Genomic DNA, 144,179 nt, shown 5'->3' with positions numbered 1-144,179 from the left:
TTCTCAGACACACTCTTCTCTCCTGCTGTGGAATCATTGCCCAGACTCCTCTGTGCTGTTTAACACCTACCTCTGCCTTAGAGCTCATCTGAAGTATCACTTGCTGAAGTAAGACTGCTCCTACCTTTCCCATTTTCTCCTCCAAAACTCCCTGCACATACAGACACACAGATACACACATGTACCAGGAAAACAGAGGGTTCCCCTGTAACACAAGCTTATAGAATTACCTTGAGCTGTGGCCGTCTAGTTTGTACAATTAAATTATCAGTGCTATAAAAGCAAAGACCATGTCAAGATTTGCTCATCATTGTACCCTTGACACCTAGCACAAAGCATGAATCTTGGTTGCTACTGAATAAATATTTGTTAAATGACCATCCAAGGGTGCAATTTATAATCACTCAGTATCTCTATATCCTCCAAGCCTGCACCTTTTCTGCACAGGACAAAATAGCGACACAAAAAGAATCATCAACACAACATCTTTCAGGCTTTTAATGATATTTTTAATTTCCATAATTCATCTAGGAATGCAATCCTGCTTTGAATTTTAGTGCTTTAGTAAGTAAGGGCAATTCCAGAAGCTTGGCTTTTTCTATCACAATAGCCCTACTCCATGGTGCAGAGGCCCAGTTGGGGATTCTGCCAATTGCTTAAGAGACCTATTCCAGTCCTAGACTCCGAAAAATAGCCACGAGACTGGACTACCTAGAGGCCAACTGAGATCAAAACTCAATTTATAGCCTGAAGTACAATTTGTCATTCTGATCAGTAGAGACAGTGGCATTCTCAGTCTCCGGGAATCAGGATAGCTCTGAGTTGGTGTTTAACAGTATCCCGAAGTTCTGGTTATCGCCGTTTTTCAGGGCATGTTTACTGTATGTTTTTACTGTATGGAATTTTACAGCTCCTTTGCATTCTATTCACATTCCACTGCATTTTATTCACATATAAATAATACCTGGCATGAAATGTCTGTGTAGCCAGATTCTAGGAAGTGTTTTATCAGCATGACCTAAAATGCAAGCAGTCTATTTTTGTCACAAAGTTAAAACAGTAACATTGGGTACCTGAAAATGTTTATGTGAATGTTGACATAAAAAGCATATTACCCTTAGAATGTAATATCACTATTCATGATGTTTGCTACATCGTCGGTGTAAAAGAGCAGTGGCTCTTTGGAATTTTTTTCTCCAAAAGGACAGCATTTTCTAGTCATTCTGAATAAACCCCCAAACAAAGAATAGGCAAACCAGATTAAAGGTTATTTATCTGCAATATCTGCAATAGCCAAAGTTCCTTTGCTGAAGGCTGGGAAGATTTATTGCACAAACAAGTGATATTATTGCTGAGTTCATCTTCAAAGAATCCTTGATTATGGAATTAACTCAGGTCTGAGAACTGGGAGAGAATGAGTAACTCCCCTTCATGATGACCCATGTCAGACCTATACTTCCCAGGTGTGGGGTGTTTTCCATAACACAAATCAAGAAGGACTAACGTACTGTATCACCTATTTCAGTCAAGGGACCCATTGATTGGTGAGTCACTACCAAAGATTTCTATAATACATAACATTCTGCTGATCAACTTGCCCTACTGCCTTTTATGATAACCACAATGATTTTGCATCCTTCCTTTGAATGCTGCTACTTGGCCTCTGCTGCCCTAGAATAGTGTCTTTCTCATTTCAATCAGGGAAACCGTGTCAACTGAAGCATTTGGAATCAACATCCTCAGCTTAGGAATAACAGTAGAACAAACTCTTCTCAAAACTGCTGCTACTCTCCTCACCAACACATTTCTCAAGATCTTGGCAAAGAAATTATATTCTAGACATCTTGGGTAACAAATCAGGATGAAGTTGATTTATGTATGATAATTCCACCCCAGAGTACTCGCTACCCTTGCTTGCATTATTTAAGAGATTTCTAGGATCTCAACTTCACTATCCCAAGCCTCCATGAAACCCAGATTATAACCAAGCAAATGAGCCAAGAATCAGACCCACTGCAGCCACTCTGGGTAACTCTTTCAACATAGAAGCTCAGAGTGATACATTCATTCTTTTGAAAAATTACATGTTACCTGCCTGGAGTCAATCTACTAGTACACATAGTCCCAAGCTTTGCTGTCATAAGATTAAAGAATGAAATAGTCTCATCCCAATTTTATAATGCATTTTACTTCTCTGGGACATGTTGGGATTTAACCACTAGTTCAAGTCTGGAGATAAATGGGGATGGGGTTGGTGTTCACGGTTCCAAGTAGTAAACAGATCCTCTCTTGCAAAATCAGCCTCTGTAAAAGAAAGGGAAGACGGTCTCCAAGCAGGAAAAGACAACCCCATTGAAGAAGGGAGGAAGCACTTCAGTGGTGCCAAGAACAGTACTGCACTGGCAAATGTTTAACAATCCATTATCTGGCAAGGGGGGCAGGGACAGCCCTGATTTGTAGCATTTCAAATACTTGTACTGTAACTGACTTCAAATTGTCAATATATCATGGACACAGAGTAGAGATGAGATAAATGCAGTTGACCTTAGGAGCTGTCAAGAGCTGGCTCCAGCACACAACTAGGACGGGGAAGAGGCTGTGAGTTCAAGGCTTTGAAGTCACCCCACATTGTCTAATTGTGATGCTAAGGATCCTCCAGTCCTACAGTTTTGTGAGCGTAGCTCTCTCTCTCACTTTCTCATACAAAGACCCCAAGACTGTAAAAATAAATTGATAGCACAATTTGGTGATCATAATATCAAAGTTGGAGTTTGATTTTCAACTACCTGTAAGTTGAAAGAAGTGGAGATAATTAGCATTTTGAGAGTTCTGTTAGCATTTTGAGAGTTCCAGGAACTCAGTCTCTGCCATAATCGAGAATGTAAGGAGATTAACTATCATTTACATTTTTGTTTTTAAGCTATCAGTGTCCTCCAAACATCCCCTGCATCCCTACAGTCATTTATCTTTTTTAATGACAGTGGCAACTTGGCTTCCCCAAAACCTCGCCTGGAGTAGGCATTGCATTCCAAGAAAGCCTTTCATTCCAGGGACAAGAGGCACTCACTGTTCAGTTAGCTCTTTCACCACGGAATAGGATAGACTACCAGGGTCTTGTCTGTGAGGACAAATGGGATTTCACTCCTTTTGGCCCTAGTCTGAAAAAAAATTTCACTTACTGACTCTTCACTCCACTTTCCCTGAAACTCTTATTACATTAAACCGATTCCCAAGTATGACTTTCTGTACTAATGAAGTTTTTAGTTAGAAGGAAGATAAACCAAATATGTTTCAATTAAGGAAGCAAGTAATTTATAGCAAAGATATTAGCCCACAGAATCATATGAAATTTAGACACAAATGCTCAGAAAGTCAGTGGGAGCCAAGGGAGATTAGTCAACAGGAAACACTGCATAGGAAAAGTCTAGCTTGGGAGGCCACAGCCTCCACTATCACCTCTGTTCCAGCCTCTGCTGCTGCTGCTACTGTGGCTCTGTGGATCGTTTTTCCTCTATCCTCAGATGAAACCATCGGACTGCCAAACGAAGGCTATGTGCCTGTGTCCTCTCTGCCTGGATAGAGAAAGGTAAAGCATATGACCTCTTCATCCTTGGACATGAAGCCCTGCCTTCTGCCAAGACTTGAAAACTCAGTGTAGAGTGTTCATATGCCCAATAGTGAAATGATCATGATTGTATTCAATAGATTAGGAATCCGATGCTTTTGAGGGACTGTGTTAAGGCAAACCGAGTCCACAAGGGGCGTGGTTTCAAAGGCAAGAACTTCCCAGCGCCATGCCTCCATCCATGCCCCCATCTGGGAACGTGAAGTTCTCTGTCTGACTTTCCCCTACCTGCTAGGTAGAAATTCCAGGTGTGCTTCTTTGTTCAAAAGGCCTGCGAAAAGCTCTGGGAGGAGTGGGCTCTAGTTGAGGACCTAGCAGCCAATCCAGCATCAGAGTCGAAGATCAATCACTCCAGAGGAAGTTTGAAAGAACTCCTTTTATTGGACAAGAACGTGAATGAGGAGGGAATAACACAGGGGTTAAAATCCCCCTGCCCTTTACCTATACAAATTTCCCTCTCTGGGAGACCCACCCCAGCGAGATCCCCTCCTACAACAGCATGGGAGCTGTCTCTCCCTCTCCCTGTACGGATATCCCCTACGGATTCCCCTCCCTCGGCAGCACGGGAACTCTCTCTTTTTCTCTCTCTCTCTCTGTCTAATAAATCATTTTCTGCTAAACGCTTTGGGTCCAATATTTATTTGAGCAGTAAGCTCACTGCGCCACCAGGGCCCTTTCCCCCATCCCTGAGGCAAGTGAGCCCCAGAACCTGGGCACTCCCATTTACATCTTTGGCTAGCACAGGGAGGGAGCTGAGCCCCTGCGTCGGACAACCCGGTTATACTTTCATAGAACAATTTCAAGGGACTGGGGAGCAGAAAGTGAGACTGCAATGTGAGGAGTAAATTAGATGAGGAGGAACGATTACAGGAACGAATGATGACAGACTAATCTTTTTTTTTTTTTTTTTTTTGAGACGGAGTTTCGCTCGTTACCCATGCTGGAGTGCAATGGCGCGATCTCGGCTCACTGCAACCTCCGCCTCCTGGGTTCAGGCAATTCTCCTGCCTCAGCCTCCTGAGTAGCTGGGATTACAGGCACGCGCCACCATGCCCAGCTAGTTTTTTGTATTAGTAGAGACGGGGTTTCACCATGTTGACCAGGATGGTCTCGATCTCTTGACCTCGTGATCCACCCGCCTCGGCCTCCCAAAGTGCTGGGATTACAGGCTTGAGCCACCGGACAGACTAATCTTTTAAGAAGTTTCTTAGAAATAGAGGAGATAGTACTTGAAGGGCAATGCAGATTGGAAGTAATGCTTTGTTTCTTTATAAGAGGTAAATGCAAGTCAATCAGAGAATGCACTTAAGAGAAAAAGATTGAATATTTCAGTAATTATGGGGATAATTGAAGAATGACCAGAAATGGGTAAAATTAAGTGCATGTGTGTGTATTAACTTTATAAAAGAAGAGGGTAATATTTTCCCTAAAATAGGAGAGAACAAAAATTAATGACAACGATATCATAAATCAAAGAGGGGCAGGTTACAGTTGTTTATTATAGGAGATCAGGCAGCCTTGATCTTTTCACTTCAACAGGACATAGGACATAAGAGCAGCGTCCAAAGCTGAAGGAATGAGGCAGAGTTAGAAACCCAGGATGAGTGAAAAGCATTTAGAAAAACTACAGTGAACAGTGATAATGAACAGGGCATGAATCTACTAGAGGAATTGAGGATTGCTTTCCATCTGACTGCCTAAAAAGCTGTTTAATAATAGTCACTGAAGTGGGGCTGATAGATTTTTCCATTACGAGTAACATGTACTAAATACAGCTTCCACAGTCCTAATAACAGCCTTCAGTGTGGTTATATAAACGACAGAGGCAGAAGATTTTAGCCTCACACCCCCCAACACACATCAAATGCACAACTGCACACCTTCTTGGAGGTGTAGTAAGTAGAATAAAATATGGCGAGAGGATGAAATGATTGTCACACATGGTAAATGAGTATCAAATATAGCTAGCTGTCTATGGCAGCTTTATCTGTGATTTTGTGATGTCTTTGATGCTTATTTAAAGGAACTAGAATTTAACCACCCATTAACAGTCCAGATCAGGCTTTGGATTCACCTTGGTCTTCTGAGGCTTGTCTCTTTTCCACAGACTCTTCCAGATGCATTTTTATAATGACACTCTATCAAGGCACTGAGATCAACTGCCAGAGCTCAATCTGCTACAGGAATCTTGCTAGAAGAAAAGAATGTTTCATCAGAGACAGTCATTCATCCTGGCCCACACCTTTCCTGCTCTGATCTTCCACTGTTAAAAGCATAACACACTGGAGGAAGATTGTGCTATATTTCATGCGTGCTCTGCGCCACCACCAAGGGACAGTCCCATCTGTTATTTGCTCTCAGCTTTGCTTACTGATAAAACAGGAAGGACAGCTTGCTGATGGGCTCTTTGAAGCAAATGGATCCTCTCTTTCCTGCAATTAATGTTTATAAATTATTTCTACAGTAGACAGCATGTATGGTACCATGATTTCAAAATTAATTAATAAATTAAGGGCCTGCATTCATTACAAGAGGAGCTTGATTACAGTGCAACTCGTGGAGTTTACTGTGGCGCTCTACCTTTTGTGGAAACTGCTGCATGAAATCAAACACTCTTATTAATTCTGTTGATTATCATCCACTCGTAAGATCTTACTCTCATATGTTCAATCATTGAAATTTCATTTTATGTATATGATCGAGTTTTAGTTGTTCACGGAAAACAGGGTTCAGGACACTTTAAAATTTCAGAGACGAGGTTAATAGTCCTCTGGCTTCAGCAAAGGGAAGTGGCTTACGAGAACAAAGCACAAATATAACTGAAGTGATTTGGGTTTTTTTTTTCCCCAGAATATTCTGTTGTTTCAATCTATACCATTTTTAGAGAAACAGTTATATGCGTTATGACTTCTGTACTATTTCCAAAAGGATTTTAGAAGATGAGTCTATTTTTCTAAATTGAAAACAGCCTTTTAACTCAGCTTTTCAAGTTTCCTTTTTATTTCCTTGCCTCAATATCTGTGACCAAATTTGTCTATGTTTTCTTTGTAAACTAATTCTTTTTCCATGTTAGGTAATGGTATGTTTTCTTCTAAAAAAAAACAGTGACCTTGAAATGTATATTAGGCTTGCCACTTTTAAAGCTTTAGACTAGGAATTTTAATTTCCAAGCAACCCTATCAGTTCAAAGTACAGTTGTCCTTCAATATCCAGGGGGCTTTGGAGCACTGATTCCAGGACCTCCTGCAGATCTCCAAATCCACAGATGCTCAAGTCTCTGATATAAAATGGTACGGTATTTGCATACTACTCACACACTACCATACACTTTAAATTATATCTAGATTACTTATAATACCTAATACAATATAAATGCTATGTAAATAGTTGTTATACTGTGTTGTTTAGGGAATGAGAAGAAAAAGTCTGAATATGTTTGGTACAGATGCAAGTTTTTTCCCAAGTACTTTCAATCTGGTTTGTTGACTCTACAGATGTGGAACCCCCAAAGACAAAGGGCTGATTGTGCAAACAAGAAAAAAACTGAGTCACAGTTTTGAAAGACTCTAGATAGGAGTAAAGCCTCTAAGCAATTGAAGTCATTCAAAGACTCTTAAAAGCTCAAGGAGGCCACCACATCTTTATCCTTGTATGAGGTGGCTGAGAAACAGCAGACATGCAAGGAGAGAGGATCAAGGGGAGAACAGGAGATGCCAAGATTTCTAGCTGAAAAAAAAAACACTGTACTTAATTTGAAAGAGTTACTCCTTAGTACACATTAATAATAGCAAAATGAAAGAAAAAATTACTGAACCACAGAGAAAGAAAAACAGGTATAAAGAACCCTCATGCCATTAACAGGATGTATTTAGGAGAAACAATTTTACAAAAATGCAGCCCAACGCAGTGCCTCATGCCTGTAATCCCAACGTTTGGGAGGCTGAGGTGGGTGGATTATCTGAGGTCAGGAGTTGGAGACCAGCCTGGCCAACATGGCGAAATCCCGTCTGTACTAAAAATACAAAATTAGCTGGGCGTGGTGGCAGACGCCTGTAATCCCAGCTACTCCGGAGGCTGAGGCAGGAAGAATCACTTGAACCCAGGAGGCTGAGGTTGCAGTGAGCTGAGATCATGCCATTGCACTGCAGCTTGGGCGGCAGAGTGAGGCTCCATCTCAAAAAAAAAAAAAAAAAGATGCAGCCCAGTGGTATTGCATACTTTCTGGCCATTTCATTTATTTTATAATAACACCATAGAAGACATGATCTGTATTGCTTGTGCCATTATGCTGTGAAAGCAAACTAGAAAGCACGGCAGAGATTTAGACTACAGCTAATTGTGCAATATGCAGCACATTAATTGTTTTAGGACTAACTTTAGCAGAATTTGAATTACAACTTTCCTTATCAACTCCATCTTTCTATGAGAGACAAGACAAGGCCCTTTGAGATCATATCCACGAATAAAGAGTAGAAAGAATAAAATATTCAGGGAGGTTTTAGTTATGATTCAATCTGTTTTGTTTATTTATTGTTTAACCTTTCATATACCCAGGCATTCTTAGCAGATTAAAGTGATATTCAAAACAGCACTGATTAAATGGAAAAGGGATCAGAAACTAATAGAACACAGTTATGAAGAGATAGGTAGAGTACAATTCATTTTTTAAAATGCCTTCGGCCAGGCTCAGTGGCTCACGCCTGTAATCCCAGCACTTTGGGAGGTCGAGGTGGGGTGAATCACGAGGTCAACAGATCGAGACCAACCTGGTCAACATGGTGAAACCCTGTCTCTACTAAAAATACAAAAATTAGCTGGGCATGGTGGCACATGCCTGTAATCCCAGCTACTGGAGTGGCTGAGGCAGGAGAATTGCCTGAACCCAGGAGGCGGAGGTTGCTGTGAGCCGAGATCGCACCATTGCACTCCAGCCTGGGTAACAAGAGCGAAACTCCGTCTCAAAAAAAAAAAAAAAAAAAAAAAATGCCTTCAGTGGAATTAATAGAAGTAATTACCAACAAAGTAATGCTATTATTAAAAAGAGAAAGAATATTACTGGCCTATGTGTGATGAATAAGACCAGTGAAATAATTTTCCTATTGAATTTAGTCATTTCTCTTTGGGGAAATTTGGATAAGTCAGAGGCCATTAGAATGATTAGACATTCAGCAAAACACTGAGTTCCGTTTATATTCCTTAAGTCATTAAGGTGATAGAAATATTCACAGAGGTCAGAGGAGAAAATAGATTAAGACATAAGACATTTTAAAAAGTAAAGAAAAAAATATTATGCATGACATTTCTCAGACAACGTCTACCATGTAACTGACTTCAACCGGAAATGTTGACTCTCTAGTTTCAGAATTCCTAAGAACACACAATATTTCTTTGGGAGGCTGAGTTGAGTGGATCACAAGGTCAGGATTTTGAGACCAGCCTGACCAACATGGTGAAACTCCGTCTCTACTAAAAATACAAAAAAAGTAGCCAGGCATAGTTGTGGATGCTGTGATCCCAGCTACTCGGGAGGGTGAGGCAGGATAATCACGTGAATACAGGAGGCGGAGAGACTGTGCCACTGCACTCCAGTGTGGGTGAAAGAACAAGACTGTGTCTCAAAAAATAAATAAATAAATAAATCAAAAATGTATGAGACGTTGAAGTTAAATCCACGGAAACATACACAGAACCTGAAAGACACTAGCCTTCCTTCTAGTCTTTATTAACACAGGCCCCGTCATCTGTTTCAGATATTTTCACGCCATCCTTCTTACAGGCCTATTTATGATGGACAGTCCGATTATTACCACATGGTACAGTTTAGAAAACATATTTGTGCACTAAGTAAATGGACCAAATTGTAAGTCACTGCCTTTTGCTCCAGAATTGGCTGCTTTGATTACTCCTACACTTAACTAGTCAACTTTAAAGGAAAAAAAAATTTTTTTTTCTGTGAAGGAAATTAAGTGCCTGTTTTCAGGGATCTAAAAGCAATCAAGGCATGTACTGTGTTATTTTCCTATGCATGTCAACTCATGTTTAAGGCTGACTAGAAAGACATAATCATTAGCTGCTAACAACAAGTAGTTTTCTTCTGATAAAAAAAATTTAAAGGAATTTCTAATGCTTTATTTTAGAATTCTCAGTTTTATATTGGAGTGACATAGTGAAAGTGAGTAGCATAGGGCTAGTATTTGAGAAAAGACTAAATTCTTAAATAAAACAGCATGGTGTGTGACTATAAAGGAATAAAATTGTTTATGCATTAAAACTACCTGTCATTCTAATGGATATTTTTTCAAAGGAACCTCCCCAGGAAGCTATTATTTCACTGATAGCTTTGTTCTAAGTATTTTGAAAACATCGATTTTGGAATTGACTTTGTTTGCATTTCCAGCCATACAATAAATCAGGCGGTTTGGCTTTGCTGTACCCCATAATAGCTCAAATTCTGCTACCTCCCCTAATATATCAAAATGTATATATAATATATATGTATACATATATATACACATATATCAAAATTTATATATGTGTGTACATATATACATATATATCAAAATTTATATATATGTATACATACATATTATGCATACATATATATGCATATATCTGCTACCACCCCAATATATCAATATGTGTATATATTGATATAACAATAAGTGTATATATGCGTGTATATACACATATATATGTATATATGTGTGTATATATGTGTATATACACATATATATGTATACATGTATAAATACACATGTATCTATATACACACATATATATGTGTATGTGTATATAGATACATGTGTATATATATGTGTATATATATTTATATATACACATATACATGTGTGTATATAGATACATATATACACACATGTGTATATATACACACGTATATATATGTGTGTGTATATATACATATACATGTATATATATGTGTGTGCATATATATACATACTGATATATTAGGGGAGGTAGAATTTGAGCGATTATATACATATACACATATATACATATATGTACATATATATACCTATGTATATATATACATGTATATACATATATACACATATATATATATATATATAGCCAGAATCTTACTCTGTCGCCCAGTCTCTATTTCCGTGGTACAATTTCAGCTCACTGCAACCCCTGCCTCCCTAGTGCAAGTGATTCTCATGCCTCAGCCTCCTGAGTAGCTGGAATTACAAACATGCGCCACCAAAGCTGGCTAATTTTTGTACCGTTAGTAGAGACAGGATTTCACCATGCTGGCCAGGATGATCTCGAACTCCTGACCTCAGGTGATGCCTTGGCTTCTCAAAGAGTTGGGATTACAGGCATGAGCCACGGTGCCGAGCCTTAAAATTAATATTCTTAACTCAATATTTACTTCCTCCTCATTCCATTGACAAAACCATATAATTAAACTAAAGAATTTAAAAAGAAAAATATTATGGTTATAACTACAAATGTACTTTTGTTGTTGTTGTTATGAGACAGGGTCTCACTCTATCACCCAGCCTTTAGTACAATGACACAGTCTTAGGATCCTAACTCACTGTAGCCTTAAACTCTTGGGCTCAGGTGATCCTTTTGCTTCTACTTCCCAAAGTGTTGGAATTACAGGTGTGAGCTGCTGTCTCTGGCCTAGAACTACCAATTTAAATACAGATGCATGGTTCCTAAAATTTTGTAGCTTGGCCAGGTGCGGTGGCATACACCTGTAATCCCAGCACTCTGGGAGGCCAAAGTGGGAGAATCACTTGAGCCTAGGCGTTCAAGACCAACCTGAGTAACATAGTTACATCCCCTCTCTACAAGAAATTTAAAAATTAGCCAGTTGTGGTGGCACATGCCTGTGGTCCCAGCTACTCAAGAGGCCGAGGTGGGAGGATCACTTGAGCCCAGGAAGTCAAGGTTGCAGTGAGCAATGGTCATGCCACTGCACTCCAGTTTGGGTGAGAGAATAAGACTTTGTCTAAAACACAAATAAACAAACAACAACGACAAATATGTATATATATATATATATAGCATCTCACTGTGCTAAATAAATGATGTGAATAGTTATGAACCAATCCAATAATCCACTCCTATTTTATTATTGATTTGGTTATATGAGGATATATAATATCACCAGATAAACATTTAGGAAGGAAAGTTACCCACAAAGTCCAGCTGAAATGCCACAAGCTAGTTAAAACATTTTGTTCCTCACTGTTACTTTAAGTCAGTTCAATACTATTGCAAATTCCACAGCCAGCTTGGGACTATTCCTTATTCCTTGCATACTTGTTTACAATTCAAAGAATGATAATGTTCCTTCTTTTAGGAAGACAAAACTTTGAAGATCAAAACTTGTTAAATTATAATCTCCAACCTAAAAATGCCATTCGTTTCTTATTATTATACATAAAAGTTCTGCTATTTAAAAATTGTTGACCGGGCACGGTGGCTAACACCTGTAATCTCAGCACTTCGGGAGGACAAGGTGGGCAGATCACAATGTCAGGAGTTTGAGACCAGCCTGGCCAACATGGTGAAACTCTGTCACTACTAAAAATACAAAAATTAGCTGGGTGAGGTGGCAGGTGCCTGTAATCCCAGCTACTCAGGAGGCTGAGGCAGGAGAATTGCTTGAACCCAGGAGGTGGAGGTTGCAGTGAGCCGAGATCGTGCCATTGCACTCCAGCCTGTGTGACAGAGCAAGATTCCGTCTCAAAAAAAAAAAAAAAATTGTTAAAATATTGGTTGATAGTGTGGCATGGCAGTTGTTTAGAGTAAAACATAGCAAGTACCAACAATATGCAGTGAAGTATAAAGACAATTTTTTTCTTTTAAACATTTATAAAATAAAATGACAATATTTAGTATAATGATCTCCCTCCAAAGGTATCATTGCATTACTCCAATTACTATTTTTAATAAGATCTATTACCTTGGAAGGAATAGTGGCAAATATGAATAAAACAAGTTTACAGGCTTATTGCGTATATTACATATCTACTGTGATCTCTGTTTATTACATAAAATTGTCACCATTTATAAAGAATTTACTAAGATCCAGACACTCTGCTCAGAGGTTATATAATCTTCATTTCAGGTCTCTAAAGGGGGCACTGTCAACCTTGTTTTAAAGATAAGTAGACCAACGTTCAGAGAGGTTAATAACTTGCTCCTGGTTTTGTCTCTAAGAAGTGGTAGAGCCGAAATTTAAACCCAAGTCTAACTTCAAAGTTTGCACTCTTATTGACTATTCTGAGAGCTTAGATTTCACTTGTCCTGGCTGTTGAATTTTTAGTAGGAAAATTCTCAGTCTTTAGAAGTTGAAACACATAAACTGTTGTATATGACAATATCTATCAGCAAAAGAAACACGAGTTAAACAATGCTTAAGCTGAGATTAAACTACATGTCCTATTTCTCATTTCAAAAATGATTAAATACTTTTTTTTCTCCCTGCTGGATTATCACCAGAATGGCATATGATACGCCTGGAATCCACCATTCAGTCCCAAATGGCCAGGGGACAAAAGCTGCTTTCATATCATTTCTAAGCAAAAGCCGAAGGGCCAAAAATCACTGGAGAAATTTTCTGGGATGAGATTTTCAGTTCAATTTTATTCTCCCTTGAGGTTCAAACAAACTTTAGATAATCATCTTGAACTTGGTGATGAACCAAACATAGACTGTGGTTTCTCAGAGGGTCAGCCTTTCCATTTAGAAAAAGGCACAGCTTAAAGTGACGAGCCAAATGGGGTCAGATGTTCAATACTTGGCAAAAGCCTCAGCTGTCGTATTGAAACAATGTTGACAACATGGCAGGCTTTAAAATAAATCCCCTTGGAGGCTATTGATATCATTCTCGCTTTCCCTTCTGTCTCCTATCCAGGCTCACTGCTTTCTGAAGGACATGCCAATCATGCACAGCACTTACTAGAAATTGCAAGACTGCACAACATGATGGTATTTATTCCAGGAACAGGAGCCAGTCCTGGGCACACACATAAGGGAACTTTCTTCACTCCCCAGCAGAAGAGAAAGCATGCTGACACACATCTGCCCAAGCAATCAGAAGGTAGCTAAAGTCACCATAGTCCTCACTCACCAACAGTTAGACCTTTCCAATTAATTTTATTGAAGAAAGTGAGTGCTGTGCTCCATGAGTTCTTCTCATAAACAATCCATTTTGGCAAATGCTTTAAGAATGTTGGTAAATTGCAGCTAGGCAGCATCAGTGTATTTTATTTTTTTGGAAAGCAACAAACTGGCTTACCAACATCAAGTTAAACACCATGTAAGGGTTAGAAATATGAATCAACAAACCATTAGGGTGGTACCATCTCTATAATAAACCACTGTGGACTGATCAAGTATAGCCTAAAAGTTTAGCCCAAATCATAACTACATTTAAGGTTTGAATTGCATGACTTGTGATTAATTTTGCATGTCAACTTGACTGAGCTATGGGATGCCCAGATATCTGATTAAATATTATTTCTGAATGTGTCTGTGAGGGTGTTTCTGTAAGAGATTAGCACTTGAAGGTGGGGTGTGGTTACTCATGCCTGTAATCCTAGCACTTTGGGAGGCTGAGGTGGGCAGATTGCCTGAGTTCAAGAGTCTAAGACCAGCCTGGGCAACATGGTGAAACACCGTCTCTACTAAAAAACACAAAAAATTAATTGGGCATTGTGGCATACACCTCTAGTCCCAGCTACCTGGGAGGTTGAGGCATGAGAATTGCCTGAGCCTAGGGGTCGGAGGTAGCAGTGAGCCAAGATGGCACCACTGCACTCCAGCCTGGGCAATAGAGTAAGATCCTGTCTCATTAAAAAAAAAAAAAAAGAGAGAGAGAGATTAGCATTTGAATCTGTGGACTGAGTAAAGCAGATGGCCCTCATCAATGTGGGTGGGAATTATCTGATCCATTGAGGGCTTAAATGAAGCAAAGACTGAGGAAGGTTGAATTCAATCTCTGCCTGACTGCTGGGGCTGAGACATCAATCTTCTGCTCTCAGTGCTCTTCCAGACTCAGACTGGAATGTACACTATCAGTTCTCCAGTTCTCAGGCCTTTGAATTACACCTCTGGGTTTCCAGCTTGCAAATGACAGATTGTGGGACTTCATGGGACTTCTCAGACTTCATATTCAAGTAAGCCAATTTCTTATAATAAATCTCATATATATATATTTATATATATATGAGATATAAATCTCATATATATATATTTATATATATATGAGATATAAATCTCATATATATATATTTATTTTTTTATATATATATAAATCTCGTGTGTGTGTGTGTGTGTGCAAGGTTGGTGCAAATATAATTGAGTTTCTTCCATTGAAAGTAATGTCCAAAACTCTTACTACCATTGAAAGTAATGTCCAAAACAATTACTTTTACACCAACCTAAATAAATATATATATATATATATATGGCCCAGGATTCCAGTAAAAGCTTCATGAATTTATGTTGGGAAAATGAGCAGGACATTCAGGAAATAAGAGGAGCCTGGATAATGTTGACAGAAGGAATAGCATGAGTAGAACTTGTTCTCCCAAAAGGGTGTGGCTTGTTCTAGCCCCAGGGAATGAGGAGAGTCTGCAGTTCTGACCTGACCATAAACTAGGGCTGTGAGAGTGGCCTGATCACTTCACCACTCTCAATTTCAGTTTGATTACCTATAAAATGACAAGATCAGTGGTTTCAAATTTTTCTTTTAGATGTGCCATTTTATTTTTCTTAGGTAAACTGTGCTTAGAAGACCAGTAGATAGAACAGTGGTAGGAGCTGCTCTGGCTGGAGCAGGTGTGGTAACACACTAACACAATGACCTTTCAATGTGCATGTGACATAATGAAATATAGAGAATGATCTATGCTGTGGGGAAATTAGATTTTTGATAAATTGCTACTCTGTTATAAAATAATCTTCATGTACATGTATTATAGGAGAATAATAAAATGCCAATAAGCACTGTTTGATATTAAGTCGAGACTTTTAAAAGGCTTGCATTGTCTTTGCCTTTGAGGTTTATATAATATATAATTGCCAACCTATGTATCTTTCAGTTATAAGATTCTGAGGTTGGTATATAGGTATCTCAGTAAGGTTATTGGGGTTCCTAGACCACCATGATGACCAGGGGAATAGCTTTTTTTTTTTTTTTTTTTTTTTTTTTGAGACGGAGTTTTACTCTTGTTACCCAGGCTGGAGTGCAATGGCGCGATCTCGGCTCACCGCAACCTCCGCCTCCTGGGTTCAGGCAATTCTCCTGCCTCAGCCTCCTGAGTAGCTGGGATTACAGACATGCGCCACCGTGCCCAGCTAATTTTTTGTATTAGTAGAGACGGGGTTTCACCATGTTGACCAGGATGGTCTCGATCTCTTGACCTCGTGATCCACCCGCCTCGGCCTCCCAAAGTGCTGGGATTACAGGCTTGAGCCACCGCGCCCGGCCAGGAATAGCTTTTTTATAATCCAAAGTTGAAGTACTACTGAAATGACCAAAGAAGACACTGAGAAAATGTTTTTTAGAATAATCTCATCCTCTGACTAATCACCTTTTCAGTGCTCTCAGAATAGTGAAGCCATGGACAATTTTTGAAACTAGAACTTGAATGGACCATAAGATGGTTTGGTTCACTGGTTTAATGGATTATGGTGCTTCATTCAGAGTTCATCTCAAAAGGCAGTGAGGAAAGAGGGCAGCTGGTTGCCCACACCTGCTCCAGCCAGAGCAGCTCCTACCACTGTTCTATCTACTGGTCTTTTAAACACAGTTTACCTAAGAAAAATAAAATGGCACATCTGAAAGAAAAATTTGAAACCACTGATCTTGTCATTTTATAGGTAATCAACCTGAAATTGAGAGCAGTGAAGTGATCAGGCCACTATCACAGCTCTAGCTTATGGTCAGGTCAGAACTGCAGACTCTCCTCATTCCCTGGGGCTAGAACAAGCCACACCCTTTCGGGAGACCAGAGTTCTACTCATGCTATTCCTTCTGTCAACGTCATCCAGCCTCCTCTTATTTCCTGAATGTCCTGCTCATTTTCCCAACATAAACTCATTAAGCTTTTATTGGAATCCTAGGCAAGTCTATCCATTTAACCACACACTTATGGAAAGTTCTGAAGAAAAAGCATGAGGAGAGGCAGGGCGCAGTGGCTCACGCCTATAATCCCAGCACTTTGGGAGACCGAGGAGGGTGGATCATGAGGTCAAGAGGTCGAGACCAACCTGGTCAACATGGTGAAACCCCGTCTCTACTAAAAATACAAAAATTAGCTGGGCATGGTGGTGCACGCCTGTAGTCACAGCTACTGGGGAGACTGAGGCAGGAGAATTGCTTGAACCCAGGAGGCAGAGGTTGTGGTGAGCTGAGATCATGCCATTGCACTCCAGCCTGGGTAACACAAGAGCAAAACTCCGTCTCAAAAAAAAAAAAAGAAAAGAAAAGAAAAAGCATGGGGAGGAACTGGCTTAAGTACAAAGGAAAACATAGAGCTAGGGTGAACTATTCCCTTCATTACAAGATTATCATTATGTTTACATCATCATTATTGTCTTCATCAGCATTCCTTCTATTCATACTGCACTCCGTGATGGTTTATTATTACATGGGTTACCTCGTTTGATTACCACTCAGTAAGCCCTGTAATGTATCTTAATAAACTAAGTGCTATGAAAATCATAAATTTATTTGTACTATTTTGCATTTTAGGTATACTGCTCTCTAATTGTCCACAAGCTTTTTAGCTTATGAAATTTTTCCCACAAGATAGATTTTAAAATTTTTGAAGTCATCTGTTATATCTGTTCCTTTTTTTATGATCCAAGTGCCTGACAAAGAAACACATTGATAGCAAAGAATCTGCAAATCACTGGTTAGCAAAACTAGAAATAAAACCAACACCTTTAACCACAGTGTCCAATGGCAAAAGTTAAGAGCAGAAAGTGGAGATCAACTGCAGATAAGCTGCAGAAAAACAGCAGGAGTGCTGCAGCCTTAGGTGACCTCCTGGCCCCTTTTGATGCTAATGATCATGCCCTCCTTCCTGGAGCTTTCTACTTCCTTTGTTTTATATATCACTGCTTCCTTTTTCACTCTGAAGCTTCCTTCCAAGTGTCATTTTATGGTTTTGCTGACCCTCCACGTATTTTCATATTTCTGAGTATTTGCTCATGCCATTCATTTCTCTTTCCTCTTTGCTTGAACTACTTATCTTCCAAAATTCAGCTCAACCACCATTTCCTTTGTAAAGGCTTTCCTGACCACCAAGATAGGAAGTATTTATTCCCTCCTCTTTTTCTTTTTTTTTTTAAATTCATTTTTTCAAATAGTGAAGCCACCTTTGAAAAATTGTGACCGTGAGAGAAATCTGACATAGTTGACTCCATCTTGCTTCTAACCTCCACGCTGTACTTGGTCATTCCTGGGCATAGGCCAACCTAACTTTAGAAAGAATTTATTTTATAGTTTAACCTTAAAGCAAGGATGATAACGGCCCTTCCTCCAAACTAAACTGTCTTCGTAAAACTAATGAAAGGCTGTAAGATTAGGATTATGAAGGGAGCCTAATTCTGTTAAAATATAACCAGCCATTGTTCAGGAGGTCACAAAATTTGTAATTTCCCCAATTACTCATGTAGATTACATCACTGTTGTAGAACCTAAGATTGGTCTTTTGAGATGTTGTTTCAGATTTTTGCATTTCTGATTACTGGCTGACTTCACCCAGATCTGTGATTTGTGACTCAATCAGTCATGTGGCTCCCACCCAGAGGTGGACTCAGTGCAAGAGAATCATTTTCTACACCCCTATGATTTCATCCCCAACCAATCAGCAACACCCATTCCCTAGCCCCATGCCCAACAAACTGTACTTGAAACACTCTAATCCCCAAGCCTTTGGGGAGATTGATTTGAGTAATAACTTCATCTTCATCATAGCAGCTCTTACATTAATTACACTCTTTCTTTAGGGCAATGCTATGGTCTCAGGGAATTGATTTTGTCTGTGTGGTTGGCAGAAAAAAAAAAAAACCTATCAGGCAATTACAAAAGATACTGCATTCACATAGTCCAAAATCTAAACATATGTAGAGGCAGGTAGTGAAAATCTCTTTTGCATTCTTGTTTCATGCTGTTCAGTTTCACTTCTCACTGGTTGACTTTTGTGTTTCCAAAAATATTTGTGCATAAATTAGCAAAGACAAGTTTGAGGTAGGGTACTATGCAGTATATTCTGCACATTGCTTTTTCCTACTAAATGATTGTGTTTTGGAGAGAGGTGTGGAATATGTTTCCATATTAGTGCAGAGAGTATAGCATCATTCCCATGTAACTCTATAGTATTTTGTGTCAGCATTATAGCATAGTATATTTAATCACTCTCCTATTTATGAAATGCAAAATGATTTTTAACTTTTATTATTATAAGCAATGATGGAATTAATAGTCTCATACATATGTCAGAGGCGCTCGAACCCGAGTGACTACATCTTGAGTGAGGGCTAGGAAAATGAGTCTGGGATTTGCTGGGCTGCATTTCCAGAAAATTAGGCATCTTAGCCTCTAGAAGTTTATGGTTAAAGAAACAGATTAATAATGTTTATTAAACAGACTCAGACTTAGGAGTGTCCAGATATCTCAATATCTGAAGAACAAAGTCATTCCTAATTTTACTTTAAAAATAAAAATATCAATTCTTGAAAAACATAGTAATTAATAAAATTAATCCTTTATCACAAACTCTTGCAGCAGAGCACATCTCCCCAAGGTCTATTTTTATTTTATATATATATATATATATATATATATATATATATATATATATAAAATCATTGTACCTAGGATGGACACATTCCTCCTTTTACTTTCAGGAATGTCCTACTCTGTCTATGAAGTAGCTGTCCTTTCACCACTTTAATTTATTTTCATTTATTTATTTATTTATTTTTGTTTTTTTTGAGACAGAGTCTAGCTCTGCTGTCCAGGTTATAGTGCAGTGGCATAATCTCAGCTCACTGCAACCTCTGCCTCCCAGGTTCAGGTGATTCTCCTGCCTCAGCTGGGATTACAGCACATACCACCACACCTGGCTAATTTTTGTATTTTTAGTAGAGATGGGGTTTTCCATGTTGGCCAAGCTAGTTTTGAACTCCTGACTTCAAGTGATCAGTCTTCTTGGCCTCCCAAAGTGCCGGGATTACAGGTGTGAGCCACCGTGCCTGGCCCACTTTACTTTCTTAATAAACTTGCTTTTGCTTTCCACCATGGACTCGACCTGAATTCCTTCCTTGGGTGAAATCCAAGACCCCTCTCTTGGGGTCTGGATTGGGACCTTTTTCCTATAACACATATGTCATTTTGTAAAAACATACTAATATACTCACAGAATAAATTGGAGTTGTTCCATCAGAGAGTATAAAATTATGATAAATATTTTCAGCTATCCTCCATATGTGTTGTATCAATTTACACTTTCTCAAGCAATATGTGAAGTGCACATTTCTCCCACATTCTTCATAACACAGTATTATCAAACTTATATATATTTATCAATCTTTATAGGTAGGTGAGAGAAGTTATTTCAGTGTAATTTTATGTTTTATTTCTTTCCTTATGATTGAAGTTCAGCACCTTTTCATATTTTTAAGAGTTATGTGTATCTCTTTTTAATGAATTATCTGTTTATATAATTTTCACATTTTTCTACTAGGTAATTAGTCTTATTTATTTATGGAAGCCTTTTACATATTAGGAAAATTAGATCTGTTTTGTTGCTATATCAGTTACAATTTTTTCCAGTATATGCTTTATCCTTTCTGACTCTGCTTATAATAACCCTCTTTAGTTTCTAGTTGCTGTAGGGGAGAAAAAATAATTTTCCTTACCGTTCATATTTCTCAAGTGGGACTTCCTCTAACAAAAGATACATTAATAGGAGAAAAACAAACAAATGTATTAACATGTATATTTTTATATGAGACATCTGGGAAATGAGTAATTCTCTAGAGTAGATCTCAGAGAAAAGCATTTAAACTTCAGGCTTACATACCATTGTTCTCTGAAACAAAGACAGAAGGATGTGGGGAAAGGTTTGGTTATGATGAGATGACCAGGAAAAGGACCTTAAACAAAGGTAAGGTTTGTTATGCAGATTTAAGTCAATATCTTCTCCAATTACTCATCCCTCTCTTCAGGGTGCAGAGAGAGAGACACCCTTACAAATAGACATTTTCATTATAGATGTTAATTTTCTTACAATCAACTTTTCAGAGCTGCTTTGATGCCTGCAGTTTCTCAAAATAATCAATATGCCATAGAGGCATATTTTAGAGTTGCATATTCTGGTCTCTTACAATCATATTTTGGGATGATGTGTTGTGAACCCCATCATTGCCTGTGAACTATTTGTTTTGTAACCACCCAACTTGTTCTTCTTGCCTGCTGCCCAGATACAGCTGATTTATCAAGACAGGGGAAACACAAAACAGAGTTTAATACACATAGAGCCAGCTAAACAAGAGACAAGAGTTTTATTATTACTCAAAGCAGCCTCCCCGAAAATTTGGAGGCTAGGGTTTTTTAAAGCTAATTTGTGAGGGTTGAAGCTATTCTTTTGCACCGAGTAGGTTCTTGGGTGGGGGCAACAATACCAGATGAGTCAGTTCAACAAAGCGTGCTTCAAATGAAGGGACCACCTAAACAAGCTTTGTGTGAGCAACAAGGCTGTTTATTTACCTGGCTGTGAGCAGGCTGAGTCCGAAAAGAGAGTCAGCAGAGGGTGGTGGGATTGGAACTGGTTTTATAGGTTGGGGGTAGGTAATGGAAAGTTACAGTTTGGGGAGGATTTTTGCAAGCCAGGGGCAGGGGTGTTACAGGGTCCACTGTCACAAGGTTGACCTATCCGTTGGGGCAGGAATAGTGGTAAAATGTCACAATGTTGGTTAATCAGGCCACAGGGTCAAGTGTCACAAGGTTGACTTATCGGTTGAGGCAAGAACAATGGTGGAATGTTGCAAGGTTGGTTAATCAGGCACTGCAGGAGCTAGCTATTTTTCTCCTTCTGCAGGTTTTCCTGTTACCTTAGACTTCCTGGCTCTGGGAGGCCACCTGGAGGTGCATGTGTGGGTCACAGGGGTCACCATAGCTATGGACTATGGTGTAGTCCATGGTGCAGTCAGTTGAAAGAACCTACCTTGCACAGTCTAGGTGGTGCTGGCTGATCCATCAAAATGCAGGGCCTAAGAAATACCACAAACACCAATCTTAGATTTTACAATAGTAATGTTGTTTATAGGAGCAATTGGGGAGGTTGGTGATCTTGTGGACTCTGGCTGCATGACTCCTGTGCCGTAATTTCTAATCTTGTGGCTAATTTATTAGTTTTACAAAGGCAATCTGCTTCCCAGGTGAGGAGGGGTTTGTGTCAGAAAGAAACTGTTGTGATCTTCGTTTCAAAGTAAAAATATAAATGAAATTCCTCCCAAAGTTTATCTGGCCTACTCCCAGGAATAAGCAAGGGCAGCTGAGAGGCTAAAAACAAGATGAAGTTGTTTAAGTCAGATCTCTTTCACTGTCATAATTTCCTCACTGCTATAATTTTGGCAAAGGCAGGTTTAATTTATTACAGAACTCACCATATTATGTGATAATTCTTTCTGTATTTGCTATTAGACTCTGAGGATCTCAAGAGCAGATATCTTATTCAACTTTTCATGCCTTTGCACATTAGCACGATACCAGGTACTAAACATCAGCAACAAAGTTTTAAAATGAATTACTAATGTTTGCTTATTTTTTCTTTTGGGCTTAAATTCCTGTTAAATTTTTAATGATTAAAGATGTGTTAGCTACATTTAACCACATTTGTAGCACTGTTTCGTTGTGGTGCTACTACTTCATTTTGTATTCTACTGATATTTAGTTGAACAATCATGTAGGAGACCAGAATATACCATCCTGAAATATAACTCCTTAGCATAAGGATTCTTTTGAGCTGGTTATTGGAAGGTACTACAGATCCATGAGAAGTCCTAAACCTATAGAGTAGAGGTTACCCTTTTGTAAAGGGAAATTTACATTTATAAAGAAAATCTCCCTTGGTGAGGGTGTCTTCCTCTCTGTACCAGTGGGGAATACCTTTAAATCACTAGAGATTCTTATCGATAGAGAAGGCACTGACTTAAATCTGCATAACAAACCTTACCCTTGTTTTCCATGCTTTTCCTGGTCACCTCCACATTATTGGTCCTCCAAGTCTCTTTCTTTTTTTTCAGCAGAGGATGGTATTTAAGCCTGAACTGAGCTCCCATCTTTGAGATTAACTAATTTATCTGAATATTAAGAATGTATATCTAAGCAATAAGTGTTAATAAGCTTCTGTTTTTTTTTTGTGCTTAATCTTGTTACAGGAGGGACTAGCTAAGAACTCAGAAAAGGTAGAGAAAAAATTATTTTCTACGTATACAACAAACAGAAATTATTCAGCAGATTGGTTTTTATTTGGAGCACAATTTAAAAATATCAGCAAGAAAAGATATGTGTGTGTGTGTGTGTGTGTGTGTGTGCATGCGTGCACATGCCTATATGTGTGTGTTCATGTGTATGGGGTGGAGGTGGATGAGGTAAGCTCACATAACCAACCATTTAAGGGTCTAAGTTTCTTTTTAATCCATAAGATAAATAAGTGCCAGAATAAAGCATCCTAGAACTAGAACATACTGAAGATTTCATGCCAAGATCCCCAGTCCCAGAAAGCTATTTAGAAATGATACTTTGAAGTAAATCAATGGAAAATTCAAGGAAGTGAAAGACCTGCCCTTCAAAAAAATCCAACATCAATCAGTACTACTGCTGGGTATTCTTTATTTTCCTCCTTACGCATTGTACATACAAGTTTTAGGTTATCTTTTTACAGGAAAAGGGTAAAAATTATTTAATTTCTGTAACTTCAACCACTTCCTCTCACGCTGTTGCTTCTCAAATGTTTCTGTATTTGAATGAAAACATAGTAACTCCTCTGCCTGTCTTTAAAACAAAGGTTGTTATACGCCTGGTCTGCAGGGGCAGAGGGAAGGTGTGGAATTTCATACTAAACATTCATCCATAATTTTCTCTTCGCTTCAGACTTTGATGAGGAGCCAAGATAGCCTCTTGCTTTGTTTGGTTTTGAGGTCTTCATGCTAGCATGCAATTGTGTAAGAGCAATTTACCATGACTCACCTTCCTCTTTTTTGCACAAAAAATCAACAGTTTTTCTGTGGTGCTCAATAGCACTCAAATGTGCCAGGGCAAAGAGCTCTTTAAAAAAAAAAAAAAGAAAACATACGGAAGGAAACTAAGAACTCTTGTCAAAATTATTCCACTGTGAAATTAGTTACATTCCACAAGAAAATATAATCATGCCAAAGGTTTTTGTTTTCAGTGACTCTCACATAAACTACAGCAGAAAAAAAAAAATCCGGTGTTCAGCTTCATAAGCTGTCAGTGCCATTGGCTACCTAAACCCATTCATATTTGATTATTTTCAGTCCACTGCAATTTCTATACAGCCCTGGTGGATATTTCCTTGGTTCATTAAATACAACATTCACATCAGTCTATGATTGTATTGCCGCTGTCCTTGCTATAATTAACACAGCAACAGATTTAAAAAATACTACTTAAAATAACTGGTGTAGAATTCACTTCTAAACAGAATACACATAAAAAAGATTATCCAACAGGGAGCTGCCAAATGTACCGTAAACTGGAAGAGTTTCAGGATCCTTTAAACACTCGGCAAGAAGCTAACTGAACCACATCTTTGCTGTCAGCAGAGCATGAAACTCTGAGATTTGTTTCAGTTTCCATCTAGTCTCTGCCAGTTAAAACTAAAGACTTCCACAGGGTAAATACGTATTTCCATTTTTACTGGCATTGTCTACTTTCTCTTTGATAATTTTTATGTTCCCTCTCAGGAATGCTTGAGCCCTTTATGAACGTGACATTTTACAAAGTACTGTGGTCTAATAAACTTTCCCAAATTTCCTCATCATCCTCATCACCACAAAGCTTTTCTTATATGCACACAGTTGGGAGTTGTATTATGCAAAGAAAATCTAATAGAGCCTATTCTTTTTCCTATAAGAATATATCATGGAGAACACACACACATGCATACACTTACCCAGTACCAAAAGAGAGAGAGAGCTAAATGCAAACAGTAAACTCTGCTCAAAATCCTCCATTGGATTCATGTTTCTTATCAAATCAAATACGATTTTCTCGGCTTGTCACTAAAAGACTTCTACAATATAAGCCTAGATTATCTTTCCAGCCTACAATTTACCAATCTCCTGAGTGTATCTCGTGTTCCTAGTAAACTAGATTACTCACAGTTCCTGTGTTATACGGTGCTTTCCTATTGTCTGATCCTGACCCCAGACAGGCAGAAAATCAAGGCCCTGGAGTCACCTAGTCTGGAGTGTGGGATGTTACATGCCTGGTCAGGGGGAAAGGAGGGAGGGGAATAAGGTCCCTTGTAACCTTATCAATAAGCAGCTGCTGGGGCATTGGGAAGTGATTCAAGTCGGAGCAACTCTCAAGGTTGCTGATGAGAAAAGCCATGCAGGCTATCCAAATAAGTTGTCAATTTACTAAGTGCTACAAAAATGAGAATTCTTTAATGAGGCCAGGCACACCAAGAGAGGACAGGACATGTGCTTCAAAGTGGAGAGCAAGAGATGCAGACCAAAGCTCTGTAAATAAGAGTAGAAATGAAATGACTTTTCCTATTGTCACTGCTTCTTTGGGGTCTGGGGACAGAGAGTTAAGGATGTGAACAGAACTGAATGCCACCTGGGTTCTTAGAATGATACCATTCTTTCTCCATGGAACACATTTATCCTCTAGTTCAAATCATATCAATTCTTCCAGACCCATTTAAATACCACCTCTTCATGAAATCTTTTTTCTGTCCCTCAAAAGAAGCCACACTTCCCTCATCTGCACTCTATCGGACATTGCTAGTACTTCGTGACAGACTTTCTTACTATTGTATATTACAATCTTACGTTATTTGTCTTATACCTTTACTATATTATATGCACCTTAAGTTACGGATTTACTCTTTTTCAATAGCAACTGTAGCAACTACATACTATGACACATAACTTAATAAATATTGTTAACATTACTTTAATATCTGAGAACAGAGAGAATATTTGCATGATTTATGGAAAAAGAAATGGGTTATCAGTATCCAAATATACCTTTGGATGCTCTCCCAGTTGGCCAGTATCGTTGGCATTTCAATATGTTTTATAGAGATAACTAGATATATTCAGTTTACATTGAATATTTATTTATAATCCCTCATGAACCTAGTCAATCAATCTGATAATTTATCATAATAAAAGTATTTACTATAATATGATGGCACGTGAGAGATACCAAATAAATATTACCACAGAAATATACAAATGTCCTCTTTAATAATCTCTTCATTTGTTGCTGGTTCAGCCAGGAGACATCTCATGCCACCTAAAAGTTGGACACCAAAACTAAATTAGGTTATGTTTTGATTAATATTTAGTTTGCTTTCATACTTGATTTAACAATTTTCTGTCACTATTTTGTTCTTTTGTTAAATATACCATGTTGGAAATATATATTTCTTATAAGCTCATAGTAAGATGTGTAAGAAAAATCTTACAGTATAAGGAATAAAATCCTTCTTAAATGTTTTCTGTATTAACATTTAGAAAAATTGATGTCAGATTTTCAACCAAGTGTATTAGATATCATATAATGCATTATTTGTTTAAATATTACTACTGGATTTACCTTATTTTTCCTACTTATTTTCCTTTAATTTATTGCTTTAAAAAAAATTGGTACCTTAATCTTATAAGCTAGCCCCTTTATATATTTTTAACAATGCAGGGTATAAATAATAACACATAAAATTAAAGTTACTTAATCTTATTTATACTTTAGTATCCTAAAGTCAAATATGTTGCATAGAAATATAATACAATATTATTAAATGGAAAGGAAATGACCATTTTAGATGGCTTTTCTTGAAAATAGAATGATTTCAAAACTAGCTGGAGGTTTTAGGAAAAATCTGTCTAATTTGTTCCGAACACGAAGACAAATCTCCTAATTTGTTCCTAAAACTAAGACAAGCCATTTATTCATTTTTTCTCATTATTTAAAATTATAAATTCACAATTTATAGTTGTAGAAATTTATGGTGTTCAATATGACGTTATGATTCATGAATACAATGTGGAATAATTAAACTAGTTAAATCATCCATTTCCTCAAATACTTAACATTTTTTGGTGGTGAGAGCAATTGATATTTACTCTCAGAAATTCTGAAATGTAGAATACTCCATTATCAACTATTAATATATCTGCCATGCTATGCAATAGATGTCAAAAAAAACCCGTATTGATCATCATCTCCCCATTGTCCCATCCCTCAACCTCTGTAACCACTTTCTACTCTTTACTTCTATGTGTTCTTTTAAGAAACCATATATAATTGAGAACACCCATTATTTGTCTTTCTGCACCTGTTTTGTTTTGTTTTTTTTCTTTTGAGACAGTGTTTCACTCTTGTTGCCCAGGCTGGAGTGCAATGGCAAGATCTCGGCTTACCGCCAGTCTCTGCCTCCCAGGTTCAGGTGATTCTCCTGCCTCAGCCTCCTGAGTAGCTGGGACTACAGGCGCCTGCCACGTCGCCAGGCTAATTTTTGTATCTTCAGTAGAGATAGGGTTTCACCGTGTTGGCCAGGATGGTCTCCATCTCTTGATCTGGTAATCCTCCTGCCTACCAAAGTGCTGGGACTACAGGTGTGAGCCACCACGCCTGGGCAAAAATATTAATTCCTTCAATCCACAAACACAGGATACCTTTCCATCTATCTAGCTCTTCTTTGATTTCTTTCATCAATGTTTTAAACTTTTCAGTATACACATCTTTTATTTCCTTGATTAAATTTATTCCTAAGTATTTTATTTTTTGTCACTAGTACAAAATGGGCTGATCTCTCACTTTTATTTTCAGATAGTTTGACATTAGCATGCAAAAGTTTGACTAGTTTTTACATGTTGATTTTTGTATCTTACCACTTTCATGTATTTATTTATTAATTCCTATTTATTAATAAGATTTGGCTGTGCTCCTACCCAAACTCTCATCTTCAATTGTAATCTCCATAATCTTCACCTGTGAAGCGAGAGACCAGGTGAAGGTAATAATTGAATCATTGGGGCAGTTTCCCTATGCGAGGGAGTTCTCCCGAAATCTGATGACTACATAAGTGTTTGGTAGCCCCTCCCTCATTCATTCTTCCTCCTACCGCCTTTGGAGAAGGTGTCTTGCTTTCTGTTCCCGTTATCAGTCACCGTGAATGCAGGTCTCCTGACGCTTCCCCAGTCATGCAGAACTGTGAGTTAATTAAACTTTTTTCCTCCGCCTCCTGTGTTCAAGCGATTCTTCCAGCTCAGCTTCCCGAGTAGCTGAGACCACAGTCGCGAGCCTGGCTAATATTTTTGTATTTTTAGTAGAGACGGGTTTTCACCATGTTGGCCAGGAGGGTCTCCATCTCTTGACCTGGTGATCTGTCTATCTCAGCCTTCCAAAGTGCTGGGATTACAGGCTTGAGCCACCATGCCTGGCCTTTATTTCTTTACTTACTTATTTGTTTATTTACTTAGGGGCAGGCTGGTCGGCTTGCAATTATATATATACATATATATATATATGTATATATATATATTTTTTTTTTCATCTTATTTTTTTAAATAGAGGCAGGGTTTCTTTCACCATCTTGGCCAGGCTGGTCTCGATGTCCTGACCTCAGGTGATATACGCAGCTAAGGTTCCCAATGTGTGGGTGATTAAAAGCATGAGCCACCAAGTGGGGCTATATATTTATTGATTTATTTATCTATTAATTGATTTATTTAGAGGCCGACTCGCATTTATTTACCTATTTACTGACGTACTTACTAACGGAGAAGCAGGTGGCATTTATTTGTTTATTTATATATTTGGAGGCAGGCTTGGATTTATTTATCTATCTAGAAAAAAAATTAATTCTAACAGATTTTTATTTTTATTTTTTGGTTGAGTCTGTAAGGTTTTCTATTTATAAGATTATGTCATCAGCAAACAGTGACAATCTTACTTCTTACTTTCCTAATTATATGTATTTTATTTCCTTCTCTTGTCTAATTGCTCTGGCAAGGACTTCCAATACTATGTTGAACATAAGTGACAGGAGTGGGCATCCCTGTCTTTTTCCAGATCTTAGAGGCAAGACTTTCAATTTTTCACCATGAAGTATGATGTTAGCTGTGGGCTATTCATACATGGCCTTTATTGTGTTGTGGTACATTCCTTTTATACCTAATTTGATGAGTGTTTTTATCATTAAAAAGGTTGAATTTTATCAATGCGGAAGGAGCTGGACACCATTATTCTAAACTAACACAGGACCAGAAAACCAAATACCATGTGTTCTCACTTTCTAAGTGGGAACTAAAAAATTAGAACACATGGGCACAAATAGAGAACCAGCAGACACTGGGGCCTCCTTGAGGTTGGAGGCTAGCAAGAAAGAGAGGATTTTAAAAATATTTAAAAATTTAAAAATACCTATAAGGTACTATACTTAGTACTCTGTGTGACTAAATTATATGCACACTGAACTCCTGCAACATGCAGTTTACCTGTATAACAACCTGCACATGCACTCCTAAACCTAAAAGTTAAAAAAATTATTACTTTCATCGACGTATTGTTTTACTAGTTTCCATGCTATTTATTTCTGCTCTGATCTGTATTAATCATGCTAATTTTGAGCTTTGTTTGTTCTTCTTTTTCTAGTTTCTTGAGGTATAAATTTGGTCATTTGTTTGAGATCTTTCAGTTTTGCTTTATTTTATTTTGTTTTTACCTAGACCTTTATCGCTATAAACTTTTCTCTTAGAACTGCTTTTTCTGTATCCCATAAATTTGGTATGTTTTGTTTCCATTTTTGTTTCTCTCAAGATATTTTAAATTTTTCCTTTTAATTTGTTTATTGACTCATTGATTGTTCTGGAGCATTTTGTTTAATTTCCGTGTATTTATAGTTTTTTCAAAATTCCTCTTACTGATTTTTAGCTTTAGGCTATTGTGGTTGGAAATGATACTTGATATAATTTCAGTCTTCTTGATTTATTGAGGCTATTTTTGTGCCCTCACATGTGATCTGTTCTGGAGAATGTTCTGTTTGTTCTTGAGAAGAATATCCATTCTGTTGTTACTGTGTGGACTGTTTCATTTAGGTCTATTAGGTTCATTTAGTTTAAAGTGTTGCTCAAGTCTAATATTTACTTGTCATTTCTGTCCAGATGGTCTTTGTTGAAATTGAGGTGTTGAAGTCCCCCTTTATTATTGTATTGCAATCTGTCTCTTTCTTCAGATTCTTTACTATTTGTTTCATATATTTATGTATGCTAATGTTGAGTAAATATATTTTTACAATTGTCATATTCTCTTAAGGATCTGGCTTACTTATCATTATATAATGCCCTTATTTTGATGTTTTTTGACAAAAAGTCCATTTGGCTTGATAGAAGTAATAGCTACCCCTGCTCTCTCGTGGTTTCCATTTGCATGGAATATCTTTTTCTATCCCTTCACTTTTACTCTGCGTGTGTCCTTAAAATTGAGGTGAATCTCTTATAGTCAGCATATAACTGGGTCCTGTTTTTATTCAGTCTGTCACTCTTGTCTTTTTATTAAAGAATTTAACTTCTTTAATTTTTTAATTAAATAAATTAAATTATAAATAATATTATAATTATAAATGATTATAATTATATATAATATATCAATGTATAATAAATATAATTGTAAATAATAAATTATAAATAAATAAGTTAATGTAATTTATTGATAGATAAGAACTTATTATTTCCATTTTGTTTGTTGTTTCTAGTTGTTTGATTAATAATTTGTTTCTCTCTTTCTCTCTCTTTGTGATTTGATGGTTTTCAGTATTAGTATGCTTTGAATCCTTTCTATTTTTGTTTTGTGCTTCTACTAAAGATTTTTGCTTTGTAGTTACCATGAGGCTTATATGGAACATCTCATACTTAAAACAGCCTATTTCAAGCTGATAACAACTTAACTTTGCTTAACTTTGATACAATAATAGTTTAGTTGACTCCCTGTTTTCATTTACACTCTTTGAGTTTCTTTAATAACTCATTGGCAACTACTGTTTTCAGCAGCTGCCAGAAGCCCATACAGAAGAGCACCAACAGGGGATCCACCTGCATGAGTCTCCTCTAGATGGTCTTACTATTAGGGATTGGATTGAGGTACAGCTTAATAACACAACCAGAATGCAATAGTTTAAAAGTTTTTCATACTCACATAACCTAGCAGGGTACACAGCATGCCCAGAGGTTCCCCTCTCCATGCATATACACACAGGTAAGGGGCTGTAAGCAAAGAGAGAGAGGGAACTGTGAGTCAATTCCTTTACTGAATCCACAGGATTACCCAAACAAATTTCCTGTGGAGAGCTTTAATCAATAGGTTTATAACAAATAGGCACTAATTTCAGGAGGTCACGTTGTAATTGAGAGGTGATCACCTTAAGTTCCTGAGCAAATGTCTAAATAGTCCATTTAAAGGAGGTGGAGAAAAGTGGGGGGCCTAGCCTGCTAGATCGGAGAGATGCCTCTGTTTTTCTCTTGTCATTGGCTAGAGCCAATCCCATTCAAGTGGGATATAGTATTGGAAACTGCATCGAGGTAGCCTTCTAGGGTTCTGCTAACTTTTTAACTTTAAAAGTTTAAAAAGTTAAAGTTCTATTTTAAAAAGAATGCTGAAGCAATATAAAATTATTAACACTCAGTGCAGTTTACCTCATGGTGTCTTAGAATCATACTCAAAAGTAAGGTAATTGGAGTTGAGTGGTGGAGATCTATTGACTGCAAGGTAAAAGAGTAGTTGTGATGGTTTTGTATGGAGACACAGGGCAAGAGATTGGGGTGGAAAGCTGGAGGTAGGTGGTAGGAAAAGACATCAGAGAGTGGGTAAGTCCTCTCTACAGGGAGTCAAAGCGCTTAGTGGCATAGAACTGGTGCCTCTTGGGGAAATAAATAATCTCCATTAATTTTAGTAACCTGTGCCAGAGTTCTCTTTAGGTATACAAGTGTGAGGGTATGGAGCAGAAAAGAAGAAGTATACCAGGATCACAGGATGACCAGACAGTGAATTTAGAAATACATGTAAAAATGTGCTGGGTCTATTTTCTGCCTTAGGAGAGGCACTCTTTGAGCATCATTTGGTGGAGTTTTAGTGTAAAGGGTGAAGTCATCTATGATATTGAGGTCTTGGGTTAGGATGATGTCATCTGAGGTAATGTCATCTCAGTGGAGAGCAGGTCAGTGTCATCTGGAATGTTGGATTGGGCATCCTTTTCAAGTGGGTACTCATTTGGGTTAATGTAGGACACAGTATTTGGCATAATTGGTTGAAACAATCATTTGCTGAAGAATTTGAATGTCTGGTTGTAAACCAATAAAAGTACCCAAACCTGTAGTAGTAATAAGACCAATACTTAACAGAATAATGTGCAGCTGTACCTGACAAGGCTTTGTTCAGGGTGAAAGTTTAGGTTTAAATAGGTCCCTGGTTATATGAATAGCTACCTGGTCTGTGGGACAATCTGTTGTAATGAGTCCTAGGAGAATATAAGTGCTTCATCTGAATTCCAGTGTTAGTGGGATGGGGGCAAGATCAAAAACATATATAAAAGTAGTTAAAGCCTGGGACAAACTGGAGAACCTTAGTTTATTTGTTGGCTTGGAATTTGAAAAGTTTTTTTGAGGGCATCATTGTGTCTCTCAACTAAACCAGTTATTTGGGAGCTATCAAGGATGTGAAAGTTCTATTGAATGTCTTTTTGTTTTGAGATGGAGTTTCACTTTTGTTGCCCAGGCTGGAGTACAATGGCATGATCTTGACTCACCACAACCTCCGCCTCCCAAGTTCAAGTGATTCTTCTGCCTCAGCCTCCCAAGTAGTTGGGATTACAGGCATGTGACACCATGCCCAGCTAATTTGTATTGTTAGTAGAGGCGGAGTTTCTTCATGTTGGTCAGGCTGGTGTCAAACTCCTGACCTCAGGTGATCCACCTACCTTGGCCTCCCAAAGTGCTGGGACTACAGGTGTGAGCCACCACAGGCTCTATTGAATGTCTTTTTCAAGAACCTAGCAAGATATATTTTAATAAGTGAAATCTGTGCCTTTTTTTAGTAGTAGTAATGTTTGCAACTTTGAAGGGAACAAGAAATATCCTAGCAAAGCCTTAGACTGTGGCTCAGTACATATGGAGATTTGTAATTTTGATTTATTCTTTGGATGTCTATAAATCAAGAAATTCCCAGAGGTTTTTTTTTTTTTTTTTTTTGCCTTAAAGGGGACAATTTTTAAGTAATGGCCTAATAGCTTATAATAAATGTAAAGATGAACCATTTGTTGACCAGGGCATCTAATGCTAATACAATGGCCTGAAGTTTGGCTAAGTGTGTTGTTTCTTGGTTTCCATCCTTTATTAGAGATTGATATGGTTTGAATGTTTGTCCCCTCCAAATCTCATGTTGAAATGTGATTCCCAATATTGAAGATGGGGCCTGGTGGGAAATGATTAGATCATGGGAACAGATCCCTCATAAATGGCTTAGCATAATTCCTTTGGTAATGACTGAATTCTCCTCTCATTTAGTTCACATGAAATCTGGCTGTTTAAAAGAGTTTAGGACCTCTCCCTTGTCTCTCTTGCTCCTGCTCTCAACATGTGACATTTTGTCTCCCCATCACCTCTGCCCTTATTGATTGTAAGCTTCCTGATGCCTCACCAGAAGTAGCTGCCAGCACTATGCTTAATGTACAGCCTCCAGAACCATGAACTAAAATAAAACCTCTTTTCTTTGTAAATTATCCAGTATCAGGTATTCCTTTATGGCAATGCAAAAATAGCCTAACACAGAAAATTGGTACCAGAAGCGGGATGTTACCATAAAGACAACGAAAGATGTGCAAGTGGCTTTGGAACTTGATAACGAGGCAGAGGCTGGAAGAGTTTGGAGACTCAGAAGAAGAAAGAAAGACAAAAGAAAGTTTGGAACTTCATAGAGATTGGTTAAATGGTTGTGACCAAAACGCTGATATAAATATGGACAGTGAAGACTAGGCTGACAAGGTCTCAGATGGAAAAGACAAATGTATTGGGAACTGGAGTAAAGGCCACCCATGTTATACCCTAGCAAAGAGCCTGGCTACCTTGTGTCCACATCCTAGGGCTCTGTAGAAGGCTGAACTTAGGAGTGATAACCTAGCATATCTGGTGGAAGAAATGTCTAAACAGCAAAGTGTTTAAGATGTGGCCTAGCTGCTTCTAACAGCCTACAATCAGATACCGTAATAAAGAGATGACTTAAAATTGAAATGTATTTAAAAGGGAAGCAGAGTGTAAAAGTTTAAAAAATTTCCAGTCTGGCCCTGTGGTAACTAAAGAATCCCAGCAGGCTGTGGAGCAACAACCACTTGCTAGAGAGATTAGCATGACTAAAAGGGGGCCAAAGTGCTAAATCCAAGATAATGGAAAAAAGGCCTCTAAGGCATTTCAGAAATCTTCAAGACAGCCTCTCCCATCACAGATTCAAATGCCTAGGAAGATAATGGCATCTGGGGCTAGGCTCAGGGCACTGTTGCCCTGCTTAGCCTCAGGACACAGCTCACCTTACCCTGGCCACTCCAGCTCCAGCCTTGGCTCAAGGCAACTCAAGTATAGCTCAGACTGAAGCTCCAGAGAGTGCAATCCATAAGCCTTGGCTGTCTCCCCATGGTATTAAGTCTGCAGGTGCTCAGAATGCAAGTGTGAAGGAGGTGTGGCAACTTCTCTCTAGGTTTCAAAGGATGTTTTGAAAAGCCTGGGTGCCCAGAGAGAAGCATGCTGCAGGGGCAGAGTCTCCACTGATTGAATACTGACAAGTAGTAGTGCTATCAGATACCAACTGGACCATCTGATATGGAAAATAAGTCACCCATTCCCAGTGGGCAGACAATGATATTGTATCCAAGCTTTGACTATAATCATACCTTCTACACCAATTGTTTTGAACAAAACCCTTTGAGTTTCTCTATCAGCTTAGCTGATAGCTATTGTTTTCAGTAGCTACCAGATGTCCAGACAGAAGCACATCACCTGGGGATTTACTTGCATGAGTCTCCTTTGGGTGGCTTCACGATCAGGGGTCAGATTGCAGATGTGGCTTCAATGACACAACCACCATATAATAGTTTAAGAGATTTTAGTACTTACAGACCCTGGAGGGTATGTGCATGTCAGGAAACCATACCCATATAGAAGTCAGGGGCCTCTGGCAGAGAGAAAGAGAAGGGACCCATGTGTCAATGCCTTTATTGGGTCTAGGGCAGTATCCAGTTTTCCTTTGGGAAGCTGTAACTGGTTTTAAAGCAAGCAGTCTTTATTTCCAGGAGGTCATGCTATGACTGGAAAGTAGACACTTAGAATTCACAGGCAAATATCTCAATGGTCTATTCAAAATAAGTGGCACAAAAGTTGGGAGCCCAGACTGTTACATGGGAGAGATGCCTCTAAGTTTTTATCTCTAGTCACTGGCTGAAACCATTTAAGTGAGTATAGTACAGAAAACTGTGCCAAGGGTGACTGGACCCTGTTTGCTGTTAATAAAAAGTTAAACTTACCTTCAAAAATGGATGACAAGCCAGCAAATGGTTATAAGCACTCTCCACTCTCCACCCTCCGACATACACATATTTTATGTTTTGATGTCAAAATTTACATCATTTTATGATGTGTATCTCTTGGCAAATTTATCTTAGCTACAATTTTTATTAATAGTTTTATTAATTCTCACACTAGGGATAAAATTTTTTACATATCATCATTACAGAACTATGGTATTTTGAATATGACTCTGCTCTACATATATCATTGAGTTTTGTGATTTACTATGCTTCATGTTATTAATTAGCAGCCTTTTGCTTCAGTTTAAAGAATTTCCTTTAGCAAATCCCATAAGGCAAGCATAGTGATGATGAACTCTCTAAGCTTGGGTGTTTGTGTAAGAAAACATTTATTTCTGTCTCAATATTAAAACATAGTTTTACTGGATAAAGTATTTTTGGTTAGCAGTTTTTCCTCAATTCAACACTTTGAATATATCATTCCACTCTCTCCTGATTTTCAGGATTTCTGCTGAGAAATGCACTGATCCATTGATACTCATATTGACACTTTTATATTTGATGTGTCTCTTGTATCTTGCTGCTTCCCCAATTTTTATGTGTATTTATTTTTTGATAGTTTATTATGTGTTTTAATGTACTCAATTAAGATTAATTTAATTGATGCTCTATATGCTTCCTGTACCTGGGTGTTGGCATTTATCCCCATATTAGGGAAGTCTTTATTTAAATATGGTTTGTGGCCTTTTTCTTTCTTATCCTCCTTATGCAAAGAGTTTGGTCTCTTGATTGTCCCATAATTCCTGTAGGCTTTCTTCATTCCTTTTCATTCTTTTGTCTCTTTGCTCTTCTAAATGAATAATTTCAGATGTTCTGTCTTCTAGCTCACTGATTTTCTTTTGCTTGTTTGAATCTGCTATTGAAGTTTTCTGTTAATTTTTTTTGTTCAATCTTTGCAAATTTCTATTTGGTTCTTTTTTATTGTTTCTAGTTCTTTGTCAATCTTATTGTTGTTTTCATGAATTGTTTTCTTAATTTAGTTAAATTTTCTCTTCATATATTCTTGTAGTTCACTGAACTTCCTTATGAGTATTGTTCTGAATTCTTTGTCGATCATTTCATTTTGTTGCAGGCTAATATTTAATTAAATTAAGTAATTAATTAATTTAGAGATGGAGTCTTGCTCTGTCGCTCAGGTAGCAGTCCAGTGGTGCAATCTCAAAACACTGCAACCCCTGCCTCCCAGATTCAAGTAATTCTCCTGCCTCAATCTCCAAAGTAGCTGGGACTACAGGCTTCTACCACCATACTTGGCTAATGTTTGTATTTTTGGTAGAGACAGGGTTTCACCATGTTAGCCAGGCTGGTCTCCATCTCCCAACATCAAGTGATCTATCTGCCTCAGCCTCCCAAAGTGCTGGGATTACAGGTATGAGCCACCGTGCCTAGCCATTATTGAAGTTTTGCTAGTTTCTTTTGAAGGTGTCATGATTACATGATTCTTGGTAATTCTTGCATTTTTGTGTTGTTGTCTGTGCATTTGAGGAGATAGCCTCCCCTTCTGGCCCTTAAAGGTGTTCTTTGGCAAGAATAGACCTTCACTATTTAATCTAGTCTCTGATTCTGGAAGGGCCAGCTCTAACAATCCCAGGCAGGCAGAGCTTGTTTTGAGTTCTTTAGTTAACTGGGATGCTGCCTGCACTCTAATGTTGGATGGGGCTGCTGCTATCTGGTAAGACCACCACCTGGGCTCTGCTATGAGGCAAAGCTACTGGCTGGGTACTACAAGAGCTTTTGGTCAGGGAAGTTACAAGATATATTTCCTGGACAGGCAATTCAGTTATTTGGAATCTACATTTGAGTGAGTTTGTAGATTGGGCTTCAAGGTTAGGTGACAGTGCTACTCAGGACAGGCAGGACCAGAGGCTATCTATGTTCCTTACAAATGTGTGACTAAGGATTGCCACTCTGTTGGGGTGGAGCCATGGGGCAGGCTTTTGTTGGGGTGGAGCCATGGGGCAGGCTTTTGTTGGGGTGGAGCCATGGGGCAGGCTTTTGTATGAGCTGAGTAGCTGACCACTCCCAGGTCAAGCCCATCTAGCTCCTTTGCTTTTCTTAAATCTATGAAAGTGAGTCTCCCTGCTTGGGAAAGGTCATTGTGTAGATTTTTTTTTTTTTTTTTTTTGGCTTAATGGAGCTCTGCTTAACTTCCTAGTTCAAGCAGAACTAATCTCTGTGTTTCTCTAAAATACATGAAAATGGGAGTCTTCCTGCCTGTGTAAGGCCATTGGGTGAAATTGCAGCAGAGTGGAGTTGATGCTTGACTTCCAAGATCAAGCCAGTCTAGCCCCTTCACTTCTCTGAAATCCACTGAGATAGGAGTCTTTTTGCCTAGGCAGAGTTTCTGAGTGGTTTTTATGGTTAGATGGAGCTGCTGCTTGACTTTCTGGATCAAGACAGTCTAGTCCCTTTGCTTCTCTAAAATGGGAGGAGGCAAGTAAGCATCTCCCTGACTGGGTGGGACCATTGAAGTAGGCTCCGAGGCAGGCAAGGAGAATAACAGTCTTGAAACTGGAACTTGCACTAGCTTGAACTTCTCACCATGCTTCTTTGGAAGCTTTGTGGCTGGACTATAAGGTTGACTGATGTCTCTGATCAGGCTCTATAGCTGGCAACAGCACAGAGGCATTACCAAGATCCACGTGCTGCTTACTGACTTCTGCCTCCTTTATTTCTACCTGACTCCAGGCATTCTAGCTATGCCATTTTCCCTAGTGTACCCTGTGAGACTAGCATGGGCTTGTAGAAAACAACTCAGAATGCTAGGAAAGCTGGATGACTACCTCTGTTTCTCTTTTCCCCCTGTAAAAACTGCGAGCCCAGGGAAATCCTCTCCCTCTGGTATCGTGCTAACTTGGGGGAGGAAAAAGGGCAGTACTGTTAGAGTGAGACCATTCTTCTTATCCTTCTAATTCAGATTGCATTCAGTTCTATGGACCACATAGGTGTCAAAGACTTGTTTCCAAGTGTTGAGGTTTTCAAAAGTATGCTCTAATCTGTGGATAGTTGTTAGCCGAACCTTCTGTGATGGGGAAGTAAAGCCTGAGACTCCACCATCTTGCTGATGTCTCCTGCCTTTTGTTCATTTTTATCTCTTACTTTCTACTCTAAATGGTAAAGTAGATAAAATTCTTACCTGTCTACCCACCTCACTTTTATAATTCTATCATAAAGTATAAAGATGAGAAATCTTGGCTTTCAAATACCTTCTAATATTTATAGAGCTGGAAGGTTGTAAAAAATTCGGAGTGGTCATATTCATTAAGAACTCCACTCTCCAAGGCTACAGGAATGTATCAAGAAAATAAACCAGAAATATGATACATTGTTGATTATTCAGCACTCGAAAAACTCTCTTTGAGGACTACTATACTTAAAAAATGTATAGTTCTTCTACTAAAACAAAATAAACTTAGAATTTGAAGCTGATGAACAGCAAAATCAATGTCAATGTAATGAAAGTACTATAATGTTTCTTTTCTGGTTCCACTACTCTTTGTATATATAAATAACATACACAAAAAAGCAAATATATATAATATATATTAAATTTATTTATTAAATATAAATAAATATATATTTATATATATATTTTATATATTATATATATTTGCTTTTTTGTGTATGTTATTTATATACAATTTCCAATGAGAATGTTCTAAAAATTAATATTTTAACTAAAACAAGTATTAAAAGACTTGTACCAAATGTGTAGTTTTGCAAACACCAAGTCCACTTTCTTTTGTATAATATATGTAAACAAACTTTCTATGATGCTTTTTATGAACTCGTTATTTAAATATGTGGAAGTGAGCAAATGTTATTGCTGATTCAAAAGAAGGCAAAAGCACTTGCTGTGCGGGCAGAAAATGTTGAAGCTATTTGTGAAGAAAAGAATATGTCACCTAAATTAATGTGGGAGACTTGCCTCATAAGTCATCTACACCACTCTGCTCTACCACACTGCTGGAAAGAGTAGAGGTCAATATTCTACTCATTTAGAATATACAGGGACTATTTATCCTCTGTGGGACTCATATCTCTTCATGTAGTCAAGGTACAATAAGACTCAGGTTAAAAACTTCTTTAAGAAATCAATTATTCAAGATACTGTATCAGCCATTAAACTTGAACAAATATTTCAAAATCTTGCTTGCCATCCTCTGTTAGTGAATGCCACAGCTAACTACATATAAATCTATAGACTCAAATTTCAGCACTGTTAAAGAGGCTCCTACTTCCACTCAATAACGTGTTTCCTTCCTCATATGTTTATTGAATCCTGGTTTCTTTTCTTTTCTTTTTCCAAAATCCTTTTAAAAGGTACATGACATTTCTCTGATCAATTAGACTTAATAACTAGATTTTTTTATGTAGAAGGAGTGCTATATTAAGTGTGGTGGCCATGCTCACCAAAAGAAAAAAGTGAGGGCAGGAAGTGAAGAATATCAGACTTGAGGAGGCACTGACAGTGTCTAGAGCAAACTTCAAGTGGTCCACATTTTGTTTCTGATTCTCTTTTTGTGGAAGGTAGTAAAATACCACATGTACTTATGATAATGTTTGAAGAACTATTTCTGAAGATTTAGATTAATAATTACTACTTATAGAAATTATGATTGGTCATAACAATTAAATGAATATTGAAAAAATGGACTCTTCCTATCCTTGTGGGCCAATTTCCAACAGTATGCATATTCTTGGTACTGTTTTTTTCCCATGGTTGCATAGAGTTATACTTTGGTTTTCTTGTTCAGGAAATCAGCTCATTCAGTGTACCCATATGGTGCCCTAGATTCTATTGAAAAGTCAATGAATTATGTTGGTGAATGACAGTGGACCACTTGATGTCCTCATTTTCTTTTCTATTATTTGGTTTGAGTTCATTTTGATTGCTGAATATTAAGTCTCTGTATCTGCTTAGAATGGATGAGAATTATAGGAGCTGAGAATATGGTGGGAAAAGTCAAGAAGCTAAGTCAAAACTCACAGCTGGTGTGATGAGATTTGACCACCTGGGATGCTCATTTTCTAATGTTCCACAGAGATCTATGTACATTTGACCTTTTCTGCCAGTCTTTGTTTCAAAATCATACTACTTCTTTAACAACTTTCTTTCAGATTAGTTTTTTAAAATACTCACTGAGCATCAATTATCGATGAAGCACTGTGATAGGTTTGTAAAATTAAAAAAATTAAAAGAATGTAATTCATGTTTTCAAGGAGTTCAGGATCCTTGGGAAAATCACCATTAAATCTATACAACTAAATAAAAACTACTGTAACTGGTGGCATGTCATATGTGCAATAGTAAAGACAAATGTGTCTAAGGAGGTTTGGGACACAAGGGTTAAATAGCAAGAGAAACAAGTAATACTTTCTAAAGGAAGTGACATTGGAGGAGAGCCTTAAAAATTGTGATTGTACCCTTTTCTTAGTATATATGTAAAGGAATAGAAATTGGTATGCCAAAGCAATACCTGCACTCCCATTATTCATAATAGCCAAGGTATGGAAGCAACCTAAGAATCCATCAACAGATTAATGGACAAAGAAAATATTATATATATATATATACATACACACACACACACACACACACACACACACACACAAAATACTATACTCCTTTTGTTTTTATAAAAAAAAGGAAATTCTGTCATTTACAACAACACAGATGAAATTGGAGAACATTATGCTGAGTAAAATAAACCAGGTACATAAAGACAAATATTACTCCATCTCACTTACATTGGAGTCTAAGAAAGTCAACCTTCTAGAAACAAGGTAAAAAGGTGGTTACCATAGGTTGGGGAGGGATGAGTATAGGGGAGATGTTGATCAACAAGTACAAAATTTTAGTTAGACTAGAGGAATAAGTTTTAGTGATCTATTGAACTCTGGTGATCACAGTTAATAATAATGTGTTACATATTTCAAAATTGCTAGAAGAGTCGATTTTTCATCTTTTCACCACAAACAAAAAAATTAATTGGTGAAATGATGGATATGTTAATTAGCCAGATTTAATCTTTCTGAAATTGACGTCAAAATATCACATTGTAGCTTTCAAATATACATAATTGCCATTTGTCAATTAAAATATAATTTTTAAAAATTGTGATTGCAAAATGTAATGTGAATTTGACAGGTGAGATCTAGAGATCACTGCCTTTGCCTCACCAGCTAAAGGTACAATAATAAGGGTCACAGTTTATCCTTCCATCCCATGCACTTTAAGTTGATACGTTTCCATTCCACGTATTCCTAGCAGGTTGGTTAGAGTTTTTGTCGCCATGAGTCCATCATCCTTGCTCTTCTTTCATTTCTTTGTGACAAAAAACTCAATTTCTATAAACATATTTTCTCATGTCTCTTTTTCTATCGTTTTGTCGTATTTTAGTCTCTTCCTTGACAGTTTGTAAGTTCTCTAAATTCAGTGAAATGGTGCTCTCCAAAGCAAAACAACAAAGGTATCAGACCTGGAGCAAATCAAAGTTGGTTTCCCTTTTCCTCTATGATTTAAAAAACAAAACAAAACAAAACAAAAACCTAGTGGGGTGTAGTGGCTCATGCCTGTAATCCAAGCACTTTTAAAGGCTGAGGCAGGTGGGTCACGAGGTCAGGAGCTCGAGACCAGCCTGGCCAATACAGTGAAATCCCGTCTCTACTAAAAATACAAAAATTAGCCTGGTGTGGTGGTGTGCACCTGTAGTCCCAGCTACTTGGGAGGCTGAGGCAGGAGAATCACTTGAACCTGGGAGGCAGACGTGGTAGTCCGCTGAAATCATTCCAATGCACTCCAACCTGGGTGACATTTCAAGACTCCGTCTCAAAACAAAACAAAATATCTATGAGATAAGTCAACAGAACCTCACCTGAAATGACTTGCAGAGTAGTTCCTGTTTCTTCAGATTCTTGAGGGAACATGATCATGGAGGAAAAAGCAGGAACTCTGAATACTGGGTGTCTCTCCCACCATTTTTCCCTTTTGTTTGCATGTTAGATAATGCGGCCAAACCTTTGGCATCACCTGTATTCAAGTTACATCCGTGCACTTGTCAATGTCCTCCCTTCAGATAGAACAGAGAAGGCTAATTTAGTTGTCATGTGGGAACAAAGATGTTTAGAAGTGGAGGTGTAGAACAGACAAGAAAGTACGGGAGTTTATGGAGAGTTTTCAGCAACAGGAAGCAGAAGGAATCAAGCAGAGCACAAATGTATCAATCTGGAAGATAATTGTCTCTATATGTTCAGCATACATTCGTCACCCTCTCCCTCTCAGCTCCCTCACTCTTCAATAACCACACCCTAGAAATTGACACTATATCCCTTTCATTAGTTACATTTTCATTTATCTAATTGTTCTCAGGATGGTAGAATGACGACTATCCTCTGGAAAAGTACATTCCATCTTCAGTAATTTATTGAAAGGCTGATAATAATTTATTCATATCGACCTCTTCCAGAAAGTCGTAGAAGGAACAGCCTACCACCCAGGAGAAAGGCTTTTTTTTTTTCTGTGATTTTAAATGTATGAAAAGAAAAAAAAAAAATCTATTGCAGCATTGACTATAAGCTGCACAGACAATAAATTGTTTTGAAGATTGATTAAGCTCCCAAGTGTTGCTGTGATTATTAACCAATGACATCAAAAACTTACTACTCTACTTTACATGTCATAAATAGAGCAATAGTGACACATCAACAGGCACAACCACATATGGTTATAATTTGTTCAGGTAGTCTTAGAAATCTCATGAAAATGGAAAACAAAGCAGGTATTAGATAGTACAGAAATCTAGGCATTCCCATTTTAATTATTCCTGTACCAGCAGAGATTAATTTCAAATTGTAACATTTTAGGAGAGACTTTGGTTCATTGTGTGTCCAGTTTTAAAAGACAATTTTCTTATGTGGAAACCTGCCTGCTATTGCTGTAATTTTTCTTCTCTCTTTTATGTAACTTTGGAAAAAAAACCCACTTAATTTTACCCCTTTTCACACCCTCTATTTTTCTGTCGACTAGAATAAATCTGAACTGAATATTTAATCTACCCACTTTAGCAAGCATTTTCAATCGTCAAAAAGCTGATGTGAAGGTAGCTGAATGTGATATGAAAAACAGAATAAATCAGTAGAATTACCTATAATGTATGTCATTCCAAAGCAAAGAGGTCAGTTCTGATCTTTTTTATACTTTTTCATATTGCCTAATTCAGTAGAGTATAACAGGTTTTCAGGATTTCTGGGTAAAATTGGATGAATTTTTTTGTGTTATACAGATACAGTAAATTATATTTGTCACCCACTTCTTACAACACAGTCTCTAGGAAAGCAAGGGGCCATCCAGCCTCTTAGAATTAAGGCTTGAAAAGTAGATTTGCTACGGTAAATGTCAATAAGGTCAGTTACAGGAACAAAGTGTTTTAGAGTATGAGACCTGGCCAGCAATTTAAGTGAAATTGTCTCTTCAAAGTGGAACAAAGCATAGCAGAAAAAACGCTAGAGTGAGTGTTGGCTAACAGAATTCTGTCTTACATCACACAGTGTCACATAATTGTTTGTACACTGGATAAACCTCTTAAACATGCTAGATCTCAATTTACTCATCTGTAAAGTAAAGCAAATTGAACCCAGAAATCTTCTATGTATGTCAAGGTGAATTTCTTTTCTACTAGCCTATTACTTTTATTTTGTAAACCAACCTACATGAGATATATAACAGAAGTCTTTAAAATAAACATTTAATAATTATTTAATATTATTAACTGAAACAAAATCATGGCAAAAATGGCTCATCACATTTGACTCCTTGACTAGGGCGTTGGTCTTTCTTCATCATTTTTTTCCTCTGCTTTGTGTGCTGTTAGAATACATGTGTATGCGCACGCCTGTGTGTGGTCCCTCTTTGGCTGACAGGGGCGCTTAGCTTGTATTTCTTCATAAGATCCACTGTGTTTGCTTGCACCAGCACTTTCATGATTTCTTAGTGATAATTTCTTTTAATCTTCCAATATTTTCTTTCCAAGCTTGACTTCCCCAGTAAGGTCCCACATGTATCTGTAGTGTAATTTATTTCACAAATTCCAAAAAATCCCTTTCTCCATGGCTCTGTTCTCTTTACTGAAAACTGAAGGATACAGTGGCATTAGGTAAAATGCTAACCAGCAATTACAGTCTCTAATTTTTTTGCATTACCTTTAGTCTCTACCTTCAATCTCTTTGTTGCTATTTGACTTTGAACTTCCTTGATATGCTAAATAAGCAGAATAAATGCAGGATGACTGCAGATCTATATACCTATTCTTTGCCAAGCAGAACACAATGTCTTGACAACTGCTTCCTTCTGGAAAGGGTTCTTTGTCCATTCTACAAATAAGAAAATAGAATTAGGGGAGATATAGAAATGTTTCTTGGCCGATCTCATTCTAAGCCCATTTCTAAAACTGTCCCTAAGGAGAGGAAAGAGGCAGAAAAAAAAAATGGCTATGAGGTGCAACTCCAGCAATTGTCCTTGAGATAGCTACTCGTTTTTAAATTGATCCTTTCTTTTCTAAGAAAAATTAAGATGAAATGCAGACAATAATAAAAAACTAAAAAGTGAGCATGAGGGGAATATTTTGCTACTGAAAATCAGTATAAGTATGTGTAAAACACATTTAAGAAGAAAACCAAATCCACATTTTGATTGAAAATAGATTTCCAATCGTTGCATGACACAGAAGACATAATCACTGCTAAAGGTGAGGGACGATATGACTGTTAACTACTTTGAAGACACTCTTTGACCTCTGTGTCCTATTGTTTTTTTAGCCCATTTCTAAATGGCAATGCCCTATCAAATGCTCAGATGCAAAATCTAGAGTTCAAATAATTGTCAGCACTCATCTGAACTCTTTTCTGTTCCATCTTACATTTCTAAATCACATTTATTTCATAATGTTAAACCCAAGCCAGATGAAATCCCTTGACAAAGGAATCAAACAAGTCCAAATTGATCTCTTAAGCGGATCAATAGAAACTTAACTGAAATGGATTGGGGATTTTATCAAACTTGATGTAGTAGAACACTAATAAGATCACTTCCAATTCACACATATAGAACTAAATTTTCAGCACAAATTGATCTGATTACTAAGGATGAACGGTCACCTTTAATAATGGATTAAGGTGGAAAAGAATTCTTTTTTAATATAAAAATGCTTTTTTAAAAAAAACTCTTGGAGATTGCTTTAACTTCTTATACTGAATTTTATTTGATTCTTACATGGTTTGACTTACAGATTTGACTCTAGAAACATTTTAATTTTTGTAATTTTATCTTCTTTTTTGAGTCAGAAATATCTTCTGAAGTGTTTTCAAAAGAACAGTTTGTTAATAGCCAGAGAAGCATTATAATAGATTGTACTGCTCCAATAAACCACAACATATCTAAAAGCTGTTTGTAAAAAATGCAAATAATAGTTAGTAAATCTGTCAATGTGACAGAGAATTGCCTGTTTGAAATGGTCGCTTTGTCCATTTTGTGACTATTAATTTGGTAATTTAGATACATGGTTCTTGAGAGATCTGTAACATGTTAGAATTTATTAAAGTTCCTCATAAAATTTATGTATAAAAGTTTACTGGTAAATCTTTCATGGCTTTGATTTAAAAACTTAACACAGTGATGAATAAAGGCTGAAGATTATATTTCTCTAAGAAACAGAAGTCCTAATCTACCTTCCCATCCACTTGAAATATTAGAAGACTCATTTATCCTAAGATCCATCTCTTCATTTCAATATGGAGTGACCAGCTTCTGCATTTGTCTCTAGTGTTGGCTACAGAATGCTCAGAACAAGTTTCACTTTTCTCCAACAAAGAGGGTGTTTCAATAAAATGCTTTGATCCTAGGATATCTTATTAACATTTTGCTAGTGAATGCATGTGGGTGCATACTTATTCTAGACCTTTCCTTCCTAAGGTTATGATTCTCTCTCTCTCTTTCTTTCTCTCTCTCTTTCTCTCTCTCTCTCTCTCTCTCTGTTTCTCTCTCCTGTATCTCCCTCTTGAAGTCTTTTACTCTGTGGAATCAGTGTCTCCTCACTTTCCTTCTGTTAGATAAATAGACCCAAAAGCAAATATCTTCTCTATGTATAAGAAAATGTTCAAAATAAGCAGCCAAGGCTTGAGAAAAGGCGTCTTGTTTGCACTCTCCTTTCCTTACTAGTTGATGTACTCTGAATTAGAAATCCTCAAACCTATTCATACTTCAGTAAGAGAATAACAACACAGGACATGCAGGCAGACTTCTTTGCTTCCAGTTTCCTAGGTGTGCCAAGTCCAGATTTCTGAACTCCATCTAAAATGTTCTCCATCTTATGTTTTAGGATAACTCACAAGAGTTCTGCACTGGAGTATTCCTAAAGACCTAGAAATTCCTATAGTATATTTTCCCTGCTATTACCTTTTCTGTTCATTTTTACCAAGAACTACAAAAATAGCTGATTTGTCTGGTATAGATTTTGGATATTTCTGGATCACTAGGACCATACCACCATAAGGTCAAACTAACATCTTTCAACATGAGAACTATGGTAAATATACAAGTAAACAAGCCATTATATAGACATTCAAAGGACTTGGAATTATCCCTGTCTTCCCCGAAGCCCTTCTCCCCTAGTTTTTCTCTTTACTCCTTACTTTTTCTTATATTGTTTTTCAAAATAATTTGATTATATTGTTATGACTATAGAAGTAATAATGTCCTTATTGTGAAATAAATATTTGGAAGATCTGAAAAACTATAAAAATAAAACTTGAAAAACTCATATATAACCCATAAGCCAGAAACAATCATTATTTATGTTTTAGAAAGAACCTACTGTATATTCAAGTCTAAAAGTTCTGGAACGAAATAGTTAAATAGGAAATCTCTTTCTACTTCTAGACCAAAGACCAATAATAGTCACATGTTTTGCCTATTCAAACCAAGATAAGGCCATCTTTTCCAAAGGGAGCAGAAAAAAGATTCAAGAGATTTAACAGAATAGTTATCTCCATTTTTATTAAGAGATAACTGGTCCTATCTTCATTTCACTCACCCATCCTACCTGGCTATGTGGGAAGGAATCCAAAAGGGAGAGAGAAGGTAAATATAAATGGCCCTGTCACCTCTAAGAAGGAGCATGATCCAGGCCACAAATAGTACCAGACCACTCTAGCTCAGCATAGAGAAAGCCCTGCCCATTTACAAGTGGATGACAATGCATCTTTGCCTTTGAACAATGCATCTCCTACAGTTTCACTTAAGTGAAATATTTCCATCACTTCTTGAGTAAGAATTCAAGAGGTTGTGTGAGGAGACAGAATTTCAGCTCTTTTAAGGGGCTAACACTATAATATACAAGATATGACATGAGTATAGATGGTTAAAATGTAGTGGTGGAAACTGTTTAATCTGAGGTAGCTGAGGGAATGAGAGATGAGTGTTGCTCTTTACCGTAAGGTCAAATATTATATTTCCCTTCCTGTATTGTCCCTGTAAGGGTAATGTTTCCACATGCTGACACTGTTGAACTTGGAAGTAGATATGCCACTTGTTTGGGCCTATGAAATGTTCATGAAGTGATGTGAGTTGATGAGAGGCAAAAGTTTTAAGAGCCTATGTGTAGTCTTCCATGTCTCTTCTCTCTGCAGTGACACAGTTCCAGAGAGAGAAGGCTCCATCACCCTGAATTCTACGGGGACTGCAACAAGGAATAGAGCCAGAGCTAACAAGTGAGGACATTAGCATGAGACAGAAATAAATATTTATCATTGTAGATCAGTACAGTTTTTGAGTCATTTGTTGTTGTAGTGTGACATGCCTTATTCTGATGGATATAAGCCAGATGCCAAAGCTTTCACAAATTGATGGAGGACATAACTGATGACGCCAACAAGTAGTGGCAGAGCACACTACAGCTATAAGGACTGAGCCACAAAAGAGATTTGTTTTTATGAAAGGGTGAAAGGTAAACTTCTTAAAGTTGCATAAATTCAGAATTTTTTATGGTGTGTATGATTTTGATTTATACATTATTTTTACTTAACATAGTACTGTGAGTACTTTTCATGTTTTAAACATTTTTGGAAAGTATAATTTTTAATGTCTATCTGCTATCCTGTGTAGTTACTTATCATGTCATTGGCAGTTAGCTTGTCTCCTATTTTTCATTGTCAAAGAAACTAAAAATTATCTTCATCCTAATATTCAAATTTTGAGTACAAAATTCTACAACCTTCGTTGGCTATTCATTTTTTTAAAATCTTTTTTGTATTCTCCCTTGCATTCATATGTAACTCCTTGTATGCACATACCATGTTTATTATTTCCCCTTAATACCCCTTGATATTTACTCCAGTAAATTACACAGAGCCAATACATAATAATTATAACTAGCCAACAAACCAAAGTGTGCTATGAACATACTTTAACTCTTATAAAGAAAACTGAAAGAATGGTGGAATGATTTCTGAACAGTATTTACAGCACAGGTGATCTAACTGCATCAGCATTACTTTGTATTTACAGGAGGGCTAATTCTAGCATGTGAACTGAGTTTTATTATACATTTGATATAAATGGCTAGGCTTTTGTCAGAGTTTAGAAGACAATTTAAGGAAAGTGGCAAAATTCAATATTTTAATATATCCAGATTCCTCTTTTCTTCCTTATTGAAACTGAAAGCTATTAAATACAACAGGATTTTGCAAAATCAAAATTGTTACTGATTTAGTTATGAGATAGAACATTACTGGGAATAAAAGAAAAACTAGTCCTTCTAATGAGTCATCCATAGGTGATACACAATCTAGATAATTCTGAAAGGAGGTTAAGAGAGAGAACTTAGCTTCATTCAAATTATCTGGTATGCAATACAATTAGAATCTAAATTTATCAAGTATAATGTATGTACAGGATATAGTGGGGGGAGTTGAAAATAATAACTAAGTCTCCTAACTTGAGCCATAATTAAAATGGTAATGCCAATGCCTCAGACAGAGAAAACCAGCTTAGGTGCTGAGTCAAGAGGAAAGCCTCATGTAGACATGGGCATACGAAAAAATGTGAGGCCAGAGTGTTTAACATGTGTTTCTCCATATGTTAGTGTGGTGGTAATTTGCTACACTTAACAGCCTCATTGGTACAGTATCTAATCCTACTCATTAGCTAGCTATATCCTGTGACATAAACTTACAAGAGAACAGAAAAGCAGTGGAGAAGAAGGAAATGTTTATCAAGACAGTAAAGTGGTGAAAATGAATGCTTACACAATAATATGCTTTAACTCATTTGGAGTAAGTGCTGGCTATTAAATATAGTCAAAGCAGATACCATGCTGTGAATTACAGGGTCTTAAACATCTCCTTCACTGATAGTTGACTTGTTAGAGCATAATGGTGGGTGGAGAGAGGAGTATCACAATAAATAATAGAAGACAAATTCTAGGCCTGTCAGCAATGATTTTGTATGTGTTATTTTCACTTAAACACTGAAGGAAATGACAAAGGCATAAATAGAATGAAAGCTAACTTAATGAAGTCTTTTTTATACAGTTCAGCAACACTGAATCTAAACCAGACAAGAAAATTTCAGCACTTAAGTCAGACCCCAGGACTGGTTTGGCAGGAAGAAAAAGAGTGAATTAAAAGGGTTAATGCATTCGTGTCATCTAATTTTTGCATTTTTTCAACTTGATGGTGCCTGCAAAATCTCTTTAGAATTATAAGGTTTACTCTGCAGTTGATGAAGATGTGCTATAGATTAGTGACTAGTCACTGCAAAGTATTGAACATAGCAGTAAATCTAAAATTAAAAACAATGAACCTCCAAAGGTTAAGAGGCCTCCAGTACAAGCTAGTCTACCTTTTAGCTTCTAAAGTTACTTATATCTGAACTGCAGTTGACCTACATTTACATTGTCATTGCAAAATCAAAACAAGTCCAAGCTTGTGCTGTGTTAATCTTCCACACAGTGATAGTTGTCTATGAACAAAAGTTGCTTCAAGAAAGCCAATTGGTATTGAATTAATCCATTCATTTAACCATTATATTGAGGATCTATTTCATGTCAGACACTATGTCATGCACTACTATAATTCAAATATTAAGTGTATCTTCCTTCCCTCTCTGTCTCAGGGACCTAGGTATATGGCTTGAATCATAAATTCTAAAATAGTAGAAAAGCCAAAACCTTCGTGTATAGCCTTACTTGGGCCATCTACTTCCAGACCCAGCATAGCCTTCTCCCATTTCTTCAGGTCTCTGCTTATATCTCTCTCCTCTTCTCCCATCTTTCTCATGTCTAAAAACCAAAACAATTTTTTTCCTACTTTTGTACCAAAGTTTTTCCTGCTTTTAGACATCTCTGTAACATTTCACTGGAATGTTCTAACTCAAAACTAAGTCCTCTTTCTAGTTCACGGTACCCAATAATATCTCCAGTCTCTAGAAAAGGATTGTTCAACAGAATTTTCTGTAATTATGGAAGCATTCTATATTCATATTGTCCACAGACTAGCTACTAACCATTTATGGCTATTCAGCATTTGAAATGTGGCTAGTGTAACTGAGGACTGACTTTTTAACTTTCTAAAATTTTAATTAGTTTAAATTTAAATAGCTACATGTGGCTAGTGGCTACCATTCAGGTATGAATGTCAGGTATGAATGACAGCACAACTTCATACAAAGTAATTTCTACTAGACCTTCAAGTACTTGCTTAATAATCAGAGCTTATTTGCAACCATTTCAGCAAGCATATCTTCACAGACCTCATTTTCTTCACATTAAATATTTCAGTCTCTTAACAAAAACTACAAAGGACTGAATTATTAAACCAAACTCACATAAATCGGATACTTTCCCCAGTATCAGATTTTCAAAATAATTTTGGGTTTAAAATAATCGATGGCACAGGCAAAGCAAAGCGAAGTCTAGATCCCTAGTTTAGCTGAACTGGTGTCTTCTCACCAGATCAGAATACTTTCTGGCCCTGATTAACTTAGGTAATCTCTAATAACATATGCAACAACACTACTTACACAGAAGACATATCTTTTATCATTCAATGTCTCCATTTTATACCAAAATAACTTTCATAAAATTCCTTAGAAAGTGTTGGCCACACATCCATAGATTTCATTCCTAACAATTGACACTTTGCCATAAGCAATCATTGACAGACCAGGTGCATCTGCTCAAAGCATTCCGTAGATAAAGACTTTACCATTACTAAATACAATTAGTATGTTTCTCAATAGATCTGTAATTTGAATGTGTATAAGACTCAACTGTGTTGCTTTTGTTTTTTCTTGGGGGCATTTTCCAGGCAAAAAAAAGAAAATAGATTCTACTGATGCTTAACCATTTTTTTCAAGAAAGTATGTGTTCATTTATGCTAAGTTATACATTCAATAGTTAGGCAGCTGTGGTGCGAATGTATTCCTGGTTAAGGGTCATCCAAAATGCAGCTCCATGTTTGTACTAAGTTCATCAATTTCAGAGAAGCACTAAAAATAAAATCTTAATATTGAATGCAGGTTACCTACACTATGCTCATCTATATTTTTGATGTTGCAGAACAAGTCCCCTGGTGGCCTTGGCAACCCAGCTTTTCCTTCCTTTCTCACTTTAGAATAACTATAGAACATGCTGGGGATATAATGCCTTGAAGTAAGAAGGAATTGACTAGAATAGCTTGGACTCTGTTCTCACCTGATGCTTGCAATGCTTTAGCTCAGCTAGTCAAGTTACCCTTGGGTATAAAACACAAGGTAGAGTGCCTTTCAGGTTCCCTCATCTGTGGTATGACATAGGGCACATGAATACAAGGCTTCATCCCCACTGGACAGTGTTCCTGAGCCTTAGGAGACTGACTCACCATGAACCCTAGGCTTCTATTGTCCCTTGCTGCCCATCTATGAGTCATAAAGTTGCTTCACTTGTGTGAGTGTTTCACTGGAATCATGCAGGCGGATTGATACTAGTACAAGGAACTAACAAAGTGTTTAGAGCCCTTCCCTAAGACTGATGCCAGTACACAGCAAACCCACTTCACCAATGTCCAGTATGGTAGCCACTGGCCACATATGTCTGTTAAGCACTTGAAATGTGGCTAATCCAAATTGAGATGTGCTCTAAGTAAAAAATGCACACCAGTACAACAAAAGAAATATAAAATATTTTGTTAATAATTTCTATATCGATTAAGAAAACAATATTTTGCATATATTGTGTTAAATAAAACATGCTGTTAAAAATAATTTTACCTATTTAATTTTTTTTTTTTTTTTTGAGACTGAGTTTCGCTCTTATCGCCCAGGCTGGAGTACAGTGGCGTGATCTCTGCTCACTGCAACCTTCACTTTCTGGTTTCAGGGGATTCTCCAGTTTTAGCCTCCTGAGTAGCTGGGATTACAGGCACGCCACCACCATGTCTGGCTAATTTTTTTTTTTGTATTTTTAGTAGAGATGGGGTTTCACCCATGTTGGCCAGGCTGCTCTCAAACTCATGACCTCAGGTGATCTGCCTGCCTCGGCCTCCCAAAGTGGTGGGATTACAGGCATGAGCCACCACACTCGGCCTATTTTTACTTTTTTAATTTGACATGTAGTTGAAGTGCCTGTGGAAACTCAAGCCAACAGAACATATCTAGGAGGTGTGTTGCTATTTTGACCTGAAACCTTTATGGGAACGCTGGTAGTAGTTTAAATGTGGACGAAGGGAGCCTTTAGGGAGAAGAGTTGAAACCATGTTGGATAAAAACACACAAGGAAGATTGAGAGTGAGAAGAGCAACCGAAAGCCAACATTTTAGAGATATTTTGGAGTTGAGAAGCCTTCCACATTCATTGTCAGAAATGAAAAGTTGAGACAGAAGAGTGTCTCAGGGGCCAGGAAAACAGAACAAAAAAAGAAGGTTTTTACATTGTGCTCCTCAAAGTCCCACTGGGGGTTATTATGTTTTGTAACAGCAGAGAGGGGTGAATAGATTCCACTTTTCCATAGAATTTTATTTAAATAAGCAGTTTTGTGATAAAATTACATTTAAATTTTGAGTAGAATATTTGATGTAGAGTGAATGATGAATGTCACCTGGTCACTTGGCTGGGGCAAACCGTGAATGTAGCCAAAAAGATGCAGCTACTAGGCCACGCATGGTGGCTCACGCCTGTAATCCCAGCACTTTGGGAGGCCAAGGCAAGTGGATCACTTGAGGTCAGGAGTTCGAGACCCACCTGGCCAACATGGTGAAACACCATATCTACCAAAAATATAAAAAATTAGCCAGGTGTGGTGGCACACACTTGTAATCTCAGCTATTCGAGAGGCTAACACAGAAGAATTGCTTGAACCTGGGAGGCAGAGGTAGCGGTGAGCCAAGATCATGCCATTGCACTCCAGCCTGACAGAGTGAGACTCTGAATCAAAAAAAAAAGGAAAAAAAAAAGATTCAGCTACTAATTATGTTCATCAGTTCACATAATTAATCATATGCATTTTTGTTCTTATTCCCATAGCCTCTATACATTGCTATATAGTGGTGCTTTTCATATCTATTATCCTCGGCTAGATTGTGAATACACAAAAAAATCTCTCCAGTGACTTTCATCTTTGTATTGCAAGTGTCAAAAGACGAGGAAACCTTTATTCACTAGACCTAATCTTAAGGAGAAAACTGCCCGATTTCAGGAAGAGAGACAAATCTCAAAAGCATACTCAAATAAAATAAGACGCTTCCTGAACTATTTAGCAGGAGAAAAAGAGATAGTTTGTTTCTGGGAAGAAAGAAGAAAAGGAATAATGAATAAAGAGTTAAGGGAGAAAATGGGTATCGAAAAAGAAGGCAGAGCTTATGATGTGATTCTGTCACTCACACATTGTCAATCATGTTTCTACACATACAAATCCTTTTCTTAAAATAACTGATAAAGCTTCTAAATTTTATATTGTGCTAATGCAGAGCAAAACACAGACAGTGTGTATAGAGCAGATATTTGGAGGAAGTCCCATGAAAATGGATTATCTGGGAATTTGAAGAGATCAGGAAGAGGCTTTGAACTTCATAGGCCAAGGGTATTTGGAATGGGACTTCATTTAGACTAGCGCTGGCCAGTAAAAATCTAATGTGAATCACAAAGTGCAACCCACATATATAATTTTAAACGCTGCAGTTGTCACATGGAGTTGTCTACATGACTCAACATTATAGTCTTCACACCTGAATGAGTTTCTTTCTAATATGCTATGTTTCAGTGGATAAACATCGCTATTTTTTTCTTGTTTACTTTTTTATTTTTTATTTTTATTTTATTTTACTCTAAGTTCTGGGATACATGTGCTGAACATGCAGATTTGTTACACAGGTATACATGGGCCATGGTTGTTTGCTGCACCTATCAACCCATCATCTAGGTTTTAAGCCCTGCATGCATTAGGTATTTGTTAGGTATTGGAGGGTTCCCTTACCCCCCACCCTCCAGTAGATCCCCGTGTATGATGTTCCCCTTCCTGCATCCATGGAATACCACTATTCTTAAAATTAAGTAAATTGAATACCTAGGAGTATTTTACTGTCTCTCTCACTCATCCCATGCCATCTTCATAAATTAATAAATTCTCCCGAATGCTTTTTGAATTTAGTCCCTGTGATAGACATAATAATGGTCCACTAAAGATGTCCACATCCAAATCCCTCAAGCCTGTGAAACTCTTCTCTTAGGTGACAAAAAAAGACTGCACATGTGGTTAAATTGAAGCTCTTGAGATAAGGAGATTATTCTGGATTATCTCAATGAGCCAAACCCAATATAATCACAAGGATCTTTGTAAAAGGAAGGTAGAAGGATCACAGTCAGAAAAGATGTGACAGCAGAGAAAGAAGCCAGAGGGACTCAAAAAAGAGGCCTTAAACCAAGGAATGCAGGAAAACTGGAAACGGCAAAGAATTAGATTCCTTCCCCCAAAGTGGCAAGAAGAAACACAGCTCACAGCTCTGCTGAGACCCTGATTTTAGCCCCATGTCTACAGTCTGGGTTAGGTGCGTATCACGTTGTAATCACTCAAAGGGGTTCACCTTGCCCACTGCCTATGGAGACCCGATTTATCAAGACAGTGGAATTGTAATAGAGAAAGAGTAACTCACAGCTGGCTGTACAGGAAACTGGAGTATTATTATTTTTACTCAAAACAGTTTCTCTGAGCATTAGGGGATCTGCGTTTTTAAGAATAATTTGGTGGGTAGAGGAAGGCCAGTGAGTTGAGAATGCTGATTGGTTAGGTTGGAGATGAAATGACAGGGAATTGAAGCTGTCCTCTTGCACTGAGTCAGTTCCTGAGTGGAAGCCACAAGATCAGATGAGCCAGTTTATCAGTCTGGGTGATGTCACCTGATCCATCAAGTGCAGGGTCTGCAAAATATCTCAAACGCTGATTTTAGGAGCAGGTTGGGGAGGGTCAGAGTCTTGTAGCCTCCGGTTGCATGACTTCTAAACTATAATTCCTAATCTTGTGGCTAACTTGTTAGTCCTGAAAAGGCAGTCTAGTCTGTAGGCAAGGAGGAGCTTTGTTTTGGGAAAGGCCTGTTATTGTCTTTGTTTTAAACTATAAACTAAGTTCCTCCCAAAGTTAGTTCAGCATACACCCAGGAATGACCAAGGACAGTTTGGATGTTAGAAGCAAGATGGAGTAGGTTAGGTCAACTCTCTTTCATTGTCTCAGTTATAATTTTGCAATGGTGGCTTCAATGTCTTGCCTAGAACAATTGCCACAAACTCTTTATTGTCACCCTTCTTATGTGTTGATTCTCTATAATCTATTCTGTTGAAATACTCAGGGTTTTCATAGAGCTTTTACTTGCTTGTCAACCAAAGAAATCATACACAGATTCCTCACCAAGTCCTATATGCAACCATCTGACCTGGTCTTTGCCTACATCTGTAGCCTGTCTCTCCTCTCTGCCTTCAACACTGCTTAAGATCCCTGTGCACTTTCTACAATATTTTCATTCTGACTTTGCTCATGTAACCAATACGTACAACAGCTGGAATACTTTTCACAATTCAAACCTCCCATATCCGTTTGCCTGGTTAGCTTTTAAAGCCTTGTTTATAAATCATTCCCTCTGGAATCTCATCTCTATGCTCCCTAGGTAGGATTAGGTATTACTTTCGTGCCTCCACAATGCCCCATTCATGCCTCTATCGGGCCCTTAAAGCACTGTCTTACATCTGTTTACGGTTCTCTCTTTCATAGACTGTAAATTACTTGAGAAAAACTGCTTTATGTTTGCATGGACAACACTCAATCTGGAACATAGTAATTGCCTTTTGTTGTTGAACAAGTTAAACTATTGAATTAAAGTATATGATATGGCACATCTACAAAAAAGGTCAATTTCTAGAAAAAAGAAGGGAATTTTTTTTTAAAAAAAGGGAATTCTTTAACAGCAAATTAAAATAATGTTAAGAAACAGTGAGAGAAAAGTATCATCAGCAAAAAAACGTTAATGCATATTATAAAATATCACAACATATAGTTATGATAATCTGGAAAATCCTTTTACAACAGGAAATGTTGTGTAGAGCAAATCAGGGTTTCAATGGTAAATTTCCAGTTTAAAAATAATATTGTCATTGCGTTTGTATAATGCAGATAAGAATCATGTTTGATAAGTGAAGGAAAACAATTTTATAGGATAAAGCAATGATTTAAAATCCATATTCGTATTGAGATTCAAATGAAAATCTCTGGAAGGATCTTTCATTGCCACATTCATTTTATTATATGGCTAAAAAGTTAATAGGTTCATCTCAAGGCTTTTTGTTGTAGCTTCATTTTCTAAAGCGTTAAAGGAAAATTGTGGAGAGTATCTTATTTGAAAATTACACTACCTGGACACTGCAAATTATTAGGTTATAGATTCTGCCAGAAAAGCTCAGAAGTGAGAGAATCTGTTCTGTACTTGCTTTTTCTCAAACCTAAAAAATAGTAGTAAATTCTCTGGACAGTGAAGCAGGGAATTGCAATACTCTGTGGGTGAGACAGACTTTTCTTGCTAACATGGAAAACTAACCATCTTTCTTCTTTTTCTTCATTTCTTCCTCTCTCGTTTAAACCTCAGATGCATAAATAACTGAAGAAGCTGTGCTATTTTAAAATATGCACTGACGATTTTTCATTGGTACATGCATTGGTATCACAGCCCCTTAGTATCATTATAATTTGCTGATTAGTAACTCCCCTTTCTTTCTAAAAACTGATTTTAATGGAATACATTATTGCATTTAATATGTGCAAAATTTTTATTTTTGTCAATACTATTAAACGTCTCCTCAGTTCATGATCCTTCCTCTTGCTGAAGCTGTGCAGACCCTCGCCTGGTTGTGTTGCTGCTTTGTTTTTGTCATCGTTATTTTCCTCCCCATGGCTACAGCTCATTCCACCTGCCTTCTAAATTTCCCTCTAAGAACTGCTTTAGCTAGCACCTAAAAATGCTGGCTTGCTGTTTTTTCATTATCATCCTCTTCTAAGTATTTTGTAACTCCTTTTTTCTACCCTAAGATTTAACAATTTTTTTTTTTTGAGCTGGTGTCTTGCTCTGTCACCCAGGCTGGAGTGCAGTGGTGTGATCTCGGGTCACTGCAACCTCCACCTGGGTTCAAGCAATTCTCTTGCCTTAGCCTCTCTAGTAGCTGGGATTACAGGCATGTACTACCTAGCCGGGCAATTTTTTTTTGTATTTTTAGTAGAGACAAGATTTCACCATCTTGGCCAGGCTGGTCTTGAACTCCTGACCTTGTGATCCACTTGCCTCAGCCTTCCAGTAATTGTTGTATTCTTAGTAGAGATGGGGTTTGGCCATGTTGGCCAGGCTGGTCTCGAACTCCTGACCTCAGGTGATCTACCAGCTTCCACCTTTCAAAGTGCTGGGATTACAGGCATGAGCCACCACGCCCAGCCAACAGTATAGTTTTAAGATGGCAGATATGCAGGATTTTAAGCTATCCTTTTGTTGTTGATTTATAATTTTGTATATTATTGCCACACTTTCTCAGATATTGAATTCTTGGAACTTAATTACTTTTCACTGAGTCCCAGAAGCAATTCAATTTTTGTGAATGGTCCATGGATATTCAACAACTGTATTTGTTTATTAGGTATAAAACAACTATACTAATATATGAGGTAAATATATATAAATATGTATATTCATAAGCTTAATGTTAAATGTGTCTATACACATTAAAAACATTCTATACTTTCACATGTTGTCAGTTTGATCTAAACCATTTTTGAGGATGTGTTAAAACCTCTAACTGAAATTGGATATGCATCCACACCTCTCTATTGTTCTGCCCACTGTTCACGCCACTCCTCACCTGACAAAACAGAAACTTCTGAAACCAAGGGGAAAGGGGAATTGTTAATTAGAAGTAAGTAGCAGCTAGTAATCATTTTTACTAGTTATGAACTCACGGCAGGATTGTTGAAATGAGGCCTATTATTTGACTTGAATTGCTTTACTATTTGCTGGATTTTCCCTTGGTGAGAAAATCTCCCAAATTATAATTCACCCTTAACATCCCCCTACAGCTAGGTGCGGCAAATGCCAGTATGCCCTGTGGCCAATGGATAGCTGAAGAACCAAGTAATATTCATCATCAGTTCTCCCATGATAAGAGTTTCTTCTTTGTCCAATAAGCAAAAAAAAATCAATATTTATGACTAGATTAACAATAAAACACTTGGTGGCCAAAGAACAGGAATAATTTTAAGAAGCTTTTATGTAAAGGCATCTAAAATGTGCCAGACACTTACTGTGTGCCTATGGACAAACTGTTTAACTCCTCCTTGCTTCATTGCAGTGTAGACCTCATAAAGTGGCCTGAGGGTTGAATGAGTCAGTATAGTTAGTGCTTAGAATGTGCTAAAGTCATAGAATACCATTTGATAGTCATTAGATATTATTGGCTGCATTTCACTTTTCAGATTCTTTCCACTTTCTTGATTTATTCATGCTTTGTATAACTGTGTATGTGGTGTGTGTGTGTGTGGCCTGTGTGTATGTAGAGAAAACTTTTATAAGCGTTATATCTCTGGGAATTTCACTTCTTTAAAATCAGTCACCCATCTACTTGTGCAGGGACCTTAGAACAATTTTTGGACTCTATTTGGAGTGAGAACTTAGCATTTGTTATTGTGACTAAAGATTTGAGTCTTTGAGTTGTTTTGTTGATTGAGGAAGATGTATGGCCTTAGGCATTGCAGAGAGAAAGCCAGTACATGGAAGAAGAGAGGTATAATACAGTCACCTAGAGACACAGAGATAAGAAATGGAGAGAGAATAATGCCTGATTTCATATCATTTTCCATTTCCAGATTTTTAGCCCCTCTGAGGCCAGATGGCATTCCCGACAAAGGGTTTTTCAAGACTTTGCTATATTTTTATATATACTCCTTTTCTGCTTCAATTACTTTTTGGTTTCTGTTATTTGCATCTAAAAGAATATCAAACAATACAATCTAATAGATCATAATAAGCTTGGTAAGGCTGAAAATTGTGTCCTTGACTGCTTCTGGGATCCAAAGATAATACAGCGATCATTGTTTGACATCTTTTCACTCACCACGTATCTGAAACACAAAGCTCAGGATGTCTGCCAACCACCCAACTTGAACAAATTTGAGAAATAAAAGATGACATCAATGAAAGTATTCTGAAACTACAATAAATTGTTTCATCATCTAAAATAGACATTCATCTTAGATCCAAAGATTCTTAGTAGATGCCCACTGCTCTTTTCCCTTTTAGTTCTCCTGCTTCATTTCATTTCCTACCCAGTTCATGCAAGCTTATTCCATGGGGCTATGCACTTCCATTTTTACACTCTCACTGATGGAAAGCCATCAATTCACATCGTCTTCAACTGGCAATTTCATTGCATAAAAAAGTGTATGTTGAGACTAATATTTTCCAGACACCCTACTTGAGTTAGGTTGTGGCTACAAATTGCAATAGGCATGGTTTCTGAACCCAAAGTATTGTCTCTCTGCAAAGTATGCCTAAGTGTGATAAGGTGGGGAAGAGGAGATGGTTCTTTTGCATTGCCTGTTGCTTGCTTTCATTAAGTAGTACATTTAGGAAATACTCTTGACCTCTTTCTAGAATAGTAGTGTCTTAATCTTATAGGTGAGTTTGGTAGAAAAAAGAAGCCCTGATTTTATATGTTTTCTTCTTGGGAAGCAGCCTGACCACAGAGGCATCAATTCTGCTGGGCATTAATTCACACTATATGTTTTACAGGGTCAAGGATCCATGGGAAAAAGGTTGAATGGTACAAGGCTGCCTACAGTTGGATGGGCAAATTTTTCTAACCCTAGAGTTCAGTGTTAGAAAGTTCACTTGTCCGTAGCTATGAGTCATATTCTCCTATGTTAGCTGTATCTACATGACAGTGATATTTTGTTCTTCTATCCACCTTATAATTTAGATGTATGTCTTAATTGATTTATAGACCAAGAGGAAAAGAGTGTTATTGGTAAGTCTCCTCAAGAACATTAACAATGTGTATCCAGAATCCTGTTCTCTCACCTGAGCTTTTGCCCTGGAATCTAATAATCAGGGGATGTATCCAGATGGATTTTTTTTTTTTTTTTTTTTTTTTTTTTTGAGATGGAATCTGGCTCTGTTGCCCAGGCTGGAGTGCAATGGTACAATCTTGACTCACTGCAACCTTCGTCTCCTGGGTTCAAGTGATTCTCCTGTCTCAGCCTCCTGAGTAGCTGGGATTACAGGCGCCCACCACCATGCCCGGCTAATTTTTTGTATTTTTAGTAGAGATAGGGTTTCATCATGTCGGTCTGGCTGGTCTTGAATTCCTGACCTCAAGTGATCCACCTGCCTCGGCCTCCCAAAGTGCTGGGATTACAGCCATGAGCCACTGCACCCGGCCCCAGATGGAATTTCCATCACCTCAAATTCAGCACTTCACAAATGGAAATGTGTGCCAATCTCCAATCATTCCATAAATAAATAAAGGGAAATCAGAAGTATATCACCAAGCATGCCTGTTTCAGTCATTCTTTCCTAATCATCAACCCATTCAGCTGAAACCTCAGCATCACCATGACTCATCCTCCTCTTATCCTAGTAAGTTAGGCACAGAGTCCTGTTGGTTTTTCCTTCAGAATGTTTTATTTCTTAGCTTTCATCACTAATCTCAATCTAGACATCTTCAAGCCTGTTCATTGCAAAAGCTCATCAGCTGTGTTTTGCTGATTCTAGATTTTTCCTTATAATCTCTCCAGCAGAGCTGACAATATAACCTTGCTCAGTTGCCACTCTTACCACATTATTCCCACCAAAAATACCTTCAGTGACTTCCGTCTTCAGATCAAATTCTTTTTCCTGTTTTAAAGGCTGCCATAAGTGAATATAATACAACCAACCTCTTCATATTCGTTATCCTCTATTCTGCTTGGACTTAACTCTTTTATAAACCAAAAGCCTGATCCACTTTTACTATATGTCTTTACTCAAATTGTAAACCACACATATATCATCATCCGAAATCAACTTCTACCCCTGTGTCAATCACCTCCAAATATTTAAGGACTCAAGCAAAGCCCAGCATCTCTTATCCATTAACTTATTTACAATTGTTAACACACAGTTTCACAGTTAATCATACATTGTATTAAACTGTGTATTCCTGTGGTTTTATAGACTCATCTTTATCCAAGCTGAATTACTGTAAGTTCCTGGAGCTGAAGAATCATGGTATATTTCCTACATCATAAAATTAATTGTTAATCATATAGTATATAAAAAGTAATATTTAATAATTGATTGCCTTATAAATAAAACTAAGTAATTACCTTCACCTAAGAGATGGCTTGATTCAATGGTTTGAAATTTGAGACATTTGATAATCAAAATTTCTACTCTGATCTCTGATTTTCTCTGTTGCTCTAGGCAAGCCATTTTAGTTACTTTGGATTCATTTTCTTAATTCAAAAATGGAGGTAAGACTTGCCATCTGTCTTATTCATAGACACAGGTGAGAAGTATCCTAGTCAATACAAGGCACATAGCTAATACAAAGTTTAATAAAAATGATAAATAACATCTATTACTAAATTGAACCATTGTTCAATTTCTTCTGCCCTTTCAGTTCTTTGATTCAATATTCTTTCATTGAAATCCGAGAGGTTTAATTTGAAAAAGTGTTTTACTAATAATTGTAGACTTTCTACATTAGCTTTTTCTTATCATTAGGCACACCTGGATGATATCAAATTATTCTTTTAAGGAAATCAATATATACTAAAAATGCATAGAAAAACATCTGGCAGTGACATTTCAGGTAAGGGAAATTTGAGTATGAGAAAACTATATCATAGAATTCCCTGTTTTCTATAGAAACTTTCTTTAAATAATTTAAAATAATATTTTCTTTATTTTTTAATTCCTTAAGAAAAATTATTGTTCTCTTGCTACAAGAACCACTTTTCTTTTTATTGTGAATTATGAAGAATAGAAAAAAATGAAAAAATCATTCTCTGGGTCTCTAAAGAATCAGAAAAAGCTTTAAATAATTTTACTATATTGAAGATTTTTGTAGTAAATTATTAAAATCAAATAAATGCCTTTACTTGAGAGAGAGACAATAACTTTGTTAATAACACATCATGTTAAGTAAGTTTTGTTTAGTGTTTTCATGTGGGAAAAAAATAGATTTTAGGCTGGGCATGGTGACTTATGCCTGTAATCTCAGCACTTTGGGAGGCTGAGGCAGGCAGATCACTTGAGATCAGGAGTTTGAGACCAGCCTGACCAATATGGTGAAACCCTATCTCTACTAAAAATATAAAAATCAGCCAGGCATTGTGGCGCACACCTGTAATCCCAGCTACTTGGGAAGCTGAGGGATGAGACTCCCTTGAACTCCAGAGGTGGAGGTGGCAGTGATCCAAGATCGTGACACTGCAGTCTAGCCTGGTCTCAAAAAAAAAAAAATAATAATATATATATATATATATATACATATATAATTAATAAATAGAAGTCAAAATTAGATTTAAAAATCAAAACACTGGAAGAGTATTTCTTTCCTAAAAAATCACAAATATTAGAGCTAATAATCTGTGAGTGTCCAACAATGTAGATCAGATATAACCTAACTTGTCAGAGAGGAGGGAAACATGCTAAGGAGAGACGAAATTCCTAGAAATAAGATTTCCCATATTTCTTAACTATATAATCCATCCATTTATTTTCTCTTTCCAAATATGTGTCTTAAGCCCATTGCAGTTTACAATGTTATGTAATAAGAATTTTTAAAAACGAAATACAACTCAAATCTTTTTTTTTTTTTTACTATTTGAAAGAATTCTATGTAGACGTGAGGAGAAGGAACGATTTGAAATTTTGATGAAGTTCACTGTTTATATCACGTGTGAATTTCACTTGCCTATGCTATCTCCATTATATTGGTGAAGACTGAAATCTAGAATATTGCCTAGTAAGTGCTCTATACTTGCTCCTCCTAGAGTGAATTCTGCACTTTGCCCCTGTACTCTAGTTGCACTGGTCTTTCATCTATTTCCTTAAATAAGCCTTGCTTATTCTGGCTTAGGGTTGTTGTCACATCATTCACTTTGCCTGTAACACTCCTCACCTTGCCTCCTCTTATCTGGTTAATGAGCACTGATCCTTCAATAGCAACTCATACGACATCCTCAGGAAAGCCTTTGCCAACTTCCCAGGCCAGATCACATTCCACCTGGCGCTACTGTTTTACAGCACCTGAGACTAATCCTAATTTGTGACTATCCATTTGAGGGATTGAGAAAAAGTATCTCTCTCCCCAACTAGATGGTAGGTTCATCAGGCAGAGGCACTACCTAAACTGTTAATCACTGCATCCCCAGCACTTACAATATTGATTGGTATAGGGGAATTGCTGAGTGAATTTTTGCTGAATTAATAAATGAAGAACTAAACTTTGACTGTAGATTATTGAGTAACAAATTGTGAAAGGAACATGGCAATGTGAGAATTAAAAGTGAACTTTAAGCTGAAGGCAGCATTCAGAACATGAAATAAAATTTTATGGTGTTCTTAGATTTTAGAAAACAAAATATATGATCATAATGATATACAATTACAATGTAATTACTGTAACAAAAGTAAAAATAGTTTATCTTATTTTCAATACAAAGGAAAACTAGAGGAAAATAAATTGCCCAAACATCTCTTAGCGTTATCTTCAATTACACTTACTAAGTTATTTTATCATAGCTGGAGATTATTTCAATGTTTTTAGTGTTTAGCCTGCATTAACATCTCCAAAATCTTGTTTTATGCCTTTCAGAGATTAATAAATGTTAGAAGCTAAAATTTGTAAGGAATTGAATCCTAATTATATTTTTATTTCTGAATTCTTTCAAACATCAAATATGTTTTAGATCATAGTTTTAGCCACTGCCCACTGGTAACCAGGTGTTCTTAAGCTTAAGACCCTATAAAAAAAAAAAGGCCTGACTTTCAAAGTCAGATCTCTAGGGAGTCTGCAGATGTAATTGTTAGGGCATGTAGAGACAAAAGCAACAGTACACTTACCCACCCCGCCAAAGCCTGCTTGTCCCAGCATGCATAATCATCTGGAATCCTTATAAATTAGACATTGCCTAAAAATTTAAGAAAAAGTGTTTAGATGTATTCTCGGTACAAAAGTCTATCTGAACCAGCATGTTTAAAAGCCTAATGACAGATGTTTAAAAATAAATTATTAGACATTATATATTTTCATTCAATACATGTCATATTTATTAATTTTAAATAAATATATCTACCTATGTCATGGATTGGATTTATTTTCAAAACTGTATACATTTAATAGGTGCCAAAGTTATTGGTTTCTGTTCTCATCGTTCTCCCAAAACATTTTACCAGGGAAAACTGTCATTTAATCTTCCATATTTATTTCCAAGTAAAATTTGGTCATCAAAAAGTTTAAGTTTCTTTCTGCTCTACATTTCAGACAATTTTTTTCAAGATATGTGAAAAAGATACTGAATCAAGAATTTAAGGACCTAAATAATTCATAAAAGGTAATTTGACTATTTCCTTCATCAGGACCTACCTACCAATGGTGGTAGAGAAACAGAGACTGACTCAAACTTAAACTTCCTGGTCAGCTTGCTTTTGTTCCGCAGGTAGGTTTTACAGAAATTCTATTCCCATAAAATCTAATGGATTGCTTAAATTTAGAAGTAACAAAACTTGCTTCTATGCTTATCATAAAAAAAGTTTACCCTGCCACCTAATGAATGTCATTCATTCATGCATGCATTTAATGAATGTATACATTTAATAAACATTAATTGAGCACCCACTATGCTTCCATTGGCAAAAGAAAAAAATCAGCAAGTTCAGGCAGAAAAGTGAGTCCAGTAAATCAATTACAGCAGTATACAATGAGAGCCACAAAAAAAAAGATGTGCTCCAGATGATGAGTTCAGGCATCCGGTAGTGAAGCAACTTGGGCAAGGCTTCTGGAAGAGTTTACCTTTGAACTTAATCTTAAATGTTGGGTAGAAGTTATATGTGGAATAAGGAGATGGGAGCTGGGGAGAAAAATACAATTGCTATAAGAGTCTTTGGTGTGTAAAAAGAAATAATGGTATCGTGTTTTGTTGCTGTTGAACTACTGAGAACACATTTAATACGGCTGCCGAGAATGTGGAAAGCTGGAGAAAGAAAGGTGGCAGGTGATGGAAACCCCTGTGTGTTATATGGAGGAGTTTGAATTTTATCCATCCACAAAAAATAAATAAATAAATGTGAAACCATTGAAAATTTTGACCTCATTTGAGTTTCAGGAAGAACATTCTCGGGAACGTGAAAGAGTAAAGACACAAGAGGCAAAATTTTTGTTAAAGGCATGAAATGAAAAGATTCTGAACTTGTACAGGCAGAAATAGAACAGGAGCTAGATATTTCAGACCAGGGGACAGACGGATATAGACCACAAGAAAGAAGAGTGTTTATAGGAGACTGGATCTGCCACCACTTTCAGTTTTTAGTTCAGGAAACTGGTGTGAAGTCAGATGCTCCAACAAATTCATGGAACCAGTGATAAATAAATTCAATCATCATTAAAACTAAGGCCTTCAATTTAAATGAAATACACTGCTTTGAGAAAGCAAAACATGATACATATTATGTAAACTATCAAATCTTTATTTAAATTTCCATTTAAAATATTTTCAAGTAAAAATATGACAAAAATGGTTATAAAAAGGTTGAAGCAACTAGAAGCATGACAGATATAATACATATAAATACAACCAAAATTCAGTTCAATGCAAAGTTGAAGGACATCGTATTGCACCAAAATTTATTCCATACAAAAGCACATGCATCAAGTTTCCATAAGATGAAAACACACTTATTTCATAGCATCTTACCACTTACACAAATAGCCTGTAAACACCATCTGGCATTGTGATTGCTGCACCAGAACTCTCCCCAGAGGGAAATCATTTAGCTAGAGAAGAATTCATTTTATTTCACATATCACATGCTTGTGCAGGCATCAGTGCCAAGGAACCTTAAGAAACACAACACAATCCACAGATGAAAGTCTCTCTGCACCATTTATAACTTCATAGATAAATATATCTTAGTTCTCTTAATATGATTGGAATGTAGATGCAGAAATGAAATGTTTTGCTCTTTAAGAATTTATCAGTCAATACAAGACATTGTATTAAATTTGTATAAAATACACACAATCCGCTTTACTAAGTTTCATAATCACAATGCCAGAGGGAAGAAACCCTGCTTGAGTTGAGGACCAGCTAGGATGCTGAGGATCACTCTTTCTCAATTGGATCTCTCTGTTCTTGTGTTTTCAATCACCAGACCAAACCCACGATGCCCCTGCAATTCTGGGAATGGTATAAGGTCGTAACTAATGCATTCCAGATCCAAGTTAGGGATTTAGCTGGTCTATAAATTACAATTTAAGCACAGATCAAACAGATGGCTGCCAGCATAACCCTCAAGGGTAACCTGAGTTCCAAGACTTTCCCACTGGGCTAAATGGATTCCACTGCTGCAAATTATAAATGCTTGTCACAGGATATGAAAGGTATTTAAATACATTCATAGATAGTACCTAATAATATGTTAATATAAACATAACAACACACATATTATTATTCTACCCTTTGGCAACTGAAAATGAAGTTACCATTCCTAGGCCAAATTTTTAGACAAAGCTTTCTAAAGCCATTTCAATAAAGTAAATTCAGATATACTTGCAATAAAAAGACATAAAAAAGATTCATCCTGAGATGAATTCTGAGTCAATAACTAAAAACCATTTCTACCAGTGCATCACTACCATATAATCCATTCTACACAAGCTGTATAAATATTGAGTCAAATCCTGTCAGAAAATTAAGACCCAATCAGTTTGCCAAGTATTCAGTACAAAAGGCCATTTGTCTTGCCTTTTTATGACATGTGCATATTATAAAATCACAGGTAGCCAACATTTATTATCAGTAAAAAACAGCAACATTTGTTCACCTATTTTGCATAGGGAGAAAACAATATATTTCATAGCATTAAGTGATACACTCTTAACACATATGATGCTAGCGTTTGCGAAGTTCCCAAATGTTGAGAAGTACTACTGAAAACTCATTACTATTGTGCAAAGTTAAAAATTTGGGGCCGATCTCTGTATTCAAAATAACCAAAATATATTTTAAAGCAAAATATATCCTAATAGTACTATAGATTCTAGGAACTGTCCTAAGAGAGTAAAATGTCATTTCCTCTCTGAACATGAATAACATCAAAGGAAGAACCCAGTTCTTAAGCCTTAAGTCGGAAATTTATAGAAATTTGATTTATAGCAGTAGTAATAACATTCATAAGGAAAAACTGTTAGGTAACAATTTTCTCCAAGAAGAGGATCAGATTACTTAAAATTGTTGGAGAATTCTGGTGGTTTGTGCAATAATCATAGTGATTTACATTGCTTTTTTTTCTTTCAGAGCAATAAGAAAAGTCTATGGGCTAGCACTTGAAATAATTCATATACATAATCATTTAACATAGATCATTTCTAGTTGAGTATAAGCATACATTCATGGGAACAATCTGTTTCATTCTTCAAAGTATGTTTCTACTTTGGAATGAAGGAAAAATTCTAGGGAAACATTAATTCAAAAATCCTTTGAAATAAGACACTTCAAACCTAGGACCAAGGAACCACATTGCATTGCCTCCCAGTGTGATATGACTGTGCTTCCAAGGATGCATCTAATAAAGTTAATTAGTAGGAATATTTGAAGTCTAATTTTATAATCCACATTTAAGTCAGACCACTCACAACCCAACAAATGATACAGCTTTAACCTGAAAAGGCCTAATAGGTTTTCCCACAAGATGATGCTGTACAAAATACCCTGTCACACAAGGTACTCGAAATACAGCCACCACTGCAAAAGAGATATCTGTGCATTACCCTTTTCCCCCTCTGGCTTTCAGCACAGCTTTTTGAAGCTTCCATAGGAGGTAATAAGGACTTAGCAAGCAGGTTTCCTAACCAATGTATTAATTCATTTGAAAGTCATACTTTAAAAAAAATCAGTAGTGTGTACATTGAGGGAAAAAAAGCATGTTCACTTCGAAACAAGTGTGGCCCTCTGTATGGCTTTCAGATGCCTGACACCCTACAGTTTTGTGAGAGAATTGTTAGTTGTAAAGCTGTAAGGGCAGTTATTGGTACTATAACTATACACTTGATTCAAGTACACTGAAACACACACATGTAACAGATAGCTATTAGGAGACCGTAACCATCCTCTGGGCATTTTAAGGTCAATAGTAACAGAGAGGAGGGAGAAAAATAACTACCAAGAAAATAAAACTAATTGGTAGAGTCACACTAAAAAAATCTGGGTAATCATATAAATTCATTGTTATGAGGTTACAGAAGGACAATTATCTCACAACACATGGAAAATTGGTGAATTTCCTGTGAGACCATGATTTATGCTTTTGTGAATCTATATCTGATCTAAAATTAGACAAAACACTTATTTTTAGACACCAACTAATTTGAAAATACAAGGGAAGAAATAATTATCTCCCAAAATTGACTATTAAAAAATCATTTTTAAGAACAGTACCAATAAACTAAGGACTACCTAGACATCATGCTCTGAGACGTTATTTTAAAATCTTTTTTAAGTACTGTACTAATAAAGTAAGGGGTACCTAGAGATCACACTTTTAGATATTATTTATTTTAACACAGATTTAAAATACTGTTTATGGGAAAATTAAGCTTAAATACATGTATAGGTAATAATTATTTTGCCCATATACAAGTAATGTAAACAGAAGCTATCAAAGTGACCCATTATCTACTCTAATTTATATCCACGATGGGCTTCTTCCCAGTTACACAATGCCATATTTTAATTCCTCACTTTGGATGGTTAGGAAAGCAAAATGTAATCTGTAAACTTGATCAGCACCAACGTACTACATATTATGGAGTGAAGCAAGAATATATTCAAGTAAAATAAAATGCCTTGACTCATGGGCATTCAAATCCCACATCTCTCTATATTTCTTTCCTAACTAAGAAAAAGAGCTATAATTAAAATCCCATTTATTAATTTTCTGTAATTCAGAATCAACATATAAAATATGATGAAGGTGAAAATATCTCCCTATATATCACATCATATATATGAGAAAGCCACTTGTTATATATGGATATTGCAATTAACTCATAACTTAAATTTAAAAAAATATATCCTCCGTATTTATTTCTAATAGAAAAAAGTAACAAATTATTTTACCTTACTCGCAGGGACAAGGCAGATTTTGTGGGACTAGAAGTATACACAACTTTGCTGGTCTTCTTCAACAAAATTAATATAGAATTCCTGATGCAAAGTTAGGTTCAGGAACTCGAATAGAGCAAGTCTAAGTGAGGGGCACTGAAGCTTAGGTTTCATTAGCTTCTTGGGATATCCACCTATGCACAACAGACAACTAATTTTTAGTATTTCTCTGACTATATGGCATAATATTAAAATATTATTACCTTCAGTCAGATACTATCTTATTTCCTGATTCTCTGGACTTCAGTTTTTTATCTTTCATACCCTATACCTCAATTATAAAAGATCAACTTTAACAAAGGTCAGAGTTACTCCCTTTCTTAGCAGTATATTCATCTGCAAATCAAGATAAAATAATGAGTTTCCTATAGACTGATTACAGTTCATGAGGAATTCTGTTGTGTAATTATACTCTTGTTAACCCTCTACTGATATATCCAATAGCAGGGAGAAACAATTTTACCAGACACATAAAACAATCAGCAAATCTGTTTCAACCTGAATATTTTAGTGTTAGAGAAACCACCATGCTGCAAGTGTAACCTAATAAGCTGTCCTAATTTTGTGTCCACAGGGCTGAGGAGCTACAGTCTAAATACATATGCATGTTTGGAACTGAAGTCAGTCATCTTCCCTAGGACAAATCTTTACTCTTCTAAAGAAGGACAAGAATAGGGTTTATTTTCAGCTAACCATTTATAATTGCTCAGTTTTCATTTGTTCAAAGGAATATAATCTAATCTTTTAAATGGGATCAAAACAGTACCATGAGGAAAATATGTACTGCAAATATTTGTGATTGTGTAAGAAGAATCATTCTTTTTAAAATCAAATTGTGTTTTAGCTTTAGAAGTCTTTACTCAATCTTTTAAAATCACAATTAAATATCTGAGACTCCATCCCCACAAAAATGAAAAAATAGATTAGTTATTTTAAACACTATTCATTAATTTTGCTTTTCATGTTATAATAAACTTATGTGTATAAACATTTGAATATGCATGGTATAAAGTACAGGTACAGCACATGTAGTGGTATGTGTGTGTATGGATGTGCATATAGTATAAAAATATGAGAAAAATTTTACTTGCATAAAAACATGTATATATAAATAAGTGTGCAGGAGAGTTTTTGAACGAGAATCTGCTTTACATACTACCATTTTGAATGAAAATTATGGATACTAATTTCCTGATTAAAGGAACTCTGTGTCTTGCCATGACGTGTCCAAAAAATAAGCCAAAATACAACTTAATCTCCACCACTTTGTTTCTTAATTACTAATTGACTTTTTTCCTGCTTAAAATGGCATTACAAAGGCAGAGAAATTTAATAATGCAAAAATCACTTTTGAAAGTAAGAGAAAGAAAAATTCTAGTTACCTTTTAAATTGGTACTTTTAAAGAGAAATTCAAATCAGAAATTAATTAGTTAATTAAATGCTGAGACCAATCTGCCACTGTGAATATAAGCACATTAACCCCAGGAATAGCAAAGAACTACACAAACTTTCCATGAGACTTTACCAGTCTTTTTTCACTTGGCAAGAAAAAGCTCAGGAAACGTTTCTTGTTTAAATTCTATGAACCTAGACTATGGGAAAAAAAATAGAAATAAAAAAGAAATTCTTACCTCAAGCAACATATGATAGGGAGAGATGTAGACAAATGAACAATGTTTACTGGAAATAGGAATTATAAATCAAATTTTGAAAACCCTGTGCTAAGAAAGGAAGGAGTTGTTATAAATTCACTTAGAGACCCAAACATTAGGTTTGGCTAAAGAAATGTCAGTCTTGTATATATATTAAATGTTTTCAAGAGCAAAAATTGAAATTACTGAATTGGAAATGCTCCAAATTGTAAGTCATCATTTCTACTTTGGACAATTGTCTATGAACTCTATGTTTGCCTTTAATAATTTTAATTAGTATAATTCTTTCAAAACTCCTTTTTTTCAAATGAACAAAAATTAAAGGATGAAATATACTTTGGCCATGACTAACCATTTTATCTTAGATATTTATAAATTATAGTTTAACTTTCATCATTATATTGCTCTCATTTATAAGTTTCACAATATTTTCTTTCCTTTTTTTTTTTTTAGACAGAGTCTTCTCTGTCGCTGAGGCTGGAGTGCAGTGGTGCAATCTCAGCTCACCACAACCTCCCCTTCCTGGGTTCAAGCGATTCTCTGGCCTCAGCCTTCTGAGCAGCTGGGATTACAGACGCCTGCCACCATGCCCAGCTAATTTTGTATTTTCAGTAGAGACGGGGTTTCACTATCCTGGCCAGGCTGGTTGGTCTCAAACTCCTGACCTTGTGATCTGCTTGCAAACCTCCCAAAGTACTGGGATTACAGGTGTGACACACAGTGCCCAGCCCACAATGTTTTCTAATACTGGCATAAAAATGTCTTCTGAACATAAAAGTTCATCCACAGTTTCTCATTCTTTCAAGTTTTTTCTTATCAATTATCCCTTTTGCAAGTTAAATAATAATTAAGGTGTGGAAATTACTGACAAAGCCTAAATATAGAGGTGGAAATTTTCTAGAATCATCAATTGTAAGTCCTAGTTAGCAGTAACATTTCCTTCTCAATTTTTATGTCAATATATGCCTTTTTCTAATTAATCTGGACAGTTTCATCTGAAGAGCTTTTTTAACAGAATATAAAATGTATAATGAAAATCCACTAAGTGTCAAAATTCATTGTGTAAAAATAGTCACAAATTTAAAAAATTGTTCAGGATTACTAACATTGCATGTAGATATGATTATAGATATGGGACTATTGTTTTGGACATTTTCTTTGTCGGTGACTTCTCTCATGTTGACAACGTAATTTGAAGATTTAAAAGTGTATAGGTTTAGATATATTCATCAGGGGTAAATTATTAGTGAAACAGGTGGTTGTTCTTAAGAGGATTTAATACCAAACTGACTCTTCCTCTAAGAAGTGTTACATATTTTCCTGATCAAACTGATGGGGAAAAAAAAAAAAAAAGACAGATGACTATAAAACTTCCTGATAATGAAGAAAAAAAATCTGACATAATAAATTCTCAAGGATTTTTACTCAAACATAATTCCTGGATGTGTCTCACAAACAGTAGCTCCTAGAAACTCCTCTTTAATGTATTCAACATATCCCTTCTGACCTTTGTTCAAAATGCTCTGGGTATAATCCATTAAAGCAGAAGTGTTATCTAAATTGGTATCTAAAGGGAAGCAATGCAATGTCAATGTAAAATAAATTTCTTTCTTTCCTCTTGGCCATAATCATGATGTATCCTTTTTTTTTTTTCAGAATTGAAAACACTTTTCACAGTATAGTCATCTACGGTGTATAAAACCATGTTTACAAAGCCCATATACACAGAAAAAATCTCAGTCCTCAATGAGAACTTTCTTTGCCATGCTAAGATATATTGTAGAGAATGACCACGTAGTAATTGGCTATTCCGTTAGTCTTTTCTCCTAACCCCAATAGGTAGGTATCAGAGACTCAAGAATTGTGCGACTCATAGAACTGCATATTCATTTTCTGTAACTACATAGAGTTATACCTAAATTTCTTAGAAATTAGTTTGAATATGCTGAAATATATGAATAGAAATAACTGACTCCTTTAGTTTATCACCAAAGTTAGAATTCCCTGGATTTTCAAAAGACGAAGTAAAAATCCCTATTGTGTGTCTTCTCTTGGGCAGATTGCCAAGATCTCATGTTCATCAGTTCATAATTTATCTTCTTCCGGTACAACTTCCAGAATTATTTGCAATGATCTGGTTATTCTCTCTACAAAGAAATAAAGAGAAATTAAAAATGCATAAAAATCTGAAATGCATAAAAACAGCAAACTATGAATTATTTGGGGTTGAATACCAAAAACACACAACCGCCTATTTCATAGAGCACTTTCAAGAATTATTTACTTCATTAGAAACCTATCGTGCTCAATTAATTTATTTGTCACTTCTATAACTTCCCATGATGGCTTCTCAGCAAGAATAAATTAATATTTTGCATTAAAATAAGGATTTTTATTCATGAACCAGAAGGCTGAAAATATTTTGAGACAATAGGACCAATATATAAATAAATGTTTCAAAATATACTTCATATTCAGTTTAAAATTGGTTTATTTTTTTTCCACCTATGAGATTACAACCAGTTCCTCAGAAGAATTAGGAGGAGAATCAGAATATAATTTTCATTCTCAAACTTGTAACATATTATTGAGAATATTGTCTTATCTCCTAGGGCCCAATTTGCCTGGTCAGTACAATGAGAGTCTAAATCAATGAGAGTTAAAGTGTGGTTCCCAGACCAGCAAAATTAGCATCATTTAACATATTAGAAATGCATCTTTCAAGTTCAATCCTAGACCTACTAAATTAGAAACTGAAGATGGGGTCTAGCTGCCTGTAATTCTGACAGACACAAAAATGTAGGAACTAAGGGCATCTTGAGAGAGGCTGGCTCCAGTGTGCAGAAAAAGGTCAACCTTTTTTCCTTGAGAACCATTGGGCTAGATGATTTCTAAGGCCATTTTATCTCAGCAGAACTCTAATACCTTGGTTTCTGGGGACATTTGTTCTTGTTTGCCTCTTTTTTTTTTTTTTTTTTTTTTTTTTTTGAGATGGAGTTTCACTGTGGTTGCCCAAGCTAGAGTGCAATGTCATGATCTCAGCTCACTGAAACCTCTGCCTCCTGGATTCAAGCAATTCTTCTGCCTCAGCAGAAGTAATCCCAAGTAGCTGGGATTACAGGCGTGTGCCACCACACCTGGCTAATTTTGTATTTTTAGTAGAGACAGGATTTCACCTTGTTGGTCCAGCTGGTCTCAAACTCCTGACCTCAAGTGATTTGCCTGTCTCGGCCTCCCAAAGCGCTAGGATTACAGGTGTCAGCTACCACGCCCAGCTGGTTTGCCTCTTATCTTTGTGATTAATTCCTACACACCTTTTTCAATGTCCTGCTAGTCCTGGAGCAGTCAGGGCCTAACCTCTTGATGGTTTCAGACTCCGATATCTCTCATCTGTACATAGACTCTTTCTCCTCATTCATGGCTTGTTATCCGTAATAGCTCCTTTCAAGCCATTTTTAATGACATTTAAAAAGATATTTTTTTCAACCTTTGCTTTCTGTGTTTGTCAAAGATGTTGTTCTCAGCACATTAGTTTTACAGTCTACATCAATTGCAAAGGACCCAGCACAGTCCTAGCAAATTATAAACGCTATGTGAATGTTTCCTAAATAAACTGTGTTTTACACAGCCCACTCTTTACGTTGAGATGTAAGTACAGCATAAGGGAGCACCCAAGAGCAATTAAAGCCCATATTTTCAGAAAAAGGAAATGATAAAATTATCCTATAAAAATAGGCATTTGTGGCTGGGTGTAGTGGCTCATGCTTGTAATCCCAGCACTTTGGGAGGCCGAGGCGGGTGGGTCACGAAATCAGGAGTTTGAAGCCCTGCCTGTCCAATATGGTGAAACCCCATTTCTCCTAAAAAATGTAAAAATGGTGCACACCTGTAGTCCCAGCTACTCAGGAGGCTGAGGCAGGAGAATCACTTGAACCCAGCAGGAGGAGGTTGCAGTGAGCCCAGATTGTGCCACTGGACTCCAGCCTGAGTGACAGAGTGAGACTCCATCTCAAAAAAAAAAAAAAAAAAGGCATTTGTGGGAAAAGGAAATATTCATCAATAGTTAAAGAAAATGTAGCTTAGGCAGAGAAGGGGCTAGGGATATGTGACAGTAGGTTAAAACAAACAACAAACAAACAAAAAACCAAGGGATCTCAGGCATCTGCAACAGCCAAATGAAAAGCAGGGGTATTCAAGAGACATCATCTCCAGCCCTGCCTCCCTAAAGAGATCCTGCCCATAGCCTCCTGAACTAATCTCCATAATGACTGCCCTCCTCACCCAACATGAAAGCCTTTTTCAAAAGTGTCTGTCAATATTCAGGGACCCCCAGGTGTCTGCTCTCTTAGACATCTTGCTTTCCCATGTCATCACAGTGCCTCCATTCAGACAAATGAGGAGCAACTTAGATCCTGCCGCTTTCCTACTCTGTCGTTTCTCCTTCTTCAAAGCTTGGTTTGGATCCCTGATTCAGGAGCACACGGCCAAAGAATCGCTCTTCTGCCTTTGCCCACTTTCTGCTATCTTTCATCTTCCTTTGTGTTCAATCAGCGCTGTTGACCGTGTCTATCTTATGAGAGCCCTCTTGGAATTTCATAATTTGAATGATTGTCATGGTAATGAAGGCTTCTACAGAGTAATTGATTTTGACCATGAGTGCGTGTTGGAGTCACACCAACTTTTCCTTCTAGATTATCTGACAGCAGTGGACCAGACAGGGGAGCTCAAGAGAGGCAAGTTTGTCTTTAAAGAAGCTTCCAGCTTGCCTGGGAAAGCTGCAGAGCATGTGGCATTCAGCTGCCATGTCTACATCCATGTTCAAAAACAGTCTTTCGGCTTTAAGGGTAATCATACATGGCACTCTTTCTTTAAATAAAGGTGTGTTAATGAGTCTGCATTGGGTGTTTTCAGTAACTGTAAGGTTCAGGACCAAATAACATTTGTAGTATTTTTAGCTTTACCTTTCATGTTCAGTAGTTATTCTTGAAATAATTTGAAACAACAACTGACCCTGCAAAATTTGATCTACTCAACCATACCTGGTACCAATATGGGAACTACAGCAAAATTTGCCTATGTTTGTGATGTGGCACGAGGCCATCTTTTTCCGGACGTCATCACAAGAATAATAGTATTTTTTTAAGGCTACAAAATATTTTCACCAGCGTGATCTCGTTTTATCTTTACAATGAAGATAGTTTGGGCCCCTAAGAAATGTAGACAAGTTTAATTAATTTACATTTTGCGCCACAGTCTTCGTGAAAAGTCTGTTAAATGCATTATTCAGCTCTCAGTCACTTATCAGAAATGAAGTTATCTTGACCCACTGTATGCAGCATATGCTTTTAGGACTCTGGAGTTGCAAACTTGCTGTCCACAAAGATGCATTACAGTCATTCCGCTGGTGTTTCCCAGTCTGATTTTTCATAATTGACGATTTTGTTTAAATAAGGCTGTCCTCCATCTCTCTCCCTGAGCAAGAGGGATCCACTTCCAGTCACCGCACTCAGCCTCGTGACAAGGTTTGGCTGATAAATAGAGACAGCCAAGTGCAACGGCTGCCGTGAGTCCTGGCTCGGGTCTGCCAGGTCTTGCTACCTTTGTGTATTTACATATGTCATTGGGGTATCTGCCCCTTTTTCCTCCCGTGAGAAGCTTGTGTTTCCGTAAGTAAATAAATAATATAACCCACCAGAAGAATTAACCACTCTGTCACAGATGACAGAAAAAAGCTTTCTGTGTATCTCACTATTCCCTTAAGAGCACGTTTTCTTTTCTCCCTAGAAATGCTATCAAACAAAAAGTGGCTCCATACTGGCATCCTGTGGCTGGAGAGATTTATCAAATCTCTGAAGATCTCAGCTCCTCGGATTCTGAACACTCCCTGGCTGTCAGTACTCAGCAGCCTTTCACCATTTTCCAAGTGCTATTTGGTTACCTCTCATTTTTCATGGAAACAACCTAGGTAAGATGTATTTTGATAGACTATCATTTTCACAGGGCTAATCTACTCGTGCATATCAGGGTAAAAATAAATGATAATATAAAGGTGACGAATTTTACCAAATGAAAGGACATGATATTAAATCATTGAACAAACTGCTCCAAGCGAAGGCTGTTGGTCTCTAAGTCCACACTGGCTTTATCTCTAACAAAAAGATCATAGATTAGCTGGGAGAAGGGTCAGGGCGCTGCTTCAGGATTCTGTTGTTTGTGTGTCTGCGTGTGAGTGTTTTGTTTTGGCCAAAGGCTAAGAAAATACTTCCTATTGCAGCAATAAATATTATGAATTTTCTTTATTTTACTACAAGAATGCTGCCTCAGAGAAAAATCAAACAAAATTACGGAGGATTGTTGGTTTTTGCTACTCACTTTCAAGGCAGCTATAAAGATAAAGGGTTACAACGCTCGCAGTTTAAAAGCAGAATTGCCATGCTCCCTGGTAAGACTTAATGGCATTTTTGAGAACCAAATAACCATTATGGGACTACTCCATTGCTGCTAGTTTCACAAATGGCTAACACTAAATTTGGAGGCCTTGGAAATGTTCAAAACATCATTAGAGATAGAAAAATAGCAAAAACATTAAAAAAACCCAAAAACCTTCAAAATTACATGAGCACCAAAAGACATCAATGAAGGATCAAGCATGAAGACTGCTTGTTGAGATGAACTGATAGAGAAATAATACAAAGCACACACGTGTTTGTTAGCAAGAGGAAAGGACTTCTACAGTTGGCTGACTCCAAACAGAAGGAACAAAATGCCTGCTGAAGTGGGATAGAACAATGGCTTCGCTCTTTCATCATGCTCCCTCTCATTCCAGTCGAACTCTAGGACCACCAGCTCTTTCTTCCTCAAGGCTCTTAATTTTCTGTGCTGCTCGGGGGTTTTAACTGTCTCGGTTAGTAGGGGAGACGGACATAGAGCCCACAGCCATGAGTGCTAATCTGTCCTAAATGTTAGCAATGAATAAAGCAACCCTAATGCTAAATGTTATTTATTAGGTTCCCTTTTCCCTCAGAATAGGTTCTATATTTAGTGTCTAGGACACAGAAAACTTAAAAATATTCCACAGAAAACTAGTGTGATCTGAGAAGAAATAGAGATTAAATACTCAGTTAAGGCAATCATTGTGCCTGTGTCAGCCGTAAAGCACCTCATTTGTATAGTAACATTTCTTTGGGGAAACAAAAGCCAGATACAAATAGTAGTATAAGATCTAAAGATGCAAAATTCCAATTGAAGGCTAATAAAAGGTATTAACAAAACTCTGCTTTAAAGACTGGCTTCTAAATGAGTCTGCACAGCACACTAGAGATTCAATATGCATATCAAGCTTTTTTGTTTGTTTTTTAGTAACAGTGGCATTATTTATTAATAATTTAACCAGAAATCCCCCTAAACTTTTAACTGGAATTTAAAAAATTAATTATGGTAAAGTAAGTAAATTAAAACAAAGAAGAATTATGAAAGCCATGTTCTAAACTCCCCAAATTCACCAGCAAGAATAGATCTGCCCCTCTGGCTATATACAAATATAGCTACCTCTCTCTCTCTCCCTTCTGCAAGAGATCCAGTCTAGAAAGAGCATGAACTTAGAAGTCAAGCAGATATGGGTTCAAATCCTAGTTCTATGGTTTAAAATAGTACACTCAAAAGTAAATTCTCCATTTTCCTGAGCCCTGGTTTTCTCATCTGTACTTGAGAATAACAGCACCTCACACATCAACCTTGTTGAGCATTGGTTGAGATGATCATGTGGATCACATATGGGGAAAGGACTCAGGAAAGCCTCTGACAGAGAGATATGCTTTCAACACGGGCTAGTCATAAGAACCCTTCCTACCTAGTGATCTACTGTGTTTCTCCTCCCCCAATTTAGCTGGTCACCAAGTCCTGCTGGTTTTTCCTTTTAGTATATTTCACTTTCTCTCAGACCCTGATGATACCGCCTTTGTTCAGAACTCCCCTCAATTCTCATCAGGATTGCTGCAGTCACCACCAAACTCCATATTCTGTCTTCAGCCCCAACCTATTTTAATCCACCCTCACAACCCCCAGGGTGATTCTTCTAAACTATAAAACAGCCTGCGTTTGAATTCCAGCTATTCTACTTTATATCTGTATGACTTGGAACAAGTGACATGAATTCTCTCATGCTATAATTCAAAGCCTATTAAATGGGGATAATAATTTTTCCTACTTCAGTGGGATATTGTAAGAATTAAATAAAGCCTTGTCCTCTCCCTGTGTCCATGTGTTCTCACTGTTCCACTCGCACTTATGAGTGAGAATATGCGGTGTTTGGTTTTCTGTTCCTGTGTTAGTTTGCTGAGAATGATGGCTTCTAGCTTCATCCATGTCCCTGCAAAGGGGAACTAATTCTTTTTCTTTCTTTTTTATGGCTGCATAGTATTCCATGGTGTATATGTGCCACATTTTCTTTATCCAGTCTATCATTGATGGATATTTGGGTTGGTTCCAAGTTTTTGCTATTGTAAATAGTGCTGCAATAAACATATGTGTGCATATGTCTTTATAGGAGAATGATTTATAATCCTTTGGGTGTATACCCAGTAATGGGATTGCTGGGTCAAATGGTATTTCTGATTCCAGATCCTTGAGGAATTGCCACATTGTTTTCCACAATGGTTGAACTAATTTACACTCCCACCATAGCACATGTATACCTATGTAACAAACCTGCATGTTCTGCACATGTATTCCAGAAGTTAAAGTAAAAATTTTTTAAAAAGAATTAAAGCCATACATGTGCACACACACGTGGACACTGCTATTGTTCTCTTCATTGTTCTTGTTATTATGATCCTTCATGAGTCACCCTTCCTTTCCAGGTAGTGTACAGTCATAAAGTTTAAGACATTTGCAGGCCACTGCCTAACTCCTCAATAAATCTCACATCACTTATCAGGTTACATGTTATGATATAGAACACCAAACTGCATTCAACCCAGAAGAAAAATAACTGGGTCAGTAAGGGATTCAAAGAGAGATTAAGTCGTTTAGAGAACTATTGATAAAATTTCATCTAAAACAAAGCTATTTCTCCTAACAAGTGATTACAGCAGCCCAAATTATATCCTTAAAAGATTCAACGGCGATACCTTAAATGTCCTTCCTGCCAAAAAGCAGTTCCAATTAAAATGCAATAGTGTTCTCAAATCATCAATTGTGCCACTTACATTTTGAAATGTCAAGTATATTATGTATGTACACCTTTGTGGGTTTTCTACGTGGTCTTGCACAAGGTCCTGAAAGTATTGAAAATTCTTACCTGACATTATTCTAAACCACCTGGGTTTCTTGTCCCATATAATAAAGAGGTAATATGCAGGCACCCCAGTCAGAGTGATGACGAAGCCAATCCCTGTACTAAATGGGTCCGAATACAGGGAAAGGGCAACCATGAAGAGGCATGTGAAGGAAAACAAAGCTGGGATGAACAGCGGAATCTGGAACACAGAACACAAAAAAAAGCCACTTCAAACATGTTCAAGCAACAGAAGCTGGGTCTGAGATGAGCGCGTCAGTCATGAGACACACTTCAATGATAAGCTGTAGTCATGTGACCAGGTGACAGGCACCAACGTACCTCACCTTAGCAGCAAAATCTCTTTCATGGCGCACAGATAATGTATCAAACATACTCCTTTAAATGTAACTCAACTTAGTTTAAATTGTTTTAAAATATTTGGATAGAACAAAATCTAAGGACAAGAAAGGATATTTTTATTAGAGATGTTCTGTTGGAATTATTTTACTAGTTAAACACCATGACGATTTGTGATTTTGATTGTAAAAGATTGGCTCATTGATCATTATGATTAGAACCCACTTTAATGTGGAGTCAAGAGGACTGGCTGCTTGCTACATGTGAAAGTCTTTCAGTGCGTATTGATTTTCTGTTGAGATTCACAATAAGAACTGACAGGAATAAAACAGGCCAACTCCTATTCAACCGCTAATAAAGATCCTGCCAGCATTAGGCAATGAATATTATTAGAAACAAATCCTGACAACATTATCTACGCTGTTTCCTAAAAGCAAATAAATAGTGAGGTCAAATCAATCCATGAGCGTTCAAGCCTGAAGATGACAGCGTCTTCTCCAATCTCCAAAACGGAAATGCTTACTCATGGTAAACGGGCATTACGTGGGAAATTCATAGATCGTATCTTTCCCTGTATATTTTACATTCCTACTACTTTTAGAGTATATAATATAGAGAAAGAGCAATGTGACAAGTCACAGCATTAAGTACTTAAAATGCCTGTTTTGTACGGCAGCCACCTTTTTGGAATGGGCATTAATGAAGTGTCTCCCTTACTCCTTCTCAGCATGGCTGTCTACAACCCCAGCATAAAGACAGACAGAAGTAGCCCATACTTTGACTCGATCAGGTCATTGAACACATTCATGAAAAAATCAACATGCCAAACATTCATTCATACTGTCATTTTTCAAAAACGTGACAGACCAAGTTCAGCACATCACATAAAAATTTTGATGAACTATATTTTTTCCAACTTAAAATAAATCCAGTAGGAAAGCACTGCCTGAAAGAGTTAAACAGTCTGATTCCGCAGGCTGCTGCCCCCAGTCCAACCTCCCCATCGTCAAGTTATGACAACGGGAGGACTAGGTATTAGGTGAAAGATTTATGTAAACCCATCAAGATTGCTGAGGTTACCTTGAAAGGACGATGCATATCTGGGCATTTGTATCGAAGATAAATCAGTCCAGCAACTGCCAGCCCAATAAAAAGCCACCTGGCAAAACTGAGGAAATTCAAAAGGCTGTCGAGGTCTCCAGAGAAGAGCATTATCATCGTCAAAGGGTGCTGAGGGGGGAAAGGGAGAAAGGCCAAGCTTGGTGAATTCAATGAAAACACAGATGATAAACAACGATAACCTCACTATGCATTATCTTTCTAAATGATTATGTAAACTGATAAACTATCATTATGGTTAAAACCTGGATTTGACTCATCTATTTTCTATATTCTGCTGTCATAATCCATTTACACACTAGTAACGTGAGAATGACATCGCCATTACACTTTATTCAAGTGGAATTCTATATGAATGTTGGTTCCTTTTGCATTTGAGAGAAGATAATATGTTTTCAAAGAGTGAAAGAAAGGGTATTGGATAACTCAAAATTGAAAGACTCAAAGATTGGGATGATTAGTAAATAATCAATAATAAACAGTAAAAGAGACCCAACTGGAAGATTTGCAGAAAGCTCTGTAAATGCTCTCTGATGAGTTCTTGGCTATCCACACACAGGAAGCACAGACACTTATGGGTGATTCTGTTGGCTCTTGATTGCAAAACTTGACCTTTTTTCCTCCACATGTACTCTCCCCATGTGCTTGCTGTGTGTGAGACCCTCAAGACCACGGAGAAGAATGAAGTGCAGAGATCAGCTTAGCAAGTCTCTGCAGCTGCACATGCCAAGGACAGCATGACTGATAGCAGAGGCTTAAAACGAAAGCTCTCTTCACGGAATAATACATTCTGTTCCCACAAGTGACGTTAACGTCCAGATTCTGCACAGAGAGTAAGCATACTTTAAAAAGAAATTTCAAGGAAACATTCTGAAACAAATTAAATGCATGAAAAAAAATGTTCAGTGCATTCTATGGTGCTCCTGACAACAGATTCCAGTTGAGAGAAATGTAACAAAATCATCAGTAAAAATGAATATAACATTGCCAATGGGTATTTGAGGACTTTTATACCTTATACAGTCTTTTGTAGCTCACATTTCACAAACACTTTTCTCTGCATAAAGAATTTTACAACTCGTTTACATTGTGGTGTTTTTATTTTATCATGATGCTGTGATTAAAAGTGAGACATTTGAGAGCAAATGATAAACGACATTTGCTCTCAAATGTCTCACTTTAAATCATAGCTTCATGGCACTGTCTAGGATTTTATCCATGCTTTCAATAATTTTGTGTGCATTTCATTATAACGTGCCTAGATCATACCTCTGGGTACTTTTTAGACTGTAGCTTTTTGTTCTACTTTCCTTAAGCAATTGGGATTTAATACTCTACGTCATTTTCTGTGAGGTGCTACATCTGAGAGGAGCCAAGCTAGTCATTTTCCTTAGACCTTACACATTTCTGCAAAGGTGAAAGAAAGGTGATGTGATTTTTGCCCCAAAGCATCAAACAGTCATCAGAAACATGGAGTAAGAAGAAGGGATGGAAGATACCCTGCCTCCCAAACTCCACCATGACATGCATTAGCAATGAATGAGAAAGTGAAGTACTATCTAATGTCTGTTTGGAATTCCTTTTTGCTAACCTATTATTCAAGGTTATATCTATGTATACTTGTTAATATGCATTACCAAAACAATAACAGCTGGCAGAGGAGTGTGCTTGCGGACATGAATCATGGAGAGGATTTCTGGAAGGTGACCCTCTCGAGACGCAACATAGAATAACCTGATGGGAGAGAAATGTAGGTGGAGTTGACTGCATGATAGATCATTTCAAAGGGAAAATCCAGAAATCCCAGAGAAAACTTGCATCTTTTTCATACCAAGTGGTTCGGCATTTCTTAGGTGACTGCCTAAGTTTCACTTTTCAAATAAGGTGAAGAAACATCATAAGAAATCTAAGTTTGAATTTTACAAAATCTGCCAACATTATATTATTCTTTGAAGAGAAAAAATAGCAATATCTGATTGGGCATAGCTTTCCCTACATATAAACAGCTGATGGGGAATTTAGTTCTAGAGTTATATGTGTGTTGTGAATCCAATTCAACAAACACACGCATATGCACATCCACAGGCACATATGTACAGGCAGCATTCACATTTATCTGATTGGGTTTTAATCTTATATTAAAACAAAAAGACTTTTGCATCAAACTAAACAAAGGAAATACAGATAGTGGGGTGGTGATTTCTGATGTCCCTTACTTTACTTTTTTCCTGGCATCTTCAGAGAAACAGAAAATCATATCACCAGAAATAAAATGCCGTTGTTAGACTCTGTGGAAACACTATTTTTAAAAAAGCCACATGTCTGGCTTCCAAATAAGCTATTAATAGGCAAGCAGTGCCCTCTAGTGGACAGAATAAAACGTGCTGTTGATACTTAACACCAACATTTCAATCTTGCATGTCCCTTTAAAAACAACAGGTTTGGAGGCACTATTTTTTCTTTTTAAAGTTACCCTTATCACATCCAATCTCAAAAACAGAAATGTGTTTCTGGAAATACATGAACTCACTCACCTGGAGACAGCAAACACACCACCATTCATGGAGCCAAAGCAGGAGAGGGCAACAAAGATCGGAACTGCTAATGAGAAATTTCCCAGTAGCCGCTCAGCAAAGGTCTAGTGAAAGAAAGAACGAAGCAAATTAATGCTTTGCCAGAAATTGGAATAAAATGAAACAATTTAGGCCAAACTTGCTGTATGACTTTCTATTAGCCTGGTGATACTTGGATGTTTTATAATTTTTCTCTTTGGTTAGGGTCAGACTAACTCCGTAGACAATAATCCAAAGCAAGGGCCATGGCATTGCTTGTTGCAAAACCACAGGCAAAGGTCTAAACAAGCACCTTCTCTCCACTTTCAAAAAGCAATGATCCATTTATTGAATCTTTATCAACTATGATGTGTATTGTCTCTGACTCTGGCAAGTGATAAAAGCTCAAATCAGAAATTCGACTTCTGGAGGTAGAAATCTTTCTGCATAACTTCTCTTTAGCCTGAAAAACCGTATTTTCTAGTGAAGTACACGGAGAAGTATTACAGATACGTGTTTCATGTGCCAATCCCATGATTAGGAGGTAAATAAGATAATTAATGACTTAATAATTTATATCATATACATGATTAGCTCTGAAAATATTTTTCCCAGAAAAATCACACTAGCTAAACCTCTGTTTATAAAGTCACTCCCTCTCCCTTATGTATCTGTCAATTTCTTTTGTGGTTTCCTATAAAAAAGCTAGAACGAAAGTCCAATAAGCCACAGAAACTTAAAAGATAAACACAACTTCTAAAATGTTCTTTTATGCCACGATATAAGCAATATTGCAAATTTCCATGAACGATGTATTTTCAAAAAAAAAATGTGTTGGATTCATTAGTTGTCCTTGAAGCAGCTGGCGCTATGTAATTAGAGGGCTACATTATGCCCAAAGAATAAGTGCTGCCCTTTGTCTTGAAAGATGAGATGACTGACCCGACTTCAATAAGCTTTGTATATTTGATTGTCTGGTAGGACTCAGAGCAGTGGTCAAAGTCTTTTTCAATACTGTGAACTCATACACAGGTCCAAATGAAATGAGATAATTTATTCTCTGTAGATGCTGCTGATATGAGGTAATACTAACTATTTTAAAAGGAACTGGCATCAAATAATGGGTCCTTAATTTTTCACCCTTCATTGTTATGGGGTCAAGAGTGAACAACAGTGAATGGTCTCTTACTAGCTAAGTTTTATGCAAAATAAAAGTATGTGTCACGGAGTAACAGTCTTATGATCTTTGGGGACAAATATGGTCCCGGTGTCAAATACATTTTGGAAAATACTATAAAATTATAAAATACTCCGCGTCTTAGGGAGTTAGAATGCATGTTGGTATCTTTAATATTCTGAGAAGTATTATAACAACAACATCTGTTTAACTTTGAATAACCCAGTATTTCCTAAATTTATTAATATCCCAGGACTAGTATTCAAAAGGATACACTAAGAAAACCAAATTTATATGGTCCACATCAAAATTCTTAAGTAACACTTCTGGCAAGGATTTTGAGTTTGCATTTGAAAAGTTCATAAACAGGAAAGTGTACAGAATAAATTACAATTTGCATACAAAAATGTATTTATTTAGATTCAATAACTGTCCACAGGGAGAATAATGCCTTCTATTCAACAAGCCTTGGCAGATTTTCAAGCATGTACGTGTAAAATTGTTTAATGAGAAATTAGAAATAATGGGAAATCATATAGGAATTTAGATGTATCAGTTAAATAGAATATGCTAAGGTATGCTGTAAATTTTTTAAATATTCATTATTATTCAGGTCAAGAAAAGATTACTGAATTTCAAAACACTTTCTGCTAGAGGGAACTACTATAAAATTGCATCAACTCATTAACCTAAATTCCACTTGGCATTTTCCCAATTTGGACTTACCACTGCCACTGCATTTGAAAGCAACAGCTCCTCAGCATTAATGGTCGTAAAGTAGGCCACATTTGTCAGCACATAGCCAATGGTGACAATGACCATGGATATACATATTGCAAGGGGAATGGTTCTGAAATGCACAAAGGAATCACTTATTCATTATCTTATGTTAGTCATCCTCTGATACTGAAGAAAATAACAGCCTAATTCAAATGAAGAATATAATAGCATCTCCAATAATTATAGGCTCTGTTGGGTATGTATACACATTTCATCAGGGCAAAGAACCACATATTCCTTTGCAACTTAATAAGGTCCATGGGGGCAGATACTTCATCTGTCTATTGCTATACCCCAGAACATATGGATTTATCTCATTCAAGCACTCCATAAATGCTACAGCAGTGTTTCTCAAACTTGAGATGCATCAGAATCACCTGCAGGGCTTGTTAAAACACAGACTGCTGAGCTCCACCCCACAGTCTCTAATTCAGTAGGATTTGCATTCCTCATACGTTCTTAGGTGATTCTGAGGCTGCTGATCAGTCCACACTTTAAGAACCACTGTCCTATAAACATTTCTAATACTAATTCACTGCCTCGACACCTTTCTAACACTGGTCCTTAAAAACATTTTTCACATTCAATGTTTTTCCCATCAGTAGCTTCCCTTACCACCAAATAAATGCACGCTTTCGGAAGCATGATAGTGGGATACATCTACCTTTCTGAATGTGGCAATACTTTTGTATATAACAAAAGAAAGCACAGAAGTGTTCATAATGATGACTTTGCACTGCCCTGCTGTGAGTTCAAAGGAAGCTCAAGATTGTGAGTATCTAATAATGCAACAGCGCAGATAATCCCATGAAATTAGAGGTGACGTGCTGTGAAGTACAGACGACCGGACAGTGCTGACACAATGTGGCATCAAGAAGTACCCGACACAAATGCAATATTATGTCTTCATTTAATGCACTGGGAAAGCTGGGAAGTTACTGACCCTAGTAATTTGATTCCATGTTACCAGTCCACATTACTTGCTTAACATAATCGCCTCTTCAGACTCTTTCCAGTTCAGGCAACTTAAAGCTTCAACTGCCTGCACAAAGGCTGATCGTTTTTCAGCCATAGTGCTTATCAGCCCTCATGGAGCCTTCACCCTGCTGGGTGCCACTAATGAAGACCTCAGTAGAATTTCTTCCAAGATGAAAATGCAGCTCAGAATCAGGGGAGAGGGGGCGGGGGGAAAGGCACAGCCTGCCTCACTACCCAAGCTGGGTGTGTTAGCACACTAAGTCCCAGCACATTATTCGGAACAGCGATATCCCCTGTTGAAAACATGCAAACCTCGCCAGTCAGCAACTGTCATTCATTATACTGCTTGGAGCCTGACACTTCCCCGGATTCCCAAAGCCTTCAGCCTTGATGGGGAAACACATTGACCTCTAAATCCTGACATCCTAATATGAAAGTAGCAGATGGTCCCCTTCCCCAGCGTGAAGAGGGTCCTGTGGAATTTTCCGTTAACACCACAACATGCATTGCTAGTTGTGATCGATAAATGCTAAATTTAAGTAAAGGAAATCACTGAGCCAATCAAATATAAAAGGATGAATGGCATAAAACAAATTAAAGATGAATTCTGTTTCTTTGCAAGAAGGGCTATTGTAAATGCAAAAGGGTAAGAAGGAGAACATGAAGGTGTATACGCAGCTTTCCAACCACTCACTGTGTTATTTTGACCTTGAATCCTTTCAGCTCTTATAACATCCTCATATGGGGAGTAAATATTTTCTGTGGAGGGAGGGGAAGAGAAGAAAAGGAGAAAAAGACTCTCTGTTTTTTGCAAGCATATGATTAAGGTATATAAAAGTTCCATCACTAAATAATGAAGTGACATGATTAATTGCAGTGATAGTACTGTCACATCACACGACGCTGCAAAACAGCAGAAAGAAAGAAGTCTGAAATTCGGGACTGTGGCTCTCCCAGCATAGAATTTATCTTCCCAGTCCAGCTCCTCCAAGTCAGCCTCTGCCTGTTCCCTGCCTAGATATTACAGTCTCTCTGAGGGCTGTTTCCTAAATTGATCTAAGCAGAAGGGATCCTGGAAAATCTAACCTTCTAGGTTGGTTTCCCTTCATTTTGTTTGTTAATAATAAAAACAACAGGAGCAGCTGCTACCATTGGGCTGCAGTGTGCCTGACATTTTATTAGGCACTTTACAGATGTGTCTCATTTTGTCCTTAGAAAATCCTGTGAGTTAGGAACCATTTCTGTATGAGAAAATAAAGTCTTCAAGAGCTTAAATAACCACTTAAAGATACACAACTGGTAAGTGGAAGCCTCAGAATTCAGATGCATATACACCCTACATTGAAATTTGGGCATTTTGACCACCAAAGTGTATTCACTTTCAAGCATGTGGGTCCCTCAACTCTAGCACTTTTAAGGACAATCATAGTTGTTTAATAAACAGTTTATTAGAGCTCTTATCAAGCTAGTATTTCTCATGTATTCCTTGACGCTACAGTTTCCTCTATTATAAGGAAAGGGACAAACTTATTTCATGATTTTTATCACTTTTCTGTGTAACATGAACTGTAATGTTAAGTGAATGTTTTCAAATAGTTTCACTGTTTAGGAAACAGAATTTTAGAGTTATATATTATTTAAAATAAAACAGAAGCTCACAATAAATTTCCCTAAAAATCATTTTTTATACAAAAGGAGGGAAGGTAAGCATGCGTCAGATAAGCAGAAACAGACTAACAACTTTACTATCAGCCAAATATACTATACAGATATTAGTGGGAAAAATAACAGCTTAAAATATAAACAAAAGGGAAAGTGTCTAATCTTGCTGCAATGTACAGCATATCCAGTAATTTCTCTATAATTATTCTTCTTTAAAGAAATGGGGTTTTTTTTGTTTTTTTTTTTTGAGACGGAGTCTCACTCTGTTGCCCAGGCTGGAGTGCAGTGGCACAATCTCAGCTCATTGCTACCACCACCTCCCAGGTTCAAGCAACTCTCCTGCCTCAGCCTCCCAGTAGCTGGAATGACAGTCACCCATCACCACATCCAGCTAATAATTTTTTTATTTTTAGTAAGGACAGGGTTTTACCATGTTGGCCAGGCTGGTCTTGAACTCCTGACCTCAAGTTATCCTCCCACCTCGGCCTCTCAAAGTGCTGGGATTACAGGCTTGAGCCACCATGCCCAGCTGATAATTAGATGGAATTAAGCAATGGCAAGTTGGATGGGGTATGGAAAAATAGCCACTAGCTTCCATTCTTAGGTTCCATTTCACTTTGACAGAGGAAAGGGGGTGGGGAGGCTCTCTTGGCTATCTTGGCATAAACTGCCATTATTGATAGAGAAGAGCAGTTTACTCCTTCAGAAGGGCTTGACCCCCATACAGTTAACTCTGGGATTCAAGTATCAAAGTGTAAGAGCCACTGGGTGAGCTGATAAAAGCTATTAGGCCATGCCAGAGCAATCTTTCCAGAGGCTTTAGATGCAGAGAGCAGATAGCTTTGCTAGTAACCCAAGATTAAGGCAAATGGCACTTGATAATGAAAGGAATTAGAGAAAGGAACAAGTAGGCCATGGATATTTCAAAGCTTCTGTGTTCTTTTGAGGTATCTACCAATCTTAAATGCAACAAAAGCATTGTTTTTAAGCTGAGTAAAAAGGGCCTACTCTTAATAAAATTAAATTCTATTCTTTTTCAAATGTTAGTACATGTTTGTTATGACTAATAAAAACCATTTATAAGTTACTTAATCCTAAGAGCTTTTTGTCATATATGCTCTTTTCAATTAACAGGCATTTAAGTATGTGAGAGTCTAATATTTTTATTAGTTGCAAATGGTCTTCAGTCAAAAAGGTCTTGGATAGTCTTCTTTCTTATAGGCTTATTTTAAATTGGCACTTATAACGTCTATGTCACGTATATTTGCTTTATTTGAAATTACTAAATGGAAGTCTTCAAAACATGTACTTAGAAGCACTTTTGTTCTGAATGATAGGCCTCCCCAGAAATGAAAATGGCCCTATACTTATGTTTATGTAATCTACAAAGCACTGAATGGTCAAATACATCTTATTTTATTTTTAAATATATGCATGTCATTTTAAACCATTTGTGGAATGAGAAAGAGCATGAGCAAACAAACTTTACAACAACCCATGGAAATAGGAAGTAATAGCCACAATTTTAAACAAGAAAACCAAAACTCAGAGAGGTTAAGTGACATAACGAAGGTCACAACAGCAGCAAGTGAAAGGGTGGGAACCTGAACCCACGTCTTCCGGCTCTAAGTTCCACACACATGGTATATCTTGTCATGATGTCATGGCTGCTTTGTGCCTGCTTTAACTCCAGGCACAAGGTCCCCAGGAACTTTGCATGCTGAGAAACATGTATTATATTTTATATACATGAGGCAAATATTAGAAGACCAATTGTCAAGGTGTGACACATTTTAAGCCAAGTATCTTTCTACACGCTTAATAGTAGAAATAGCAGAAAAGACATTCACGCCAAAAATAAATTTGTAAATAATGCAGAATAAGGTGCATTTTTAAAAGTGTGCTTTGCAACTCTATAATGGAGCATCAGAAATGACTACCGTTTCCAGTGCATCATTTTCGCTAAAAGTGAAAACGAAAATGAGTAAACCTAGCTTGATTCTCCAGAGAAGTCAAGGAAACCTGAAAGCTAGAAGGATTTCTGACATTCAGACCACATGAGTTATCTAAATTACATGAATAACTCTCTAATCACCTGAATTTAAGATATTTCAAGATTATTTTATAACATGAATAAAGTCTGAGATTTGTGCAAGTCCAAATAGATCATATATAATCCCCTGTGTTGGATACATACAATGGAGACCACAGAACTCATGGATCCTGGGGCACCTGACCTTGTCTTTGTGCTGTAGGGCTGGGCATGATGATAGGCAGTTCTGTTAAAACCTACTCTTGTGTGTTCTGGAGAGAAATGCTTGATGCCTGACATTTCTATTTAAAAATTCCTAATATTTTAACAAACGTACTTGGCATTCAGGAAAAATAAAATAAAAAGAACAAAAAATGGCAAATAATATGTAAGGTGCAAAAAATAAAGGGAAAATGGGAACTATTTCTTTATATGCAATTGAAACGGAACTGTAATTTATCTCAACATAAAGTATTTATAATTATATTAAGTACCATTTGATTCAAAGTATTTATTTCTGAATCATACTTGTTTCACATTTTCTTTACAGTGACCCCGCAAAGACCTTGAAAGCTATTCTGTAGGACTCATCCAGAATGACTCAAGCATCTCTCGCTTCTCTCTTTTTGACCCACCAATTTACTTTTTTGCAGAAGTACTCTATTTATTACCGCAGCTGTTAATTTTATTTTATCCTTCAAACTTCAGTCATGTGTTGCAGACAAAAAAAAAAAAAAAAGTACATGAGTACATTTCAAGGAAAAGCTATCTGTATTTTTCATTCACATGAGTTTTTTTCCATACATTTTGACATGCTTTCCCTGAATCTTGCTCACACTAAACTCTCCAGAGACCCGTAGACATAGAACTGTCCTATCTGCCTCTCTGATTTCTGACATTTCTAGCAGGGATTGAATTACAAGTAAGCATTCAAGAAAACAAATAGTTTTCCAGACAGGAAAAAAATTGGACTAGTCAGAAGAACGTACATTTCTTTGTGTATTTGTAGTGATTTTGCCTCATCGTCATTTTGTGTTATGGTTGTAGCTTTAGTTTTCTACTGAGTGGGAATTGGGCTATTAAAAACATTATAAAAGAAGTGTATTTGACGAGACGTGGCGCATAGTTGCAGGGAAGGCATAGGTGGTCACTGAAAAACATATAGCAAGAGGAAGAAAACATTCAATAAGCCTATTTATGAACATTTTTTAAAGGTCTATGATTCACGTTCATCCTTAATGACGATTCTGGGCCAAGGCTGAACAAAGTGATGAGCTGAGCATATTGTTACATAAATGTACACAGCGATCCCACTGATTTCCAGCATCAAACACCTGCCCTCTGCTTCTTACCCAACCATGGCAAGGCTATGGGTGTTTTCACTGAGACATTCTACATTTCAATACTACTGATGTCTTATCTAAATCTCACCATTCTCCATTGTCCACAGATGAAGAACTCCATAAAAGAAGAGAAGACAGAGAAACCTGTAGGGAGATGTAAGAAATGAACAGACAAAGATTAAAAGACTGCAGGGCTAAAGGAAGCTCGTGGAAAAATGTGCAGAGATGCATAAAGGAAGGAGAAAAGTGCAGCAAAGCCACATAGAAAAACGGCCAGAAGGGTCACTCCTGGCCACCACCACATAGAAAAATGAACTAAAATGAAAACTCGCAACTCAGAAATATGAAATAATAAGCAATCAGAAACATTAATATATGCAGTCTTATCCATTCATTACTTTATTTTTTATTCTACTATTAGAATAAATTCATGACTGAATAAAATTATTCAGCAAAACGTAGCTTGAGAGTAAATTTTCATTTGCTTGCATTTCATACACACAAAAAATTTGCATTGTCTGCATCTCATTTTTTCTCATTTTCTAAAGATTTAGTGTGTCTTCCAGATACATTACAGTTATCCATATTTATCATGGATAAACACAAACATATTTGTCGGCAAGTTCTAGTGTACAAAAACAAAATTGGTTTTAAATATAACACTAGCAACTAAAGAAGAAGATAAAATATTTTAATAGTAATAAATTCTACGCGGATGTTCAATTATTATATCTCTTAGGTTGTTTTTAAATTGTTAACAAAATTAATTATTTTCCTCAGGATTTGCACTACAGAACACTAAGATAATGCAACATTTCAGTGAACCCTTTTTATAATAGTGTTTCTGAGATTCATATTTACAGCTCAGACAACTACTCACCAAAGTTTGTTTTCTCTTTCCAAAGTATAAGTTTTTTTATGAGAAGCAGCTACCAAAACAGACACCACATTTCCCAGCCTCTCTTGTATCTAGGAGGGGAAAGTGACTCATTCTTGCAAACACAATGGGAGTAGATGAGTTCATTGAGACCAAGGTGGTTAAGTGCGTCACCTCATGACATCCTTTTCCTGAGTGAGCTAGTTGCAAAGGACCTATAGCATGACAAAGCCACATGATGGAAGGAATGTGGGTCACAGAATAAACGTGTGAAAGACAGCCTACCAGTAACCAGGGACACCAACAATGGACTATTACATAATTTTTAAAATTAAACTTTTGATTGTTTAAAGCCATTGAAATTTTGTGGCTTGTCTGTTGTAACAGCTAGCATTATTCTAACTAATGAAAGAATGAAGGACCTCATTATATCAAGACTTTTTTGTAGCTTTTAGTTAATTAGTCTATACAAGACTTAGAATGGGTCCTCATTAAATTTTATTTTATAGTATGCTATTTGTTTTATAAGAGACAAGTACATGATATAGAATTATTAAAATGATGTTCTAAATTACAATATCAAATAAAAACTGATTTTCATCTTTAAAAGCTAGGAGAGATAAGTATTATTATTCACATTTCCCCAAAACAGAGCAAAGATAGACCCCACTGTTTGCTATTTTGAAATTTTAAAATATCTTGCACTTCTGAAAATTGCCACTCATCCAACAAAGAACAAAGTCCAATTGTCCCTTGTTTTGCCCAAGGACACATAATAAGACAAGCAACCTTAAGTAAATATACGCTTATGCTAAGAACAAGGCAACAGAAAATAAATATATACACTTTGGCATGGTAAATGGGAATGAGAGTCAAAATGCCCTTAGACAGTAAACACATGTCTTGGAGCTGGCAACACTCACACTACACACACGTAAACCAGGTCCCATCACAATTCTGCTGCACAATAAGAAATAAAACAAATAAACATGGAGACATTCAGTCGTGGCAAATGAACTACTGCTTCCACCACCCAGAATTGCCTCCAACATTTCTGACCAACAATGGCAAGTCCAACTAATATTGATCACTTTGATGTTTGGTGGTCAACTAAACAACTGGCGTTCAAATAGGGTGCTCTGGGAATTCGGATAGAAGATGAGCAATGGGATTATAGGCTACCCTGTTTTCACTCATTTCAACCACATGAGTCCTCTTTTACTAGTTTTATATATTGACATTCTATCAAAGAAAGATGTGTTCCAGTAGTTGCGGTAGGTTTAAAATCACTGTTTTAGATGCTCCAAGTCATGTCTTTACATCACTTTGTACTCCAATGCTGGCTTCTTAAAGTATTGTTTAAAATATATATGAATTGGGCTGAGTGTGGTGGCTCATGCTTGTAATCCCAACACTTTGGGAGGCTGAGGCAGGCGGATCACCTGAGGTCAGGAATTTGAGACCAGCCTGGCCAACATGGTAAAATCCCATCTCTACCAAAAATACAAAAATTAGCCAGGCATGGTGGTGGCACCTGTAATCCCAGCTACTTGGGAGACTGAAGCAAGAGAATCACTTGAACCTGGGAGGCGGAGGCTGCAGTGAGCCAAGACTGCGCCATTGCACTCCAGCCTGGGCAACAAGAGTGAGACTTTGTCTCCAAAAAATAAAATTAATAAAATAAAATATATATTAATTGGTTTTATAAAATGCCTATATATGAATGGTTATATAGGTATGTATGTACATATTTGACTCTAAAATGCAAAATAATTTTTCACTGCAAATCTTTTAGAGTAATAAGGGAAAAATAATTTTGGCAAATGAAGCTAATGTTAGTAGGAAAAGTATAAAGTTGATAGGGAAGCCAATAGAAATGGCCTGGCTGTAGTCAAAGTGGTAAATCCACATGCCAAGGCCACAGGGGACATGACATAGCCGCTTAATGGAGCAGAGGGAAAGGTGGGAAAGAGAAGAAAACAGTTGATGGGCTAAGCACCCTGCCAGTTCAGAGAGAGAATATGTCATTGTCAAGAAACTGGTGATGAAGACTCCTAGTTGGAACAGTTGACAGCTTCCTGAAAAGGTCACAAAGGCTCTCAGAATGGCAAAACCTCCTGAAGCCCTCCCTCTCCTCTCCTCAGGCTGTCCACTTATAAAGATTCATATTCCCTGCAGAAATGGAAATGTTGTGATCTTTTATCTTTTAGCTCAAAAGTTAAAACTTTTGAAAAATAAGCTTTTGTGCATTCATTTTATATTTACTAATGCCTTTTCTTAGACTACAAAGATTCATGTCCCTCTCTCTAGGGACATTTTTCTCAAGTCAAGTACCACTACCTAATGGTTCAGGAACTCTCTGCCCAAGGGAAACAAAAGCAGTTCATACAATCGTCCATCTTTTAATTTCACTTTTCTTCCATCATTTCCCTCAGCTTTATGCTCTACTTTCCTACAACCAAGAAAAATGTCTATATACCATTCCAGATGTAAACTGTCTTTTGGCAATATCTTTTCTCTGGAGTTCTGTCTCTGATATTTGTTTTCACTTGATTTCATAGAATTACGGAAAAGTGTCTGGGTTCCAACCTGAAGACTGGGTCTAGTCATGTCCCCATCGCTAGCAGAAACACAGATCACCAAATCTCTCTGGGTTTACACTTCCCTGTCAGTTGAAAAGGGTGTTGAATTAATGAAATCTAAAGTTCACTTTTTCTGAAAGTTCATTATTTAATAATTTTAGCATATAAAGCTAATCCCTAAAGTCTGTTTAACAGCATTCTTTGAAAACTCAGTTAAACTCACTTGCTTATGTAACAGAGCATCCTAAGGAAGTTTCTGCATTTGCTTTGCTCTGTCATTCACAGGAGAGAATAGGATGCCAACTTTACAATCTCTTCTCCTGTCTTCTGAAGATGTGATTCTGTCCTCAAGCAGCAGTACAGCACATCAAAGTACCTTCCATCATTATAACTTCAAAGTGTCAGCCTGGCTGAAAAATAATGATCATTACAGAAGATCATTTAAAGGATAAGTGATCTGTTCACTCTTCTGCATTCTAAAAAGGCTGTCTGTGGGATCAGGTCAGACATCTGGAAGGTCACATACATTGACTGTATTATCTCATGTAATGTCTTCATAAGTCACTATATTTTATAACTTTCGCTTTTACCAAAACCTTATTGCAAGAAATGTTTTTAGAACCATTTAAATTTCAGGAGGATATTTCCCACTGCATTTATTAACATTCTTTATATCGAGTTCATTCATTTAATCAATGTTTGTTAAATATCTTCTATATGCTATACATTACAATAAGCAAAGGATTAAAGACATTAGCTACACACAAGCATTCATCCTCCCATGGAATCTAAAATTCAAACAGAACAAGATATAGAGGACCCTCTCCCTGGCATATGTAGCTGATGGTATGTTCCCTAGATCTTCACACGCTTGCCCCATTTTTCTCAGATCAAAGTCTCCCTCCTCAGAGAAACCTTACCTCCCTCTTCTAAGTAGCTCTCCCACCCTGGGACTCTCCTTTACCTATTGTTTTTTAACATGAAGGTAAACAAAACATCTTCCAACTCCTTATAGTCTCTTCAAGTATCTTTATTTATGTATTCATACTCACCAATTCCACAAAAATATTAAGACCAGTCAATGAGCATTACTAAGTGCCCTTGAAGTATTTCCTCTAAATCTCCAGTGCAAACATTTTGAGAAGGGTTGTCAGGACTCCTTGTCATCCTCAAGGATAACTCTGCCTTTTTTGTGACTTGTAACCACATGCAGAAAGGATTTCTGGCCTCTTTGGCCTCTTTCATTGTTGTTGTTCTATTATCATTCTTATTATTCTTATTATTTCTTTTTAGCAACCTTTCCTTTCCAAGATATCTCCTAAAAAGAACTGGCTCATTAAAACAGAGAGAGACAATAACAACTTTGGAAACTATAACTTGGGATTTAAAATATGTAACCATTAAAATAAAAGCACACTTCCAATAGTGATGGGAAGACACAAAACTTATCAAGTTTAAATTACTGCAACCAAACTAAGCTATCATTTTGATTCTTCATTTTAAGTTATTTTCACAGCCATGAGATAAATCTGAACAAATGTCCCAAAAGGAGACTTAAAAAAAAATGGAAGCAGTGAAAAGAAGGGGGGAGAAAAGGAGGAAAGAGGCAGCTTAACAGAGAAAGGAAATGTTTATTCCACCAAATCCTCACGTGAAATCTAAATTATTAAATCTCAGAGAATACCTGATTTATGAACAGGATAACACTGCCCCTAGCCAAAATTATTTTTAATAAAAAGCAGGGAACCTCCTGAAGTTCATCTCAGATTTAATATCAAACACAGCAGCCACACATGAACATTTCTCCATAAAACATGAAAACAGCATGGTGTGATCAGCTGGCAGCCAGCAGTGGGAAGTCGGGTACAAACAAACAGGGTGTGAGTGCCATGGAAAGGATCAGGCCTCACTGATCTAGAGACACCAGCCAATGAAAAAATCGCCACAGACTGAAATAATGTCAACACTCGGAAGGGAAAGGGGCACAAGGAAGACTCACTTCTAAATATACAATGGCCAGCTCACATTGCTTGTCAAAATACTGAGCACCCTCAGTGACTACTGAAGTTGAAAGAGAAACACAACTGTGTTTTGTGGATGCATATTTAGAATATGCCAGCTGAGGCTGAACCACCATGGGGGAAAAAAAGACTTAGAATGAAATAGGCTTACACTGATATTGCCATTTTGTAAGAAAAGTAGCAAACATCTAATAAGAGTTTCATTATCTTGCATTGGAACTGAATCATATTCGGAGTAAAGAAGAAAGAAAAAAAGAATTTCATTAAAATTTGATTCAAATAGTTTTCTACAGATACTTGGTTCAAAGAGAAGAAAGATGTCAAGAAGGAAAAGATATCTTATTCTTAGTGTAGACTTCTTAGGTAATGTGTTGATTACCATTTTTATAACATGTAGTGAAAGATTCTTTCTCAAGATTATATATTCAACTATTTGAATACATACGTAATAATTAAATTTATTCATGTTTAATCTAGGGCAATTTCAATAATTATGAGGATCATAAAGAAATTTTTGCATGTTTCCATTGATACTTCCTTTAATATTTTGGCATTTGTTTTGTTGTTAAAAACTACTTTGGAAGTTACTTTAATTACTTAACATTTTTTAAATCTAAAAGAAGAAAAATAAGTCAATAAATAATAAACCATATAGTACACAGAAAAAGAAATTTTTGGACTTTAAAAGATTCAGCCATATACATGGACTATATCTTTATATAGAACACATTTTATATGAGAGATAACACTACCAATATAATCTGAAACACCATGAGCTTTAAATTTAAAAGCACTATACAGATTCTCTTCATCCACATCAACAGTGAAGAGTAAAAAGTACCTCTGTGCAAATATAAGTTACACTCAATGTTGACTTATTCAGAGAAAAATAATAATAATTGAGGCTACCTTTCCCTTCAGATTAAAAGAGTATTATAAACTTTTAATAACAAAATTATATAGTAATTGGTTGATATATCTATAGAAAGGCAAGCGGAATATATTACCTTGAAATACAACTTAGTATATAACATAAAATATATTAATATAATGATAAGTATCAAGATTTATAATGTAAGTATCATAAACTAAGGACTGATATAACTATTTCTTAATACTGGGATATCGAGAAATTTCAGGGAAAGTCAAGAGCCTACATTATATCAGGCTTAAAAAAAAAATCCATTCCGGATAAGGTAAAAAGTGGGCTATAAAAAAGAAACCAGGAAAAACAAACTAACAGAAAATATGGGTGAGATGAAAATGATCTAGGGACGTAAACATTTTAGGATCCTAAAAGCAATACAGAAATTTAAAACTGGTCATTATTTCTAACTATAAATTCTACAAACAAAACTACAAGTTTTGTAAGCTGGACTCAAAAAGAAAATTGAGTAATGTGAAAAACTGGGATGAACTTTTTACAAATAAAACAATAGATAAAGAATCAATGCCCATAATATACAAATAATTCTGATGAATCACCAATATTCATGTTCCAAAATGGTAACCACATGTAGCTACTAAAAACGCTGGAAGTATTGAGCTTCACTGGTGATCAAATGAATGCAGTTTCAAACCATGAGGTGTAATTTTTGTCTTTCAATTAACCAGAATTTTTAAAAATAATGACACCCACCACTGTAAGTATTCTTAGCTACTGCTATTGGGAGAGGAAATTAATATACCCACTTTGGAAAGCAACTTGTTAATAGACAAACTTCTTAAAAGTTTTTTAAAGTTCTATTAAAAAGTTAACAGACAAACTTTTTTAAAGTTTGTGGCTTTGACATAGCAATTCTTTTCTAGCAATCTATTCTAAGAGAATAATTGGATATGTAAAAATTTATATATGAAGTGTATAATCCAGCATTATTATTTTTGCACCAATTTAATACATTAAGAAACATTAGAAATGTTTTCAATTTCCAACAAGAAAATGAGCACAAGAATATTGGCACATCCCCCCAAAGAAATATTATATGACCATTAAAAATGTTCTTTACTAAGATCTTAGTGATATAGGAAAATATAATAAAATGACATGAAATGAAGACAGTGAGACAGATCTATAGCACATAAATACAAAAAGCTGGAGTTGAGCTTAAGATGCAGCAAATCTAAATGGCAGGGCACAATCAGTGGGTGGTACCTTCCAGCTGCTGGGGATACAGCAGTAGTCATACAGACAAGGCCCTGGCCTCAGGAACCACACAATAAACAAACAAGTAAATATATTATATGACACCAAAGTTAGGAAGAAAAATGCATACGTACATTTACCTCAAGCAATATAGTGCAATACACAGATGCCACACAGACGGTGGGGGAAAACAAAATATCAAAATAATAACAGTGAGTACTTTTATTTGATGTGATTAAGATATTACAGGTGATTTAAAATTTCATCATGATTTTTTGGCATTTTAAATTTGTTTATCTATTATTATTAAGGAGGAAATGCTATATATTATTACTGAAAATATCACAATCATAAAGTTTTACTTTGACTTCCAATAAGGTACAGAATGCATATAAATTTTCCTTTCTTCATTTAATTAAATGGATCATCGACCACAACTACTAGGTAGAGATTTGTGTTTCTGTCATTTAAAAACAGAATAAATAATATGTGTCCATTATGAGAAATACTGGAACATAATAATCAGGATAGCCTGTGTTTCTAAGTGCCTATAGATTAGAGGCAGGGAATGGAGGAGGCAGGGTTAAGCAGGGAGGGAGTTCCACCCAGGTATTGCTATAGACATGGCAACAACAGAGCAGAAGGAGCATTATCTTTTAGAGAACAGGAAATACCGGTTTTGCCTAGCATCATAAACTCAATGGTTTGAAAAGCACCTATGTATTCAAACTGAGGCTTTCTCCCTTGCTGCAGTTCAGAGTTCATGTTATGACTTGGCATAAAGACGAACAATTCCGTAGCTCAGAGAAAGACATCACTGAGTTCAATTTCTAATGGCTTTCTCCCAAGATTTGCCACTTGATCACTTCTCCTTGGCAAGAGGACACTGCACTATGAGGATTAAATAGCTAAACACTTACATACATTTAAAACACATTTAACCTTTTTCCACAAGACCCAGAGCAGCTACAGAATAGTATCTTAAAATCATGACCTCCACTTGCTGTCTATCTCACTCATTTCTTTTGTCAGTTTCTGGCTGAAAACAAAAGTTAATCTTGTTTTCTATATCAATTTCTCTTTTTCTTGCCTCAGGCCAGAATATAGAAAGTGAGACTTTGACAATATCAATAACAGAAAAATTAAATACTGCCCCCCAAAGGATATTTAACTTATTTTAAGAGCCAGTGTATCTGTAAAGATGTTTAAGACAATAAAAAGCAGCTAGTTCCTTATAATATTATAACATTTCAGCATTTCCTAATCATAAAGTTTCTATTTTAATCTTGTAACCAAATGACCTTCAGTAAACGACCTGAAATGGATTACTTACTTCAACTAGCCTAGCACCCTCTTTCATTATCTATTTGAATAACAGCTTTAGAAAGTCAAACGCAGGCAAATTTTAATGCTCTTACACATTTTTAAAAGCAGTTTTGTTCTATTCTCATATGACATAGAGGTCAGTTCTAATGATTACATTTTCCCCAGCTAATCTCAAGGCTAAAATGTTGCCATAGCCATCCTTCTTAGATTTGTATTCAACAACACTAAGCATTTGGAAAGAGTACTAGAAAAGGATTAGGATTTTAACTTATAAATATAGACAAATTAATCCATCTCTGTGCCTTCTATTACATTATCTTCACAATAAAAGGGTTGTGAATTTTAATGGTTCCTCACCTTCTATTACCAGCATCACAGGCTTTGGTAATTTATTTTCTCAAGGTCCAATTAACTGTGGCTTTAATTATGACAATGAGTCTAATACACTAAGCCAAGTCAATGTGGGAATAGAAGAAGGTAACCAAGTAGAGGATGATTTGTCTACACAGGTAATATGATCATTGAAACCATGTTGAAATTTAGAGACATTACTGTAATAAATCCTTTGCTATTTGTCCCTTAGAGAATGACCATAACAGTAGAATATCAGGGAGGAAGAAGAAATAGCATCATGAAAAGCCAATAGAAGAGATGCTTTGGAGGAGGTGACACTTGGAATACCATGAAAAGCATTGTGTGAGGGGCAGTCTCCCAGGACCTAGAAATGACTTTTCTCATGAAATCACTCATTCTATTCTTTAATATCTCATTTTGTATTATATGTATTATATGGTTATATATCATAAGTTTTAGTTTTTACATAGTATGGCCTATTAGTGCTATAGTACTATGCCATAAACTTGATATCATAAACTACTTTTCACATAATATTGTACAACTTGATATATAAAACAGTGGTCTTTGTACTTAATCACTGCATTATCAATAATATGTATCCGTATGTGTTACTGTTTAAGCTTTTGTCACAGAAAGATGTATCTCTTCCACTTCTATAATTTTAAGAGAAAGCATATAAGAAAGGGAAAGAGAGATAATATGGTACAGCACTAAATAGCCAGGAAAACCATGTGATTTAAAAAACTATGAGCCTGTCTCCTGAGAAAACCAATTATAAAAGTATTATATGTTCTTGAAAAACAACCTCCAGCCTTGGAGATTAGAAATGCTCCAACTCTGAGACTGAGATAATTGTCATTTCTTATGGCCAGATGTTTGAAGTAAGGGTGTCTTTTCATTTGTGAGAATGGGTGTCAAAGTCAACACTCAAGCAGAACAGAAGAAAAGAAACAGCTTACCCATGTTCACAAATCCTGATCTGACAATGCCTATGGGTGACAAATGAACTAATGACATGATGTTTAATACCAATAAAAAGCAAACCGTCTACCATTAAATAAGCACCTACTTTGAGCAAAGCATTGTCAGACACAGCCACAAATTATATCTAATTCTCACAAAACTCTTAAGATAAGCATTAGAATACCCTCTTAGTTGGGAAAAGGAATGAATGAATGCACACTTTTGAAAATCATTATAAGGATTGCACCCTCTCTTTCTTTATGTAGGCAGTATATTGCAAATATATAAATGCAATCCTAACTGGATTATGGGGAATGTCTAATACTGAAATGTAGCAGACCCATCAGAAAAGATTCCTCTCATATAATTGCCACTATGGATACTTGTGAGCAATCCCCTATGTCTATGCTCTTGAGAAAAATAGTGAATCACATAATAAAAGACTACTATAAACCTTCTGCACCACAGAGACTGCAGACCATTTTATAGCTTCTGTGGGCATATATAGTAAAAGTAGTAAATAGGATTAGGGATTCATCATCATACCACATTAATGGTGCCCTTAACAAGCATTTTTAAAATCTATATTTCTCCTGGTACATTCCATATATCACAAGACACTCTACGTGAGGTGATACCACTGAATTCAATTCTATAGGTTGGATATGATCCTAGATCTTCAGATCTAATCACTAAACTCTCATTTTGAAAGGGTGCCAATTTGGACTTATTTCGTCCATTTACCCGTTCAAACTTCTTAACGTTTTCTGAGACAATTGAGGAAACTTTTGTCACTCCTAATCTAATCATCATGAGATCTGGAAAATGGTATAGAATCTCTTTTCTCTTTATTCATCTTCTTGACATTTTTTCTTAAGTGTCTCTAAGACAGATATTCTGTTTACGTTTCCACCCTTTGGCCATGCTCCCATAGTGAGGTACTCTCCTTGTCAAACTAGGTACTCATGTGTCATCTACAAGAATCATAGAACATGCTAGAGTTGAAGGGAGACTCAGAATTTGCTACTCTACCATTTCTTTTCTGCAGCTGATAACCCCGAGGCTCAGAGAGGACAAAAGATGTGGGTAAGGACATAAAATCAAATATTTACAAAACAAGAGCTAAAACTGTAGCCACCTGACTCCAAGTTCAGAGCTACCCTCACAACACTAGCGTGACTCTCCCTGTGCCTGGCAGTCCCCAGGCTGACTCATATTCAGCACTGGCATTGCTATTTCACTCTCTTCCTTATACCTGCCCTTCACTTAGAATACTAAATCAGTAAAATCAAATTGTTAATACACCTTATTTAAAATATTTAGAAACTCTGACCTAAGATTTCTTTTTTTTTTTCTTTTTGAGACAGAGTTTCACTTTTGTTGCCCAGGCTGGAGTGCAATGGCATGATCTCACCTCACTGCAACCTCTGCCTCCCGGGTTTAAGCGATTGTCCTGCCTCAGTCTCCCAAGTAACTGGGATTACAGGCATGTGCCACCATGACCGACTAATTTTTGTAGTTTTAGTAGAAATGGGGTTTCTCCATGTTGGTCAGACTGGTCTCAAACTCCCAACCTCAGGTGATCACCCGCCTCGGCCTCCCAAAGTGCTGGGATTAGAGGCGTGAGCCACTGCGCCTGGCCTGACCTAAGATCTCTATTTGACCTTACTGTACTCGTAAGAAAAAGGAAAATCTAACTAAGGATTTCCTTTACCTTACAAGTACATGCCACCTTCTTCCCCTCCCCACCTGAATAAAATAGGCCAGTAGTGTAAGGTGTGCTTCCCCACATTGGCTCTTATATATTCAGTAATCTAAAGAGATAACTATAATCTTTTAGAGCCAGAAACAAATTTAGGCAATAGTCTATCATTTTTTCAACCTGAATATCCCCCAAATTGTGGCTAAACAATAATCTTTATCTCTATTTTGAGAATTCCAATGCCTAACCTAATTCTGATTTCAATGCTTCTGAAATATAAATTTAATTGTAAAATGAACTATATTCTCATTTAACAAAATTCCAATTGTTCTTCCATTGACAGGGAAAATAAATGATAGTATCTTTTTCATTAAAAGAAGATAGATCTATATCTTTACATATATGTAAACACTATGTTGATGCATCCTTCTCTAAGCAGTTTAATCTGTATCTTTGGGCTTGGACAGTGTGGAGATTGTGGTGCTATTTGCCATAATTTCTGCTACATGATTTATCACATTTTCTGACTTTAGCAATGATGCAGGTGTATGAGGCAATTAACAGAGTTACTTGCTTTTATTAAAAATAAACATGGACGCCGGGCACGGTGGCTCACACCTGTAATCCCAGCACTTTGGGAGACTGAGGTGGGAAGATCACGAGGTCAAGAGATTGAGACCTTCCTGGTCAACGTGGTGAAACCCGGTCTGTATTAAAAATACAAAAATTAGCTGGGCATGGCGGTGTGCACCTGTAATCTCAGCTACTCAGGAGGCTGAGGCAGGAGAATCGCTTGAACCCAGGAGGCAGAGGTTGCAGTGAGCCGAGATCGCGCGACTGCACCCCAGCCTGGCAACAGAGCGAGACTCCATCTCAAAATAAATAAATTAATTACATAAACATGCAAAATAAAACTAAAACATATCGTTAGGGACTATAGCTTTTTAAAAACTGCATATGTGTCACAAGAAGAAAATCCACTACAATTGTGATAAAAATAATAGTCTCCAAGCACTGTTTCCCATACATCCACAAGTTGCAACAGTTTCCCCATCTTCCATCCCACCATTGGCTACTGGATAAGATCCAAAATTCTTATAACAGAGGCTAAGAGTGGCTGTATGCCCTCATCCACATCCTACTACTATCTTGATTTTGACTTCTCTTCACAATCCTTTCCTTTAGCCAAAACAGTCTACATATTATTCCCTAAAACCAAGAATTCTTCTATGGCTATATGTATGCTCAACCCCTGCCTGAGACATCTCCACTTCTTTGTCCTACTCTTCTAGGTTCTCCTCTTTCTCCAACTTTCTCTTCCATAGAAAAATACTTCCTTAGCCATTTAACCACCCTGTACCCCCATGGATCAGTATCGTTTTATTTCCCAAAGACCAGCTGTCATGTTAGAAAAAGTATGAGCTCTAGAACCAGGCAGACGTGGATTGCAGTTCTGGTCTTTTCATTGGCTAACTACATGGACACAAGAAAGTACTTCACTACTCTGAACTTCAGCTTTGTCCACTGCAGAATGAAGATAATATACATCATGTTGTTAAAAGTAACCAGAGGTGCTACTTTTACGCTACAATCAATCTACTTGTCAGAAAACAGACGCTGTTTGTAATTTTAATAATGGGCTTACATTTTTAAATTAAGCAAAAATTCAAAAAAATCATCTGAGAGTGAACTTGTATTTGTGTATTCTTCTGTTTTGTATCAACCCAATAACTCCTTTTCTAGAAAAGTAAAAATAAAATATTAAAATACATGATGGCAGCCACTCAGATCAAGACCTTGTTTGTCAGATTTCACAAAAGAGTTTCCTGGTAAGATAGTAAACCTAAAAATCGGTGACTTCAGTAGAAACACAAACAGTCCATCCATTATATTAGCACAACTAGCCAACAGTGACAATGACAATATGGGTGTGAGCATACAAATATTTGATTCAGAAGGAAGAAAAAAATCTGCCAGGAAGTCATTCTGATTACGATGTGTGAGCATATTATCACCTGAGGGAGGTTATCAGACTAAAAAATAAACAGCGATTCTCATCATCTTCTGAACCTTTTAACTACTAATAATTGGGCACTTTGCTGATGATGCAGAGCAAATTTTCAAGCTGATTAATAGCTCATGTATGTAAAAAGGCACTCCCCACTCATAAAACAATTACACTAATCCTCTATTTTTTTTCAAAGATTATGAAATATTCTAATCTTTGAAGAATATAGGTTTTGGTTGCAGATGGTGTTTGTATATTACTTGTGGAGCTCATTAACATTTTTGAATTTCATATATTTTATCCTCACAATCCCATGAGAACTATAATATAGGGATTATCATCTTCCATTTAAAACTGGTAAACAAAGATTCAGAAGCAATTTAGAGGTCTGTCCAAGGTCAAACAGCTAGTTAAAAAAGAGACAGGATTAGAATTTTGATTTCCTTAATCAGTGTCATTTTCAAAGAGTCGGCAAGTAGATGTTTTTACAGTTCATAGAAGTAAAGAAAATATTTTTTTCACTGCAAAGTCTCAACTTCGTTTGGTTCATTTTAGATGTTTACACTGGTAATACAGTTTTAGCTTGTGCCTGTACAAATTCAAAAGTTGCTCATTTTCCTGAGTAGATCAATAATCTAAGTCAATGTTTGAATATGACTAGAATAAAGGTATCAAAAATGATTTCAGTGCATGGTGTGTGTAAATATAATAACCTGAATGCATCTTGTCTCTGCCCTTAGTGAACTACATGTGATGTTATTATATTTCAGTGAGAATCTTAAACAACATTGCATCTGCATGAATGCCCAAACTGTAGCAGGTCTTGGACTAGATTTTAGTTGTCTAAGAAGTTTTTCAGCAAGTATGACACAGAATGTAAACTTCACTTGTGAACCTCATTTTGGGCACAATCATCACCTAACTTTCAAATTCAGGTATAAAGAAGAGAACAAGGGTAGCTTATGCACATATATAAGAATATGGATGAGGGGAGCTACGTAAGTGTGGACTCAAAAGCTAGAGAAAATCTAATGGCTGACTTAATGCTTCTGATTATGAAAGGTATTTCTTTTCAGATAACAGGGTTCTAACTATGGAATCTCTGGTGCATGTTATTTAACTCTCATTTAGGTCCTATCTATTGCAGTCAAAATATTTGACTCATCCTTTATGCCAGTTTGAAACAGTCATAGCAATTAGCATGTTGCTAACCAACATAAGCAAGTAAAAAACACTGATAGCCCAGTTCAAGGAAGTTATATTAATTGTTAGTTTCTCAATTTATCATACATGAATTATTGCTGTGTAAAGATATTATAGAGAAGATCTCTGTATCTGGTTAAAAAAGATTAGATGGTCTTCAAGGTATCCTCTAATTTTGAAATTCTGTGATTCTATCACTCTACTTGTCATACCACTTGTATTTTGTCTGTGTCTCTGTCTCTCTCTCTCTCCCTCCCTCTCTCTCAGCTAGATAAAAGGGACAGAAACATAGGATAAAATTAGACTAGCCACTTTTCTTGCTCCTAAAATAAGAGTTTATTGTTCTAGTCTCAAAATATAAACTTCAATAAGATTAGAATTAGAACTTTGAAACAACTATTATGAAAGAAAGTAAAGCATTGCCCTTCAAATTTTGCCTCATAGTAGAATTGGAATCCTTACAATTAAAAAAAAAAAAGAAAGCAAGCTAAATGGCTTCCACAAAGCACTTGAAGGATTAATATCTGTCTTCTTTGATTACCCCATGATAAAATATTATAATATAATCCTATAATTTCTGCACCACTTATTTGACACTTCAGCCTTATATGAACAAACTGTCATTGGGCCAAATGTATTTTTTATGCATATGTGAAGCTGAGAAATGCAAGAATTTTGATCCCAAGGTACATCAACCACATGTTCTATTAGTGAGAAATTTTTAGACTGAACAAAAGCAAGGGAGAGCAATTTTGTGACCTTGTTCTTTGAACACAGAATCATCTCTTCTCTGTGACATCTGGCCAAATACTGACCTTTTGTCTGCCTCAGTGGCTCAACTAGCACAATTCTATTTCTACCGTGAAACATATTTAAAAATAGATTCACCAAACTTTATGTATATTTTCAGAAGAAAAACAAAAAACAGAAGGATTCTAATGTAGGTATCAATTATTTCAACAATTGAAGAAAAGCAGTGTCACATTGTAAGATAATTCTAATGATGTCATATTGTCATTAGTAAAGAGATGCCTCATTTTGCCAAAGGGAAGATCTTTATAAACTTGGAAATAAATTCAATTTCACAATTTAACTCTATTTAGAGACTTCATTTTTAAGGGATGCATTTGGCAAATACTTTTATAAATTACATCTGTTTTATAATCCAGATTTTCCCGTATACATTTATTAATAGTGAGGTAACTTTCTATGAAAACCTGTTCACATACCTTAAAAACATATAACTTGAGTATTTGTAATAGGAACCTTGGAAATATTCTTTAAAATAATATTTAATGTTGTCTAAGAATGTAGACAACATTGCCTTGTAATAAAAAGATTACAAAATATAATATTTCTGTAATCTGCACATATATAGTTAAGATATTATATGTCACTTTCTAGTAACTATTAAGTTAGAAAGCTATAAAGCATATAAAGAGGAAGACTTGTCTCTCATGGAAAGATGCATTCTTGGCTGAGCATCATGGCTCATGCCTAATCTCAGCACTTAGGGAGTCTGAGGCAGGTGGATCACTTGAGGTCAGGAGTTCGAGACCAGCCTGGTCAACATGGTAAACTCCATTACTACTAAAAATTCAAAATTAGCTGGGCATAGTGGCGCATAGCTGGGCATAGTAGCCTCCAGCTACTCAGGAGGCTGAGGCAAGAGAATCGCTTGAACCCGGGAGGCAGAGGTTGCAGTGAGCCGAGGTCACGCCACTGTATTCCAGCCTGGGCAGCAGAGTGAGTGAGACTCTATCTCAAAATATAAAAAGAAAAAGAAAGCTGCATTCTTAAGTTGTTAAAATGCAAGATAAAATATTTCAATTAACCTTTAGTCTTTAGTCATGTAACTTTGCTACAACACCTTTGGGCAAGATATTTTGTTTATTTTGTTTTCTTATGTTTTTTACACAGGTTAACAGTTATAAAAGCATCCTACAAGCAATAGGTCTTATAAAACAGTATCGTAAAGAATTACACAATCAATAAGGAATTAAAACACATATACTAAGAATTTCAGATTGCAACATCTGAACTGAATGTAAATAACATGACTGTGGGCCATTTGTAGACCAGTCTGGTTGATTACACTGCCTTAAAGGTCTTTGGGCATTTTTCTCAAACCAAGTTTCACTTCTTTGAAGTTATCATTGGTATAAGGTGTGATGACTTTGAGGCATCAATTAATATAAATTGGAAGTAGACAAAGTATTAATTAAACATGACATTCTGATTATTTAAACCTTCTATTAAAGTTGATTATTCAGAGCCTGTTTCTCAAAAATGACTAATGAGATCAAGCTTTACTGACTTCCTCTAAGTCTACTATTTCCAGCTCTTCAAAACAGAAGGAATAAATGAAGTGAGAAGAACACTGGAACAAGGCTAATAGACAAACTGACTAATCTCAGACCCCCAAGGTCAAAGCAAGGCAATTCGTTTCTTGGCTTTCATCAACACAAGACATGACTGATCAATCTAAGAGCAGAATTACAAACATTATATATCTCAATGATACGTTCTTTGCACTGTGTAACTTTTTGAACAATGATAGATTGCATAGTCACCACAAAAGTCATGTCATAAGGCAAAATTCATTACACTTGCACAAGCACTATGATTTTTTAAAAAACAAATGTACACATTAGCAATTATTATTACTAAGCATGCCATTTTGGGGAGGTAAGCCTTTTAAAAAATCAGATAGTCCTTGGGATTCTATCATCTTCATGGTCCAAACTTTGGACATTCATGTCCCTCAAAATACAATTCTTACTCTAATACATTAATTTGTGGAGTATGCCACCATGTTATAGATAATTAGTAAAGGTAATATTCTTATGTTATTATAAAAGTTCAATAGCAATTGCTGTGTTTGAAAGATTGCTACTTCCATAAATTCAGAGCTATTCTTGGAGAAGAAAACATTGTAAGAAAGATCACGGGAAAATTTCTTAACATTATAAACATAATCACACAAACAGGAATTTTGCCCAACTTCGTCTCTCATTTGATATAACACTTAAGGAATTATCCTATAAAACATACTAATAGCAGCTCAGAAGTTATTCCACAGAGTAATGGTAGATAGTTTGAAAGATTTCTCAAAATGAAATTACATGTAAAGTGTAGTCAATTGAAATCATGGAAATTTACTCTGCATTCTATACATTTTAACACATGTTGGTATTTTTACTAATCTAAATTAATTATCATCTTTCTATTAGGTCACAAATTTCGGAAAATTTTATTGTCTAGGTGGAGGAAGACCGTAAAAGGTGTTATATCTTCAGTGGATGATTCATTTCACCAGCTGCCAGAAAGTTGCATGTTGCAGCACATCTGGACACATGCATCCATGACTAATTGGGAAACACATTTATCTTGGCAAATCACAAAGGAGATGGAATTATAATTATTCTCCCTTGTAACTAAAGGTATTTTGGAGCTGTATCTACCTAAAAAATAGTGCAAATTACACATCTGGACTAGGTCCACATAATTTTACCATCTGTGGTTGATATTCACCTATAAATATTTCTGGAAGCATTCTCTGTGTTTAAAACAACTTCAGTAAAGTTTCAGGATTCAAAAATCAATGTATAAAAATCAGTAGCATTTCTATACACCCATCACATTCAAGCTGAGGGCCAATTCAAGAATACAATTCCATTTACAATTGCCACACAAACAACCACAAAAAATACCTAGAAGTACATCTAACCAAGGTGAAAGATCTCTGCAAGGAGAACTATAAAACATTGTTGAAAGAAAATATAGATGACACAAACAAATGAAAAACTATATCATGCTCATGGCTTAAAAGACTAAATCTCATTAAAGTGGTAGTATGGCCCAAAGCAATATACAGATTCAATGCTGTTCATATCAAACTACCGACATCATTTTTTATACAACTAGATAAAACTATTCTAAAATTCATATGAAACCAAAAAAAAAAAAAAAAAAGAGCCTAAACAGACAAAGCAACCCCAAATAAACAGACAAATAAAAAAACAAAGCCAGAGGCATCACATTACCTGACTTCAAATTATTCTATAGGGCTACAGTAACCCAAACAGAATGATACAGGTACAAAAACAGACAAATAGACTAATGGAATAGGTTAGAGAACCCAGAAATAAAGTCACACACCTAGGACCATCTGATTTCCAACAGAGTCAACAACAATAAGCAATAGGAAAATGACTCCCTATTCAAAAAATAGTGCTTGGATAACCAGTCAGCCTTATGCAGAAAGATGAAACTGGACTCCTATCTTTTATCATATACAAAACTTAACTCAAGATGAATTCAAGATTTCAACGTAAGACCTCAAACTCTAAAAACCAAGAAGGAAACCTAGGAAATAACATTCTGGACATTGGCCTTGGGAAATAATTTATGACTAAGTCCTCAGAAGCAATTGCAACAAAAACAAAAATTGACAAGTGAGACCTGATTAAAGAGCTCTGCATAGGAAAAGAAACTATCAACAGAGTAAACAGACAACCTACAGGGTGGAAGAAATTACTCACAAACTATGCATCTGACAAAAGTTTTATATCCAAAATCTATAAGGAATTTAAACAATTTCAACAAGCAAAAACCAAATAATCCCATTAAAAAGTGGACAAAAAACATGAACAGACATTTCTCAAAAGAAGATAAACACGTGGCCAACAAACACAAGAAAAAATGTTCAACATCTCTAATCATCAGAAAAATGCAAAACAAAACAACAATAAGATACCGTCTCACATCAGCCAGAAGGGCTTTTATTAAAAAGTCAAAAAATAACAGATGTTGGCAAGGTTGTGGACAAAAGGGAATGCTTATACACTGTTGGTGGGAATGTACATTAGTTCAGCCTTTGTGGAAAGAAGTTGGGAGATTTTTCAAAGAATTTTTGACAGAACTACCATTTGACTCAGCAATTCTATTATTAGGTATATATCCAAAGGAAAATAAGTAATTCTATGAAAAAGACACATGCACTCATATGTTCTCTGCAGCACCATTCACAATAGCAAAGACATGGAATCAACCTAAGTGCCCATCAAAAGTGGATTGGATAAAGAAAATGTGGTAATATACATGATGAAATACTATGCAGCCATAAAAAAGAATGAAATTATGTCCTTTACAGCAACATGAATGCAGCTGGAGGCCATTATCCTATGCAAATTAACAGAGGAACAGAAAACCAAATACTGCATGTTCTCACTTATAAGTAGGAGCTAAACACTGGGTACTCACGAACATAAAGATGGGAAGAACAAACACTGGGGACTACTAGAGTAGGGAGGGCAAGAGGGCAGCAAAAACTGAAAAGCTACCTACTTGGTACTATGCCCACTACCCAATAGTAACAGGATAATTCATACCCCAAACCTCAGCATCATGCAATATATCCACGTAACAAATAAAACAACTTTTATTTTAAATTCAGAGACTATACTTGTAACCCCTGAATCTAAAATTTACTGTTGGTGGTTATGGAAATTAGTACAGACACTATAGAGAACAATATGGAGGCTCTCAAATCACTAAAAATAGAACTCCCATATGACCCAGCAATCCCACTGCTGGGTATATATCCAGTAGAAAGGAAATCAGTATACCAAAGAGGTATCTGCACTCTCATGTTTATTGCAATACTATTCACAACAGCCAAGACATGGAATCAATCTACATGTCCATCCATGGATAAATGGATACAGAAAATGTGATATATACATATATATGTGTGTGTGTGTGTGTGTATGTGTGTGTATACATATATATACACACATATATATATGAATACTATTCAGCCAATAAAAGAATGAAATCTTTCCTCAGTTATTTGAAGCAGCATAGATTAACCTGAAGGACATTATATGAAGTGAAGTAGGCCATGCACAGAAAGACAAATATTGTATGTTTTTACTCATGTGTGAGCTAAAAAAAAAGTTGATCTTGTGAAGGTAGAAACTAAAACGATAGTGAGGCTAGAAAGAATAAGGAGAAAGCAATGGAGATAAGTTGGTTATTGAAAACAAAAATAGAGTTAGATAGGATATGTTCTAGTGTTCAGTGGCACAGTAAAGTGACTAGTTATCAAAAACATTGTATATTTTAGATTAGCTAAAAGAGAGCATTTGGAATATTCTCAACACACACACACAAATGATAAATGTTTGAGGTGATGAGTATCCCAATTATCCTGACTTGATCATCACACATTGTATGCATACATTAAGATAGCATAGATATCCCATAAAGGTATTTTATGGATCAAGAATGCATAATAGAGACCAAAACTGCATATTCAGCTTTGACACTGAAAGTCTAAACAGTAAGCTTCAAACTGCTATAACTTTTCACATTGCTTTCAAAAGCTCTGAAGAAAAATAAATTGCTAGGAATATTGAATCCTAGAAAACACTATTATGTGAATAACATTTTACTTTGCTCTAATAAAGTATATAACAATAGTAGCAAAGACAACCAAACAATTATGTAGAAATTAAAAAGTGACAGTCACTAATCTAAGCACTTTATGAATATTAATTCATCAGTACAACCCAGTGAAGTATGTACTATTATTATTTCCATTTTTGAGATAGGGAATTTCTTCACAACAGAAAAAAAAGGCACTAAATTAATACACTACCATAACCTGGTCCTTAGTATTTGTGTGCACTACATCATGGACATTATCAGTTGTGTGAAACTAAGGCCTTTCAAATAAAGAAGAGAAGGAGAGAATCCTTAATTGGAACACTAGTCTAGTGGAATATGTCAGAAATTTGGGTTGAAGTAATAATGGCATAAGTAGCTTAAAGATATGCTTAATATATACAATAATATTATTGTATATGTGACAAACAAAAATCATGCTTAAACTGCTAAATAATATTAAAGAGAATATGAACTATATCTACACCACTGATGTATCATATAATAAATGTAATGTTATAGGTTTTTTCTGCAACCCTACAACTTGCCATTTCCTTCTAAGAAATATTCTCTTATGTTAAATTCTAGTAACTGATGTCTTTAAAATGTCTGTAGACTTAACAGACACAGTTACAAACCATAGTAATTTATTTCCCATAATAGAAATTCAATAAATATTTTATATTACATCCAGTAAGAACTGTCTTTTCTCTATGCTGCCACTTATATACAAATAATTCTCTAAAACTAAAAAGACAGACCAATCCATTTATCTCTGTAATCAGTGGGTTTACAGTCATAAGGTAGCTTATCATTTCCAAGTAATGCTTAGAAAGAACTAGCTCTTGGTAAATATGTGCTCTCTACCTACAATTCCAGTTATAAATATGACAATACCGGCATAAAGTAGTCATATTTCTTAATAAAATAGGCTTTCACATGTTTAAATTACATATTGATTTGCATAGCAGTTGAATCAGATACCAATTGCTGGCTTGTGTGTTCTAAACTGACATTCCTGGTACTTGGTCAGATCTAATCAGTTTACCATCTCCCAAGATGCTAGGTGCGAGCATTTCTTAGTCTATCTTAGTGTGAATTGTCAACCCGTAGGCATATCCTTTGATGTCCAGGCTATTTCATGCTAACGCACCTTTGTACTTGTTCTTTTTCCTAGAAATCAGTGTGTGTGTGTTTCTCCTCTGTCTCTCTCTTTCTCTTCCCACACTCCTCTTCTTTCTCACTTTTACCTAAGGAACACCTACTCATCATTTGAGACTCATTATAAACATCTCCCTAGATACACTTAAGTATTTCCTTCTTTTCTTTTTGCCAAACTGGGAAAACAGCCTATTTTTGTACCAATCACAGTGTTACATTTATTTGTTCAAACATTTGACTCATTGACTAGTCAATAAAATACTTCAAGACAAGTCTTATGCATCATGAAATTCCCAGCACAATGATTGGAACATAGCAGATGTTCGATAAAGTAAAATGAATTAAATAACTTTATGATTTAGTCTACATTTTATACTATACTCTAGTTCCTAAATTTTCCCTCTTTGCCCATGAATTGATTTTTTCTGTAAAATATCCAATGTTTATGAACAACTCATAAGAATTCCTTTTTCTCTAAGTTAGTTCATTTTGAAAATATTATATATATCATCATCAAATCATCTACTTATCAAGTTGTTACCCAGAAAGAGTAGAAATTATCCAGCTTCCAAAATTTATAAGTTCTTCTAACATTCTGCAGGTATTTCTAGGCTTTCATAACTAATCGTCCATTAATTACATCACCCACTTTAATTCAACAGTTACAAAAAAAGATCACATGAATTGTTAGAAATAATTAACTTTTTGAGTTCAAGCTACCCTGTGGATAGTTGAGAGTCCATATTAAGTTATATGTATGTGTCTATATGGAATAGGCTACCTAAAATATAACTTCATTCTTTCATGTTTTTAGGTTAAAAGACAACTTAGTATTGAATGTAGAATATACAATTAAGCTGTTTGTATATAATTATGATATATAATTATGTATATAATTTATGATAAAGTCAAATAAATCTTATCTGCCTAAGAGAATTATAGTGATGATGGTGATGTTAAGGCTGACTAGCCCCCACTGAATTTCTTCGTCAGGTCTACTTTTTAAACTAGGTAATCACAAATTTTATTCTTCAGGAAAATTTCCGGGTTCATCTGGCTACTTACTTTTCAGGGTTTTCTACTTCTTCAGTTACAAAATTGAGGTAAAACCTAAAAATAGATAAATAAATCACAAACTATTAATGTATTTAGCCACTACCCAAAGTCTCAAATTTAAATTACTTGAAATTGAACTTAGAATTACGAAAACTATAACAATACTTATAGTAAGATGAAAATAGCTAACAACCAAATACTCCTACAAATCATTTTTCTATTAAGCCATATTTATGGAGTGTTTCTCATGTGTCAGAGACATGCAAGGGGTAAGCCCATAGTCTCAAGGAGCTCATAGTTCAGAGAATGCCCCACAGAATAGTATGATACAGTGCAGAACCAATGCTGGAGCAAATACATGGGAGCCAGAGGGCAGGTCTAGCCCAACCTGGTAGGTCAAAAGAGGTTTTCTAGAGGAGGCATCACCCAACTTGAACCTTTAAAAATTGCTTTATCTTTAGCCCCGGTGAGGTGGTGTGAGGCCATTCCAGACTGAGAATAGCACATGAGCACAAAAGTGTGGCAGAGGGGTTAGGCACAGGGAAATGAGTATTCGCTTAGTATTCTGCAGTACGAGTGTGGCAGAGGGATTACTATAGAAAAGAACCAAACATAGGAAGGCAAAGATTCCTCTAACTTTTCCTTTTATATGCTCAGAAAGTTTTTGCGAAATAAAAAAAAAAAAAATCATGTTTTCAGTATAATCTTCTATTATCTTCTTATTTAAAATAACCTTTTACATAGGTATGCAGGAGCACAGGTTCATAGGTACAAATTCTCTAAAATCTAAAATCAAGTGGCTGGAATATTAGCCCATCAGCTCTTAGCGTACTTTAAGTATCTCACCAGTTAAAACAAAGATGAAGAAATCTGTCTTGCTCCATCTTTATCGAACCATCTAAATTCACAAGTAGTCAGTCGATGTTCAAGGTTAAAGTGTCCACAATTTTAAGGACTGTTTTAAGTTGAAACAATTGAAAAGCTGACAGAACAGTAGCAATAATGGTAATCTAAAAAGTCAGGAGCCAAAGATTGTTTTAATGACTAGAAAATAAGTTTCTAAAAATAGAGATTGTAGTTACACCACGAAAGCCAGAAACAATCAGTCCTTAAATCTGCAATATGCACTCCAGGAGGGGTTTGATGTGTTTGCTATAAGCCTGAGGCAATGGAAAGTAGGGGAAGAAAAAAGAAAGAAACATACTCAGGCCAAAAACAAAGACCATCACCAGTGAAAAATCACACACACCAAGAGATATTTCTAGGCTTCTCATGTCAAAAATAGCCAGTTCCTTCCTAACAGTTGTTTTAGAAAGTAGTGTTTTCCAACAATATTAAAGTAATAAATAAAATATTTATGAAAAAAAAACACAACTTCAAAATTTGCCATAGCTCCAGGGAGTAGACAAGAAGAAAGGGCTTGGAGCAGGGTGGTGGGTAGGAAGGAGAAAGCTTCTGGTTTCAGTCTAAACATTCACACATCCTGTGGGAAATCCACCTTTATGTTTTAGTTTCCAGAAATGAGTCCATGGTATTCCCTTTGGTTTACAACTCTCCAAGTCCTCTAGAGAATGCTCATATGATCTATTGTTCCAGCTTTTCCGTGATTGTGCATAAAAGGTACTGCAATGTTGGCAATGCATTCCAATACCCAACTATGTGAATTATTTTTAAAATAAGCTTATTCTTTAGATTAGATTTGACACAATAGTACAAAATAATCCCAACAAGTGCTTTAGAAAGACTAAATCCATTGAGAATAGGATTTAAAAGGAAGAGAAAAAGACACTGAAAACTATTTTCTATGGCACAATTAAAAATAAAAAAAAGAAAGAAAATCCAAAAAAAATACGAAAATCCTACCAAGCAATGTTTAGCTTTGGATCAGGATATGGGACTGAGTTCCCCATGGCCATAGGCGGACTGGCAGATGTAATTTCTCTGAATGCAGACATTGGCAATGTTATTAACGTTGCTCTGACCCAACTGTGTGACCTGGCTGGGTTAATGATTTCTTTTCCCCTAATTAAGCTTCTGTGAAGTAGCTTTATCATTCTAGAAAGGTTCTGCATTCTTCAGAGACAAAAGCCTCCTCTATTCATACTCCCCCCTGGGTTTGGTGGTATCTTTTTTCTTGCTAGCAGAGCAAGGTCTCCAGGACAACAATGGTCTTGATGCTTTTACTTACAGGCTAACAGGCTGGGTGGTAAGCGCTAATGACAATAGCTGTTTTGCTTCTGACTTACTCATTTTCAATGCCCCCACCTTTTTTTAGGGGGCTGTCAAACATTGTCATAGCAGCAGCATAGGGAGTGGAGAATCCTTTACAGTACCCCACTGATAATTCTACAACCCAGGCTTGTAATTATATCTTAAAAGCGAGAGAAAGGTCAGGAAGGCAGGGATCACATTTGGAAAGTGAATAATGCCCCTCTCTTTGGGAATTCTTTTAGCCTCCATCTTGTTTCGTTTACATCCAGTAATAACTTTTCCTCTGGAACTCCACACCAACAGACTATATTTTTTTCTAAACACAGTTTCCTTTTTCTAAGACTGATGACCATAGATTAACAGCCAGATTATTTCTGCATCTTCACAAAGCGGCATTCAGGTAGCACAACAACCTGTTATAGAAACACAGTTACTTATCTGTCCCCTACATAAGTCACTTGTATCAGATAACATTCCATTTTAAATCCTGGACTTATTTTCCAGTACTGTGATTGAACCCTAAAAGGATATAAAGAAATCAATGGTTTCTTGGTCTTTCAAATCGGGAGTAGACATGAGGATTATATGGGTAAAAGTATTAAATAAGGTTCACGCAAACCCCTTTTACCTTGTAATCAGAGTAATATTTTGGGGTCAGCATCAATAAAGTTAAATATTAATAAGATAAATACAAATGAAAAGGATCTTCATCCATGGAGAAATTCATCATCTCTCAAAAGCCTACATAAGTGGGGAAGTTTTGCTCTACATAAAGCAGGTGACCTGAATTTTTAGTTCTGGGTACTGGAAAAATGAGGGGGGGGTGAAAGGATATTTTAAGATTGCATGGGAACAGATCTATGGTATTCGCAAGCAAAAGAAATTTCATTCAACAGAATTAATCAAATCTCCCTTGTGACTATCCTCACATTCCACACTCGTGATTGCGTATTGCTGGGCTCCCAACACTTGGCTGTAGCTGAAAGCTTTCTCTACCTCCCCGCTTTGCTCTGGTGTCTCCCAGTGACCCTCCCAGTAGCTTGGCTGCAGCCCCAGGGCACAGAGCTCTGATTCAGGCTGAACAGCCATAGAACAGTTGATTCTGCTTTAACCCTGTGATCACGCTCAGTTCTTTTGTCTGTCTAGCACCACATTGTGCTTCGGACAAAAGCAAAAAGACTTCAAAAATACTGAGTGATTCAAAACTGATGCTTACATATAATGGTTATAAAAATATTCTGGGAATACACAAATATTTTACACTGATCTCCTTAGAGCTACGATCTTCTAACACTCTTCAAACATATTTTGCCTCAAAGGCCACGTTAAGATTTTAAGTTCCCATAACTCCCTATTTATCCTCTAATACTAAATTTTCATAATTCAATGAGATTATTAGGGTGAATACTCCATTCATTTTGAAATATATCTATATTCTATGCATTAGCTAGAAGGTAAGATCTTAAAAACTAAAGAAACAAAAGGAATTATATTTGTGTTGGAAATGCATTCATATAACTTTTGAGCTAGTATAGTTTCCTAATATTACTTTCAGGCTCATAGATCATTCTCACAGCTAAAGCTGTATAACAGTGAGTTTTATAAATAATTTAAAAATAAATATTGCCTTGATTTACCCCATAACAATGAAATTTAATCTTACTATAATGATTTTGATATTTAAATAATACCTCGTAGGCTTTCTTGCAATGACCATCTCTACTAAATCTTACTAGGTCAATAAAATTTACTGAGGAAAATCCCACTCTCTGCCATAATTACTGTTTTTCAAGTATCTGAACAAAACAAGGTACAAATACAAAGTTTTAGTGCCTTAACCAGAACGGTAGGTATCACAGATGGACATGCATCAAAGGAAATATATCTGTGGCATCATGATTTTAATCATCTTTGCTTTTTTAAATTTTCAGATATTGGGGAAATTTTAAGGAACATGTAAGGTCCTTTTAAATGTAACAGATTGTCTAGTAGAGTTGACTGCATTATCTTGGTTTCTTTTTCTCTGCCTTTAGAGTACCATTAACTCCTGGGAATGTCTTACTTATTTCTACATCTGAGTTATTTCTCTACCTCACGAGAAGCTGGAAAAAAAATCAATTAATCACTATTTGTAAATACCTTTGGACCTTTCGCTGAAAGGCCTTTTGACAAGTGAAGTATTATTCTTTAGTACCTTATGGTACTATTATGTCCTTAGTAATACATACTTATAAGTAATTTTTATTGGATCTTAAGACCCAGCATTTGTTTGTTTTTTTAATGACATCAGGCTAAATCTAGTAGTCACCTTGACTGGAAATCTGTTATGTTTGCGTTGTCAGGTGCAAATGAATTGGCCTGGTAGAGGTGACAATACCTTATTTCTCATTTCAAGTAAAGCCTATCACACTGGATTATGGCTATTCACATGTGTCTGGCACCTTGCTTGGCACTTAATTTGAGTACACAATGGGATTAATGAACTACACAAACTGCCAGATCTGGAGCTTTCAACTTACCAGCCAGCATAGGCATACATTCCATAATAAAAAGCCAGGGGCAACCGCGTAATACTCGAATCTCTTCCTGAAAAGGCGTCTTTAAAGTTCTGCGTTTGACCTGTAATTAGAATAGACTGATTTTAGGATTTTTCAAAGAATTGGTATTCACTCTTAACCAGAAACATGGGGGTGTGGAGAACTATACTGTTTTAGGTCTACATTTCTTACTCTCTGTTGATTACCATCTTTATCTATTTCTTGTGCCCATTCTATAGAAGGGTCCCAAAAGAGATCAAAAATTGTTAGTGATCAAAAATTGATCACTAACACTATTTCACATTTCTCTTTTAATAAATTTATAATAAAGATAAAATGGCATTGAAAAATAATCCTTTGTTTGAGTATGCCTCTATTGTGACCATAAAAGAAGACTAAAGGGTTTTCTGTAAATTATAATCTTTATGAATATGGTAGAATTTTTAAAAGTAAAGACAATGTATTGCTTGGCAAAAAAATGTGGAGAGGTATCTAAGGGTCTACCCTTAATGATGAGATGAAAATAAATTTCAGGACCCCTTTCCTATATCATTTACCTTTCTTTTTTCTGTTTATCCCATGTAGTTCATTAGATGCCTACCTCCTAGAACAGAAGTTGGAAAACCCCGAGGACCGTATCTGCCAACCTATAGTGCAAGCCTTTCTTATAGAGTTTTCTTTATCGATAAGATCAAGATGCCGATTCATGAAGTATTGCCTATGGCTGATTTCAGCCTGTAATAGCAGAGTTGAGACTATATAGCTTGAGAAATTGAAAATATTTATCACCTTGTCCTTTAGAGAGAAAGTCCACTCACCCTATGACCCTGTCCTAGAGAATGATATGGTTTTTTCCTATAAATATTGAAAAGATATTATAATGAACTATAAAATAAATAGGTTTCAACAAATTTTGCAGCAACATGTGAATTGAACACTTTTATTCATCACATTTTTCTCTATTTTGTGAATCACAATGGAACTTGTTCCTATATATCTTTTGAATTGTTTTAAAAGTTAGAAATTCAGATTTACTTTAGTCAGTGAATATTCAAGCTTAAGTAGAAACAATGTTTATATTGCCCAAAGAAAATAGCAAATGAGATTAGCCAAACGGAAAGTAAGAGTTTGTTTTAAAATCAAACTTTATATAAATAAACAGAAGGGGGATGGGGGTGGATGATGTGTATGAGGCACTCTCTCTCCCAAGTCAAATCTCAGTTGTTTCCTGCATTGTCCAGGCAAAACATATATATAAATATGATATGTGTAAATATGAAGACTAAAAATGGAGAATGCTGAGTTATATACTACAACAATTTTTTCCTCAAAGTAAATGATTTCTAAATAAGAGCTCATTTTTTACATGATTCAATAAATTTGGAAATGCCCATTTTACTAAAACATCTCTGTGTCCTTCAAGAAGAAAAATATAAATAGTGGAATTCAGATAAAAACATCTGTTGAATATTCTTTTATCATGATCTGTGGTCTCTGGCATAAAGGCACAATATTTCTTAGAGTGCAGCACCAAATAATCAATAAGAAAAACCAAATTCTGTAAAGACTGGGTCACAAGCACAGAGCTTCAAAAGTGCCATTTTCAGAATATTACAAAAGAGAGGCAATTTCATTTCTAAACTTCAGAAATATTTTGGCTATATAACAAAGGTCTCAGGAAGATTAAAGTCATAATATTGAAAGGAAAGTTCAACAAATCCTCACAAGTGAATATATAACATACAACCACTTTGAGGATATGATTAGAATAAAAAGCACAATCTGTATTAACAAGGTCTCTTACTAGAATTTCAGATTAATGTGCAAAATATGTGATCATGTTAGAGATGAAGAAAATCACAATTTTATAGTAATAGAGCATATATACCTGCTAACAATGACCTCTAAAATGCCAAAATTTACATTAAATGTGGTAATATTCTCAGGGAATTTCTCTCTTGAGTTAGATCTCTGAAGAAGCCTGTCACATGTAGCATTGATATCAAAGCTATTAATTAAAATGTCTCTGTGTTGTAGCCACCAAAAAAAATCTCAAGATATATCATGACCTCTGCTCTCAAGGAATTTGTAATACAGTGACATTTGGGCAACCAAACCCTTCCTCATATACATATATAAATAAGTGGTAAAAATTGAACACAGTCTATAATGCTACCTATAATGTCTTAAATTACACCAAAAAAAGAAAATAAATCTTAGTTTCAAAGGATAGCATATAATCTTTTGGAATCTAAACTAGTATCAAACAGCAGCCAATGACCCAGAGATTCTACACTTTTCAGGTACTGAAGAAACTCTTTACAGAAGACTGAAGCGTTAACTCAGAAAAACAAAGCACTAACAAAACAGATTATTGTGCCTACATTCCTAATGAATAAGATAGAATATGAGCAGGCTAGCTCTGTGGAGGCCAAGGTATATTAGAAGAGCAAGCTCCTGTCTTCTCTTCAGTGCAAGCTCTAATGGTCAAAATCTTCACTGTGTTTATTCTGCGTTGGCTGCGGTTGCCGGATTTGACAAAAGCATTTCCGCCAGCAGGGCTCTAAAATCTCCCACTAGGCTTATTAAATGGGCAACAGCAGCTCCCCTTCCCAGCTACAGAGTAGCTGATCTTTCAGTGTTTGTTACTGTTGAATGCTTCTACCAACAGTGATGATTTTACCAAACTTTGGCACTTCCTTTTGCCTTGTGTAATTCTTTTCCTGCAATGTCATTAAATTTCTCTATAAATTCCCTTTCTTGGAACAGACAATATCAATGTAAACATTAAATACTTAACATGCCCAAGTTATGTCATTCCTTTACAATTTCTTCTCACTTTCTTATTTATTTCCTGCTATATTCCTGTTGCTAATTACATAACTCATGTGGATCTCTGTCCTCCAACAATTTCCACCGAGTCCAAGCAACTGCATGTGGCTTCTTTCCTAAAACAACTAAAACTCTAAATGATATCACCTCTCAACTTCTTTTTTCATATTAAATGTTAAACTCTATAAAGCAAATAATCCCAGAAAATGTTGCATTTCAGCAGAAATGCAAATTTTACATGAAAAATAATGTAACAATAAAAATTAAGTTTTTACAACTACTTTATTGTGATAATTTTGGTGTTTAGGAATGCTGTTCCCATATTGACTCCTCTTTTGAGGATATCACTCTCAATTTAAAAGGAATAATAACCAGAAAGTAAAAGAATCATTGATCATATTTCCTTATTTTCCAGATATCTTTTTCTATGTAATTTTTATTACCATTATTGGACAATTTTTAAGGTTAAAAAATATTTATCTGTAATTAAAAATAACTGGCAGATTTTTTTTTCCACTTCGAGTTTTCACTCCAAACCATTATACCTAGAAAATTCACTGATGCCTTATTTTGCTGCTCGGCCCAGCCCAGTCTTAATCCTCTCGCTGCCATTCAACTGTAAAAACCAACTCATTTACAATATAGCAGCCTTTCAAATCAATTAGATGACAATATAGAGTTTAAGTTCCACAAGCAGAGACTAATTAAGGATTCTGCTAGTACAAGCAAAAGTTAGTGTTAAAAAAGACCAAAAGCAGATAAGTATTTTAAAAAGCATTTACTTTTCAGTCCATACCTTTAATTAGCTGCATAACTCCAGGGACTATAATTATCAGAATTGCTGTGAGCTTGCAAAAGGTTAAGACAATCTGGATCCGGGCACTCCAGCTGACACTCATGCTATTTAGGACCATCACCACAGCTGCAAACAAATAGATGAAGTTACAAAAGGTGAATCCTCACTGGCACAAAGACCTTTTAGGTCCTTGTTGCTCAAAGGGCAATCTACAAGGCAGCAGTGTTGACGTTACCTAGAAGTGTTTTAGAAATGCAGAATCTCAGGCCCTGCCCCAGACCTAATGAATACAAATCAACAGGTTCTCCAGCTGATTTTTATGCACATTAAAGTTTGGGAAACATGGATAAAACCTCTGGACAATAAGAATTCTTTGTATATAAGAGTAGGCATATATTGTAGTACTCTAACAATCATATAAAAATGTCTTCTAACCAAACCCTGCCGCCATCACAGCATCCAATCAGATGGCTGGATTCGACACTCCAGCTTGATGTGGCAACTCTTTTCTATCTCGATGATGGTATGCCTGCCAACGTGGATCACACTCAGGAAGGGACAAGAAGTTTAGAAGTCGGCTAAGATCTTATTTTTCACTCTCAGGACTAGCGTCAGGCAGAACTTTTCTTTTGGTTTTCTTCTTTCTAATGAGCATATCAAGGGATGACTTTCAGCATACCGTACAAATAGAGTCTTTCAAGTTATGTTTTAGGGCTTGAGTACAACATTCTAAATGATGAATGCGAAAAAATAACCAGGCTAGGATGCACATTGGGTTCCAGCAGGATTTCTCATTCTTTCTGATGCTGTATAATTTCCCAAGCAGCAATAACTATCCACCTTCTACACCTTGTGGACCATGAAAACCTCAAGGAAAGAGAATGAGTTACTCATCGCTGTATTGCTAGTGTCCAGGTCCATGCCTGGCCCAGGTAGTTTAACACATTTTTGTTGAATGAATGAATGAACTGGGTCCTCAGTTAGAACATCTAAGGGACAAGAAAAATGGTGATGTTCTAAGACTTTTCTCCACTACTCTGTTGGACGACGGACGTTATTCTAGACAGCGGATTTCAACTTTATGCTCTTTCCACAACCTTATGCTTAGTGTTAAAAACCCAAACATTACTTTATTCCTGACATTTACAATTATTAACTATAAGCTTTATTTTTATAAAGGTATACTCTCCCTAAACAAATATTAAAAATGTATATATTTCTCAAAGAATGAAACAAAACTACAGAATTCTTATTATTCAACTTGCAATTGGAAGTTTTCCTTATGTATAGTAATGAGTCTGCCTCATAGTTTTCATTGCCTGATAGTTACTAGCTTACTTCAGAATTTAACAATGCAAATGTTGTCAACATGTAATATTTAAAGGCAAAAAAAAAGTGAAACAGCTTAAACCCCCCAAAGGAAGACGAATTAATATCATTTTAATAGTTTACATGCAGCCACTTAAAATTATAAGGCAGTTAAATATTTATTACAAGAAAAGATATTCATGATATATTACTGACCAATATAGCAAGTTAGAAGGATGGATGGAAAAGAGGGAGGAAGGAAGGAAGGAAGGAAGCGAGGGAGGGAGGGAGAGAGGGAGGGAAGATACAGAATAGATACAGAGAGAAATAAAAATATCTGGAAATGTATTTACCAAAACATCAACAGCAGGTGTTTACAGGTGATAGAATACTGAATAATTATCAGTTTTTTAAATTTATTTTTTGGAATAGTTAAATAAATTTTATAATGAACATATAGCATTTTGGTGACTATACTTTCAAATACTCAATTGTATCCTTGAAATATACTTAAATGTTCTCGCCACAAAACAAAACAAAAAAGAAGGGTAACTAAATAAAGTAGTAGATGTGTTAACTAACTTGGTTGTGATTATCATTTCTCTATAGATATAAAATCATTACATTGTCCACCTTAAAATTATAATTTTGTCAAATATACATCAATAAAGCTGTAAAAAAATTAAAAAGTAAATGAAGCAATAAAACACATTTCGTTTTTGGAAAAAATTCCAAGATGAGAAAAATAAGGGATCAGAAGATCTCATACAAAGTGAAATAGGGGGTTACTAATGAAGAATATTTCAAAGGAGTAATTATGAGAATGATTAAAAAGGCCAAACCCTTGAATAAGCTACAGGGGCACCTAAGAGGGGATATTTTATCTGTGTTGGAAGCTGAAAACATGAAGAGATAGACAGGTCTGTTGTCAATGACAAAGTACATTATTTTATCTGAGGAATCACAAAAATAAAATTATCTCTTCCCAGTAGAAGGCACTTATATATAGAAATAAGTTAGTGCAACTCTGCTCCTCGCTCCATCATCCAGTGGTTCTTTTCCTTTTCTATGCAAATGACTTCGTGATGCGTCATTACATGATAATTATTGTTTTAATTAAGGAAGTTCAACATTGGCATAAAAGTGAAAAAAATTGTCTCATGTGGCCACCAGCAACAAAAGGGCAGTGTTTTCTTTTAAATAGAGCTCCTAAAACCCAAGGCACACTCTATTTATGAAAGTTCTTTCCACAATAGAAAAGAGTTGTTAAATAGAGGGAAAGGAAAACAAGAGAGAGGAAAGGAGAAAGATAAAAAGGAAAAGAGGCAGGCAAGGAGGAAGGAAAGAGAGAGAGAGGCATTCTTATTTTTGTGACAACTATGTTACTTCCATAAAGAATATAAGTACCTAATGCCTATTGAAATAGAAAAAAAAAAAAAACCTGGGTATTTGGGATTTTAAAAAATACTTTGTAAAGTTTGCTTAGGCAAATGGAAGACAAAATCAAACAGGTATTATGAACTGATCAATTCACCTTGCTTTACTCTCCGCTTTACAAAAATTCTCATAAAGATGCAAGTACAGTGCTAGTAGAAATCTAAATTAGTATAGACACTATAGAAAACTGTATGGCAGTGCGTCAAAAAACTGAAAATAAATCTATCATATGATCCAGCAATCCCATTGCTGGATACGTGATTGTGGTGATAGTTTCAGAAGTGAATTCATACATCACATTTTATCAAACTGTACATTTAAAGCATGTATGATTTATTGTATGACAATTACACCTCAACAAAACTTTTAAAGAAGAAAAAAGATGAAATTTTTTTCAAACGTTTCTCAAAACCCTGCTTTATCTGAGCATCCAACATTGTACTCATTATTTGGAAGACCAAATTCCAGCTGAGATGCACCTATATTACCCTGAAGGCATAGCTTAACAAGTAACAAGGCAGCCAGTGAGAGGCACAGTGAAGGTTCTCCAGTGGCTGTAACTGCTGTTTCATCATGTGTCTTTACAGTGAAATTTATGTCTATGTAGTTGCTTATCCAACAATATTGAAAAGGGATTTGGGATTCACTAAATGCAAGGCTTTCTGAGTTTCTGAAACAAATAATATATACATAAAAAAATACTACCTACCCACATTGCAATAATCAAAGAAATCTAAGCCAGCTCTCTGGTCCTAGTTTTACTTCCTTTGAGTAACAATTGCTAATTTCACACATGAGAAAATAATTATATCAATTTTGGCATTTTTTTGTGTGCTCCCCTTAAATTTTACCAAAGTAAAAATACAGGGACATACAGTTTTTATTTACTTATTTATGATGCAGTTTCCTAAGAACTGAAATGCGGCAATGGAAGCTATATCTATAAATCCTGGAGATAAGAAATCCATATTTGAAGGAAGCTATATTTGAAGAGGATGTTTAAGGGAAAGTTAAAGACTGAAGCTGTGATTTAAGGACTGGCAAGTATTTCTTTCTGTACTGTGTATAAGTCAAGTCTGTCTTTGGGTTTTGAAGAGTGAGATTACAGAGTCTAGATATATTGAGTTTTCTCCCAGGTTCAAGTTCTTCCTGGCTTCTGAATTCTGAGTACTTTGTGCTAAACTGATAAATATATGGATGTTGTGTATATATGTTTCATGTTGAGATAAAGTGGGTTGTTTCACTGCTGTTTGTAATGGCTGCCTGAATTCCTTTTATCTTTTTATTAGCATTTGTTTCCTGGCTGCATTAATTTTAGAGAAGATATGTAGCAACAAACACTTTAAAAAGCAAGGTGACAGTCTATATCTAGGATTTCACTATCGGGAATAAAAATGTTAAGCAATACATAAATATACACTATTTTGGCAGACATTTTACAAAGGCTTTACATGAATAATGTTATTTAATCCTCACATCTCTATGGCATAGTTATTTTATTGGCCTTATTTTTCAGATGAGCAGCTGAGACTCGAGCTATTATTTAACTTGCCTATGTTTACACAGGTAGTAAGTGTGAAGACTGGCGCCCAGGTAATGTAACTCTGGAGCCCACACTTTTACTATTAGTTCCCAGGTAACAATGAGGAAGTAGTTCAAAAGACATACATGATCCCATTATGTTTAAATAATAGTGTACCTAATTCTTTTAAACTCATGATGGCTCTTTCTCTCTCCAAAAGTTCATATGTATTAGCTGGGATTTCAGGAACCTTTGATTCCACATTTTACTTGTCATCCTTCCAAAATATATGATAGTTGCTCTGCAGTACTTGCATATTTTAATACTATGCGTATTTACCGAAGAATTGATTGTGCTGGTAATTTAGTTACGGTAGAAAAGAAGTAGATATAGCTAGATGTCACAAGATTCAAACAGAGCCACTTCATATGCTATATTTGACCTGTTAACACAGAAATAGTCCTAGATTTTCTTTTATGTAATTTACTGGTGCCAGGAAAATACAAATGTCAAACAGAATATAAAGTGATACCTTTGTAGAACTGGTTAATTTTTTTTTTACAATGAAATCATAAATGTTATTTTGCTCGTTCCTCCCAATTATTCTCACAGGTTTGAGAAATAGGATGCAGCTCTTAACTCATCTATATAAAATAAATTAGCAAGGAAATTGACATCCAACAATTGATGGTGTTAGGGATGGATCTAGGACTGGATCTCATAACTTAAAGAGAATGTTTTTATTATGTTCTGACATTCAAGTGTGTATATAGATATATATATTTGAATATATATATCTAAGGAGAATATTTTTATTATATTCTGACATTCAAGTGTATAACTATATAGGGTTATATATTTTACATATATATGTACACTTGAATAATTATGTTCTGACATTCAAGTGTGTATATAGATACATATGTATCTATAGATATATAGATATATAGATATAACACTTGAATATATATAGATATATATAGATATAACACTTGAATAATTATTTTATGCTAAGAGAATAATTATATTCTGACATCCAAGTATATAATTATATTGTGTTCAATTTCAGGAAAACAGAGCAACAGATAAGTATTTTAAATATTGAGCACACTTTAATGCTTATTGAATCTATAAGAGCAGTGAAAATTCATGAACTTCTATAGAAGGTGAAGAAAGTAATTACAATATTGGGCTATAAAAGAACAGCCAAATGTGAATCTGTAAGATTTTTCATCTAAACATCCATGTACCTGACTCGTTTACTGGAATGGATGAAATTTGTATAAACAAAAGCTTTTTTATCTTCATTAAATTTGACAGAAATGAAATACAATACTTTAAAAAATGGGAGTGAATTAGCATTCACTTAACTCCCACCCTTATCCCATTATCATCTCTCAAATTGTTGGCTAACATTTCACAAAATTTGAAATTCTTTTTTTCTGTGATGTAGCAAGACCCTTCAGGTTTGCTCTGTTTCTACGCTTAACTAGAGATTTCAAATGGCCACAAACTGTTTCCTTCCCTAAGGATCACAGGGAAGCAATTCATGCAATTAGACTCTATTTTCTACATCTTGGTAACCTTCCACCTCTAACAGTTAGAAAATCACCTAGACTCACTTTGAAGAAAGCAGGATGTGAGAGATTTGCCCCTAGATAAATTTCTCCTTCTCTATTTCCATCTCCACCCCCTGTTGCTCCATTAAAGCTAAATTTTTTTTAAAGACAGTTTGACTTTCCCAATTAGGGCACTGATTTACATTACCTACCACTGAGTAATAAGGATATCCAGTTTTCTTTTTAACTGTTGCTGATTATGGGAACACATTGCTTTCTCAGAATTTCAAGCTTGCAGAAGGAACATCAAAACTTAAAAATGAATGGGGTAACTCATGATAACAATAGAAGGAAATGTCTGAGTTCGTCTGAGATTTACTCAGGCTCCTTGTTAACTATTCCATCACCAATGTCTACTACAGAGGTTTTTTAAACCCCAACATAGTTATCCTTTTCTATAATTGTTTTAAAGTTTAGCTTGACCAGTTTCCATTTACTTCCCTGAAATACAAATTTTTCCTTTAAAATGTTTGATTGAATTGAGATAAACAAGGAGTTATATAGACTTACAAAAATATAAATATAGAATTATTATTCATGTAATTTTAATTCCAAAGTGACCAAAATTTGTGGATTTATAAATGTTTACATACAGTCCACTTAAAGTCTTCTGATTATAGTTTTCAATTAATAACTATTATTGTTAATTTACAGAGCTCTCGAAAATGCCATCCCTGCTCTTCTCTTTTTTAAATATAATTGTGATATGATTCTGCCTCAGTCATTCAAGGGACAAGAAAATGGTGAATATAACAATGGCTGATAGTCCAATCCCTTAGTGGAACAGTGGACTTATCAAGAACTTTCTATAGGCAAGGCACTCTGATAAAGATCTTAAGAAGTCTGACTTTGATCATGTCTTTTGCAGGAACATGGATGGAGCTAGAGGCCATTATCCTTAGCAAACTAAACCAGGAACAGAAAACCAAATACCGCATGTTTTCACTTATAAGTGGGAGCTAAATGATAACAACTCATGAACACAAAGGGGAGCAACAGACCCTGGGGCCTACTTGAGGGTGGAGTTTAGAAGGAAGGAGAGAATCAGAAAAAAATAACTTGGGTACTAGGCTTAGTACATGGGTGATGAGACAATCTGTACACCAAACATCCATGACACAAGTTTACCTATGTAATAAATACGTAAACTCCTGAACTCAAAATAAAAGCTGAGAAAAGAAAAAAAGAATATGGCCTTAACAAAAAACTGACTTAATTTAATCTTCCTTCAGCCATTCAAGATATTAATAGACTATCTTCGCATAGCCATTTTCCCAATAAATAAAACGGAGGCTTAGATACATTTAAAAACTAGCACAAGATCACATAGTAAGAATTGTAACACCAAGTTTCAGTTTCAGGTTGTTTGCCTCCAAAGCCTAAGCTGTAACCACTATGCTAAAATGGTTCATCTCACAAAACCTTAGGCTGCTAGACCTGAACATCATATGAAGCAAACTCTATTTCATTTTTATCATTTTCCCACTGCCTGAAAATACTGAAGATATCTAATCCTCCAAGTTAACAAGTAAACAGACTATAAACTTTTCTGCTAGAGAAAAAGTTCTTAGACTTCTCAGAAAGTCAGTCAACAAATACTTATTGAGCACCAACAATATGCTAGGAGCTGTGTGAGGAGCTGGAAATATAGCAATGAATAGGTCTCTAGTCTCATGGAACTTCAAATGATGTTTCTCCAAAAGTATGAATAGCTACCATTTCGATTGTGTTCACAATAAATTGAACAAAATCATGTGTTTGGTGCATGCAACATGGATGGAACTGGAAGTCGTTATTTAAGTGGAATAACAGAAGAAGAAAGTCAAATACCATATGTTCTCACTTACAACTGGAAGTTAAATAATGTATACACATCGACATAGAGTGTGAAACAATGGACATCAGAGACTCAGAAAGGTGAGAGGGTAGGAGGAGAATGAGGGATGAAAAATTACCTAATGATTACAAGGTACACTATTTGAGTGATGGTTACACTAAAAGCTCAGACTCCACCACTACACAATATATTCATGTAACACAACTGCATTGTGCCCCCTAAATCTACTTTTTAACTTTAATTAAAAATAAATAAGTAAATAACAGGCAATATCCTAGGCATTATCCTGTTGAAACACAGCCATACAAACCAAAAATTCTTCTATGATTATGTAATTCAGTTATTCCTGTGTAGCTTTCTATGTATAAGTAGTTAAAACTTGGTTAAATGTGATCATATTGATTCTTAAGACAGTGATTCAAATAGCACCGAGAATTAAGTTATCCTTTCCCATATTTAAGGATTTGGTACCTGGCATCTTTTGGGGAGTTAAAGTCATATATGGCTTCATATCACTCATGTAATTTTGTACATGTTCTTCTTTTTGTTTCCTTTTTAAATCAAAAAATATTTGTGCTCATTGATAAAAGATGAACACCTCAATTTGGAGACCATAAGGAAATCCAGTTGAGAAATGCTACTAATAATCAATCTTGAAAGAAAACTCTTCATGAGCAACAACAGGCAGCTAACGTTAAAACACTGGGAGTGACAGCTGCTAACACTATAAAATGTATGAACACAACTTACACACCCAGCATATAAATGTAACTCCATTATTACACGAGATATAATTCAATATATAGCTAATTTCCAATTCAAGTAATCTATAAAATAATTGAGGTTCATCTCTAAAAGTCTCATTCACATATAATTGACTTAATATTTTACTAATAATGTAATTTTTACTATTTACAAGATTAGCCATTGTATCTAATGACCAAATACAAAACTAGCATGGAATACAATATTGGATGGCACTTCAAACCCAGATTCTTTATTTTCCAGTACAGATTTGGAACTGTAAGCAAAAAGAACAGGATGTGAGAAGCAATCCTATGATGCAAAACATCTAGAGAAACTTTGTCTTCAATCATTTTTGTGTTGTTTTTTTCCTTTTTTACATTTATAGCCGCAATACTCACTTATGCCCACAGCTGTAATAAGCTTGATCGCAAGTGCGGGGATTTCACATTGAATAAAAAATGGTTCCAGAATGTAGCGTCCAAATGCCAGGGATATCACAGCAGTAGCTGCAGGGCTAAAAACAATGTATATATTTAGGTTAACCACAGGGGAAAAACAGCATTTTCATTAATTTTTATCTACCTTGAGTGTATCTAGCATATGGAGCATGGTTAAATATGAAAGTCCGTAATTTTCAGAACCTGTACTTGATTAGGTTGCCACAGACCTTCCAAATGAAATGTTTCCTATAACATTGGTGGCTAGTTTGTAAACTTCACATATTCTTGGGAACAAGGGTAAGTACTCTGAACTTTTCCCCTGCTCTCCCGTATTTGATTTTTCCTTAAAAATCTGGTTTATTACATGAGATCTAGACAGAGTCCTTCTTTCTCAAAATGTCAATAAGTAAACTTCAGCCATATTATGAATTTGTTAATGCCACACAGATCTAATGTGTCAGGGCATAGTCAAGAGAATGAACACAATACACAACTTGAAAAATTAATATTAAGTGTTCCCTCCAAATACATGCCTAAATACTTGACATTGTTTTATTCTTATTTTTTTCTGTACAGACAAAATCTCAAAGCCAAGTGATTATTCTTAATCCTATAGTAACGTTCAGATGCAAAGTATAAATTTTTAATAGATTTATTATAATCTTATACAATTAAGAAAATATAAATGAGACAAGAATATGAAATAAATTCAGGTATATATAAATATAGGTAATCATTCTATTTCAGTTCTTCAAATATTTTTATGAGAAAATTGCAAACCTTTTCATTTTAGATGTAAGTATATATGAATGTTTATTTTTTCCATACACATGCAAGTCTGTGCAATTATCTAATTTCTCATGCCAAACTCCCTTTTTAGCTTCTCTTTCTTCTTGTGGTTACCCAACACTCATGCCTGATCCATAGATTATCAGAAAACCAACCACCAATACATGTTCCCAACTTTGGCCAGCTGATACTGGAGAGCAGCATGAGGTTTTCAATTATCTTCTTTTCTCAGACACCTTCCCATCTTCCCCCAAACAAAATGCTATTCTCCATCATTTATACAATTTTTGATGTATAATTTAAAATCTGATTATGCCATTTTAGCACTTTCAAAATATGGTCAGGATATGCAAAAATCCTTCACATTGCATTCAAGGCTCCATGTGGTCTAAGCTCTCCCTCTCTATCTCTTCAGTTAGCTTCCTCCCACTAGAATGATATGAATCTTCTCTGCCTGCAGTCTCTGCAACTGATTGACTGTTTTATACTTCAGATCTTGATTCAATTTTCCTTTGCCAGGGGAAGCCTCTCCAACCTCTGACTGGGACAGATCTCTTGGACCATATTCTAACCAAAGCCCTTGGCCTGTCTTTCACAGTGCTTATCACAGTAGCAATTTCATATTTACCTATGTGATTTGTCGATTGATAATGATTTCCTCCAACTTGACTCTGAGCTCTAGGGGTACAAAATTGTATCTATCTTAATCACAATTTTATCTCCAGTGCCTATCACATAGCAGAAACCCAATATATATTGAACATACAGTGAATGCACAAATTTCGTTTAATGACCCCTGCTATGTACTGAGAGGTGATATTTCTCTCCTTGCAATCTGTGTTTTACTGATAATTTCTGGCAATACTGACTTAATCTACAAGTATAATTTTAATGGGAAGAACTTAGAAACTATGGGTATTAGTAAAAGAAGAGGTGTTTAAATACTTAGCTATCTCGTCCCTCTTCATGTCATTGGTTATTCCACCTATTTAAAAGGCCAACTCAGCAATATGAGTATGTTACGACAAAGAGATATATGAACATATTTTAAAAGCTTCTAGAATACATAGGTAGTTTCCTCTTTCAACACACACACACACACACACACACACACAGAAGTAGTTTTAACATTTGATTATCAGCTACCTGGGAGCAGAAATCATGGCTGATTTCACTTTAGATCTCTTTTTCTTGCCATTTACCATTCTGTAGCAGTTTGTGGAATAAATAAATTAATATATGAATATTTTGTCTTTGCTACTGCAAGATATAAGCTATATTTACATGGATTGATCATGCTCATCATAATAGCAAGCAATGAGTCAAAGTTACACCACTGGTACATGGCTGAAGATGGAGTCAAGTCCAACTACATCAAGCTCCAAAGCCCCCAGCCTGACAGGCCAGCAGTCAAAATAAGTACTACATGCATTTGAATGTTGAGTATGTCATACTCAATATATGCTAATGCTAAACTTTCAATTACTCATTCAAAAATAATTTAATACCTAACAAAAACTGAGCATTGAGTTAAGTAGTATAAGGGTTATGAAAAGATCTTATCTATATGGGCTTGAAATGTTGATAGTTTTAACAGGGAAACAAGATGTAGACACCTAAAATATTAAGGAAGGATAGAAAATATCATGTTCAATGTCAAATGAGAGGCAGAGACTGCATTTTCCAGAAGAATTCAGAGATGAAAGAAATAACATAAATTAGAATAAACAGGAAATTAATTGTGGGAAAGGTAGGATTTAAGATGACCTTTGAAGAGCAGGTAAAATTGAGATAATCAAAAAGGAGCAGAAAGTACATTCCCCATACAGGGATTTTAGGAAAGGAAAAAAAATATTTCTTTATTATTATTTGATTATAACAATTTTAAATAATGCAGAATTGTTTAAAATGAAAACAGACTTCATGAAGTATACTGATACGATACATGACACTACTTTGAAGATCTTTTTTATGTAAAAAAAAAAAAAGGCTTTTAACATCTTAAAACTCCTAATTAATGTTAAGTCAATTCTTATTAGCACCGTATTTGCCACTTAGCCATAAAAGCTCACATGAGCTCTCAATCATATATGTTTAATAAGAGCAGATTTCCCCAGTAATAGCCATTAAATTCTGTAATCAGAATGTGCATGTCACATTTTATCTAAGTAGTTACCCTTAAGGAACTGTGATACTCTGAAATGCTCATATGACATCATAAGCTTCCCACAAAGTTGAAGGAAACTTGCTATTCAGAGTGACTTAGCACTATTCAGTTTGATTTTAAACCAAGACAATCAGGAATGTGAACACATTCTTACAACAACAAAATCAAAAAAGACCTTTGCCACTATAGTTACTGATTTGTTTAATGTGAGGAAATGAGTCACTTGACTCTGTCATGCAAACTCTGTGTTTTATGAAGTATAAGACTTACTAAGTTGTTAGGCACAGAAGTGTCTTCATCACAATGACTAAAGTCAAATGACATAATGGTGTAATCTACAATAAGAAAAATCTCTAATTCCTAGTATAATATTTAATTTTGTCTAGCTAGTCAAAAGGTTTCCAGGTGAATTTTTATGTTCATATCCTTTCAAGTAACCATCTTTCTCCTAGAAGTGTCAAAGAGAATAGCTGAGGGTTAAAGAAAGGTAGATACTTAAAGAAGTTTGGCATTGCTGGTGAACTGCTTGCTTGCCAGTGATAAAATTGCATTAAAAATATCTTAATCCAGAAAGTTATTTTATCACAGGCTTTATATCCTGAGGTAAATATGCTTATCACACAGTCACACGACATGCATATTTCTAACCAGTTAAAAATAATCAAGGTGATTCATAAGAATGAATTGGTTTATTTTTTCTTAATTATTTCTACTATGCTCTTACCGTATTACAAGCAGTTCCACCCAGACTCGTACAAAAGCTGGTAATGGACCAAAGACTTCCAAAATATATGTGTAATGACCTCCGGATTTCTTTATACTTGTTCCCAGTTCAGCATAAGACAAGGCTCCTGTGAAATATTTGTCACAAAATGGTACCAATTTAATACATTTTCAAGACGCCTATACAATAATGTTTATGTTGCCTGAGATGTAACTACTGGCTTTGTTCTGAATGGCATCCTTATTCAAGACAAATAACAGTCATCTAATTGCTAAGACCCACCGAGTTTATTCTATTGGAACACTGTAATTTTACTTGAAATGATAAAGAAACATGTCTACAATATCATATGTTCCAGAATTTTGAGCTGAAAACCTAGAAACAGGGCAAAAAGAGAAGAGAAACGCCAATATTATTGACCTATTTTTAGAAGAACATACCTCACACCAAGACAAGGCATTAGTCCAAATAGTTTGAGTTAGCTTTTAATTTTTTAAGTTTTTTTTTTTTTTGAGAACCCTTTTAATTAGTATGTTCTGTAGCAAATAAAAATAAACAAGCAGTGTCCACTCTTTTTTTGTGTGACGGAATCTTACTCTGTCACAGGCTGGAGTGCAGTGGCGTAATCTCGGCTCACTGCAACCTCCACCTCATGGGTTCAAGCTATTTTCCTGCCTCAGCCTTCCAAGTAGCTGGGACTACAGGGGCGCACCACCACACCCAGCTCATTTTTGTATTTTTAGTAGAGGCGGAGTTTCACCATGTTGGCTAGGATGGTCTCGATCTCTTGACCTCATGATTCATCCTCCTCGGCCTCCCAATGTATCCACTCTTTAGAAAACTATAGACTCTATGTCTTGCAAGATTTCATTTAATTTGTAGGATATATTTTGTCAACATAATGAATTCTGACAGTCTGTTTCTATAAAAGGCTATCTTGGATGTTTTTTGAAGTGTACATTCTAAATGGTTGGAATAATATACTTTTTTTTTTTTGAGACAGAGTTTCTCATCACCCAGGCTGGAGTGCAGAAGCAGTCTCCTCTCACTGAAATCTCCTAGGTTCAAGTGATTCTCCTGCCTTGGCCTCCCGAGTAGCTGGGATTACAGGCGCCTGCCACCATACCTGGGTAATTTTTATATTTTTAGTAAAGATGGGGTTTCACCATGTTGGCTAGGCTGGTCTCAAACTCCTGGCCTCAGATGATCTGCCCATCTTGGACTCCCAAAGTGCTGGGATTACAGGCATAAGCCACCACTCCAAGCCAGAATATACTTTTTAAAAAGGGGTGCTATAATTTATATTTGTTTACATTAGATCAAATTAACTATAAGCTAAATTTTTAACATATAACAATACAACTCACATAAAATTAGACAAATATGCAACCCCCCAAAACCACAGTTTCACTCTCTGTAAAATAGAGATGGCAATTTTTCTACCTGGTAAGGGAGTTGCATGTATAAATGTGGCAGTGGGTACCAGGGACGGTACATGGGCTGACACACGGGAAGCACCACATGAAATATAGCTATACTTTATTAATTTGAGTAAAAAAAGTTCTATCTGTACTGTCAAGTGCTCAAATGTAAGAACACAATTTTTGCCCAAGCTACTTCTGAAAATAAAAGTGTAGAAAAGTATTACTGATTAGTAATACTTCAGACAGAACAGTCCAATAGAAATATAATTTGGATATTCAGTGAACTCTTAGTGTCACCTATTTTATATCTGATTTCTAAACTTCTCATGACATCTAAGTCACCTAGGAATGATTTTTTTTTTTTACTTTTTGACATAGGGTATCGTTCTGGCACCTAGGCTGGAGTGCAGTGGTGCAATCTTGCCTCACTGCAACCTCCACCTCCTGAACTCAAGCAATCCTTCCATCTCAGCCTCCCAAGTAGCTGGGAACACAGGCACATGCTCAGCTAAATTTTTTTGTATTTTTTATAGAGACAGGGTTTCACCATGTTGCCTAGGCTGGTCTGGAACTCCTGGGCTCAAGGGTTCTGTCTGTCTTAGCCTCCCAAAATGCTGAGATAATAGGCATGAGCCACCGGGCCTGGTCTGGGAATAATTTTTAATTCAAAAACAGTCAAATGAAAAACAGACTGTAATCAAGAGAGTATAGATTTTCTACAAGAGAAATTCAAGAATCTCTATCATTTTAAAATTTGCACAAATTAATTCTAAAGTAACTAGTCTGCAGACTGATATTTGGGGAACACTGATATATTCCTCTATTTATAACTACTTGTAATTAGTTGCAACTCACTCTCCATGCAAAACATTCGCCATGTTGGTAGGCTGTCCAGAAAAGGATCCAATATAAAATGTTATTGGAAGGAGTCTTAAGTACCTCAGAATTTATTGTCAAAGAATCAATACCTAGACCTCTGTACGCTTTGCTGAAACTCCAGGATGGTTGCCCTTGCTTTAAACTGAGTTCTCGGGGAAGGATTTTCATTTAAAGGTCTCAAGCTTCATAATCATTTTGCCCAGATGAAAAAAGTTCAAAACAAGGTGTAAAAATCCATGTATTGGCCCTTCACTTAAAAATACATATATATATATAACCAAATATACAGATTCTTTACACTTGTTCCCAGAGTTCTAGAGTCTTTCCAAAAAGAAGGATTATATTTTCTTTATATTTTGCTTTGCTTGCTGTTAGGGAGGCACTCCTGTCCAAAAGCTTCTGGTAACTTAAGTGACAAATGCAGTGTAAATATAGATAAGTAGATTAATACAATAGCACACTCCCTGCAATTACTAATCAAAAAATACCAACTTAAGTGTAATCTTAGCTAGTCTCCTTAGCTGTTGCCTCTTTTTTATGTTCTTTTGAGCTTTTTAAGATGATATATTATATGCATACGCATATTTGCATAGCGCAAGTCATCATCACTTTAACTAGTTCAATACTCATAGTAATCTATTTTATTACATCTGAGTAATCCTTTATTATTTGCAAAAACTGAATCACATAGTGGAAGCTGCATGTAAGTATGCAAAGTCCAGTAAACTGTTTGTGGTTCTTCTGATTAGATGTTGATTTATTCTGAATATATAAAGTGCTCTAGGAAGATTTAAAGGCTAAGGGTGCACAAAGTCATTTAAGATGATCAACAATTAGGTTTCTCCTTATCTATAAATGCATACACCAGAGCTATTTAAATATTAATAGTGGCTAAGGGTACTATTAGAGTTTTTCATAACCATATTATTCCAAATTATTTTATAAGAATGGGAAGTAATACTGAGAAATAATGACATGCAATTGTTACTTAATATTTAATAAAACACAAGTTAGTCATATAAATATGACTAACAAACTCTTTCTTAAAAGCCCCAAATAATTCCTCTATAAATCTTTCTATACTATGACATTGTTTGAACAAGTTTTATTTAAAATAACTTCTTCCTAAAAATGTAATTTGAGGGCCAGGCACAATGGCTCATGCCTGTAATCCCAGCACTTTGGGAGGCAAAGGCGGGTGAATCACGAGGTCAGGCAATCAAGACCGTCCTGGCCAACACAGTGAAATCCTGTCTCTTCTAAAATTCAAAAAGTTAGCCCGGTGTGGTGGTGCATGCCTGTAGTCCCAGCTACTCAGGAGGCTGAGGCAGGAGAATCGCTTGAACCCAGAAGGCAGAGGTTGCAGTGAGCTGACATTGCGCCACTGCACTCCAGCCTGGGCGACAGAGCGAGACTCCGTCTCAGAAAAAAAAAAAATGGAATTTGAGTTCTCTAGATAAGTGTCAAACCAACGATTTAAAACATCACAGGGCCTGAGTAGAAAGAATAAATGGATTGGTACACATGGGATCAAGAGTTAGTACGTGTTAGTCCTAGTTAGCGTTAGTACTTGTTAGTTAGACTTAGTCCCAGGGTTAAAACAAAGAGCAACTTTTAAGTGTAGAATCTTTCCCAAGAAGGGTAAATATATCCTTATAGCATAAATCAAATTTAATATTTTTTGACAATTCGCCAGTTTTTATCATCTTTACGACAAACTCAGGTAGCTCTCTAGTAATTTGTCTACCTCATAAGGGCCATTTATTTACCTCTTTACTGTTAATTCTCAAATCAATAGACAAGACATAAATTTTGAAGAAAAATTAGTAATTATACTTCTATCAGTTCCCTTCAGATTAATTCATTGGACAGGTGGACAAATTATCTGTGACTCTGAGGAGCAAGTGAAATATAGATGAAAAAAAAAAACAGATCTGGGCAAGCACAGAAAACTAACACCCAGCTGAAGTTTTAAAACTTGTATTGAAAAAGTGTATGGGTGGTAAGGAGTGATGAACGTTTGAAAAATAATTTGAAAGATGCTCAGGCCATTGTAATATACCCCTTTATGATAGGAACTGAGTTACGTGCCATCATAATCTTTCCATGTGAAGGACTTTTGAAAGAATATTAAGAGCTGACAAGCACATGAACTTACAAAATATTCTTAAAAAGATTGTCACCCATTTGTTTTGCTATTAAAAAGTCAGTAAGACTTCTGCTGAACACTCTATTCTATGTCTAAATAGCCCATGCCAGGTTCCACTCCACAGGTGTCTCACTCAGCATGCCAGCTGCCAGAATGCCCCAAACTAAGCACAACTGCCCTGCACAGAAACTGTGCGTGTTTTTTACTGGGTCATAAACGTTAGCCTTTGCTCGCATCATCACGGGGAAAAGTCAGAAAATAGCCGTCTTAGGAAAAGAAAGTACAGCCTGTAGGAAGCAATTTGAGGGAGTTCCAGATCACACCAACAGTGGATGTTGCGTCTGGGTAGTTCATGTACCTGAACAAAAATTTTAAAAATGTGGTGTGGCCTTTGCCATCCATTCATTCCTCCAAAATGACCATTTGCTTTCCCAGAAAGCAAGCTTCCTAACCCCACAGCCACGCCCCCCCACCCCGAGAAAAGGCGCACTCACCAAACAGTGACAGGACCCCACACACCGTCCAGATGGTCAGAGACATGCCCACGCTGCCTGTGTTCTCGAGCACGCCCTTAGGAGAGATGAAGATTCCTGCTCCAATGATGGTGCCAATGATAATGGAGATTCCCCTCAGTAAAGTGACTTTCCTCTTCAGCTGCACTTTCTCCTTCCCAGGTGGCTCCTTGTTGCCCAGGGAAGGCAGCCTCCCGTTAACATTTCCCTGCAGGTAACCTCCTTTGGAGATGGTGGACACAACAGGCTTTCTGACCATAGTAGGGACACACAGGGTTGAAATAAACCAGAGGGAAAGAAAACAAAACTTTCAACTTTGGTGTCTCTTCCTCTCTGCTTTCAGACTGTCTCTCTCAGAGCTACTTCGTTCACAGGTAAAAACTCAAAGGTGTGCTTTGTCCTTCACAGCGATCTAATTACTACTCAGAAACACCTGTGTATGCATCGCGCTCTCAGTTCTCCACCTCCTCGTTCTACCACTCTGCTGCTACTGCTGCTGCTGCTGCCGCTGCTGCCGCCCTATCATTACAAACCAGCTCAGCTTCCTCATGGGCTTGTATTTAAGCGCCTGCCTGTCACACCAACTTACTACAGCTAAATGATGATGCAAATTCTCCAGGTTTGCATCAGCCACACGAGAAGGCTCCAGCATTACTCAGCCTTTTTTCTAAAAAAAAAAAAAAAAAAAAAAATACAAAAACAGGAGTAGCTTGTTGCTCAACTGACCTAAGCTTTTTAGAGAACAGAGTACACACTTTAAAGAGATTTTAGCCAATCCAGAAGTAGTAAATTCGGAACAGATCTTCCCAGAGATTTAAAGCAACTCCTAGTGAGCAACAAAAGCTCTTCAAACGAAAAGAAAATGAAAACTGAAACAGGAAATAGTTACTTCATTTTAAGGAGTTTCTTTTTTTTTAATGCATGTATAAAAACATTTTACACACGACTGTTTTGTGAGTAGAATGTATCCTAAAGCTGCACTG

General features: G+C 36.2%; 1 protein-coding gene across 1 annotated transcript; it reads right to left on the bottom strand.

Moving 5' to 3' along the window:
• Positions 1-66,771: 66,771 nt before the first annotated feature.
• SLC7A11 (solute carrier family 7 member 11) lies at positions 66,772-143,709 on the bottom strand. Its single transcript, XM_012443241.2, has 12 exons — positions 143,179-143,709; positions 138,233-138,359; positions 134,511-134,626; positions 125,643-125,768; positions 121,997-122,096; positions 117,276-117,320; positions 87,349-87,472; positions 85,428-85,531; positions 84,531-84,627; positions 82,855-83,004; positions 81,439-81,616; positions 66,772-74,287 (listed from the first exon to the last, which is right to left on the bottom strand). The coding sequence occupies exons 1-12, from the start codon at positions 143,453-143,455 to the stop codon at positions 74,226-74,228; spliced, it is 1,506 nt and encodes a 501-aa protein (XP_012298664.1). The 5' UTR covers positions 143,456-143,709; the 3' UTR covers positions 66,772-74,225.
• Positions 143,710-144,179: the final 470 nt, after the last annotated feature.

The sequence above is a fragment of the Aotus nancymaae genome, unplaced genomic scaffold (assembly GCF_030222135.1).
Source record: "Aotus nancymaae isolate 86718 unplaced genomic scaffold, 86718_ANA_hifiasm-v0.15.2.pri h1tg000033l, whole genome shotgun sequence".
NCBI classification, from domain to species: Eukaryota; Metazoa; Chordata; class Mammalia; order Primates; family Aotidae; genus Aotus; species Aotus nancymaae.
This window is presented reverse-complemented; position numbering and strand designations above follow the sequence as displayed.

Bases quoted from the DNA above. Each gene is read 5' to 3' on its own strand.
- SLC7A11 (XM_012443241.2), bottom strand. From the start codon at position 143,455: ATGGTCAGAAAGCCTGTTGTGTCCACCATCTCCAAAGGAGGTTACCTG. The intron at 125,769-134,510 runs GTGAGTATTGCG...ATTTGTTTGCAG, and splicing joins TATTACAGCTGTGGGCATAA to CTGTGGTGATGGTCCTAAAT. The intron at 122,097-125,642 runs GTATGGACTGAA...TTCTAATTACAG, and splicing joins AGTTATGCAGCTAATTAAAG to GTCAAACGCAGAACTTTAAA.